General features: G+C 48.6%; 2 protein-coding genes across 4 annotated transcripts; one reads left to right on the forward strand and one right to left on the reverse strand.

The window, feature by feature from the left end:
• The first annotated feature begins 16,339 nt into the window (after positions 1–16,339).
• LOC115123102 (broad substrate specificity ATP-binding cassette transporter ABCG2-like) lies at positions 16,340–89,168 on the forward strand. Its single transcript, XM_065025183.1, has 16 exons — positions 16,340–16,597; positions 17,679–17,899; positions 40,587–40,646; positions 41,374–41,488; positions 41,591–41,743; positions 41,830–41,987; positions 43,231–43,382; positions 43,693–43,794; positions 43,971–44,103; positions 52,081–52,198; positions 74,223–74,305; positions 77,613–77,702; positions 79,330–79,454; positions 86,195–86,349; positions 86,911–87,080; positions 87,170–89,168. Exons 2-16 carry the CDS (start codon positions 17,694–17,696, stop codon positions 87,315–87,317), a joined length of 1,968 nt encoding a protein of 655 aa, XP_064881255.1. The 5' UTR covers positions 16,340–16,597; positions 17,679–17,693; the 3' UTR covers positions 87,318–89,168.
• Positions 89,169–96,319: 7,151 nt separating this feature from the next.
• LOC115126028 (cyclin-dependent kinase-like 2) lies at positions 96,320–131,475 on the reverse strand. Of its 3 annotated transcripts, XM_065025184.1 has the most exons (13): positions 131,192–131,475; positions 130,142–131,029; positions 123,927–124,121; positions 120,590–120,768; positions 119,791–119,903; positions 119,540–119,679; positions 118,783–118,871; positions 115,602–115,725; positions 99,536–99,792; positions 98,830–99,063; positions 97,656–97,749; positions 96,527–96,689; positions 96,320–96,443 (listed from the first exon to the last, which is right to left on the reverse strand). In XM_065025184.1, exons 2-13 carry the CDS (start codon positions 130,307–130,309, stop codon positions 96,388–96,390), a joined length of 1,812 nt encoding a protein of 603 aa, XP_064881256.1. In that variant the 5' UTR covers positions 130,310–131,029; positions 131,192–131,475; the 3' UTR covers positions 96,320–96,387. The 3 variants fall into 3 exon arrangements, with proteins under 3 accessions (XP_064881256.1, XP_064881257.1, XP_064881258.1); XM_065025185.1 differs by having other exon boundaries at positions 130,142–131,475; XM_065025186.1 differs by lacking the exon at positions 96,320–96,443 and having other exon boundaries at positions 96,538–96,753.
• Between the last annotated feature and the right edge of the window lie 12,704 nt (positions 131,476–144,179).

The raw sequence follows: 144,179 nt of genomic DNA on the forward strand, positions 1-144,179 counted from the left end.
GGGGGGTAGAGAGAGGGGGGTAGAGAGAGATGGGGGTAGAGAGAGAGATGGGGGTAGAGAGAGGGGGGGGTAGAGAGATGGGGGGTAGAGAGAGGGGGGAGGGTAGAGAGATGGGGTAGAGAGAGAGGGGGTAAAGAGATGGGGGGAGAGAGAGGGGGTGGAGAGATGGGGGGTAGAGAGAGAGGGGTAGAGAGATGGGGGTAGAGAGAGGGGGATAGAGAGATGGGGGGTAGAGAGAGAGAGGGGGGAGAGATGGGGGGTAGAGAGAGGGGGGGTAGAGAGATGGGGGGTAGAGAGAGAGGGGGGGGGATAGAGAGATGGGGGGTAGAGAGAGAGGGGGGTAGAGAGATGGGGGAGGGAGAGATGGGGGTGGAGAGAGGGGGAGGTAGAGAGATGGGGAGGTAGAGAGATGGGGGTAGAGAGATGGGGGGTAGAGAGATGGGGGTAGAGAGATGGGGGGAAGGTAGAGAGAGGGGGGGTAGAGAGATGGGGGGTAGAGAGAGAGAGGGGGGTAGAGAGATGGGGTCAATGTAGAGTAACATTCAAAGATGTAACATTTAGAAAGACTATGATGTGACTGGAGCTGGACCAAGTATTCTTGCCAGGGCTGTTAACTATGATTAGTCTGGTTTTTGTAACATCAATGTCACTCTGGTCTCTCTCTTCCCCTTCTCTCTCTCTGACCCTCCATCTCTCTACCCCCTCTCTCTACCCCCCCATCTCTTCCCCCTCCTCCCCCCCCTCTCTCTGACCCTCCATCTCTCTACCCCCTCTCTCTCTACCCCCCATGTCTCTATCCCCCTCTCTCTACCCCCTCTCTCTGACCCTCCATCTCTCTACCCCCTCTCTCTACCCCCTCTCTCTACCCCCTCTCTCTACCCCCTCTCTACCCCCTCTCTACCCCCCATCTCTCTACCCCCTCTCTCTATCCCCCATCTCTCTACCCCCTCTCTACCCCCATCTCTCTACCCCCATCTCTCTACCCCCCTCTCTCTACCCCCTCTCTCTACCCCTCCTCTCTACCTACCCCCTCTCTCTACCCCCATCTCTACCCCCATCTCTCTACCCCCCCTCTCTACCCCCCTCTCCCTACCCCCTCTCTCTCTACCCCCTCTCTCTCTACCCCCTCTCTCTACCCCCATCTCTCTACCCCCTCTCTCTCTGACCCTCCATCTCTCTACCCTCCATCTCTCTACCCCTCCATCTCTCTACCCCGTCTCTCTCTACCCCCCTCTCTCTCTACCCACCCCTCTCTACCCCCTCTCTCTCTACCAACCCCTCTCTCTACCACCCTCTCTCTCTACCCCCTCTCTCTATCCCCCATCTCTTGACCCCCCTCTCTCTACCCCCATCTCTCTCTACCCCCCATCTCTCTAGCCCCATTTCTCTACCCCCATCTTTCTACCCCCCCCTCTCTCTACCCCCCATCTCTCTACCCCCATCTCTCTACCCCATCTCTCTACCCCCTCTCTCTACCTTTATCTCTCTACCCCCTCTCTCTCTCTACCCCTATCTCTCTACCCTCCATCTCTTTACCCCTCCATCTCTCTTCCCTTCCTCTCTACCCTCCATCTCTCTACCCCTCCATCTCTCTACCCCCATCTCTCTCTCTCCCACCCCCTCTCTCTACCACCCCTCTCTCTCCCCCTCTCTCTCTACCCCCCTTTTCTCTCTACCCCCTATCTCTCTACCCTCCATCTCTCTACGCCTCCATCTCTCTACCCCCGTCTCTCTCTACCCCCTCTCTCTCTCTCTACCCACCCCTCGCTCTACCCCCTCTCTCTCTACCCCTCTCTCTCTACCCCCTCTCTCATCCTCTCTCGCTCTTAATTCAATGGGCATTATTGCCATGGGAAACAGATGTTTACATTGCCAAAGCCACTGAAATAGATACTCAGCAAAAATGAAAAAAAAAGCAATAACAAATAAACAGCAAACATTAGACTCACAGAAGTTCCAAATGAACATTTCAAATGTCATATTATGTCTATATACAGTGTTGTAACGATGTGCAAATAGTTACAGTACAAAAGGGAAAATAAATCAACTTAAATATGGTGTTGTATTTACAATTTTCTTGAGGCAACAGTTCACAAATCTTGCTGCTGTTGTAACATAATACACAGGGAGTCAAGCAGGTGCAGAAGGTTTAATTAATAATGAAACGGTACGGATGAACAAACATGAGAAACGTACTGAGAGAAAACAATTCTACCCAATGGGGTGGCAGGTAGCCTAGTGGTTAGAGCAGGTAGCCTAGTGGTTAGAGCAGGTAGCCTAGTGGTTAGAGCAGGTAGCCTAGTGGTTAGAGCAGGTAGCCTAGTGGTTAGAGACAGGTAGCCTAGTGGTTAGAGCAGGTAGCCTAGTGGTTAGAGCAGGTAGCCTCAGGTAGCCTAGTGATTAGAGCAGGTAGCCTAGTGGTTAGAGCAGGTAGCCTAGTGGTTAGAGCAGGTAGCCTAGTGGTTAGAGCAGGTAGCCTAGTGGTTAGAGCAGGTAGCCTAGTGATTAGAGCAGGTAGCCTAGTGGTTAGAGCAGGTAGCCTAGTGGTTAGAGCAGGTAGCCTAGTGGCTAGAGCAGGTAGCCTAGTGGTTAGAGCATTGGGCCAGTAACTGAAAGGTTGCTTCCCAGTCCACCAGGTACTGGAGCTGATGTTGGGAGTACAGGAGGGACCAAACAGGACCACACCCCTCCCAGTCCACCAGGTACTGGAGCTGATGTTGGGAGTACAGGAGGGACCTAACAGGACCACACCCCTCCCAGTCCACCAGGTACTGGAGCTGATTTGATTTGATTTGATGTTGGGAGTACAGGAGGGACCTAACAGCAGAGGCGGGGGTCCCCTTGATGTGGAGGGGTGTTTCAGGGGATGGCATCAGCCAGGGGAACAGGAACCAATGGCCTGAGGAGGGAAACATGAGATCCGGTAGTTGGTGGGGAGTTGTAGACGATAGACCTCCTGGAGGACCTTGAATCGCCTCACAAACTGGGGGCTCAGCTTCCAGCAGAGCGGCAGGTTCCTGTTGGAACAGACGCCAGACGCAATCATCAGGATGGAACATGGAAGCCTCACTGTGGTGGTTGTCTGCCTGATCCTTTGGTGGGAGTCAACGTACGTGTGCGGCGTTCCTCGGTCTGGCTTGGACTCCACAGACCCAGGGCCGGCTGATATCCCAGGACTCACTGGAAGGGAGACAGCCTGGTGGAGGACTGGCGAAGTAAGTTATGGGCGTATTCCACCCAGGGAAGGAACCGGGATCCTGGCAGTGACTCCTTAGGATTTTTTTCAGCTCCTGGTTGGTCCTCTCCACCTGCCTGTCAGACTGAGGTCGGTACCCAGATGTGAAGCTGACCATGTCCCTCAGGTTCCATAAAGGCTTTCCAGAACTGTGACGTGAATTGGGGACCACGGTCGGAAACGATGTCCTCCGGAAGGCCATAGTGCTGAAATAGTGCCTCAGCGACCTGGAGAGCGGTAGGTAGACCAGAGAGAGGGATACAATTGCAGGATTAGTTTCCCTGCTGGAGCGTGCTGGGAGGATTTGGTTTGTGCACATACTGAACAGGAGTTGACTTAGCGGGAAATGTCCTGCGCCAAGGTTGGGCACCAATACTTATCGGAGAGGGATTGGATGGTGCGGTTGATACCTGGGTGTCCAGCGGTGAAGGATGTGTGTGCCCAGGTCAACATCCAATCTCTCAGCCCATGGGGACGTAGATGTGCTCTGGAGGGCAGGTAGCAGGAGCCTGGTGGATGTCAAAAAATCTGGGGCCAACGATACGGAAGGACAGATTGATGGACTGGAGGACACTCACAGGGCTCTCCATCGACGTGGAACTACATGGTGAGGGACAGCAGGTCGTCCGGAATCCTGGTCCCCAGGCAGTGATTCTTATCCTCGACCAGGAGATGGTTATGAAGTTGGAGCCTGGGAGGCTGTGGATGACGTTGTGTACGTCTACAGTGATGAGGAAGGGAAGGCCTTCCTGGTGCATGGGTTCCACGGTGAGGGTGAGTGGTGCTGTGATGTGCTGCATCCCAACGGCCTCTTATCCAGGGCTTGGAAAGGAAAATGAGAGGAGAGTGGGCATGAAGTTATAGTCAAGGAGGAGGCGAGAGCCTGGTCGATGAAATTTCCTGCCGCACCGGAGTTAACATCTGAGGCACAGCCAGCCAGTGAAATGGGAACCAGGAAGGGTTTGGTGGAAAACGATGATGATGATGTAATACTCACAACTACCCTGGGAGACGGAAGGTCACAGGGCCACCCCGCTGCTCTAGTTGACCCCGGGGTGGGACACACCGGACACCGCTGAAGCTGGTGCCCGTCCTGGCCGCAATAGGGACAGAGCCCCAGCTGTCTCCGGCAACGCCGTTCTGCCGCGGAGAGGTATGTGCCCCTACCTCTATGGATTCAGGCTCTGCCTCAGCACAACCACAGGAGGGAGGTGAGTGGCGAGGTGGGGACTGGCGCTCCCAAATAATGTTATTCAGACGGATGGCCATCACGATGAGTGCGTCCAAGGAACCCGACATGCCAACTCCGTCTGGACCCCTATGCTCAGTCTTCTCCGAAATAGAGTGCGGAGCGCCTGCTCATTCCATCCGCTGAAGGCTGCCACAGTCTGAAAGGTGAGGGTGTACTCCAGCAGTCTGGGCATCCTGCTGGAGTTGGAAAAGTCACTCATCTCCCTTCATGACCTGAACAGAGTCATGAACCTCTCATAGGAACCCAGTTCCTCCTGTACTCTCTCCCGGACGGCGGTAACCCACTCCAACGCTCGTCCGGTCAGCAGGGAAATTACCGTGGCAACTTTGGACCTCTCAGTGGTGGGGGCTTCCATCTGATAGGCGAAATAGATGCAGCACCAGAATAGGAAGCCATGGCATTTCAATGCAATACCGACATACTTCTCCGGACAGTCGGGCATCGTTGACCTGGGTGGACGGATGGGTATGCTGGGGGACTGGTTCACTGTGACGACCCGTGGTAGGAGGCCCTCTGTTAGGGGTGTATGGAGAACCTCGCTGGTGGTGTCGAGGTCGGTGGAGAACGCGGAGGACCTACTCCATGGCCGTGCCAGCTGGTCGTGGTGTTGTTGGAGCAGATGACCCTATTCCTTGAACGTCTGGAAGATGGTGTTTCCATCTGTAACATAATATGCCGGGAGTCAGGAAGCAAGTGCAAAGTAGAAACGATACAGATGAACAAACATGAGAAGCGTACTGATCGTGAGAGAAAAACCTAACGACTGATGTCTACTGAGGGCTAAATAAAGGGAAAGTAATCATGGAGAAAATTATGACCAGGTGTGCATAATGATGGGGAACAGGTGTGCGTAATGATGGGGAACAGGTGTACGTAATGATGGGGAACAGGTGTGCGTAATGATGGGGAACAGGTGTGCGTAATGATGGGGAACAGGTCTGCGTAATCATAGTTGCCAGGGCCGGTGGTTAGTAAAAAACTCCTGACCGCCTTTACTCCACACAGAGACACATACAAAGCTCTCCCTCGCCCTCCATTTGGCAAATCTGACCCGAACTGTATCCTTCAGATTCCTGCTTGCAAAAACTATAGCAGGAAGAACCAGTGATTCGCTTTATACAAAAGTGGTCAGATGACACAGATGCTACACTACAAGACTGTTTTTTTGCTAGCACAGACTAGAATGTGTTCTGTGATACATCCAATGGCATTGAAGAGTTTACCACCTCAGTCACCGGCTTCATCAATAAGTGCATCGATGACGTTGTCCCCACAGTGACCGTACGTACATTTCCTAAGATTAAATCCTAAAACACCGGCTCTGAAGCTCGTCGGGATGTGGCAGGGCAAACTATTATGGATTTATTTAGCAAATATTTTCTTAACTCTATATATTGAACTGCATTGTTGGTTAAGGGCTTGTAAGTAAGCATTTCACTGTAAGGTCTACACCTGTTGTATTCGGCGCATGTGACAAATACAAATGGATTTCACTAAGCGTGACAGCTGTGATTGCACACTCTGGTATTTCACCCAATAGATATGGGAGTTTATCAAAATGGGATTTGTTTTCAGTCTTTGTGGGTCTATTTAATCTGAGGGAAATACATGTCTCTAATATGGTCATACATTTGTCAGGAGGTTAGGAAGTGCAGCTCAGTTTTCACCTAATTTTGTGGGCAGTGTGCACATAGCCTGTCTTCTCTTGAGAGCCAGGTCTGCCTACAGCGGCCTTTCTCAATAGCAAGGCTATGATCACTGAGTCTGTAAATAGTCAAAGCTTTCCTTAGTTTTGGGTCAGTCACAGTGGTGAAGTATTCTGCCACTGTATACTATCTGTTAAGGGCCAATTACCATTCAAGTTTGCTCTGTTTTAATTATTTCGAATGTGTCAAGTAATTATCTTTTTGTTTTCTCATGATTTGGTTGGGTCTAATTGTGTTTCTGTCCTTGGGCTCTGTAGGGTTTGTTTGCGTTTGTGAACAGAGCCCCAGGACCAGCTTGCTTAGGGGACTCTTCTCCAGGTTCATCTCTCTGTAGGTGATGGCTTTGTTATGAAAGGTTTGGGAATCGCTTCCTTTTATGTAGAATTTAATGGATTTATTCTGGATTTCCCTCCCGGCCTATTTCTGTTCTACAGCGCATTCGGAAAGTATTCAGACCCCTTGACTTTTTCCAAATGTTGTTACATTACAGCCTTATTCTAAAATGGGTTAAATTGTCTCCCCCGCCCCCACCAATCTACACACAATACCCCATAATGACAAAGCAAAAACAGGTTTTTAGAAATTGTTGCAAATTTATATTTAAAAAAATACAAAACTGAAATATCACATTTCAGACCCTTTAATAAATACTTTGTTGAAGCACCTTTGGCAGCGATTGCAGCCTCAAGTCTTCTTGGGTATGATGCTACAAGCTTGGCACACCTGTATTTGGGGAGTTTCTCTCATTCCTCTCTGCAGATCCTCTCAAGCTCTGTCAGGTTGGATGGGGAGCATTGCAGCACAGCTATTTACAGGTCTCTCCAGAGATGTTCAATCGGGTTCATGTCCAGGCTCTGGCTAGGCCACTCAAGGACATTCAGAGACTTGTCCCGAAGCCACTCCTGCTTTGTCCTGGCTGTGTGCTTAGGGTTGTTGTTCTGTTGGAAGGTGAACAGGTTTTTATCAAGGATCTCTCTGTACTTTGCTCCACTCATCTTTGCCTCTATCCTGACTAGTCTCCCAGTCCCTGCCACTGAAAAACATTGCCACAGGATGATGCTGCCACCACAATGCTTCACCGTAGGGATGGTACCAGGTTTCCTGCATATGTGACGCTTGGTGTTCAGGCCAAAGAGTTCAATCTTGGTTTCATCAGACCAGAGAATCTTGTTTCTCATGGTCTGAGTCTTTAGGTGCCTTTTGGAAAACTCTGAGTGTCCTGTCATGTGCCTTTTCCTGAGGAGTGGCTTCCGTCTGGCCACTCTACCATAAAGGCCTGATTGGTGGAGTGCTACAGAGATGGTTGTCCTTCTGGAAGGTTCCGCTATCTCCACAGAGGAACTCTGGAACTCTGTCAGAGTGACCATCGGGTTCTTGGTCACCTCCCCGATCAAGGCTCTTCTCCCCCGATTGCTCAGTTTGGCCGGGCGGTCAGCTGTACGAAAAGTCTGAGTGGTTCCAAACTTGTTTCATTTAAGTATGATGGAGGCCACTGTGTTCTTGGGGACCTTGAGTGCTGCGGAAATGTTTTGAGTACCCTTCCCCAGATCTGTGCCTCGACACAATCCTGTCTCGGAGCTCTACGGACAATTCCTTCATCCAAATGGCTTGTTTTTTGCCTTTCCTAATCATGGCCAATCAATTGAGTTTACCACAGGTGCACTCCAGTCAAGTTGTAGAAAGAGCTCAAGGATGGAAACAGGATGTACCTGAGCTCAATTTCGAGTCTCATAGCGAAGGGTCTGAATACTTACATTACCAGTCAAAAGTTTGAACACACCTACTCATTCAAAGGTTTTACTTTATTTGAACTATTTTGTACATTGTAGAATCATGCTGAAGACATTAAACTATGAAACAACACATATGGAATCACGTAGTAACCAAAAAAGTATTTAACAAATCAAAATATATTTTAGATTCTTCAAAGTAGCCACCCTTTACCTTGATGACAGCTTAGCACACGATTGGCATTCTCTCAACCAGCTTTATGAGGTATTCATCTGGAATGCATTTCAGTTAACAGGTGTGCCTTGTTAAAAGTTAATTTGTGCAATTTATTTCCTTCTTAATGTGTTTGAGCAAATCAGTTGTGTTCTGACAAAGTAGGGTTGGTATACAGAAGCTAGCCCTATCAGATCAAATAATTATATGATGTGGTTCCTCTGTAAAGACTACAGCCTATAGTAAATTGATATGGTAGGGATGGTATACAGAAGATAGTCCTATTTGGTAAAAGACCAAGTCCATATTATGGCCAGAACTGCTCAAATAAGCAAAGAGAAATTACAGTCCATCATTACTTTAAGACATGAAGGTCAGTCAATCCGGAACATTTCAAGAACTTTGAACGTTTCCTCAAGTGCAGTCACAAAAACCATCAAGCGCTGTGATGAAACTGGCTCCCATGAGGATCGCCACAGGAAAGGAAGACCCAGAGTCACCTCTGATGCAGAGGAGAAGATCTTTAGAGTTACCAGCCTCAGAAATTGCAGCCCAAATAAACGCTTCACAGAGTTCAAGTAACAGACACATCTCAACATCAACTGTTTAGAGGAGACTGCGTGAATCAGGCTGTCACGGTCAAATTACTGCAAAGAAACCACGACTAAAGGACACCAATAAATAGAGACTTGCTTGGGCCAAGAAAAACGAGCAATGGACATTAGACCGTGTCTTTGTGAGATGCAGAGTAGGTAAACGGACCACCGTGAAGCATGGAGGAGGAGGTGTGGGGGTGTGTGGTTCCCACCATGAAGCATGGAGGAGGAGGTGTGGGGGTGTGTGGTTCCCACTGTGAAGCATGGAGGAGGAGGTGTGGGGGTGTGTGGTTCCCACCGTGAAGCATGGAGGAGGAGGTGTGATGGTGTGGGGGTGCTTTGCTGGTGACACTGTCAGTGATTTATTTAGAATTCAAGGCACACTTAACCAGCATGGCTACCACAGCATTCTGCAGCAATACGCCATCCCATCTGGTTTGCGCTTAGTGAGACTATCATTTGTTTTTCAACAGGACAATGACCCAACACACCTCCAGGCTGTGTAAGGGCTATTTGACCAATGAGGAGAGTGATTGAGTGCTGCATCAGATGATCTGGCCTCCACAATCACCTGACCTCAATCCATTTGAGATGGTTTGGGATGCGTTGGACTGAAGAGTGAATGAAAAGCAGCCAACAAGTGCTCAGCATATGTGGGAACTCTTTCAAGACTATTGGAAAGACATTCAAGGTGCAGCTGGTTGAGAGAATGCCAAGAGTGTGCAAATATGACATCAAGGCAAAGGGTGGCTACTTTGAAGAATCTCAAATATAAAAAAAATATTACGATTTGTTTAACACCTGTTTGGTTTCTACATGATTCCATATGTGTTATTTCATCATTTTGATGTGTTCTATTATTCTACAATGTAGAACATAGTAATGAAAAAGAAAACCCTTGAATGAGTAGGTGTGCCCTAACTAGTCCTAACTAGCCCTAACTAGCCCTAACGAGCCCTAACGAGTCCCAACTAGCCCAAACTAGTCCTAACTAGCCCTAACTAGTCCAAAACTTTTGACTGTTACTGTATGTACTGTACAGTCGTGGCCAAAAGTTTTGAGACACAAATATTAATTTTCACAAAGTCTGCTGCCTCAGTTTGTATGATAGCAATTTCCATATACTCCAGAATGTTATGAAGAGTGATCAGATGAATTGCAATTAATTGCAAAAATCCTCTTTGACATGGAAATGAACTGAATCTCAAAAAAAAAAAAATTCCACTGCATTTCAGCCCTGCCACAAAAGGACCAGCTAACATCATGTCATGTCAGTGATTCTCTCGTTAACACAGTTGTGAGTGTTGATGAGGACAAGGCTGGAGATCACTCAGTCATGCTGATTGAGTTGGAATAACAGACTGGAAGCATCAAAAGGGAGACTGGAGAGGGGGAGCTGGGAGTAGGCGTGTCTCCCAGCGGGTCACCATGGGAGCTGGGAGTAGGCGTGTCTTCCAGCGGGTCACCATGGGAGACTGGAGAGGGGGAGCTGGGAGTAGGCGTGTCTTCCAGCATTTCACCATGGGAGACTGGAGAGGGGGAGTTGATGAGGACAAGGCTGGAGATCACTCAGTCATGCGTATTCAGTTGGAATAACAGACTGGAAGCATCAAAAGGAGGGTGGTGCATGGGATCATTGTTCTTCCTCTGTCAACCATGGTTACCTGCAAGGAAACATCATTGCTTTGCACAAAAAGGGCTTCACAGGCAAGGATATTGCTGCCAGTAAGTCAGCACCTAAATCAACCATTTATCGGATCATCAAGAATTTCAAGGAGAGCGGTTCAATTGTTGTGATAGTCAATAATATCCTTTGACACTTATGAAATGCTTGTATTTATACTTCAGTATCCATAGAAACATCTGACAAAATATCTAAATCTTATATCTCAATCTTTCTCTGGTGGTGAGCTGGATAGATAGATAGCACCCTCTAGTGGCTCAATGGTAGAGATTATTATTATTATTGAGGTTGTGTAACTGTACTTTACGATGTTGGGCCCTTCCTTTGGCCCTGGAAAGTCCCTATGGGCCCTGGTCAAAAGTAGTGCACTACATAGGGAATATAATGCCAATGGGCCCTGGTCAGTAGTAGTGCACTACATAGGGAATAGAATACAAGAATACACACTCAGATAGATAGTTAACACTCAGATAGATAGTTAACACTCAGATAGTTAACATTCAGATAGATAGTTAACACTCAGATAGATAGTTAACACTCAGATAGTTAACACTCAGATAGTTAACACTCAGATAGTTAACATTCAGATAGTTAACACTCAGATAGATAGTTAACACTCAGATAGATAGTTAACACTCAGATAGATAGTTAACACTCAGATAGATAGTTAACACTCAGATAGATAGTTAACACTCAGATAGTTAACATTCAGATAGTTAACACTCAGATAGATAGTTAACACTCAGATAGTTAACACTCAGATAGTTAACACTCAGATAGATAGTTAACACTCAGATAGATAGTTAACACTCAGATAGTTAACACTCAGATAGTTAACACTCAGATAGATAGTTAACACTCAGATAGTTAACACTCAGATAGTTAACACTCAGATAGTTAACACTCAGATAGATAGTTAACACTCAGATAGTTAACACTCAGATAGTTAACACTCAGATAGATAGTTAACACTCAGATAGATAGTTAACACTCAGATAGATAGTTAACACTCAGATAGTTAACATTCAGATAGTTAACATTCAGATAGATAGTTAACAAAAGGAAGAGCCTGTCCACGCCCTTAGTACATTGAACAAACTCTCTCTCCTGATACAGACTATCTACCAGATAACAGGTGTACAACATTTGACATAAGAGGACCTGGTGCTGCACGGCCACACACACAATGGGATTTTATGTGAGAGGTCATGAACTCCTGCCATAAACAGGTGTGTGTGTGTGTGTGTGTGTGTGTGTGTGTGTGTGTGTGTGTGTGTGTGTGCGTGCGTGCGTGCGTGCGTGCGTGCGTGCGTGCGTGCGTGCGTGCGTGCGTGCGTGCGTGCGTGCGTGTAATAAGGTGTAACCCTTATTTAAGGTAGCTCTGGTCCAGGGCGTTAGGTCGACAACGCGTGTCGTTAAGAAACACAGCCTATATTTCTTGTTACAAAACCCTCGCTATAAAAGGGAATTATTCAATCCCATTTTACGGCCAGCCAGAGGTGGGTACATGTGTTCCGGTCATAAATTCCCAATGGCACCACATTCCCTACATTGGCCCTGGTCAGAAATGTTAACCCTAAGGCATTTTTAACTTAAATACTTTTAGAAAATGTAACTCAAAGTAAATGAAAAGTAATTATTACTTTAAAATGTTTGTGATACTGAAGTCACATAAACTTAAACAATTACATTTCATGATAACAAATAAACTTTTTACCCAGCATGCTCTACTGTAGATAGATTTTGGGGGGAATTGTTTTTTAATATCTGTGTTTTTTGCATGTACATTGAATGATTGATTGATTCATCGAATGATAAACTAATCCAAGAATTTGTTGTTGTTTAAATGGTCGTCTCCTCACACTGTTCCTAACCCTGGCAGTCATTCTGAATGCAGTTTGTGGTTGAATAAAAATGGTCGTCTCCTCACACTGTTCCTAACCCTGGCAGTCATTCTGAATGCAGTTTGTGGTTGAATAAAAATGGTCGTCTCCTCACACTGTTCCTAACCCTGGCAGTCATTCTGAATGCAGTTTGTGGTTGAATAAAAATGGTCGTCTCCTCACACTGTTCCTAACCCTGGCAGTCATTCTGAATGCAGTTTGTGGTTGAATAAAAATGGTCGTCTCCTCACACTGTTCCTAACCCTGGCAGTCATTCTGAATGCAGTTTGTGGTTGAATAAAAATGGTCGTCTCCTCACACTGTTCCTAACCCTGGCAGTCATTCTGAATGCAGTTTGTGGTTGAATAAAAATGTAACCCGTTGGATATCCTAACTCTGGCTGGATTCCAATAGGAATCACATATCACTTTGCAAGCCACTTTGACTTGCAGGAAAGGTTGCAAAATTCTGGTAAATCAAAAATAAATATCCCTTATAATATCCAGTTTGGAAGGTAAAATGGAAATCCTTCAACCAGGATTTTTTTGAAAGATCTGGGAAAGTTACTGGAAATCTTGAAACCCTACTTGCAGGCCTGATGTGGCCTGTAAAACCATGAGTTTCATGCCACCGTATTAGGGTAAAGCGTAAAAATAACAACTCACTTGGTGAAGACCACAGGACTGAACATGAACGAAATCAACAACCTTGTCTCTAACCATGTTTCCATCCACAGTTTATATGGAAGTAAAGGCATACTGTATTATTTATTTTTTAAATCACAACAGCTGTGACGGAAACAGGAAGTTCCGGGTACAACAGGAAGTTCCGGGTACAACAGGAAGTTCCGGGTACAATTTTATAAATGTCAACAGATTGCTTGCTGTTTGGGGTTTTAGGCTGGGTTTCTGTACAGCACTTTGAGATAATCAGCTGATGTACGAAGGGCTATATAAATTTGATTTGATTTGATTTGATTTGATTTGATCGTTTGTTTATTCGCCGTGGTGGGAAATGTGTTAGTAAAACTAATTATGCGAGAAATGGTAGCGGCAAGGCCTTTGTGCGTAAATATTTATATAATAACCATCATATCGAAGTAAACTTCGAGTCACCGGGATGATACTGTGTGAGGCCCTCTCACTATAGTTTTGATAGGCTACAAAATGATCAAATCAATTATGATGGACTTCTACAGAGGGGTGAAAAGGCAAGGGGATCTTCATTCTCCTTTCCAATTAATATAGGAGGTCTTATTCTGGCAACATGATGATGGATATTAGAACTTCAGTGCACACGAAACGTTGAACTTTAAATTGTTTCTATTTTAGTACATGAAAGCTTAAGTTTTAAAAAAACATACATGTTGTGTTTATACGTCATCATCCACTGATTTTCATGGGGGGAGGGAAAGCTATGCAGTAAATGGTGGGGGGTATGCTATGCAGTAAATGGGGGTATGCTATGCAGTAAATGGAGGGGGTGTATAGTACATGGGGGGGTATGCTATGCAGTAAATGGGGGTATGCAGTACATGGGGGAGGGTATGCTATGCAGTAAATGGGGGGTATGCTATGCAGTAAATAGGGGGTATGCTATGCAGTAAATGGGGGTATGCTATGCAGTAAATGGGGGGGCCCTATGCTATGCAGTAAATGGGGGGTATGCTATGCAGTAAATGGGGGGGTGTATGCTATGCAGTAAATGGGGGGGTATGCTATGCAGTAAATGGGGGGGTATGCTATGCAGTAAATGGGGGGGGTATGCTATGCAGTAAATGGGGGTATGCTATGCAGTAAATGGGGGTATGCTATGCAGTAAATGGGGGTATGCTATGCAGTAAATGGGGGTATGCTATGCAGTAAATGGGGGTATGCTATGCAGTAAATGGGGGGGTATGCTATGCAGTAAATGGGGGGGTATGCTATGCAGTAAATGGGGGGGTATGCTATGCAGTAAATGGGGGGGGGTACTTTTCTTTATGCTGACTGTAGAATATTCACATGGAAATCTCAGTCATGTGGAAATCTAGCTTCTGTCACTAACAAATCTAGCTTCTGTCACTAACAAATCTAGCTTCTATCACTAACAAATCTAGCTTCTAGTACTAATGGGGCTTCTGTCACTAACAAATGTCATGTGGAAATCTAGCTTCTGTCACTAACAAATCTAGGGGGTATCACTAACAAATCTAGCTTCTATCACTAACAAATCTAGTATGCTATCACTAAATGGGGGGGGCTTCTGTCACTAACAAATCTCAGTCATGTGGAAATCTAGCTTCTGTCACTGGGGGGGTCTGCTATGCACAAATGGGTCATGTGGAAATCTAGCTTCTGTCACTAACAAATGGGGGGTAGCTTCTATCACTAACAAATCTAGCTAAACTAACAAATCTCAGGGGGGAAATCTAGCTTCTGTCACTAAAAATCTAGCTTCTGTCACTAACAAATCTCAGTCATGTGGAAATGCTAGCTGTCAGTAACAAATGGGCTTCTATCACTAACAAATCTAGCTTCTATCACTAACAAATCTAGCTTCTGTCACTAACAAATCTCAGTCATGTGGAAATCTAGCTTCTATCACTAACAAATCTAGCTTCTATCACTAACAAATCTAGCTTCTATCACTAACAAATCTAGCTTCTGTCACTAACAAATCTCAGTCATGTGGAAATCTAGCTTCTGTCACTAACACATCTCAGTCATGTGGAAATCTAGCTTCTATCACTAACAAATCTAGCTTCTATCACTAACAAATCTAGCTTCTGTCACTAACAAATTCAGTCATGTGGAAATCTAGCTTCTGTCACTAACACATCTCAGTCATGTGGAAATCTAGCTTCTGTCACTAACAAATCCCAGTCATGTGGAAATCTAGCTTCTATCACTAACAAATCTAGCTTCTGTCACTAACAAATCCAGTCATGTGGAAATCTAGCTTCTGTCACTAACAAATCTAGCTTCTGTCACTAACAAATCCAGTCATGTGGAAATCTAGCTTCTGTCACTAACAAATCTAGCTTCTGTCACTAACAAATCTCAGTCATGTGGAAATCTAGCTTCTGTCACTAACAAATTCAGTCATGTGGAAATCTAGCTTCTGTCACTAACAAATTCAGTCATGTGGAAATCTAGCTTCTGTCACTAACAAATTCAGTCATGTGGAAATCTAGCTTCTGTCACTAACAAATCTAGCTTCTGTCACTAACAAATCTAGCTTCTGTCACTAACAAATCTCAGTCATGTGGAAATCTAGCTTCTATCACTAACAAATCTAGCTTCTGTCACTAACAAATCTAGTCATGTGGAAATCTAGCTTCTATCACTAACAAATCTAGCTTCTGTCACTAACAAATCTCAGTCATGTGGAAATCTAGCTTCTATCACTAACAAATCTAGCTTCTATCACTAACAAATCTAGCTTCTGTCACTAACAAATCCAGTCATGTGGAAATCTAGCTTCTATCACTAACAAATCTAGCTTCTGTCACTAACAAATCCAGTCATGTGGAAATCTAGCTTCTATCACTAACAAATCTAGCTTCTGTCACTAACAAATCCAGTCATGTGGAAATCTAGCTTCTATCACTAACAAATCTAGCTTCTGTCACTAACAAATCCAGTCATGTGGAAATCTAGCTTCTGTCACTAACAAATTCAGTCATGTGGAAATCTAGCTTCTGTCACTAACAAATTCAGTCATGTGGAAATCTAGCTTCTGTCACTAACAAATTCAGTCATGTGGAAATCTAGCTTCTGTCACTAACAAATTCAGTCATGTGGAAATCTAGCTTCTGTCACTAACAAATTCAGTCATGTGGAAATCTAGCTTCTGTCACTAACAAATTCAGTCATGTGGAAATTATATTGGAGGCGTGGCTTAGTGGGGGCGTCATTCAAAATGTCCAAACTTATGCAAAAAAGCTTATCAGTTTGAGTATTGACTACAAAATCACTTTTAGTAACCTGTACTCCGATATATTAAGTAAAACAGGTATCCCCCCCAAAAAAATGGAGCATTGGCAGCACATTGGGGTTTACACTGTGTATAGGGAATAGGGCGTCATTTGGGAGGTGATCTATATCCAGCCGCTGATCAAGCCGCTGTCCTCTTGTTATGTAGCGGTTTCCTCTTATCAAACTCTGACCGCACCGCAGGGCTGTAAACACATACATAGTCTCTCTCCAGATAGGTTAGACAACACATAGTACTAAGTCCACCGCAAGGAGGATTACATTCGTTGACACAGAGTAACGTTCGTAGTTTAGCGGCAACTTTCCGTTACAGGCGCAAGGTAAGTGACGCTAAATGTGTAGCCTATTTTTTGTTTGAACAATTGTTAGCGCATGAAAATGTTTGTTTTTTTAACGATAATGAATTCACGTGAATAGATGTTACAGTTGTTTAACTTAAAGACGGGAACGGTAGAGAACAATAGGCGATGTTTACATGATATCACTTTACTGTTGCAGAAAGAAACCAGCCAAATACACCCGTCGTATTTATTTCCACACGCTACCTCTCTGTCTCATTTCTGACAGGACATGTTCCTATAATTATTCCCACAGGCTACCTCTCTGTCTCATTTCTGACAGGACATGTTCCTATAATTATTCCCACAGGCTACCTCTCTGTCTCATTTCTGACAGGACATGTTCCTATAATTATTCCCACAGGCTACCTCACTGTTACATTTCTGACAGGACATGTCCCTATAATTATTCCCACAGGCTACCTCTCTGTCTCATTTCTGACAGGACATGTTCCTATAATTATTCCCACAGGCTACCTCTCTGTCTCATTTCTGACAGGACATGTTCCTATAATTATTCCCACAGGCTACCTCTCTGTCTCATTTCTGACAGGACATGTTCCTATAATTATTCCCACAGGCTACCTCTGTCTCATTTCTGACAGGACATGTTCCTATAATTATTCCCACAGGCTACCTCTCTGTCTCATTTCTGACAGGACATGTCCCTATAATTATTCCCACAGGCTACCTCTCTGTCTCATTTCTGACAGGACATGTTCCTATAATTATTCCCACAGGCTACCTCTCTGTCTCATTTCTGACAGGACATGTTCCTATAATTATTCCCACAGGCTACCTCTGTCTCATTTCTGACAGGACATGTTCCTATAATTATTCCCACAGGCTACCTCTGTCTCATTTCTGACAGGACATGTTCCTATAATTATTCCCACAGGCTACCTCGCTGTCTCATTTCTGACAGGACATGTTCCTATAATTATTCCCACAGGCTACCTCACTGTTACATTTCTGACAGGACATGTCCCTATAATTATTCCCACAGGCTACCTCTCTGTCTCATTTCTGACAGGACATGTTCCTATAATTATTTCCCTAATAGGAGAGCACCGTCAGAATGTCGGAGCCGTTAAACAGCCAGATCCCGGGGATGGAGGACACCAAAACTAACGGGACTCCTAAATATGAGTCTACCGGTACCGCCAAGTCCCTTCAAGGTTCAACCGTTAGTTTCCATAACATCCACTATAAGGTGACGCAGAGCAGCGGCTGTCTGTGTATCAAGAGGAAGACCACCACCAAAGACATTCTCATAGATCTGAAGTAAGTCGACTAGACGCTGTTGTTGATTTAATCAGGCCTATATCGATATAATATACAGTACCTGTCAAAAGTTTGGACACACCTACTCATTCAAGGGATTTAGAACACCTACTCATTCAAGGGATTTAGAACACCTACTCATTCAAGGGATTTAGAACACCTACTCATTCAAGGGATTTAGAACACCTACTCATTCAAGGGATTTAGAACACCTACTCATTCAAGGGATTTAGAACACCTACTCATTCAAGGGTTCGGGATTTAGAACACCTACTCATTCAAGGGATTTAGAACACCTACTCATTCAAGGGATTTTCTATATTTTTTATATTTTCTACATTGTGGAATAATATTGAAGACATCAAACAAGTGTTAAACAAATATTTTTTTAAATGTTTGAGATTCTTCAAAGTAGCCACCCTTTGCCTTGATGACAGCTTTGCACACTTGGCATTCTCTCAACCAGCTTCACCTGGAATGCTTTTCCAATAGTCTTGAAAGAGTTCCCACATATGCTGAGCATTTGTTGGCTGCTTTTCGTTCACTCTGCTGTCCAACTCATCTCAAACAATCTCAATTGTGTTGAGGTCGGGTGATTGTGGAGGCCAGGTCATCTGATGCAGCATTCCATCAATGTTGGGTCATTGTCCTGTTGAAAAACAAATGATAGTCCCAATAAGCCCAATCCTGATGGGATGGCGTGTCCCTGCACAATGCTGTGGTAGCCATGTTGGTTGAGTGTGTCTTGAATTCTACATAAATCATTGACGGTGTCACCAGCAAAGCACCATCACACCATCACACCTGTTCTAGCTATAATATGGACTTGGTCTTTTACCAAATAGGGCTATCTTCTGTTTACCACCCCTACCATATCAATTTACTATAGACTGTAGCCATATCAGTCTGAGAGAATGCTTTCTGATCCTATTATAATGGGGAGACTAGAATTCTATGGTTGAATTCTATACTCACTAAGTGGCTCTAGATAAGAGCGTCTGTTAAATGACCCAAGGTATGTGTTGTGCTACTGTGTGTGTGAAGCGAATTCACCTGGGGAGGAGGGGACGTACATGATAACTCAGATCAAACACAAAATATTACCTTCTGTATCAGAGGAAGGAAGGAGGTTCAGGAGACCAGCAGGAGGAGAGACACACACACACACACACACACACACACACACTAACCTAAATAATATTAAACCCAGACATTTCCTAAATAATACCTATTGAATCAGAGGAAGGAAAGGGACTGGTTCAGAGGCTCAGCAGGAGGACACACACACTTACACACATGCACATACACTTACACACACACACACATGCACATACACTTACACACACACACACGCTGAGGTCATGGGCCGTTACTATCCTGAAACCCCCTGCTTTCATAAATACATTATCTTATATAAGGAAATTACTTTCATCATGTAACAACAAACAATCTCCCATGATCCATTGGGAGTCACGTCGAGAGGGGGAGCTGGGAGTAGGCGTGTCTTCCAGCGGGTCACCATGGGAGCTGGGAGTAGGCGTGTCTCCCAGCGGGTCACCATGGGAGCTGGGAGTAGGCGTGTCTCCCAGCGGGTCACCATGGGAGCTGGGAGTAGGCGTGTCTCCCAGCGGGTCACCATGGGAGCAGGGAGTAGGCGTGTCTTCCAGCGGGTCACCATGGGAGCAGGGAGTAGGCGTGTCTTCCAGCGGGTCACCATGGGAGCAGGGAGTAGGCGTGTCTTCCAGCGGGTCACCATGGGAGCAGGGAGTAGGCGTGTCTTCCAGCGGGTCACCATGGGAGCTGGGAGTAGGCGTGTCTCCCAGCGGGTCACCATGGGAGCTGGGAGTAGGCGTGTCTCCCAGCGGGTGGGAGTAGGCGTGTCTCCCACCATGGGAGCTGGGAGTAGGCGTGTCTCCCAGCGGGTCACCATGGGAGCAGAGAGTAGGCGTGTCTTCCAGCGGGTCACCATGGGAGCAGGGAGTAGGCGTGTCTCCCAGCGGGTCACCATGGGAGCTGGGAGTAGGCGTGTCTTCCAGCGGGTCACCATGGGAGCAGAGAGTAGGCGTGTCTCCCAGCGGGTCACCATGGGAGCAGGGAGTAGGCGTGTCTCCCAGCGGGTCACCATGGGAGCAGTGGGTAGGCGTGTCTCCCAGCGGGTCACCATGGGAGCAGAGAGTAGGCGTGTCTCCCAGCGGGTCACCATGGGAGCAGAGAGTAGGCGTGTCTTCCAGCGGGTCACCATGGGAGCAGAGAGTAGGCGTGTCTCCCAGCGGGTCACCATGGGAGCAGAGAGTAGGCGTGTCTCCCAGCGGGTCACCATGGGAGCTGGGAGTAGGCGTGTCTCCCAGCGGGTCACCATGGGAGCAGAGAGTAGGCGTGTCTTCCAGCGGGTCACCATGGGAGACTGGAGAGGGGGAGCTGGGAGTAGGCGTGTCTTCCAGCGGGTCACCATGGGAGACTGGAGAGGGGGAGCAGGGAGTAGGCGTGTCTTCCAGCGGGTCACCATGGGAGACTGGAGAGGGGGAGCAGAGAGTAGGCGTGTCTTCCAGCGGGTCACCATGGGAGACTGGAGAGGGGGAGCAGAGAGTAGGCGTGTCTTCCAGCGGGTCACCATGGGAGACTGGAGAGGGGGAGCAGAGAGTAGGCGTGACTTCCAGCGGGTCACCATGGGAGACTGGAGAGGGGGAGCTGGGAGTAGGCGTGTCTTCCAGCGGGTCACCATGGGAGACTGGAGAGGGGGAGCTGGGAGTAGGCGTGTCTTCCAGCGGGTCACCATGGGAGACTGGAGAGGGGGAGCAGGGAGTAGGCGTGTCTTCCAGCGGGTCACCATGGGAGACTGGAGAGGGGGAGCTGGGAGTAGGCGTGTCTCCCAGCGGGTCACCATGGGAGCAGGGAGTAGGCGTGTCTTCCAGCGGGTCACCATGGGAGACTGGAGAGGGGGAGCTGGGAGTAGGCGTGTCTCCCAGCTGGTCACCATGGGAGCAGGGAGTAGGCGTGTCTTCCAGCGGGTCACCATGGGAGCAGGGAGTAGGCGTGTCTTCCATCGGGTCACCATGGGAGACTGGAGAGGGGGAGCTGGGAGTAGGCGTGTCTTCCAGCGGGTCACCATGGGAGCTGGGAGTAGGCGTGTCTTCCAGCGGGTCACCATGGGAGACTGGAGAGGGGGAGCTGGGAGTAGGCGTGTCTTCCAGCGGGTCACCATGGGAGACTGGAGAGGGGGAGCTGGGAGTAGGCGTGTCTTCCAGCGGGTCACCATGGGAGACTGGAGAGGGGGAGCAGGGAGTAGGCGTGTCTTCCAGCGGGTCACCATGGGAGACTGGAGAGGGGGAGCTGGGAGTAGGCGTGTCTTCCAGCGGGTCACCATGGGAGAGGGGGAGCAGGGAGTAGGCGTGTCTTCCAGCGGGTCACCATGGGAGTAGGCGTGTCTTCCAGCGGGTCACCATGGGAGACTGGAGAGGGGGAGCTGGGAGTAGGCGTGTCTTCCAGCGGGTCACCATGGGCTGGGAGACTGGAGAGGGGTCACCTGGGAGCATGGAGTAGGCGTGTCTCCCAGCGGGTCACCATGGGAGCAGGGAGTAGGCGTGTCTTCCAGCGGGTCACCATGGGAGACTGGAGAGGGTGTGTCCCAGCTGGGTTACTATTACGTGTCTCCCAGCTGGTCAAAACCATGGGAGCAGGGAGTAGGCGTGTCTTCCAGCGGGTCACCATGGGAGCAGGGAGTAGGCGTGTCTTCCATCTTCCTCTGGGGTCACAAAACCATGGGAGACTGGAGAGGGAGCTGGGAGTAGGCGTGTCTTCCAGCGGGTCACCATGGGAGCTGGGAGTTCTGGAGGCGTGTCTTCCAGCGGGTCACCATGGGAGACTGGAGAGGGAGCTGGGAGTAGGCGTGTCTTCACTGGGTCACCATGGGAGACTGGAGAGGGGAGCTGGGAGTAACAGCGTGTCTTCCATTTTTTCACCATGGGAGACTGGAGAGGGAGCTGGGAGTAGGCGTGTCTTCAAGCGGGTCACCATGGGAGACTGGAGAGGGGGAGCTGGGAGTAGGCGTGTCTTCCAGCGGGTCACCATGGGAGACTGGAGAGGGGGAGCTGGGAGTAGGCGTGTCTTCCAGCGGGTCACCATGGGAGCTGGGAGTAGGCGTGTCTTCCAGCGGGTCACCATGGGAGCATGGAGTAGGCGTGTCTTCCAGCGGGTCACCATGGGAGCAGGGAGTAGGCGTGTCTTCCAGCGGGTCACCATGGGAGTAGGGAGTAGGCGTGTGTCCCAGCGGATGTTACTATTACTGTACTAACACTTTAGATAAAACTATACTAAATATATTCACATCACCAAATACTAAAACACACTGTTTTGCATTGAAGGTCTACAGTAGCCTCAACAGCACTCTGTAGGGTAGCACCATGGTGTAGCCAGAGGACGGCTTGCTTCCATCTTCCTCTGGGTACATTGACTTCAATACAAAACCTATGAGGCTAATGATTCTCACCCCCTTCCATAGACTTACACAGTAATTAGGACAACTTCTGGAGGACGTCCTCCAACCTATCAGAGCATGAACTGACATGTCCACCCAATCAAAGGATCAGAGAACAAATCTAGTACTGAAAGCATAAGCTACAACTAGCTAGCACTGCAGTGTCTAAAATGTGGTGAGTAGTTGACTCAAAGAGAGAGAAAGACAATAGTTTTAACAGTTTTGAATTTATTTATTTTTTCAAAAACTAAGGAAAAGCAAGAGAGAGAAAAAGAGTGGGTGAGCTAGCTATATTTCATAGTAAAAAAATGTTTTCACTTGCTTAGCTAGTGTCAAATGAAGCTAGCTAGTTTAGCCTACTCAAACACCCGGCTCAAACAAAGAAGGATGCTATGTTAGCTAGCTGGCTATGGCTATCCGACACTAGAACTTTTCCAAGTCAAGATAAGCTTTTAGTTTTATAAATGTATTGCCACCGGGACCCGCCAATTGTGCCTTGACACAATTCTGTCTCAGAGCTCTATGGACAATTCCTTCGACCTCATGGCTTTGTTTTAACTCTGACATTCACTGTCAACTGTTGGACGTTTCCAAATTATGTCCAATTAATTAATTGAGGTGGATTCCATTTTAGAAACTGTAGGTGTTGTGCTGTGCTGTAGGTGTTGTGCTGTGCTGTAGTTGTTGTGCTGTGCTGTAGGTGTTGTGCTGTAGGTGTTGTGCTGTAGGTGTTGTGCTGTAGGTGTTGTGCTGTAGGTGTTGTGCTGTAGGTGTTGTGCTGTAGGTGTTGTGTTGTAGGTGTTGTGTTGTTGTGCTGTGCTGTAGGTGTTGTGCTGTAGGTGTTGTGTTGTAGGTGTTGTGTTGTTGTGCTGTGCTGTAGGTGTTGTGCTGTGCTGTAGGTGTTGTGCTGTAGGTGTTGTGCTGTGCTGTGCTGTAGGTGTTGTGCTGTGCTGTAGGTGTTGTGCTGTAGGTGTTGTGCTGTGCTGTAGGTGTTGTGCTGTGCTGTAGGTGTTGTGCTGTGCTGTAGGTGTTGTGCTGTGCTGTAGGTGTTGTGCTGTGCTGTAGGTGTAGGTGTTGTGCTGTGCTGTAGGTGTTGTGCTGTGCTGTAGGTGTTGTGCTGTGCTGTAGGTATTGACCTCTCACCTGAGTGATTGTGTGTGTGTGTTGCGTAAGAGAGGGCAGTCTGTGTGTGTACAGTAGGCATTACATAGTCATATAACCAGCTGTGTTTTCTTTTCTTGTTGAGCTGCTGTGTAATTATTAACTATAGTGTGAGAGGTAAACATCACCTGATATACCTCATTATATACTCCCTACCTACAGCAACATCACCTGATATACTCCATTATATACTCCCTACCTACAACAGCATCACCTGATATACTCCATTATATACTCCCTACCTACAGCAACATCACCTGATATACCCCATTATATACTCCCTACCTACAGCAACATCACCTGATATACCCCATTATATACTCCCTACCTACAACATCACAACATCACCTGATATACCTCATTATATACTCCCTACCTACAGCAACATCACCTGATATACCTCATTATATACTCCCTACCTACAACATCACAACATCACCTGATATACACCATTATATACTCCCTACCTACAACATCACAACATCACCTGATATACCTCATTATATACTCCCTACCTAGAGCAACATCACCTGATATCCCTCATTATATACTCCCTACCTACAACATCACAACATCACCTGATATACACCATTATATACTCCCTACCTACAGCAACATCACCTGATATACACCATTATATACTCCCTACCTACAGCAACATCACCTGATATACCCAATTATATACTCCCTACCTACAGCAACATCACCTGATATACCTCATTATATACTCCCTACCTACAACATCACAACATCACCTGATATACACCATTATATACTCCCTACCTACAGCAACATCACCTGATATACCCAATTATATACTCCCTACCTACAGCAACATCACCTGATATACCTCATTATATACTCCCTACCTACAGCAACATCACCTGATATACCTCATTATATACTCCCTACCTACAGCAACATCACCTGATATACCCATTATATACTCCCTACCTACAGCAACATCACCTGATATACCCAATTATATACTCCCTACCTACAGCAACATCACCTGATATACCTCATTATATACTCCCTACCTACAGCAACATCACCTGATATCCCTCATTATATACTCCCTACCTACAGCAACATCACCTGATATACCTCATTATATACTCCCTACCTACAACATCACCTGATATACCTCATTATATACTCCCTACCTACAGCAACATCACCTGATATCCCTCATTGTATACTCCCTACCTACAGCAACATCACCTGATATACCTCATTATATACTCCCTACCTACAACATCACCTGATATACACCATTATACACTCCCTACCTACAACATCACCTGATATACCTCATTATACACTCCCTACCTACAACATCACCTGATATACCCCATTATATACTCCCTACCTACAACATCACCTGATATACACCATTATACACTCCCTACCTACAACATCACCTGATATACCTCATTATATACTCCCTACCTACAACATCACCTGATATACCCCATTATATACTCCCTACCTACAACATCACAACATCACCTGATATACACCATTATACACTCCCTACCTACAACATCACCTGATATACCTCATTATATACTCCCTACCTACAGCAGCATCACCTGATATACCCCATTATATACTCCCTACCTACAGCAACATCAAAACATCACCTGATATACCCCATTATATACTCCCTACCTACAACATCACCTGATATACCTCGTTATACACTCCCTACCTACAGCAACATCACAACATCACCTGATATACCCCATTATATACTCCCTACCTACAGCAACATCACCTGATATACCTCATTATATACTCATTACCTACAACATCACCTGATATACCTCATTATATACTCCTTACCTACAACATCACCTGATATACCTCATTATATACTCCTTACCTACAACATCACCTGATATACCTCATTATATACTCCTTACCTACAACATCACCTGATATACCTCATTATATACTCCTACCTACAACATCACCTGATATACCTCATTATATACTCCCTACCTACAGCAGCATCACCTGATATACCCCATTATATACTCCCTACCTACAGCAACATCACAACATCACCTGATATACCCCATTATATACTCCCTACCTACAGCAACATCACAACATCACCTGATATACCTCATTATATACTCCCTACCTACAACATCACCTGATATACCTCATTATACACTCCCTACCTACAGCAACATCACAACATCACCTGATATACCCCATTATACACTCCCTACCTACAGCAACATCACCTGATATACCTCATTATATACTCCTTACCTACAACATCACCTGATATACCTCATTATATACTCCTTACCTACAACATCACCTGATATACCTCATTATATACTCCTTACCTACAACATCACCTGATATACCTCATTATATACTCCCTACCTACAGCAGCATCACCTGATATACCCCATTATATACTCCCTACCTACAGCAACATCAAAACATCACCTGATATACCCCATTATATACTCCCTACCTACAACATCACCTGATATACCTCATTATACACTCCCTACCTACAGCAACATCACAACATCACCTGATATACCCCATTATATACTCCCCTACCTACAGCAACATCACCTGATATACCTCATTATATACTCATTACCTACAACATCACCTGATATACCTCATTATATACTCCTTACCTACAACATCACCTGATATACCTCATTATATACTCCTTACCTACAACATCACCTGATATACCTCATTATATACTCCTTACCTACAACATCACCTGATATACCTCATTATATACTCCTTACCTACAACATCACCTGATATACCTCATTATATACTCCCTACCTACAGCAGCATCACCTGATATACCCCATTATATACTCCCTACCTACAGCAACATCACAACATCACCTGATATACCCCATTATATACTCCCTACCTACAGCAACATCACAACATCACCTGATATACCTCATTATATACTCCCTACCTACAACATCACCTGATATACCTCATTATACACTCCCTACCTACAGCAACATCACAACATCACCTGATATACCCCATTATACACTCCCTACCTACAGCAACATCACCTGATATACCTCATTATATACTCCTTACCTACAACATCACCTGATATACCTCATTATATACTCCTTACCTACAACATCACCTGATATACCTCATTATATACTCCTTACCTACAACATCACCTGATATACCCCATTGTATACTCCCTACCTACAGCAACATCACAACATCACCTGATATACCCCATTATATACTCCCTACCTACAGCAACATCACCTGATATACCCCATTATATACTCCCTACATCTACCCCTCCCATCTATCTCTTGAACACCATCCAGTCCCATCCTTCAGCTATATCGGTTGCAAGAGTGTTGCATAATAATTGGAAAATCTAAAAGTTTTGAATCGTTGTTTTGTGTATCAGTTCCATGTTGCCATGGAATCGGTACATCAAAAATCTCCTGTACTGCGTTATTCTTTTTTTATTTATCACAATTTAATTCAGACAATTTTGGTTTTTTAATGCCAACAGACAAGTCCTTTACCTTCTCCTCTTCCACATCTTCAATTTTTGATATAATGCTGCATTCATTTGAATGTCGTTTTGGATAGAGCAGACATATATATATATATTTGAGTTTAACCACAATATTTCATCTCATATTTGTTCATATTTTGGAGATAATTACGTTTTCAAATAACCGGGAAGTGAGAGATTGTAATCTGAATAAAGGGGAAAAGGGCTGTTATTGAACATTGGGTGAGACATTCTTACTAATCTGCTAGAGAACCAGTTCGGATCTATGTATAGCTTTTGTATGACTGAAGCCTTTAGTGAGAGGTCTAATGCTTTCATATTTAATTATTTCTGCCCTCCGTATTCATTATATAAATAGGCCTGTTTAATTTTGTCTGGCAAGCCACTCAAATAAAGTGGGATATTTTTTTGCTCATATAATTTTAAAAAACAAGTGGTAGACAGGGCCATAAGTAAATAGGTAAACTGGGATATGACTAAATAATTCATCAGGGCAATTTTTCCACAAAATAGACAGGTGTTGTCCTTTCCGTGGTAGCAGAAGTGTATCTAATTTGGCTAACTTTCTATTAAAATGTATCGCAGTGACAATTTGTTTATTTCAGGATATGTATACCGAGTATGTCCACATCCCCGATCAGTCCATTTTATTGGTGAACTACACGGTAATGTAAAAAAATAAAAAATAATTTGTGATCCCATACGTAATATCATAATTCGATTTTAATTCAGAGAGCTTAGAAAAAATATCGAGATCCTCTATGAGAATGTGCAGGGAGCCAGACTGCGGATTTGAAAGAAAACGTGAATCGTCAGCGTTTATTGACACCTTTTTTGCTTTAAACCCTGATATTATTGTTCGATCACCTTTAGTGTTAGAGCCCTGCATTTCTAGGCCTTTTATATTAATATTGCATCTAATTTTAACAGCTAACATTTCGATGGCCATAATAAATATATATGGTGATAGTGGACAACCTTGTTTTACTCCTCTTGACAGTTTATACTTTCTGAGAAGTAGCCATTTATTTACTGTTTTACAACCGGTGTTACTATACATCACTTTAACCATCTGGTGTTACTCTACATCACTTTAACCACCTGGTGTTACATCACTTTAACCACCTGGTGTTACTCTACATCACTTTAACCATCTGGTGTTACATCACTTTAACCACCTGGTGTTACATCACTTTAACCACCTGGTGTTACATCACTTTAAACCACCTGGTGTTACATCACTTTAAACCACCTGGTGTTACATCACTTTAAACCACCTGGTGTTACATCACTTTAAACCACCTGGTGTTACATCACTTTAAACCACCTGGTGTTACATCACTTTAAACCACCTGGTGTTACATCACTTTAAACCACCTGGTGTTACATCACTTTAAACCACCTGGTGTTACATCACTTTAAACCACCTGGTGTTACATCACTTTAAACCACCTGGTGTTACTCTACATCACTTTAAACCACCTGGTGTTACTCTACATCACTTTAAACCACCTGGTGTTACTCTACATCACTTTAAACCACCTGGTGTTACTCTACATCACTTTACTTTTTTATTTATACTTTAATTCAGACAATTTTGTTTTTAACAGACAACTGGTGTTACATCACTTTAACCACCTGGTGTTACTATACATCACTTTAACCACCTGGTGTTACATCACTTTAAACCACCTGGTGTTACATCACTTTAAACCACCTGGTGTTACATCACTTTAAACCACCTGGTGTTACATCACTTTAAACCACCTGGTGTTACATCACTTTAAACCACCTGGTGTTACATCACTTTAAACCACCTGGTGTTACATCACTTTAAACCACCTGGTGTTACATCACTTTAAACCACCTGGTGTTACATCACTTTAAACCACCTGGTGTTACATCACTTTAAACCACCTGGTGTTACTCTACATCACTTTAAACCACCTGGTGTTACTCTACATCACTTTAACCCACCTGGTGTTACTATACATCACTTTAACCCACCTGGTGTTACTATACATCACTTTAACCACCTGGTGTTACTCTACATCACTTTAACCCACCTGGTGTTACTATACATCACTTTAACCCACCTGGTGTTACTATACATCACTTTAACCACCTGGTGTTACTATACATCACTTTAACCCACTTGGTGTTACTATACATCACTTTAACCCACCTGGTGTTACTATACATCACTTTAAACCACCTGGTGTTACTATACATCACTTTAAACCACCTGGTGTTACATCACTTTAACCACCTGGTGTTACATCACTTTAACCACCTGGTGTTACATCACTTTAACCACCTGGTGTTACATCACTTTAACCACCTGGTGTTACTATACATCACTTTAACCCACCTGGTGTTACTCTACATCACTTTAACCCACCTGGTGTTACTATACATCACTTTAACCCACCTGGTGTTACTATACATCACTTTAACCACCTGGTGTTACTATACATCACTTTAACCACCTGGTGTTACTATACATCACTTTAACCACCTGGTGTTACTATACATTACTTTAACCACCTGGTGTTACATGACTTTAACCACCTGGTGTTACTATACATCACTTTAACCACCTGGTGTTACATCACTTTAAACCACCTGGTGTTACTATACATCACTTTAAACCACCTGGTGTTACATCACTTTAAACCACCTGGTGTTACATCACTTTAAACCACCTGGTGTTACATCACTTTAAACCACCTGGTGTTACATCACTTTAAACCACCTGGTGTTACATCACTTTAAACCACCTGGTGTTACATCACTTTAAACCACCTGGTGTTACATCACTTTAAACCACCTGGTGTTACATCACTTTAAACCACCTGGTGTTACATCACTTTAAACCACCTGGTGTTACATCACTTTAAACCACCTGGTGTTACATCACTTTAAACCACCTGGTGTTACATCACTTTAAACCACCTGGTGTTACATCACTTTAAACCACCTGGTGTTACATCACTTTAAACCACCTGGTGTTACATCACTTTAAACCACCTGGTGTTACATCACTTTAAACCACCTGGTGTTACATCACTTTAAACCACCTGGTGTTACATCACTTTAAACCACCTGGTGTTACTATACATCACTTTAAACCACCTGGTGTTACTATACATTACTTTAACCACCTGGTGTTACTATACATTACTTTAACCACCTGGTGTTACTATACATTACTTTAACCACCTGGTGTTACATCACTTTAAACCACCTGGTGTTACTATACATCACTTTAAACCACCTGGTGTTACATCACTTTAAACCACCTGGTGTTACATCACTTTAAACCACCTGGTGTTACATCACTTTAAACCACCTGGTGTTACATCACTTTAAACCACCTGGTGTTACATCACTTTAAACCACCTGGTGTTACATCACTTTAAACCACCTGGTGTTACATCACTTTAAACCACCTGGTGTTACATCACTTTAAACCACCTGGTGTTACATCACTTTAAACCACCTGGTGTTACTATACATCACTTTAACCCACCTGGTGTTACTCTACATCACTTTAACCCACCTGGTGTTACTCTACATCACTTTAACCCACCTGGTGTTACTATACATCACTTTAACCCACCTGGTGTTACTATACATCACTTTAACCACCTGGTGTTACTATACATCACTTTAACCCACCTGGTGTTACTATACATCACTTTAACCCATTTATATAAGAGATTCTCCAAAATGTAAATATTCCAGAATTTAAAATAAATAAATTCTAGTCGTACTTTATCAAAAGCCTTTTCAAAGTCTGCTATGAATACCAGGCCCGGGTTCCCAGATTTGGTCTTATATTATCTCCAATGTCCATATAAAGTTTTGCTTAATCCTTAATACATGTTGTAATATTCTAACAACTTTTTATAAACACACCTCTCCATAATCCTGAGGACATTGTCCCGGACAGACGTTAAATGCAAAAATGTAAGTGTGAGTAAAGAAGCAATAAAGAGATAATAAAATATTACTGCTCAAAATGTATGTCTGTCATGTGAAACCTGCAACAAACGTTGTTGTAAAATGGGTGTAATTGTCAAATATCTTCCTCTCCTCTGCAATCGTGCAGGTGTTTGAGTGAGCTTTAACCACCTGGTGTTACTATAGCGACAGGGAGAAAGAGCTAGAGAGAAATGAGAGAAACTTTACATGACTTTACATTCTGTTGAATCAGGACACGACGGTTTTGCACTTGAAAAAAAAAAAAGCTGAGTTAAAATAGGATTTGATTTGCTTTACAATCTTATATTTTTTTTAGAAGCGGTGCTATTTCAGTTGGATATGTTATTAGAAGCGGTGCTATTTCAGTTGGATATGTTATTAGAAGCGGTGCTATTTCAACTGGATATGTTATTAGAAGCGGTGCTATTTCAGTTGGATATGTTATTAGAAGCGGTGCTATTTCAACTGGATATGTTATTAGAAGCGGTGCTATTTCAGTTGGATATGTTATTAGAAGCGGTGCTATTTCAGTTGGATATGTTCTTAGAAGCGGTGCTATTTCAACTGGATATGTTCTTAGAAGCGGTGCTATTTCAACTGGATATGTTCTTAGAAGCGGTGCTATTTCAACTGGATATGTTCTTAGAAGCGGTGCTATTTCAACTGGATATGTTCTTAGAAGCGGTGCTATTTCAGTTGGATATGTTATTAGAAGCGGTGCTATTTCAGTTGGATATGTTATTAGAAGCGGTGCTATTTCAACTGGATATGTTATTAGAAGCGGTGCTATTTCAGTTGGATATGTTATTAGAAGCGGTGCTATTTCAGTTGGATATGTTATTAGAAGCGGTGCTATTTCAGTTGGATATGTTATTAGAAGCGGTGCTATTTCAACTGGATATGTTCTTAGAAGCGGTGCTATTTCAGTTGGATATGTTATTAGAAGCGGTGCTATTTCAACTGGATATGTTCTTAGAAGCGGTGCTATTTCAGTTGGATATGTTATTAGAAGCGGTGCTATTTCAGTTGGATATGTTCTTAGAAGCGGTGCTATTTCAGTTGGATATGTTATTAGAAGCGGTGCTATTTCAACTGGATATGTTCTTAGAAGCGGTGCTATTTCAACTGGATATGTTCCAACTCAATCATCAAGTTTGCGGACGACACAACAGTGGTAGGCTTGATTACCAACAACGACGAGACGGCCTACAGGGAGGAGGTGAGGGCCCTCGGAGTGTGGTGTCAGGAAAATAACCTCACACTCAACGTCAACAAAACTAAGGAGATGATTGTGGACTTCAGGAAACAGCTGAGGGAACACCCCCCTATCCACATCGATGGATCAGTAGTGGAGAGGGTAGCAAGTTTTAAGTTCCTCGGCATACACATCACAGACAAACTGAATTGGTCCACTCACACTGACAGCGTCGTGAAGAAGCCGCAGCAGCGCCTCTTCAACCTCAGGAGGCTGAAGAAATTCGGCTTGTCACCAAAAGCACTCACAAACTTCTACAGATGCACAATCGAGAGCATCCTGGCGGGCTGTATCACCGCCTGGTACGGCAACTGCTCCGCCCTCAACCGTAAGGCTCTCCAGAGGGTAGTGAGGTCTGCACAACGCATCACCGGGGGCAAACTACCTGCCCTCCAGGACACCTACACCACCCGATGTTACAGGAAGGCCATAAAGATCATCAAGGACATCAACCACCCGAACCACTGCCTGTTCACCCCGCTATCATCCAGAAGGCGAGGTCAGTACAGGTGCATCAAAGCTGGGACCGAGAGACTGAAAAACAGCTTCTATCTCAAGGCCATCAGACTGTTAAACAGCCACCACTAACATTGAGTGGCTGCTGCCAACACACTGTCATTGACACTGACCCAACTCCAGCCACTTTAATAATGGGAATTGATGGGAAATGATGTAAATATATCACTAGCCACTTTAAACAATTACATTTACATTTAAGTCATTTAGCAGACGCTCTTATCCAGAGCGACTTACAAATTGGTGCATTCACCTTATGACCTCCAGTGGAACAGTAGTGCATCTAAATCTTTTCAGGGGGAGGGGGGGTGAGAGGGATTACTTTATCCTATCCTAGGTATTCCTTAAAGAGGTGGGGTTTCAGGTGTCTCCGGAAGGTGGTGATTGACTCCGCTGTCCTGGCGTCGTGAGGGAGTTTGTTCCACCATTGGGGGCCAGAGCAGCGAACAGTTTTGACTGGGCTGAGCGGGAACTGTACTTCCTCAGTGGTAGGGAGGCGAGCAGGCCAGAGGTGGATGAACGCAGTGCCCTTGTTTGGGTGTAGGGCCTGATCAGAGCCTGGAGGTACTGAGGTGCCGTTCCCCTCACAGCTCCGTAGGCAAGCACCATGGTCTTGTAGCGGATGCGAGCTTCAACTGGAAGCCAGTGGAGGGAGCGGAGGAGCGGGGTGACGTGAGAGAACTTGGGAAGGTTGAACACCAGACGGGCTGCGGCGTTCTGGATGAGTTGTAGGGGTTTAATGGCACAGGCAGGGAGCCCAGCCAACAGCGAGTTGCAGTAATCCAGACGGGAGATGACAAGTGCCTGGATTAGGACCTGCGCCGCTTCCTGTGTGAGGCAGGGTCGTACTCTGCGGATGTTGTAGAGCATGAACCTACAGGAACGGGCCACCGCCTTGATGTTAGTTGAGAACGACAGGGTGTTGTCCAGGGTCACGCCAAGGTTCTTAGCGCTCTGGGAGGAGGACACAATGGAGTTGTCAACCGTGATGGCGAGATCATGGAGCGGGCAGTCCTTCCCGGGAGGAAGAGCAGCTCCGTCTTGCCGAGGTTCAGCTTGAGGTGGTGATCCGTCATCCACACGGATATGTCTGCCAGACATGCAGAGATGCGATTCGCCACCTGGTCATCAGAAGGGGGAAAGGAGAAGATTAATTGTGTGTCGTCTGCATAGCAATGATAGGAGAGACCATGTGAGGTTATGACAGAGCCAAGTGACTTGGTGTATAGCGAGAATAGGAGAGGGCCTAGAACAGAGCCCTGGGGGACACCAGTGGTGAGAGCACGTGGTGTGGAGACGGACAATGCTACCTTATAAACAATGCTACCTTATATAATGTTACTTACCCTACATTATTCATCTCATATGCATATGTATATACTGTACTCTAGATCATCGACTGCATCCTTATGTCACTAGCCACTTTAACTATGCCACTTTGTTTACTTTGTCTACATACTCATCTCATATGTATATACTGTACTCGATACCATCTACTGTATGCTGCTCTGTACCATCACTCATTCATATATCCTTATGTACATATTCCTTATCCCCTTACACTGTTTATAAGACAGTAGTTTTGGAATTGTTAGTTAGATTACTTGTTGGTTATCACTGCATTGTCGGAACTAGAAGCACAAGCATTTCGCTACACTCGCATTAACATCTGCTAACCATGTGTATGTGACAAATAAAATTTGATTTGATTTGGAAGCGGTGCTATTTCAACTGGATATGTTATTAGAAGCGGTGCTATTTCAACTGGATATGTTATTAGAAGCGGTGCTATTTCAGTTGGATATGTTATTAGAAGCGGTTCTATTTCAGTTGGATATGTTATTAGAAGCGGTGCTATTTCAACTGGATATGTTATTAGAAGCGGTGCTATTTCAGTTGGATATGTTATTAGAAGCGGTGCTATTTCAACTGCATATGTTCTTAGAAGCGGTGCTATTTCAGTTGGATATGTTATTAGAAGCGGTGCTATTTCAGTTGGATATGTTCTTAGAAGCGGTGCTATTTCAGTTGGATCTATTTACGCTACACTCGGAGAAAAAAGGCTTCCAAAGCAGTTTTCCGGGTTTCCCCATAGGACAACCTTTTTTTGGTTCCAGGGAGAACCGTTTTGGGTTCCATGTGGAACCCTCTGTGGAAAGGGTTCTACATGGAACCCAAAATAATTCTACCTGGAACCAAAAAAGGGTTCTTTAGGTTCTAGATACTGTTACCACCTTTTCTTTTCCTAAGAGTGTAAGATCAGACAATCATGGACAGCTGAATAGCATGTATCTTTGGGAATACAGAGAAAAACCATTAATCATCATCAGCATAGCTAGTACAAACCTAGCTCTTACCAAGCTAGTTAGTAGGAATCTATGAACATTGAAGATCAGAGTATCAAACATCCAACATTTTGCACACAACTTACTGTCAATGAGTAGGGATTTAATGTAGCAGAATAGGTCACCACCGGTAACTGAGTGGGTAGCCAAGCGCTGCGGTAGAGGCATCAGGCCATTGACGTGTTTCAGGAACTGTAAAGACAGAGACGAGTCATGATTAACCGGTTTACCTAAGGCTAGAAAGTACGTTGACTGTGTTGCCCCTCAGCAGTCTGGCAGACCGACTGAGAGAGCTAGACAGCAAAGCAGAGTCTATTTATATTTATATGTATATTCTTAGTCAGCAGGCTGGATAAGTTCTCTAATTGTTTCCTTTGTTCCGACCTTGCATCTAAGCTAGAAAATTAAAGAATTGTAATGTCAGAATGAGTGTTGAGGGGGAGCAGGGATAGGCAACGTGTATGGTATTGTCATATGCAAAATACACAAGGATCTCTGAATCAAGAAGATCTTCACATCCATTGGGGTGTACACGTTTCAAGAATTAGCCTAATTTATAGTTTTATTCATGTACCTTCTTACTCTCTCTCACACACAGATACACACACAGTTAGCATGACAATGTTGAAATTACAATGTTTTCTGAAGTTATTGTAGTCATCTCACTTTCTCTCTCTCTCGCACACACACACACACACACACACACACACACACACACACACACACACACACACACACACACACACACACACACACACACTATAATTTACTAAACATAAATCTAAATTGTAGCTAGCTAGCTAACACCAACGCCTATAACTGATACAAATATAAATGTACCAGGATTAGCCAGAGAGATAATGTAAGCTAGCTAGCTAAAATTACCCAGCTAAGCTAGCTAGCTAAAATTACCCAGCTAAGATAGCTAGCTAAAATTACCCAGCTAAGCTAGCTAGCTAAAATTACCCAGCTAAGCTAGCTAGCTAAAATTACCCAGCTAAGCTAGCTAGCTAAAATTACCCAGCTAACATAGCTAGCTAAAATTACCCAGCTAACATAGCTAGCTAAAATTACCCAGCTAACATAACTAGCTAAAATTACCCAGCTAACATAGCTAACTAAAATTACCCAGCTAACATAGCTAGCTAAAATTACCCCGCTAACATAGCTAGCTAAAATGACCCCGCTAACATAGCTAGCTAAAATGACCCCGCTAACATAGCTAGCTAAAATTTCCCAGCTAACATAGCTAGCTAAAATTTCCCAGCTAACATAGCTAGCTAAAATGTCCCAGTTAAGATGGCTAGCAAATCTTTCCTTGTTGGGGAGAAGAACACCAATCTGCCATTACTTACCAAAGTAAAACAAGAATGAAGGAGAACAAGGGACTACCGTTTAGCAGTCAAATCTTTAAAAAATAAATTGTGTTAACTGTGGTCGTTTTTCAGCTATGTGGGTTGTGTAGTTTACCAGGCACTCTGTCCCAACTGCAGTATGGGATATGGCTTCCGCATTGAGGCACAGATTCTAATCCAAGGTTTTAACTAGAACTTCTTCTATAAGGTTTTAACTACACCGATTGATGTACTGCCACCACCTACTACTGTACGGAGTAGTGAAGCACAATATTCCATTGCTTTAGCTGGAACTGATACGTCTACCTCCTTATTTAGCTACTGAAATTAAAGTACTGCACTCATTATGTTAATTGCTTAAAAGCTTTAAGGAAAAATATATTTGTCATTTTTCCAGGGTCAAATTCAGGTGAAATCATTTTGGACAAAATGATTGATTTAAAATGAAAATATAAATAAATAAAAAATATATATATATATATATTTATTTATTTTTTGTTACTCCTGGTGGAATTGCAGTAAATGATGGAAATAAAAGATAAAGACCTTTTTTATTATTGTAACATTCTGAAAACAAATGGAGTCATAATAGAAATGAAAACAGCATTCAGCGAAACAGAAGAAAATGTGCAGCACAATAAACGGTACAATTACACAGACATGGCCACCATTAGAAACCAACACACACACAGCAAGCTACCGGATTCATTTAAACAACCGTATTTTAACAGCAGTGACATTTTTGTATGGTCCTCCTGTATTATTTCTAGATCAAGTGTTACGGAAGTGAATGTGAGCTTTTCAATTGGGTGGACTGCAACTACGGAAAACACCCACTGCCAAAGCCGGCAGTATAAACAAGATCCTTTATAGCATCGGAGGCCATGTTTGATAGGATGGCAGAGACTGTCACTCATTCTATAGGGTGGCAGAGACTGTCGGGCGTTCTATAGGGTGGCAGAGACTGTCACACATTCTATAGGGTGGCAGAGACTGTCACGCATTCTATAGGGTGGCAGAGACTGTCGGGCGTTCTATAGGGTGGCAGAGACTGTCACTCATTCTATAGGGTGGCAGAGACTGTCACTCATTCTATAGGGTGGCAGAGACTGTCACACATTCTATAGGGTGGCAGAGACTGTCACGCATTCTATAGGGTGGCAGAGACTGTCACGCATTCTTTAGGGTGGCAGAGACTGTCACGCATTCTATAGGGTGGCAGAGACTGTCGGGCATTCTATAGGGTGGCAGAGACTGTCGGGCATTCTATAGGGTGGCAGACACTGTCGGGCATTCTATAGGGTGGCAGACACTGTCGGGCATTCTATAGGGTGGCAGAGACTGTCGGGCATTCTATAGGGTGGCAGAGACTGTCGGGCATTCTATAGGGTGGCAGAGACTGTCGGGCATTCTATAGGGTGGCAGAGACTGTCGGGCATTCTATAGGGTGGCAGAGACTGTCGGGCATTCTATAGGGTGGCAGAGACTGTCGGGCATTCTATAGGGTGGCAGAGACTGTCGGGCATTCTATAGGGTGGCAGAGACTGTCGGGCGTTCTATAGGGTGGCAGAGACTGTCGGGCGTTCTATAGGGTGGCAGAGACTGTCGGGCGTTCTATAGGGTGGCAGAGACTGTCACTCATTCTATAGGGTGGCAGAGACTGTCACTCATTCTATAGGGTGGCAGAGACTGTCACACATTTTATAGGGTGGCAGAGACTGTCACGCATTCTATAGGGTGGCAGAGACTGTCGGGCATTCTATAGGGTGGCAGAGACTGTCGGGCGTTCTATAGGGTGGCAGAGACTGTCGGGCGTTCTATAGGGTGGCAGAGACTGTCACTCATTCTATAGGGTGGCAGAGACTGTCACTCATTCTATAGGGTGGCAGAGACTGTCACACATTTTATAGGGTGGCAGAGACTGTCACGCATTCTATAGGGTGGCAGAGACTGTCGGGCATTCTATAGGGTGGCAGAGACTGTCGGGCATTCTATAGGGTGGCAGAGACTGTCGGGCATTCTATAGGGTGGCAGAGACTGTCGGGCGTTCTATAGGGTGGCAGAGACTGTCGGGCGTTCTATAGGGTGGCAGAGACTGTCGGGCGTTCTATAGGGTGGCAGAGACCGTCGGGCGTTCTGTAGGGTGGCAGAGACCGTCGGGCGTTCTGTAGGGTGGCAGAGACCGTCGGGCGTTCTGTAGGGTGGCAGAGACCGTCGGGCGTTCTGTAGGGTGGCAGAGACCGTCGGGCGTTCTGTAGGGTGGCAGAGACCGCCGGGCGTTCTGTAGGGTGGCAGAGACCGCCGGGCGTTCTGTAGGGTGGCAGAGACCGCCGGGCGTTCTGTAGGGTGGCAGAGACCGTCGGGCGTTCTGTAGGGTGGCAGAGACCGTCGGGCGTTCTGTAGGGTGGCAGAGACCGCCGGGCGTTCTGTAGGGTGGCAGAGACCGCCGGGCGTTCTGTAGGGTGGCAGAGACCGCCGGGCGTTCTGTAGGGTGGCAGAGACCGTCGGGCGTTCTGTAGGGTGGCAGAGACCGTCGGGCGTTCTGTAGGGTGGCAGAGACCGTCGGGCGTTCTGTAGGGTGGCAGAGACCGTCGGGCGTTCTGTAGGGTGGCAGAGACCGCCGGGCGTTCTGTAGGGTGGCAGAGACCGCCGGGCGTTCTGTAGGGTGGCAGAGACCGCCGGGCGTTCTGTAGGGTGGCAGAGACCGCCGGGCGTTCTGTAGGGTGGCAGAGACCGCCGGGCGTTCTGTAGGGTGGCAGAGACCGCCGGGCGTTCTGTAGGGTGGCAGAGACCGCCGGGCGTTCTGTAGGGTGGCAGAGACGGAGCAAATTCGATGACTTCGAAGGTGAAATATATCACATTTCTTTGTTAATTTTGTTTGTTTGTTGAATAATGTGTATTTCATCACCTGTCGAATACATTTACATTTAAGTCATTTAGCAGACGCTCTTAAAACCCTCAAATGGTCCTACTCCTGAAAAAGTCCAACGGGATGGAGAAATCTGAAGTGGTCGCCGGAGCCCAGAGTAGTATGACTCTGACTGCATGATTGGGCTACTTCTGTGCTCAGGCGCACGGGCTCCCTCAATGTTACCAGGACAAAGGAAACACGTTCTCATTGCAACACATGGAGCACTGCAAACAAAAGACAATGGGAGGGGAAAAATGACAACACTCGTAATGGTTATGAAAAAAAGTTTAGCAGGTTGTGAACACCGCATACAACGTTGCCAATCCGGGAATGAGAACCCGTAAATGACTGTAATTTAAATGCATGTATTAACAGAAATTAATGAATGAGAACAGTAAATTACTTTAATTTAAATGCGTGCGTTAACAGAAATGAATGCAAATGACGGGGATTAACACATTTACTAGGCGTGACATATGTCATGGAGACTTGATAAAAACAATTTTTTAAAGCAATTAAAGAGCAAACAATTCACACAATGAAACAATGAATTTGCAAGAATTGATGGAAGACCGCTGAGTGCATTTTAGGAGAGCTGAGTGCATTTTAGGAGAGCTGAGTGCATTTTAGGAGAGCTGAGTGCATTTTAGGAGAGCTGGGTGCATTTTAGGAGAGCTGGGTGCATTTTAGGAGAGCTGAGTGCATGCATTCTGGAAAGAGATTACCCAGATCTTCACCATGCACCCCTCCCCTTCTTCTTGTTGCAACATCGTAGACTATACTCGAGATACATTATCTGCACATATTGTAGACGCTTTTCACAGACCGCATCAACTCAATCAGCTTGACCTTTTGCCACGAGCACTACCTAAATCGCAGGCTGCCCAAATAGGCATCGGTCTACACATACTTTTCAACCCACAACTATTTAAAACAATTTAAATAATGATCCTGGGTGGATAAGTCGTGTTTTTTTTTTTAATGGTTTTATTTAGACAGGAGTAATTATTGTAATTTAAATAACCTACTCTCCAAGAGAACGGTTGGCAGTATCTGCTGAGGCATCAGATCTGTTGTCCAGCTCAGCACTAACAGACGTTTGTTTCCTGTCTCTACAGCGGTCTGATGAAACCAGGGCTGAACGCTATCATGGGGGCCACAGGAAGCGGGAAGTCATCGTAAGTGACATTTCCAGCTGACTCTGACAAACCTGTGACTCTCGTTGAACGTTGTGAGCTAACGTTATACTGACAAACCTGTGACTCTCGTTGAACGTTGTGAGCTAACATTATACCGACAAACCTGTGACTCTGAACGTTGTGAGCTAACATTATACTGACAAACCTGTGACTCTCATGGAACGTTGTGAGCTAACATTAGACTGACAAACCTGTGACTCTGAACGTTGTGAGCTAACATTATACTGACAAACCTGTGACTCTGAACGTTGTGAGCTAACATTAGACTGACAAACCTGTGACTCTCGTTGAACGTTGTGAGCTAACATTAGACTGACAAACCTGTGACTCTGAACGTTGTGAGCTAACATTATACTGACAAACCTGTGACTCTGAACGTTGTGAGCTAACATTATACTGACAAACCTGTGACTCTGAACGTTGTGAGCTAACATTATACTGACAAACCTGTGACTCTGAACGTTGTGAGCTAACATTATGACGAATGGTTGTGATCTGGTTGTTTAAAAAAAGTTGCATTGTACTATAGTTGTGTAAAGGTTGTGGTTGTGCTGTATAAAGGTTGGGGTTGTATTATAGTTGGTTAAAGGATGGGGTTGTATTATAGTTGTGTAAAGGTTGGGGATGTGTTGTATTATGGCTGTGTTAAGGTTGGGGTTGTGTAAAGGTTGTGGTTGTGTAAAGGTTGTGGATGTGTTGTGTATAGGTTTCTGGATGTGCTGGCAGCCAGGAAGGACCCAGCAGGTCTGGCTGGAGAGGTGTTGATAGACGGAGCTCCTCAACCTCCCAACTTCAAATGCCTCTCAGGATACGTGGTCCAGGTGGGAGACACACACACACACACACACACCAGTGACCAGACTATAGTTACGAGTGTCTGGTCTCTCTCTCTCTCTGTCTCTCTCCCCCCAACCCCCTATCAGGATGATGTGGTGATGGGAACTCTGACTGTGAGAGAGAACTTCCGTTTCTCTGCAGCTTTGCGTCTTCCGTCCTCCGTCAGCCAGAAGGAGAAAGAGGACAAAGTCAACCGACTCATCACAGAACTGGGCCTCACTAAAGTAGCAGACTCACGGGTCAGTGTGGATGGGTTTATGCGGGGGGATGTGGGGGAGAGGACAGAGAGAGTGTGTGACTATGAATGTGTGTATTCTGTCTCCAGGTTGGTACCCAGTTGATCAGAGGAATATCAGGAGGGGAAAGGAAGAGGACAAACATCGGTATGGAGCTGATCATCGACCCTCCTGTTCTCTTTCTGGATGAACCCACCACCGGCCTGGACGCTAGCACAGCTAACTCTGTACTACTACTGCTCAAGAGGTAGAACCTGGGTATTGTAGTTCTAATATTGTAGGGTTAGTCTGGGTATTGTAGTTCTCTTTCTGGATGAACCCACAACCGGCCTGGACGCTAGCACAGCTAACTCTGTACTACTACTGCTCAAGAGGTAGAACCTGGGTATTGTAGTTCTAATATTGTAGGGTTAGTCTGGGTATTGTAGTTCTCTTTCTGGATGAACCCACCACCGGCCTGGACGCGAGCACAGCTAACTCTGTACTACTACTGCTCAAGAGGTAGAACCTGGTTATTGTAGTTCTAATATTGTAGGGTTAGTCTGGGTATTGTAGTCTGGGTGTTGCAGTCTGGCTGTTGCAGTCTGGGTATTGTAGTGCTAATACTGGGGGTTAGTCTGAGTATTGCAGTCTGGGTATTGCAGTCTGGGTATTGCAGTCTGGGTATTGCAGTCTGGGTATTGCAGTCTGGGTATTGCAGTCTGGGTATTGCAGTCTGGGTGTTGCAGTCTGGGTGTTGCAGTCTGGGTGTTGCAGTCTGGGTGGGTGTTGTAGTCTGGGTATTGCAGTCTGGGTATTGCAGTCTGGGTATTGCAGTCTGGGTATTGCAGTCTGGGTATTGCAGTCTGGGTATTGCAGTCTGGGTGTTGCAGTCTGGGTGTTGCAGTCTGGGTGTTGCAGTCTGGGTGTTGCAGTCTGGGTGGGTGTTGTAGTCTGGGTGTTGCAGTCTGGGTATTGCAGTCTGGGTATTGCAGTCTGGGTGTTGCAGTCTGGGTGTTGCAGTCTGGGTGTTGCAGTCTGGGTGGGTGTTGTAGTCTGGGGTGGGTGGGTATTGTAATCTGGGTGTTGCAGTCTGGGTGTTGCAGTCTGGGTGTTGCAGTCTGGGTGTTGCAGTCTGGGTGTTGCAGTCTGGGTGTTGCAGTCTGGGTGTTGCAGTCTGGGTGTTGCAGTCTGGGTGTTGCAGTCTGGGTGTTGTAGTGTTGCAGTCTGGGTGTTGTAGTGTTGCAGTCTGGGTGTTGTAGTGTTGCAGTCTGGGTGTTGTAGTGTTGCAGTCCGGGTGTTGCAGTCCGGGTGTTGCAGTCCGGGTGTTGCAGTCCGGGTGTTGCAGTCCGGGTGTTGCAGTCCGGGTGTTGCAGTCCGGGTGTTGCAGTCCGGGTGTTGCAGTCCGGGTATTGCAGTCCGGGTATTGCAGTCTGGGTGTTGCAGTGTTGCAATCTGGGTATTGTAGTCTGGGTATTGTAACACTAACCCTCCTCCTCTCTCTCTATCAGGATGTCTAGTCATGGCCGTACCATCATCCTGTCCATCCACCAGCCTCGTTATTCCATCTTCCGTCTGTTTGACAGTCTGACTCTGCTGGTTAGTGGTAAACAGGTTTACCACGGCCCCGCTCAGAGTGCTCTAGACTACTTCTCTAACATCGGTGAGACTAAATCCTTAGAAATGACCTGTTTCTAGTGAGTCTAAATCACACTCCTCCTGCTAACCAGACAGTGTAGTCTCAGCTCTCTACTGGCAAACCAAGTTATGAAATGTCTAGAGTTACGGAACAGTTATTATATCCATCATTATATTGTCTCTCTTTAGAGGTTACTAAGAACAGAGGCATTTGAGATAGGAAAGGTTGAAACATTGATACACTGAATGTATCAATGTTTCAACCTTTCCTGTATCAAAACCTTTTCTGTATCTATAAACAATGTAATTACAACTATGATGTCATCGTTACCCAGGGTACACTTGTGAACCCCACAACAACCCGGCTGACTTCTTCCTGGACGTGATCAATGGAGACTCTACCTCCATCGCCTTTGATAGGGTAAAGGAAGGAGACGGTGAGTTCTGATTGGCTAAGGAGCAGAGTCAGTGGGCGGGATCAGTCAGGTCATCCAATGGAATTCATATTTTGTCTCTTCATATACTCCCTCCCTAATATGTTTACCCTCCATTTACCTCTGTTCTGGCCTCTCTATCCCTTCCCTTCCCGTCCAAACCCCCCTCCCTCCCCCAGACTCTGACCCAGACAAGGTTACCAGTTCCAGGCAGAACATAGAGGACCATCTGGTCCAGGAGTACCGGGGGAGTCAGTACTATGGAGAGACCAAGGCCCAGTTAGAACGCATCACCATGAACAGGGAGTACAGGTACCAACACACACTCTCTCTGTCTGTCTGTCTCTCTGTCTGTCTCTCTGTCTGTCTCTCTGTCTGTCTCTCTGTCTGTCTCTCTGTCTGTCTCTCTGTCTGTCTCTGTCTCTCTCTCTCTCTGTCTCTCTCTGTCTCTCTCTCTCTCTCTCTCTGTCTCTCTCGATCTCTGTCTCGATCTCTCTCTCTGTCTCTCTCTCTGTCTCGATCTCTCTCTCTGTCTCTCTCTCTCTCTCTGTCTCTCTCTCTCTCTCTGTCTCTCAATTTCAATTCAATTTGCTTTATTGGCATGACGTAACAATGTACATATTGCCAAAGCTTATTGTGGATATTTACAATATGAAAATAATAAGAATCAAAATTGTCAACAGGACAACAGTAACAACAATAACCAAGGGTCAAAATAACCATCCATTGAACAATAACAATAAGTATACAGTAGAGGACATGTGCAGGTTGATTGGTCTGTCAGACACTGTCCCTCATCTTATAGCAGGCAGCAATGTAGTGCGCTGCCAACCCACAGCTCTCTGCATCCTCCCCCAACAGGATGGGTAGCCTTTCCTCATCAGAGAGGTCTTTGAAACTTTTTAAGGGTTTCAAATTTGGTGAAATGACACTCTAACTGTTTTCTATTTTTGACATTTTGTCAGGAAATGCAGCTCCGTCTCAGGTTCTGCTGTTGTGCAGTGGTTGCACAGCCTTTCCTCTACAGGGAGCCAGGTTTTCATGTGTCTACCCTTCTCAATGGCAAGGCTGTGCTCACTGAGCCTGTACTTTGTCAAGGTTTTGATGTTGATCAGTAACCATGGTCAAATAGTTAGCCACGGTGTACTATCGATTTAGGGCCAGATAGCAGTGCTTTGTGTTTGTGTTTCCCAATAAGTAATGTAGTTTTGTTTTGACTGTGTCGTAATTTGTTTTATTCTGAATGATTGGATATTCTGGTCCTGAGGCTTTAGTGTGTTAGTAGAACAGGTTAGTGAACTCAGCCCCAGGACCAGCTGGATGAGGGGACTGAGGCTTTAGTGTGTTAGTAGAACAGGTTAGTGAACTCAGCCCCAGGACCAGCTGGATGAGGGGACTGAGGCTTTAGTGTGTTAGTAGAACAGGTTAGTGAACTCAGCCCCAGGACCAGCTGGATGAAGGGACTGAGGCTTTAGTGTGTTAGTAGAACAGGTTAGTGAACTCAGCCCCAGGACCAGCTGGATGAGGGGACTGAGGCTTCAGTGTGTTAGTAGAACAGGTTAGTGAACTCAGGACCAGCTGGATGAGGGGACTGAGGCTTCAGTGTGTTAGTAGAACAGGTTAGTGAACTCAGCCCCAGGACCAGCTGGATGAGGGGACTGAGGCTTCAGTGTGTTAGTAGAACAGGTTAGTGAACTCAGCCCCAGGACCAGCTGGATGAGGGGACTGAGGCTTCAGTGTGTTAGTAGAACAGGTTAGTGAACTCAGGACCAGGACCAGCTGGATGAGGGGACTGAGGCTTCAGTGTGTTAGTAGAACAGGTTCGTGAACTCAGCCCCAGGACCAGCTGGATGAGGGGACTGAGGCTTCAGTGTGTTAGTAGAACAGGTTAGTGAACTCAGGACCAGGACCAGCTGGATGAGGGGACTGAGGCTTCAGTGTGTTAGTAGAACAGGTTTGTGAACTCAGCCCCAGGACCAGCTGGATGAGGGGACTGAGGCTTCAGTGTGTTAGTAGAACAGGTTAGTGAACTCAGCCCCAGGACCAGCTGGATGAGGGGACTGAGGATTCAGTGTGTTAGTGAACTCAGGACCAGGACCAGCTGACCACGACTCCATTTTGCTGATCCCTGCCTACAGGCAGAAACTAAAACAAGAGGCTCCCACGCTGAGGTCTGTCCAACGCTGGTCAGACCAAGCTGACTCCACACTCCAAGACTGCTTCCATCACGTGGACTGGGACATGTTTCGTATTGCGTCAGATGGAAATATTGACGAATACGCTGATTCGGTGTGCGAGTTCATTAGAACGTGCGTCGAAGATGTCGTTCCCATAGCAACGATAAAAACATTCCCAAACCAGAAACCGTGGATTGATGGCAGCATTCGCGTGAAACTGAAAGCGCGAACCACTGCTTTTAATCAGGGCAAGGTGTCTGGTAATATGTCCGAATATAAACAATGCAGCTATTCCCTCCGCAAGGCTATTAAACAAGCTAAGCGTCAGTACAGAGACAAAGTGGAATCTCAATTCAATGGCTCAGACACAAGAGGCATGTGGCAGGGTCTACAGTCAATCACGGACTACAAGAAGAAACCCAGCCCAGTCACGGACCAGGATGTCTTGCTCCCAGGCAGACTAAATCACTTTTTGCCCGCTTTGAGGACAATACAGTGCCACTGACACGGCCTGCAACGAAAACATGCGGTCTCTCCTTCACTGCAGCCGAGGTGAGTAAGACATTTAAACGTGTTAACCCTCGCAAGGCTGCAGGCCCAGACGGCATCCCCAGCCACGCCCTCAGAGCATGCGCAGACCAGCTGGCCGGTGTGTTTACGGACATATTCAATCAATCCCTATACCAGTCTGCTGTTCCCACATGCTTCAAGAGGGCCACCATTGTTCCTGTTCCCAAGAAAGCTAAGGTAACTGAGCTAAACGACTACCGCCCCGTAGCACTCACTTCCGTCATCATGAAGTGCTTTGAGAGACTAGTCAAGGACCATATCACCTCCACCCTACCTGACACCCTAGACCCACTCCAATTTGCTTACCGCCCAAATAGGTCCACAGACGATGCAATCTCAACCACACTGCACACTGCCCTAACCCACCTGGACAAGAGGAATACCTATGTGAGAATGCTGTTCATCGACTACAGCTCGGCATTCAATACCATAGTACCCTCCAAGCTCGTCATCAAGCTCGAGACCCTGGGTCTCGACCCCGCCCTGTGCAACTGGGTACTGGACTTCCTGACGGGCCGCCCACAGGTGGTGAGGGTAGGCAACAACATCTCCTCCCCGCTGATCCTCAACACGGGGCCCCACAAGGGTGCGTTCTGAGCCCTCTCCTGTACTCCCTGTTCACCCACGACTGCGTGGCCACGCACGCCTCCAACTCAATCATCAAGTTTGCGGACGACACAACAGTGGTAGGCTTGATTACCAACAACGACGAGACGGCCTACAGGGAGGAGGTGAGGGCCCTCGGAGTGTGGTGTCAGGAAAATAACCTCACACTCAACGTCAACAAAACTAAGGAGATGATTGTGGACTTCAGGAAACAGCAGAGGGAACACCCCCTATCCACATCGATGGATCAGTAGTGGAGAGGGTAGCAAGTTTTAAGTTCCTCGGCATACACATCACAGACAAACTGAATTGGTCCACTCACACTGACAGCGTCGTGAAGAAGGCGCAGCAGCGCCTCTTCAACCTCAGGAGGCTGAAGAAATTCGGCTTGTCACCAAAAGCACTCACAAACTTCTACAGATGCACAATCGAGAGCATCCTGGCGGGCTGTATCACCGCCTGGTACGGCAACTGCTCCGCCCTCAACCGTAAGGCTCTCCAGAGGGTAGTGAGGTCTGCACAACGCATCACCGGGGCAAACTACCTGCCCTCCAGGACACCTACACCACCCGATGTTACAGGAAGGCCATAAAGATCATCAAGGACATCAACCACCCGAACCACTGCCTGTTCACCCCGCTATCATCCAGAAGGCGAGGTCAGTACAGGTGCATCAAAGCTGGGACCGAGAGACTGAAAAACAGCTTCTATCTCAAGGCCATCAGACTGTTAAACAGCAATCACTAACATTGAGTGGCTGCTGCCAACACACTGTCATTGACACTGACCCAACTCCAGCCACTTTAATAATGGGAATTGATGGGAAATGATGTAAATATATCACTAGCCACTTTAAACAATGCTACCTTATATAATGTTACTTACCCTACATTATTCATCTCATATGCATATGTATATACTGTACTCTAGATCATCGACTGCATTCTTATGTCACTAGCCACTTTAACTATGCCACTTTGTTTACTTTGTCTACATACTCATCTCATATGTATATACTGTACTCGATACCATCTACTGTATGCTGCTCTGTACCATCACTCATTCATATATCCTTATGTACATATTCCTTATCCCCTTACACTGTGTATAAGACAGTAGTTTTGGAATTGTTAGTTAGATTACTTGTTGGTTATCACTGCATTGTCGGAACTAGAAGCACAAGCATTTCGCTACACTCGCATTAACATCTGCTAACCATGTGTATGTGACAAATAAAATTTGATTTGATTTGAGCTGGATGAGGGGACTGAGGCTTCAGTGTGTTAGTAGAACAGGTTAGTGAACTCAGGACCAGGACCAGCTGGATGAGGGGACTGAGGCTTCAGTGTGTTAGTAGAACAGGTTAGTGAACTCAGGACCAGCTGGATGAGGGGGCTGAGGCTTCAGTGTGTTAGTAGAACAGGTTTGTGAACTCAGCCCCAGGACCAGCTGGATGAGGGGACTCTTTTCTTTGCTCAGCCCTTGGCATTGCAGGGCTTGGTAATGATATGAGAGGGTCACTGTATTTTAGATGGTTCCAAAACTTAATTGCTCTTTTATGAGTTGTTATTATTAGTGGATATTGGCCTAATTCTGCCCTGCATCCATTGTTTGTAGTTTTCCTCTGGACATTTAGGAGAATCTTACAGAACTCTGCATGCAGGGTTTCAATGGGGTGTTTGTCTCATTGGGTGAAATCTTGTTTTTCAAGTGGGACCCCTCACCTCGCTGCCATAAAGTGCAATTGGTTCCATGACACATTCAATTAGTTTTAGCCATATTTTAATAGGTATTTCAATTTGAATTGGTTTTTTAATGGTGTAGAATGCCCTGCGTGCCTTTCTCTCTCAGTTCATTCACTGCCTCATTAAGGTGTCCAGTTGAGCTTATTTTTAAACCTCAGTAATTGTAGTGTGTACAGTACTCTATATATTTAAACCTCAGTAATTGTAGTGTGTACAGTACTCTCTATATTTAAACCTCAGTAATTGTAGTGTGTACAGTACTCTATATATTTAAACCTCAGTAATTGTAGTGTGTACAGTACTCTATATATTTAAACCTCAGTAATTGTAGTGTGTACAGTACTCTCTATATTTAAACCTCAGTAATTGTAGTGTGTACAGTACTCTATATATTTAAACCTCAGTAATTGTAGTGCGTGCAGTACTCTATATATTTAAACTTCAGTAATTGTAGTGTGTGCAGTACTCTATATATTTAAACCTCAGTAATTGTAGTGTGTGCAGTACTCTATATATTTAAACCTCAGTAATTGTAGTGTGTACAGTACTCTATATACACTGCTCAAAAAAATAAAGGGAACACTTAAACAACACAATGTAACTCCAAGTCAATCACACTTCTGTGAAATCAAACTGTCTACTTAGGAAGCAACACTGATTGACAATACATTCCACATGCTGTTGTGCAAATGGAATAGACAACAGATGGAAATTATAGGCAATTAGCAAGACCCCCCCCCCCCCCCCCCCAATAAAGGAGTGGTTCTGCAGGTAGTGACCACAGACCACTTCTCAGTTCCTATGCTTCCTGGCTGATGTTTTGTCACTTTTGAATGCTGGCGGTGCTTTCACTCTAGTGGTAGCATGAGACGGAGTCTACAACCCACACAAGTGGCTCAGGTAGTGCAGCTCATCCAGGATGACACATCAATGCGAGCTGTGGCAAGAAGGTTTGCTGTGTCTGTCAGCGTAGTGTCTAGAGCATGGAGGCGCTACCAGGAGACAGGCCAGTACATCAGCAGACGTGGAGGAGGCCGTAGGAGGGCAACAACCCAGCAGCCGGACCGCTACCTCCGCCTTTGTGCAAGGAGGAGGAGGAGCACTACCAGAGCCCTGCAAAATGACCTCCAGCAGGCCACAAATGTGCATGTGTCTGCTCAAACGGTGAGAAACAGACTCCATGAGGGTGGTATGAGGGCCCGACGTCCACAGGTGGGGGTTGTGCTTACAGCCCAACACCGTGCAGAACGTTTGGCATTTGCCAGAGAACACCAAGATTGGCAAATACGCCACTGGCTCCCTGTGCGCTTCACAGATGAAAGCAGGTTTACACTGAGCACATTTGACAGACGTGACAGAGTCTGGAGACGCCGTGGAGAACGTTCTGCTGCCTGCAACATCCTCCAGCATGACCGGTTTGGCGGTGGGTCAGTCATGGTGTGGGGTGGCATTTCTTTGGGGGGCCGCACAGCTCTCCGTGTGCTCGCCAGAGGTAGCCTCACTGCCATTAGGTACCGATATGAGATCCTCAGACCCCTTGTGAGACCATATGCTGGTGCGGTTGGCCCTTGGTTCCTCCTAATGCAAGACAATGCTAGACCTCATGTGGCTGGAGTGTCTCAGCAGTTTCTGCAAGAGGAAGGCATTGATGCTATGGACTGGCCCGCCCGTTCCCCAGACCTGAATCCAATTGAGCACATCTGGGACATCATGTCTCGCTCCATCCACCAACGCCACGTTGCACCACAGACTGTCCAGGAGTTGGCGGATGCTTTAGTCCAGGTCATGGAGGAGATCCCTCAGGAGACCATCCGCCACCTCATCAGGAGCATGCCCAGGCATTGTAGGGAGGTCATACAGGCACGTGGAGGCCACACACACTACTGAGCCTAATTTTGACTTGTTTTTGAGGACATTACATCAAAGTTGGATTAGCCTGTAGTGTGCTTTCCACTTTAATTTAGAGTGTGACTCCAAATCCAGACCACCATGGGTTGATAAATTTGATTTCCATTGATAATTTTTGTGATTTTGTTGTCAGCACATTCAACTATGTAAAGAAAAAAGTATTTAATAAGAATATTTCATTCATTCAGATCTAGGATGTGTTATTTTAGTGTTCCCTTTATTTTTGAGCAGTGTATTTAAACCCAAGTAATTGTGGTGTGTACAGTACTCTATATATTTAAACCTCAGTAATTGTAGTGTGTACAGTACTCTATATATTTAAACCTCAGTAATTGTAGTGTGTACAGTACTCTATATATTTAAACCTCAGTAATTGTGGTGTGTACAGTACTCTATATTTTTAAACCTCAGTAATTGTGGTGTGTACAGTACTCTATATATTTAAACCTCAGTAATTGTAGTGTGTGCAGTACTCTATATATTTAAACTTCAGTAATTGTGGTGTGTACAGTACTCTATATATTTAAACCTCAGTAATTGTAGTGTGTACAGTACTCTATATATTTTATACCAATTGAGATCTTTGGTCTAATTCCCTGAGATCTGGATCTTCTCTGGAAAATCATTGTTTTAGTCTTTTTGGGGTTTACTGCCAGGGCCCAGGTCTGGCAGTACTGCTCTAGCAGTTCCAGGTTCTGCTGTAGGCCAGGTGCTGTTGGGGACAGCAGGCATAGGTCATCTGCGAAGAGTAGGCATTTAACCTCTGAATTGTGGAGACTAACACCAGGGGTTGAGGATTTTTCTAGAATAGTGGCCATCTTGTCTATGTAAATATTGAAGAGTACAGGGCTCAGATCGCAACCCTGGCGAAGGCCCCGCCCCTGGTTAAAGAATTCTGTTATTTTCTTGCCAATTTTAATGCTGCACGTATTGCCAGTATACATTGATTTAATTATGTCATATGTTTTACCCCCTACACCACTTTCAATAACTCTGTAGGACAGTCCTGTTTGCCAAATAGAATCAAATGCTTTTGGAACTCTCTCTCTCCCAGCAGCTGCTACTGAATTTGGAACTCTGGAACTCTCTATATCTATCCATCTCTCCATCTTTCTTGCAATGCATGCTGAGAGTTTTTTGGAGTCTCTCTACGGTCTCTCTCTCTCTCTATTGTCTGTCTGTGTCTGTGTCGGTCTGGTCTGGTCTGGTCTGGTCTGGTCTGGTCTGGTCTGGTCTGGTCTGGTCTCTGCAAGTTAATGGACAATCTTCTTCTTGTTCTCCAGTGTGAAGACTCCCTCTCGGACCATCACGTACAACACCTCCTTCTCTACTCAGTTCAGATGGGTCCTGAAGAGAACCTTCAAAAACCTCATCCTCAACCCTCAGACATCCTTCGCTCAGGTGTGTGTGGAGGGGGGGGGGGGGGGGGTGCGATAGTGTCAACTGTAAAGTTTGGTGGATGAGGATGTTTTTCATGGTTCGGACTTAGCTACCCACCTACCTACCCACTTACCTATCCACTTACCTACAGTGCCTTGCGAAAGTATTCGGCCCCCTTGAACTTTGCGACCTTTTGCCACATTTCAGGCTTCAAACATAAAGATATAAAACTGTATTTTTTTGTGAAGAATCAACAACAAGTGGGACACAATCATGAAGTGGAAAGACATTTATTGGATATTTCAAACTTTTTTAACAAATCAAAAACTGAAAAATTGGGCGTGCAAAATTATTCAGCCCCTTTACTTTTAGTGCAGCAAACTCTCTCCAGAAGTTCAGTGAGGATCTCTGAATGATCCAATGTTGACCTAAATGACTAATCATGATAAATACAATCCACCTACCCACTTACCTACCTACCCACCCACCCACCTACCCACTTACCCACCCACCTACCTACCCACTTGCCTACCCACTTGCCTATCCACTTACCCACCTACCCACCCACCTACCCACTTGCCTATCCACCTGCCCGCTTGCCTGCCTGCCTGTCCATACCTGCCTGCCTGCCTGTCCACTTGCCTGCCTGCTCCTTGCCTGCCTGCCTGCCCTTGCCTGCCTGCCTGTCCACTTGCCCACTTGCCTGCCTGTCCGCTTGCCTGCCTGCCTGCTCACCTGCCTGCTCACCCTGCTTGCCCTTGCCTGCCTGCCCACCTGCCTGCTCACCTGCTTGCCCTTGCCTGCCTGCCTGCCTGCCTGCCTGTCCGCCCGATCACCCTGCCCACCTGCCTGCCTGTCCGCCCAATCACCTGCCCGCCTGCCTGCCTGCCCCGCCTGCCTGCCCTTCCCTGCCTGCCTGCCCGCCTGCCTGCCTGCCCGCCCTGCCTGCCTGTCCATTGCCTGCCTGCCTGTCTGCTTGCCTGCCTGCCTGCCTGCCTGCCTGCCTGTCCGCCTGCCTGCCCGCCTGCCCTTGCCTGCCTGCCCTTGCCTGCCTGCCCTTGCCCGCTTGCCTGCCTGCCCACTTGCCCTTGCCTGCCTGCCTGTCCATGCCCACCTGCCCGCGTGCCTGCCCGCCCTGCCTGTCCGCCCGCCCTGCCTGTCCATGCCCACCTGCCCTTGCCTGCCTGCCTGTCCATGCCCGCTTGCCTGCCTGCCTGCCCGCCTGCCTGCCCATGCCTGCCTGCCCTTGCCTGCCTGCCTGCCCTTGCCTGCCTGCCTGCCCATTGCCTGCCTGCCTGCCCGCCCCTTGCTGCATGCCTGCCCTTGCCCACCTGCCCGCTGCCTGCCTGCCCATTGCCTGCCTGCCTGCTTGCCCACCCTGCCCATATGCCCTTGCCTGCCCGCCTGCCTGCCTCCGCCCCCTGCCTGCCGCCTGCCCGCCCCCTTGCCTGCCTGCCCTTGCCTGCCTGCCCCACATGCCTGCCTGCCCATGCCTGCCTGCCTGCCTGCCCGCCTGCCTGCCTGCCTGCCCTGCCCTTGCCTGCCTGCCCCGCCCTGCCTGCCTGCCCGCCCCTGCCTGCCTGCCCATGCCCGCCTGCCCGCCTGCCTGCCCGCTGCCTGCCTGCCTGCTTGCCCCACCTGCCCACATGCCCTGCCTGCCCTTGCCTGCCTGTCCGCCATGCCTGCCTGCCTGTCCGCCCTTGCCTGCCTGCCTCCATGCCCTTGCCCACATGCCTGCCTGCCCTTGCCTGCCTGCCTGCCCTTGCCTGCCTGCCTGCCCGCCTGCCTGCCTGCCCGCCTGCCTGCCCGCCCACCTGCCCGCCTGCCCACTTGCCCACCCTGCCCTTGCCTGCCTGCCCGCTTGCCTGCCTGCCTGCTTGCCCACCTGCCCACCTGCCCATGCCCGCCTGCTCATGCCTGCCCACCTGCCCACCTGCCCGCCCTTGCCTGCCCACCTGCCCGCCTGCCTGCCTGCCTGCCCGCCTGCGTGCCTATCCATCCGCCCACTTGCCCTGCCTGACCCTTGCCCACCTGCCCACTTGCCTGCCTGCCCGCCTGCCTGCCTGTCCACTTGCCCATTGCCTGCCTGTCCATGCCCCTTGCCTGCCTTCCCTTGCCTGCCTGCCCTCTTGCCCACCTGCTAGCCTGCCCTTGCCCCTGCCTGCCCACTTGCCTGCCTGTCCATGCCTGCCTGTCCATGCCTGCCTGCCCGCTTGCCTGCCTGCCTGCCTGTCCATTGCCTGCCTGTCCGCGCCTGCCTGTCCTTGCCCATTGCCACCTGTCCATGCCTGCCTGCATATCCATGCCCCTTGCCTGCCTGCCTGTCCGCCCCCTGCCTGCCCATGCCCACCTGTCCACTTGCCCACCTGCCCGCCTGCCTGCCTGCCCGCTTGCCTGCCTGCCCGCTTGCCCTTGCCTGCCTGTCCGCACCCACCTGCCCTTGCCTGCCTGCCTGCCCGCTTGCCGCCATGCCTGCCTGCTTGCCCCGCCTGCCCCGCCTGCCTGCCTGCCTGTCCATGCCTGCCTGCCCGCCCTTGCCAGCCTATCCATTGCCCTTGCCTGCCTGCCCGTTTGCCCTTGCCCACCTGCCCGCCTGCTTGCCCGCCTGCCCTTGCCTGCTTGCCCTTGCCTGCCTGCCTGCTTGCCCTTGCCTGCCTGCCCATGCCCACCTGCCCTTGCCCATGCCCACCTGCCCGCTTGCCTGCCTGCCCACCTGCCCATGCCCGCCTGCCCGCTTGCCTGCCTGCCCACCTGCCCGCTTGCCTGCCTGCCTGCCCGCTTGCCCTTGCCCACCTGCCCTTGCCTGCCTGCCTGTCCATTGCCCACCTGCCCATTACCTGCCTGCCCTCTTGCCCGCCTGCTAAGCCTGCCCTTGCCCACCTGCCTGCCCGCTTGCCCACCTGCCTGTCCATTGCCCACCTGCCCTTGCCTGCCTGTCCATACCCACTTACCCACTTGCCCACCTGTCCATACCTGCCTATCCATGCCCACTTGCCCACCTGTCCATGCCACCTGCCTGCCCTTGCCTGCCTGCCCTTGCCCTTGCCTGTCTGCCTTGCCTGCCTGCCTGTCCGCCGCCACCTGCCCTTGCCTGCCTGCCTGTCCGCCCCGCCCGCCTGCCTATCCATACCCATGGCCATTGCCCACCTATCCGCCTGCCTATCCACCTGCCTGCCTGTCCATTGCCCACCTGCCCACTTGCCCACCTGCCCTTGCCTGCCTGCCTGTCCATGCCCACTTGCCTGCCTGTCCGTTTGCCCTTGCCTGCCTGCCCGCCTGCCCCTTGCCTGCCTGCCCACCTGCCCGCTTGCCTGCCTGCCACCTGCCCGCTTGCCTGCCTGCCCACCTGCCCGCACCTGCCTGCCTGTCCATGCCCACCTGCCCGCGCCTGCGTGCCTATCCATGAACCACTTGCCTGCCTGTCCGCCCCTGCCTATCCACTTGCCACCTGCCCATTGCCTGCCTGCCCCCTGCCTGCCTGTCCATGCCCGCCTGCCTGCCTGCCTGCCATCCTCCCACCTGCCTGCCTTCCCTTGCCTGCCTGCCCTCTTGCCCGCCTGCTAGCCTGCCCACTTGCCCACCTGCTTGCCCTGCCTGCCCACTTGCCACCTGCCCGCTTGCCCGCCTGCCCTTGCCTGCCTATCCACCTGCCTGCCTGTCCATGCCTGCCTGCCACTTGCCTGCCTGCCCCTTGCCTGCCTGTCTGCCTGTCCTTGCCTGCCTGCCTGTACCGCCTGCCTATCCACTTGCCCACCTGCCCTTGCCTGCCTGCCTGCCTGTCCACTTGCCCACCTGCCCTTGCCTGCCTGCCTGCCTGTCCACTTGCCTGCCTGCCCTTGCCCACCTGCCCGCACTGCCCACCTGCCCTTGCCCACCTGCCCCTTGCCTGCCTGCCTGTCCTGCCTGCCTGTCCACTTGCCTGCCTGTCCTGTGCCTGCCTGCCCACTTGCCCTTGCCTGCCTGCATGCCTGCCCACCTCCCTGCCTGCCTGCCTGCCCGGGCCCTGCCTGCCTGTCCGCCTGCCTGCCTGCCCTTGCCTGCTTGCCTGTCCGCCCACTTGCCTGCCTGTCCATGCCCCCATACCTGCCTGTCCATTGCCCATGCCCCTGCCCTTGCCTGCCTGCCCGCCTGCCCGCTTGCCCACCTGCCCTTGCCTGCCTGCCCGCTTGCCTGCCTGCCCGCCTGCCCATGCCCGCCCCTTGCCCATTGCCTGCCTTGCCCCTGCCCTTGCCTGCCTGCCCACCTGCCCGCCTGCCTGCCTGCCTGCCCGCCCCCCTTGCCCGCCTGCCCTTGCCTGCCTGCCTGTCCCGCCCGCCTGCCCCGCTTGCCTGCCTGCCCTCTTGCCCGCCTGCTAACCTGCCCCGCCCACCTGCCTGCCCAGCCCGCCTGCCTGTCCATGCCCGCCTGCCCTTGCCTGCCTGTCCATGCCCACTTGCCCTTGCCCACCTATCCATGCCTGCCTGTCCATGCCCTTGCCCACCTGTCCACTTGCCCGCCTGCCTGCCCTTGCCTGCCTGCCCCTTGCCCTTGCCTGCCTGCCCGCTTGCCCGTTGCCTGCCCACCTGTCCATGCCTGCCTGCCCATGCCTGCCTGCCTATCCTGCTTGCCCTTGCCTGCCTGTCCACTGCCCACTGGCCATACCCACCTATCCGCCTGCCTATCCACCTGCCTGCCTATCCATGCCCACCTGCCCACTGCCCACCTGCCCTTGCCTGCCTGCCTGTCCACTTGCCCACTTGCCTGCCTGTCCGTTGCCCCTGCCTGCCTGCCCGCCTGCCCTTGCCTGCCTGCCACCTGCCCGCGCCTGCCTGCCCGCCTGCCCGCCTGCCTGCCTGTCCATAACCCCACCTGCCCGCTTGCCTGCGTGCCTGTCCGCCCAACCACTTTGCCTGCCTGTCCACTACCTGCCTGTCCACTTGCCCCTTGCCTGCCTGCCTGTATCCATGCCCTTGCCTGCCTTCCCCTTGCCTGCCTGCCCTCTTGCCCACCTGCTAGCCTGCCCACGTGCCCACCTGCCTGCCTGCCGCTTGCCCGTATAACCTGCCTGTCCATGCCACCTGCCCCTTGCCTGCCTGTCCATTGCCCTTGCCCACCTGTCCTTGCCTGCATATCCATCCTTGCCCTTGCCTGCCTGCCTGTCCGCGCCCACCTGCCCGCTGCCCACCTGTCCCATGCCCACCTGCCCACTTGCCTGCCTGCCTGCCCTGCCTGCCTGCCCACCTGCCCCTTGCCTGCCTGTCCATGCCCGCCTGCCCGCACCTGCCTGCCTGCCTGCCCACTTGCCCTTGCCTGCCTGCTTGCCCACCTGCCCTTGCCTGCCTGCCTGCCTGTCCTTGCCTGCCTGCCCGCGCCTGCCTGTCCATGCCCTTGCCTGCCTGTCCATGCCCCTTGCCTGCCTGCCCTTGCCCCTGCCCACCTGCCCGCTCTGCCTGCTTGCCCATGCCTGCCTGCCTGCCCTTGCCCTGCCTGCCCGCCATGCCTGCCTGCCCACCTGCCCATGCCCGCCTGCCCCTGCCTGCCCACCTGCCCGCCTGCCCACCTGCCCGCGCCTGCCTGCCCGCCTGCCCCTTGCCTGCCTGCCTGCCCCTTGCCCTTGCCCACCTGCCCTTGCCTGCCTGCCTGTCCGCCCCACCTGCCCATGCCTGCCTGCCTCTTGCCCGCCTGCTAACCTGCCCTTGCCCACCTGCCTGCCCCTTGCCCACCTGCCTGCCCATGCCCCTACCTGCCTGTCCATGCCCACCTGCCCGCCTTGCCTGCCTGTCCATGCCCTTGCCCACTTGCCCACCTATCCATGCCTGCCTATCCATGCCCACTTGCCCACCTGTCCATGCCCACCCTGCCTGCCCTTGCCTGCCTGCCCCTTGCCCTTGCCTGTCTGCCCACTTGCCTGCCTGCCTGTCCATGCCCACCTGCCCGCCTGCCTGCCTGTCCGCCGCCCATGCCTGCCTATCCATACCCATGACCATTGCCCACCTGCCCATGCCTGCCTGCCTGTCCATCCGCCCCCTTGCCTGCCTGTCCATGCCCACCTGCCCTTGCCCACCTGCCCACTTGCCCACCTGCCTGTCCATTGCCCTTGCCTGCCTGTCCGTTTGCCCTTGCCTGCCTGCCCACCTGCCCGCCTGCCTGCCACCTGCCCCTTGCCTGCCTGCCTGCCTGCCCGCCTGCCTGCCCTGCCTGCCCCTTGCCTGCCTGCCTGTCCGCCCCGCCCACCTGCCCTTGCCTGCGTGCCTGTCCATGACCAACTTGCCTGCCTGTCCGCCTGCCTGCCTATCCGCGCCCACCTGTCCATTGCCCGCCTGCCCTTGCCTGCCTGCCTGTCCGCCCGCCCTTGCCTGCCTGCCCTGTCCATGCCCACCTGCCTGCCTTCCTTGCCTGCCTGCCCTCTTGCCACCTGCTAACCTGCCCTTGCCACCTGCTTGCCCACCCCTGCCTGCCCCTGCCCTGCCTTGCCTGCCTGCCCTTGCCTGCCTGTCCATGCCTGCCTGCCCGCCTGCCTGCCCTTGCCTGCCTGTCTGCCTGTCCCTGCCTGCCTGCCTGTCAGCACAATGCCTGTCCATGCCCACCTGCCCTTGCCTGCCTGCCTGCCTGTCCATGCCCACCCTGCCCGCTGCCTGCCTGCCTGCCTGCCCGCCCACCTGCCCCCTTGCCTGCCTGCCTGTCCGCCTGCCTGCCTGTCCATGCCTGCCTGTCCATGCCTGCCTGCCCTTGCCCCATGCCTGCCTGCATGCCTGCCCGCCCTGCCTGCCTGCCTGCCCACCTCCCCTGCCTGCCTGTCCCCTGCCTGCCTGCCTGCCCCTGCCTGCCTTGCCTGTCCGCGCCCTTGCCTGCCTGTCATGCCCTTGCCCACCTGCCCGCCTGCCTGTCCTTGCCCTTGCCCACCTGCCCTTGCCTGCCTGCCCACCTGCCCACTTGCCCACCCTGCCCACTTGCCTGCCTGCCCATTGCCTGCCTGCCCGCTTGCCCCTTGCCTGCCTGCCTGTCCGCGCCTGCCTGCCTGTCCGCCCTGCCTGCCTGTCCACGCCTGCCTGCCTGTCCGCCCACCTGCCTGCCTGTCCTGTCCACCCCTTGCCTGCCTGCCCACCTGCCCTTGCCTGCCTGCCCACCTGCCCACTTGCCTGCCTGCCCTTGCCTGCCTGCCTGTCCATGCCTGCCTGCCCACTTGCCCACCTGCCCGCTTGCCACCTGCCCTTGCCTGCCTGCCTGTCCGCCCACCTGCCTGCCTGTCCGCTTGCCTGCCTGCCTGTCCATGCCCACCTGCCTGTCCGCCCCCACCTGCCTGTCCGCTTGCCCCCCTGCCTGCCTGCCCGCGCCTGCCTGCCCACCTGCCCACCTGCCTGCCTGCCCGCCTGCCTGCCTGTCCGCTTGCCTGCCTGCCCGCCCCACCTGCCCGCCTGCCTGCCTGTCCATGCCCCCGCCTGCTTGCCCGCTTGCCTGCCTGCCTGTCCATTGCCCATACCTGCCTCTTTCCCTTGCCTGCCTGCCATCTTGCCACCTGCTAGCCTGCCCACTTGCCACCCTGCCTGCCCTTGCCCACCTGCCCCCGCCTGCCCACCCCTGCCCTATGCCACTTGCCCACCCTGCCTGCCCACCTGTCCCTATCCGCCTGCCTGTCCTGCCCACCTGCCACTTGCCCGCCTGCCTGTCCCTGCCTGCCTGTCCACCGCCCTTGCCTGCCTGCCTGTCCGCGCCTGCCTGCCTGCCTGCCCATCCCTGCCCGCTTGCCACCCTGCCCGCTTGCCTGCCTGCCCTTGCCACCTGCCCCCTGCCTGCCAGCCTGCCCGCTTGCCCTGCCTGCCCTTGCCTGCCACCTGCCCTTGCCCACCTGCCCATGCCTGCCTGCCTGCCTTGCCCCTGCCTGCCCTTGCCCTGCCCCCTTGCCCTTGCCTGCCTGCCTGCCCACCTGCCTGCCTGCCTGCCCCTGCCCTTGCCTGCCTGCCTGCCCTTGCCTGCCTCCTGCCCTGCCTGCCCACATGCCTGCCTGCCTGCCCTTGCCCGCCTGCCTGCCTGCCTTTGCCTGCCTGCCTGCCCCCTGCCCCTGCCTGCCTGCCTGCCTGCCCACCTTGCCCTGCCCCTGCTCCTTGCCTGCCTGCCCGCCACCTGCCTGCCTGCCTGCCACCTGCCACTGCCTGCCTGCCTGCCTGCCTGCCCACCCTGCCCACCTGCCTGCCTGCCTGCCTGCCACCTGCCCCTGCCTGCCTGCCTGTCCGCCCGCCCTGCCTGCCCGCCTGCCCGCTGCCTGCCTGCCCGCCTGCCTGCCTGCCCCTGCCTGCCTCGTCCCCTGCCTGCCTGCCCTTGCCTGCCTGCCCGCCCGCCTGCCCCGCCCCTGCCTGCCCGCCCTTGCCCACCTGCCTGTCCATGCCACCTGCCCCGCCTGCCTGCCACCTGCCTGCCTGCCGCCTGCCTGCCTGTCCCGCCTGCTGCCGCTTGCCTGCCTGTCCGCTTGCCTGCCTGTCCGCCTGCCTGCCTGCCTGCCCTGCCCACCTGCCCGCCTGCCTGCCCCACCTGCCACCCCTGCCTGCCTGTCCATGCCCGCCTGCCCCTGCCCGCCTGCCCGCCCACCTGCCTGCCTGCCTGCCCTTGCCCGCTTGCCCGCCTGCCCTGCCTGCCTGCCTGTCCTGCCCGCCTGCCCACTGCCTGCCTGCCTGTCCGCCATACACCTGCCTGCCCTGCCCGCCTGCCCGCCTGCCTGCCCGCCTGCCTGCCTGTCCGCCTGCCTGCCTGCCTGTCCGCCCTTGCCTGCCTGCCCCCCTGCCTGCCCCACCTGCCCCCCATGCCTGCCTGCCCTTGCCCACCTGCCTGTCCCACCTGCCTGCCTGCCTGCCCCACCTGCCTGCCTGCCCACCCCTGCCTGCCTGCCTGCCTGTCCATGCCTGCCTGTCCGCCCTGCCCACCCTGCCTGCCTGCCTGCCTGCCTGCCCGCTTGCCCACCTGCCCTTGCCTGCCTGCACCTGCCCACCTGCCTCGTGCCTGCGTGCCTATCCTGCCTGCCTGCCTCCACTTCCCACCTGCCGTTTGCCTGAAGCTGCCCACCTGCCTGCCTGTCCTGCCCTTGCCTGCCTGCCGCGCCCTTGCCTGCCTGCCCTGCCCCACCTGCCCACCTGCCCGCCTGCCTGCCCGCCCTGCCCGCCTGCCACCTGCCCACTTGCCTGCCTGCCCACCTGCCTGCCTGCCTGCCATTGCCCACCTGCCCTTGCCTGCCTGCCACCTGCCCGCCTGCCTGCCTGCCTGCCTGCCCTGCCTGCCTGCCTGCCTGCCTGCCCCGCGCACCCTGCCCGCTGCCTGCCTGCCTGTCCATGCCCACCTGCCCCCCTTGCCTGCCTGCCTGTCCGCACGCCTTGCCTGCCTGCCCACCTGCCCACCTGCCTGCCCCGCCTGCCTGCCTGCCCACCTGCCTGCCTGTCCGCACCCACTTGCCTGCCTGCCCACCCTGCCCGCCTGCCTGCCTGCCTGCCTGTCCATGCCTGCCTGCCTGCTTGCCCGCCCTGCCTGCCCGCTGCCTGCCTGCCCACTGCCCACCTGCCCATGCCTGCCTGCCCACCTGCCCCTGCCCGCCTGCCTGCCTGCCTGCCTGCCCACCTGCCCTTGCCTGCCTGCCTGTCCACGCCCACCTGCCCTTGCCTGCCTGCCCACCTGCCATACACACCTGCCTGCCTGCCACCTGCCCTTGCCTGCCTGCCCTTGCCTGCCTGCCTGTCCACCCTGCCTGCCTGTCCGCCCTTGCCTGCCTGCCCGCTTGCCTGCCTGCCTCTTGCCCACCTGCCCCCTGCCCTTGCCTCGTGCCTGTCCTGCCCCACCCTGCCTGCCTGCCCGCCTGCCTGCCTGCCTGTCCTGCCTGTCCCACCTGCCCGCCTGCCTGCCCACGGTGCCTGCCTTCCTGCCATCTTGCCACCTGCCTAGCCTGCCCACCTGCCACCTGCCTGTCACTTGCCCACCTGCCTGTCCTGCTTGCCCTTGCCTGCCTGCCCGCCTGCCTGCCTGCTTGCCTGCCTGCCCGCCTGCCTGCCTGTCCGCGCCTGCCTGCCCACCTGTCCCCTGCCTGCCTGCCTGCCTGCCTGCCTGCCTATCCGCCTGCCTGCCTTGCCTGCCTGCCTGTCCATGCCTGCCTGTCCCTGCCTGTCCGCCTGCCTGCCTGCCTGCCTGTCCGCCCTGCCTGCCTGCCTGCCTGCCACACGCCTGCCTGCCTGCCTGCCTGCCTGTCCTGCATCCTGCCTGCCTGTCCACTTGCCTGTCCGCACGCCACTGTCCGCGCCTGCCTGCCCCGCATTGCCTGCCTGCCTATCCGCCTGCCTGCCTGCCTGCCTTGCCTGCCTGCCTGCCTGCCTGTGCCTGCCTGCCGCCCCTGCCTGCCCCTGCCTGCCCTGCCTGCCTGCCTGCCGCCGCCCGCCTGCCCACCTGCCTGCCTGTCCGCCTGCCTGCCCGTGCCCGCCTGCCCGCTTGCCTGCCTGCCTGTCCGCCTGCCTGCCTGCCTGCCTGCCTGTCCGCCTGCCTGCCTGCCTTGCCCACCTGCCTGCCTGCCCTGCCACTTCCTGCCTGCCTGTCCGCTGCCTGCCTGCCTGTCCGCCCACCTGCCTGCCCCTTGCCTGCCTGTCCTGCCTGCCTGTCCATGCCCCTGCCTGCCTGTCCTGCCTGCCTGCCTGCCTGTCCGCCGCCTGCCTGCCTGCCTGCCTGTCCATGCCTGCCTGCCTGCCACCTGCCAGCTTGCCTGCCCTGCCCGCCTGCCTGCCCTGCCTGTCCGTTGCCCTGGCCTGCCTGTCCTGCCCACCTGCCTGCCTGCCTGCCCGCCTGCCTGCCTACCTACCCTCCTGCCTGCCTGCCTGCCTGTCCGCTTACCTGCCTGCCCGCCTGCCCCCTTACCTGCCTGCCTCCTGCCCGCCTGCCTGCCTGCCCGCCTGCCTGCCTGCCCGCTAACCTGCCTGCCATGTCCATGCCCACTTGCCTGCCCTGTAACTGCCTGGTCCGGTGCCTGCCTGCCTGGGTGCCACAGCCTGCCTGTAACTGCCCGCCTGCCCGTAACTGCCTGCCCGATCCCTGCCTGCCTGCCCGCCCACCCGCCTGCCTGCCTGCCTGGTGCCGCCTGCCTGCCGCCGCCTGCCTGCAGGCGTAACCTGCCTGCCTGGTCCTGCCCGCCTAGCGCCCTGCCTTCCCCTTGCCTGCCTGCAGGTCTTGCCCACCTGCCTGCCAGGTGTAACCTGCCCATGCCCACCTGCCTGCCGGGCCTGGTCTGCCTGCCTGCCACCTGTAACAGGGGTGCCTATCCTGCCTGCCTGGTCCGCCTGCCTGCCCGTGTGGCCCACAGGTGCCTGCCTGCCCAGGTGCCAGCCTGCCTGCCTGCCCCCAGGTGCCCGCCTGCCAGGTGCCTGCCCACCTGCCCGCCCTGCCTGCCTGCCTGCCCTGCCTGCCTGCCCGGCTGCCCACCCCTGCCCGCCTGCCTGCCCGCCTCCCACCTGCCTGCCCAGGGGTGCCTGCCGGCCCCTGCCCCGCCTGCTTGCCTGCCTGCCTGCCCCCTGCTCGCTCGGCCAGGTGTATGCCTGCCTGGTCAGGTGTGCCCGCCTGCCTGCCTGCCATGCCTGCCTGCAGGTGTAACAGGTGTGGTCCGGCGTAACTGCCTGGTGGTCAGCGTAACTGGGTGCAGCCTGCCTGCCAGTGCCCAGGTGCCCGCTTATCTTGCCCGCTGCCTGCCTGCCTGCCCGCCTGGTCAGGGGGGTGCCAGGTGCCTGCCTGCCCGCAGCCTGCCTGCATGCCGTAATGCCTGCCTGCCTGCCCCGCCCCGCCTGCCTGCCCATGCCTGCTGCTCCGCCGTGCCCGCCTGCCTGCCTGCCTGCCTGTCCCGCCCCTGCTTGCCTGCCCTGCCCGCCTGCCCACTCCTGCCTGCCCTTGCCTGCCTGCTGTCCGCGCCTGCCCACCTGCCCGCTTGCCCGCCTGCCCGTCTGCCTGCCTGCCCGCCTGCCTGCCTGCCCCGCCTGCCTGCCTGCCACCTGCCTGCCTGCCTGCCTGCCTGCCCGCCTGCCTGCCTGCCTGCCCTTGCCTGCCTGCCCTGCCTGCCTGCCTGCCTGCCTGCCTGCCCGTCCTGCCTGCCCTGCTGCCTGCCCACCTGCCTGCCCGCCTGCCTGCCCCGCCCCGCCTGCCTGCCTGCCCACCTGCCCGCCCTGCCTGCCCGCCTGCCCGCCTGCTTGCCCTGCCTGCCTGCCTGCCTGCCCGCCTGCCGCCTGCCCGCCTGCCTGCCGCCCCGCCTGCCCATGCCTGCCTGCCCACCTGCCGCCTGCCTGCCTGCCTGCCTGCGCTGCCCGCCTGCCCGCCTGCCTGCCTGCCCGCCCCGCCTCTGCCCTGCCCGCCTGCCTGCCTGCCTGCCTGCCTGCTTGCCCGCCTGCCTGCCTGCCTGCTCGCTCGCTGCGCCGCCTGCCTGCCACTGCCCGCCTGCCTGCCTGCCTGCCTGCCTAATCCATGCCTGCCTGCCTGTCCGCTTGCGCCTTGCCTGCCTGCCTGCCCGCCTGCCCGCTCATGCCTGCCTGCCTCCCGCGCCTGCCTGCCTGCTTGCCCGCCTGCCTGCCCGCCTGCCTGCCCGCCTGCCCACCTCTGCCTGCCTGCCTGCCCGCCCCATTTGCCTGCCTGCCTGCCTGCCTGCCCTTGCCTGCCTGCCTGCCTGCCTTGCCTGCCTGCCTGCCTGCCATGCCGCCTGCCTGCCTGCCTGCCCGCCTGTCCGCGCACCTGCCTGCCTGCCCACCTGCCCGCCTGCCTGCCTGCCTGCCCGCCTGCTGCTGTCCGCGCCTGCCTGCCTGCCCGCCTGCCTGCCTGCCTGCCCCGCCTGCCTGCTTGCCTGCCTGCCCGCCAAATCCTGCCTGCCTCTTGCCCGCCTGCCACCTGCCCACCGCCCCGCCGCCCCGTCACCCGCCTGCCCGCCGCCTGCCTGCCCGCTGCCTGCCTGCCTGTCCGCGCACTGCCCGCCTGCCCCTGCTGCCTGCCCGCGTGCCTTCCTGCTCTTGCCCCCTGCTAGCCTGCCCTTGCCCGCCGCCTGTCCGCGCCTGCCTGCCTGTCCGCCTGCCTGCCCCTGCCTGCCTGTCGGGCTTGCCTGCCCGCCCCTGCTGCCTGCCTGCCCTCTTGCCCGCCTGCCCTGCCCTGCCCGCCTGCCCGCCTGCCTGCCTGCCCACCTGCTGCCTGTCCCGCCTGCCTGCCCGCCGCCTGCCTGCCTGCCGTTCCTGCCTGCCTGCCCATCTGCCTGTCCGTTATTTTCCTCCTGCCCGTCAGTTGCCTGCCTGGCCTGCCTGCCCGCCTGCCTCCGCGCCTCTGCCTGCCTGCCTGTCCGCCTGCCTGCCTGCCTCCCGCCTGCCTGCCTGCCTGCCGCCTGCCTGCCTGCCCGTCTGCCTGCCTGCCCGCCTGCCCCGCCTGCCTGCCCTGTCTGTGCCTGCCTGCCTGTCTGCCTGCCTGCCTGCCCGCCTGCCTGCCCGCCCGCCTGCCCGCCTGCCTGCCTGCCTCGCCTGCCTGCCTGCCTGCCTGCCCGCCTGCCTGCCTGCCTGCCTGCCTGCCCGCCTGCCTCTGCCCTGCCTGCCTGCCCGTCTGCCCACCTGCCGCCTGCCTGCCTGTCCGCCTGCGCCGCCCTGCCTGCCTGCCATGCGCCTGCCCGCCTGCCTGCCTGCCTGCCTGCCTGCCTGCCTGCCTGTCCGCCTGCCTGCCTGCCCGCCTGCCCTTGCCTGCCTGCCTGCCCGCCTGCCTGCCTGCCTGCCTGCCTGCCCGCCTGCCTGCCTGCCCGCCCCGCCTGCCTGCCTGTCCTGCCTGCCTGCCTGCCTGCCTGCCTGTCCGCCTGCTTGCCCGCCTGCCCCGTCTGCCTGCCCGCGCTGCCGTCCGCGCCTGCTGCCTGCCCGCCTGCCTGTCCTGCCTGCCTCTGCCTGCCTGCCCGCCTGCCCGCCTGCCTGCCTGCCTGCCTGCCGCCTGCCTGCCCCGCCCGCCTGCCTGCCTGCCCGCCTGCCTGCCTGCCTGTCCTGCCTGCCTGCCTGCCTGCCTGCCTGCCTGCCCGCCTGCCCCGCCTGCCTGCCTGCCTGCCCTGCCCGCCTGCCTGCCTGCCTGCCCACCTGCCTGCCTGCCCCTGCCCACCTGCCCACCCTCCTGCCTGTCCACCTACCTGCCCACCCTGCCTGCCTGTCCGCCATTGCCTGCCTGCCCATCTGCCCATATTTCCTGCCTGCCCGTTGCCTGCCTGCCTGTCCACTGCCTGCCTGCCTGCCCTGCCCGTGCCTGCCTGCCCTGCCCGCCTGCCCGCCTGCCTGCCTGCCTGCCTGTCCGCCTGCCTGCCTGCCTGCTTGCCTGCCTGCCTGCCCTCTGCCTGCCTGCCTGCCCGTCTGCCCGCCTGCCTGCCCCTCTGCCTGCCTGCCTGCCCCGCCTGCCTGCCCACCTGCCCATGCCTGCCTGCCTGTCCGCCTGCCTGCCCGGCTGCCTGCCTGCCTGCCCCGCATGCTGCCTGCCCACCTGCCCGCCTGCCTGCCTGCCCCCTGCCTGCCTGTCCGCCTGCCCCCCGTCTGCCTGCCTGCCTGCCTGCCTGCTTGCCCGTCTGCCCGCCTGCCTGCCTGCCTGCCTGTCTGCCCGTCTGCCCATGCCTGCCTGCCCCGTCTGCCTGCCTGCCTGCCCGCCTGCCTGCCCTTGCCTGCCCGCCGTGCCTGTATTCCTGCCCATCTTGCCCGCCTGCTGCCCTGCCCTGCCTGCCCTGCCCGCCCCGTCTGCCTGCCTGTCCGCGCCCCCTGCCTGCCTGCCTGCAAGCCTGCCTGCCTGCCTGCCTGCCCACTCTTGCCCGCCTGCCACTTGCCTGCCTGCCCGCCTGCCTGCCTGTCCATGCCTGCCTGTCCGCGCACCCCTGCCCTTGCCTGCCTGCCTGCCGCAATCCGCCTGCCTGCCTGTGCCTGCCTGCACCATCCATGCCTGCCTGTCTTTGCCTGCCTGCCTGCCTGCCTGTCCGCCTCCACCTGCCTGTCCGCCGCCTGCCTGCCTGTCCGCTTGCCTGCCTGCCTGTCCGCTTGCCTGCCTGTCAAAAGCGCCACCTGTCAAAGCGCACCTGTCCATGCCTGCCTGCCTGTCCGCGCCTGCACTGCGCCGCAATCCGCCTGCCTGCCTGTCCGCGCCTGCCTGTCCGCACCTGCCTGTCCTGTCCGCCCTTGCCTGCCACCGCACTGCCTGCCCTGACTTGCCTGCCTAATCCGCGCGCCTGCCCACTGCCCGCCTGCCCGCGCCTGCCTGCCTGTCCGCCTGCCTGCCTGTCCGCGCCTGCCTAATCCGCTTGCCTGCCTGCCCTGCCCTTGCCTGCCTGCATGCCTGCCCGCATCACCTGCCTGCCTATCCACCTGCCTGCCTGCCCGCCCGCCTGCTTGCCTGTCCATGCCCGCTGCCTGCCTGATCCGCGCCGCTTGCCCACCTGCCCGCCTGCCTGCCTCCCGCCCCCACCTGCCCGCCTGCCTGCCCGCCTGCCCTTGCCACCTGCCCGCCTGCCTGCCCGCCTGCCTGCCCGCCTGCCCGCCGTGCCCATGCCTGCCTGCCTGTCCGCCTGCCTGCCTGTCCGCCTGCCTGCCTGTCAATCCGCCTGCCTGCCTGTCCGCGCCCGCCTGCCTGCCTGCCTGCCTGCCTGCCCTTGCCTGCCTGCTCTGCCCTTGCCTGCCTGCCCTTGCCTGCCTGCCTGCCCGCCTGCCTGCCGCCTCGCCGCCTGCCCTTGCCTGCCTGCCTGTCCACTTGCCCGCCTGCCTGCGCTCGCCTGCCTGCTTGCCCTTGCCTGCCTGCCTGTCCGCCCCGCGCCTGCCTTCCCTTGCCTGCCTGCCCATCTTGCCCGCCTACCCCTGCCTGCCCCCTTGCCCGCCTGCCCCCTTGCCCCTGCCTGTCCGCGCCACCTGCCCTGCCCCGCCCGCTTGCCCCTGATCCATGCCTGCCTGTCCGCCACCTGCCTGCCCATGCCCGCCTGCCCGCCTGCCTGCCGCAATCATGCCTGATCCGCCTGCCTGCCTGCCCATCAAAGCGTGCCACCTGCCCGCCCTGCCCACCTGCCATGCCTGCCTGCCCCGCGCCACCTGCCAGCCTTGCCCACCTGCCCTTGCCTGCCCACCTGCCCTTGCCACTGCCCTTGCCTGCCTGCCCTTGCCTGCCTGCCCATGCCCTTGCCTGCCGCAATCCATTGCCCTTGCCCATGTACCCATGCCTGCCTGCTTGCCTGCCTGCCTGCCCCCCTGCCCACTTGCCCGCCACCTGCTCCTGCCCGCCCACCTGCCCGCGCCCGCTGCCTGCCTGCCCACCTGCCTGCCTGCCCGCGCCCTTGCCTGCTGTCCGCGCCGCCTGCCTGTCCTTGCGCCCACCTGCCCATGCCTGCCCTTGCCCGCCTGCCCATACTTCGCCTCTTGCCCATGCCTGCCTGCCCATGCCACCTGCCCGCCACTGCCTGCCTGCCAGCCTGCCCGCCTGCCTGCCCGCCTGCCTGCCTGCCTGCCTGCCCTTGCCCAGCCTTGCCTGCCCGCCCGCCTGCCTGCCTGTCCGCCGCCCACCTGCCCATGCCTGCCTGCCTGCCTGTCCGCGCATGCCTGCCCTGCCGCTGCCGCCCGCCTGCCCTGCCCTTGCCTCTGCTGTCCATGCCTGCCTGCCCACCTGCCCGCGCCACCTGCCCGCTTGCCTGCCTGCCCACCCTGCCTGCCTGCCTGCCTGTCCGCGCCTGCCTGTCCGCGCCTGCCTGCCTGCCTGCCCGCGCCTGCCCGCTGCCTGCCTGCAGGCACCCACCTGCCCGGCCTCGTTGCCCTGTCCGCGCCCTTGCCTGCAGCACCAGTTGCCCGCGCCTGCCCTTGCCCCGCCTGCCTGCCCACGCTTGCCCGCCTGCCCATGCCCTTGCCTGGCACTGCCCACCTGCCTGCCTGTCCATGCCCGCTGCCTGCCTGTCCATGCCCGCGCCTGCCTGCCCTTGCCCGCCTGCCTTGCCTGCCTGCCCTTGCCCATTGCCCACCTGCCCTTGCCTGCCTGCCCACCTGCCTTGCCTGCCTGCCTGCCACCTGCCCACATGCCTGCCTGCCTGCCTGCCTGCCCGCTGCCCACCTGCCTGCCGCCTGCCCTGCCTGTCCATGCCCGCCTGCCCGCCCCCTGCCTGCCTGTCCATGCCCGCACCTGCCCGCCTGCCTGCCTGTCCATGCACCTTGCCTGCCTGCACCCTGCCCGCCTGCCTGCCCTTGCCTGCCTGCCTGTCCGCCGCCTGCCTGCCTGTCCATGCCCTTGCCTGCCTGCCCGCTGCCCGCCTGCCCGCCTGTGCCTGCCTGCCTGCCTGTCCGCGCCTGCCTGCCACCCGCCCTTGCCTGCCTGCCCCGCGCCTGCCTGCCCACTTGCCCACCTGCCCTTGCCCACCTGCTTACATGCCCACCTGCCCCGCCTGCCTGCCCGCCTGCCCGCTTGCCTGCTTGCCCGCCTGCCCAGCCTGCCTGCCTGTCAAGCGCCCACCTGCCCTTGCCTGCCTGCCTGTCCGCACACGCCCTGCCTGCCCACCTGCCCGCCTGCCTGCCCTTGCCTGCCTGCCTGTAATCCGCCTGCCTGCCCTGTCCGCCCCCCTTGCCTGCCTGCCCGCTTGCCTGCCTGCCTTGCCTGCCTGCCAGCCACTGCCTGCCTCTTGCCCACCTGCCCGCCTGCCTGCGTTGCCTGTCCGCGCGCCGCCTGCCCTTGCCTGCCTGCCCATGCCTGCCTGCCTGTCCGCCCCTTGCCCTTGCCCGCCTGCCCATTGCCTGCCTGCCCTTGCCCTGCCTTCCCTGCCCTCTTGCCCGCCTGCTGGCCTGCCCATGCCACCTGCCTGTCCGCGCCACCTGCCTGTCCGCCCCGCCCCGCATGCCTGCCTGCCTGTCCGCCCGCCCTTGCCCTGCCTGCCCGCCTGCCCTTGCCTGCCTGCCCGCCCCTGCCTGCCTGCCCAGCCATGCCTGCCCGCCTGCTTGCCCACCTGTGCCTGCCTGCCTGCCTGTCCTGCCTGCCTGCCTGCTTGCCCACCTGCCTGCCCACCCTGCCTGCCGCGCCACCTGCCCTTGCACCTGCCTGCCTGCCCACCTGCCCTTGCCTGCCTGCCCGCCTGCCCTTGCCTGCCTGCCTGCCCACTGCCTGCCCACCTGCCCCTGTCCATGCCTGCCTGCCTGCCCGCCACCTGCCTGCCTGCCCACCTGCCCGCTTGCCTGCCTGCCCTTGCCTGCCTGCCTCTTGCCTGCCTGCCACCTCCACTTGCCTTACCTGCCTGCCTGCCTGCCTGCCTGCCTCTTGCCTGCCTGCCCATGCCTGCCTGCCTCTTCCCGCCTGCCCGCCTGCCCACCTCTGCCTATGCCCGCCTGCCTGCCCCTGCCTGCCTGCCTGCCCCTTGCCTGCCTGCCTGTCCTGCCCTTGCCCACCTGCCCGCTACCTACCTGCCCTTACCTACCTTCCTGCCCTCTTGCCCACCTACTAGCCTGCCCACCTGCCCGCCTGCCTGTCCTCTTGCCCACCTGCCTGTCCACTTACCCTGCCTGCCTGCCTGTCCAACCCCGCCTTGCCCTGCCCACTTGCCTGCCTGCCCTCTTGCCCGCCTGCTATCCAGCCTGCCCGCCTGCCCACCTGCCTGCCTGTCCTGCCCACCTGCCTGCCTTGCCTGCCTGCCCGCCTGTCCACGCCTGCCTGCCTGCTCGCCACCTGCACCACCTGCCTGCCTGCCTGCCTGCCTTGCCTGCCTGCCTGTCCGCCTGCCTGCCTGTCCGCGCCTGCCTGCCTGCCCACCCCGTCCTACCCACCTACCCCTGTCCGCTGCCTGCCTGCCTGTCCACTTGCCTGCCTGCCTGTCCGCCCATGCCTGCCTATCCATGCCCCACTGCCTGCCTGCCCGCCACCTGCACTGTGCCTGTCCACTTGCCTGCCTGCCCTTGCCTACCTGCCAACCTGCCCTTGCCTGCCTGTCCATGCCTGCCCTGACCCATGCCTACCTACCCACTGCCTGCCTGCCCATGCCTGCCTGCCCCCTGCCTGCCCGCCTGCCTGCCCTTGCCTGCCTGCCCACTTGCCTGCCTGTCCATACCCGCCTGTCCATGCCTGCCTGCCTGTCCACGCCTGCCTATCCATTGCCTGCCTGCCTGTCCATGCCTGCCTGTCCATAGCGCTGCCTGTCCATTACCTGCCTGCCCACCTGCCACTTGCCTGCCTGCCTGTCCACGCCTGCCTGCCTGTCCATACCCACCTGCCCTTGCCTGCCCGCCTGCCCACTTTGCCTGCCTGCCTGTCCACTTGCCTGCCTGCCTGCCCACTTGCCTGCCTGTCCGCCTGCCTGCCTGCCCGCGCCTGCCTGTCCACTTGCCCACCTGCCTTGCCCGCCTGCCCACTTGCCTGCCTGTCCACTTGCCTGCCTGTCCACGCACCTGCCTGCCTGTCCATGCCTGCCTGTCCAATCCGCCTGCCTATCCACTTACCTACCTACCCACCTACCCACTTACCTACCTACCTATCCACTTACCTACCTACCTATCCACTTACCCACCTACCCACTTACCTACCCACCTACCCACTTACCTACCTACCTATCCACTTACCTACCTACCTACCCACTTACCTACCTATCCACTTACCTACTTACCCACCTACCCACTTACCTACCTATCCACTTACCTACCTATCCACTTACCTACCTACCCACTTACCCACCTACCTACCTACCTATCCACTTTCCCACCTACCCACTTACCTACCTACCTATCCACTTACATTACATTTACATTTAAGTCATTTAGCAGACGCTCTTATCCAGAGCGACTTACAAATTGGTGCATTCACCTTATGACCTCCAGTGGAACAGTAGTGCATCTAAATCTTTTCAGGGGGAGGGGGGGTGAGAGGGATTACTTTATCCTATCCTAGGTATTCCTTAAAGAGGTGGGGTTTCAGGTGTCTCCGGAAGGTGGTGATTGACTCCGCTGTCCTGGCGTCGTGAGGGAGTTTGTTCCACCATTGGGGGGCCAGAGCAGCGAACAGTTTTGACTGGGCTGAGCGGGAACTGTACTTCCTCAGTGGTAGGGAGGCGAGCAGGCCAGAGGTGGATGAACGCAGTGCCCTTGTTTGGGTGTAGGGCCTGATCAGAGCCTGGAGGTACTGAGGTGCCGTTCCCCTCACAGCTCCGTAGGCAAGCACCATGGTCTTGTAGCGGATGCGAGCTTCAACTGGAAGCCAGTGGAGGGAGCGGAGGAGCGGGGTGACGTGAGAGAACTTGGGAAGGTTGAACACCAGACGGGCTGCGGCGTTCTGGATGAGTTGTAGGGGTTTAATGGCACAGGCAGGGAGCCCAGCCAACAGCGAGTTGCAGTAATCCAGACGGGAGATGACAAGTGCCTGGATTAGGACCTGCGCCGCTTCCTGTGTGAGGCAGGGTCGTACTCTGCGGATGTTGTAGAGCATGAACCTACAGGAACGGGCCACCGCCTTGATGTTAGTTGAGAACGACAGGGTGTTGTCCAGGATCACGCCAAGGTTCTTAGCGCTCTGGGAGGAGGACACAATGGAGTTGTCAACCGTGATGGCGAGATCATGGAACGGGCAGTCCTTCCCGGGAGGAAGAGCAGTTCCGTCTTGCCGAGGTTCAGCTTGAGGTGGTGATCCGTCATCCACACGGATATGTCTGCCAGACATGCAGAGATGCGATTCGCCACCTGGTCATCAGAAGGGGAAAGGAGAAGATTAATTGTGTGTCGTCTGCATAGCAATGATAGGAGAGACCATGTGAGGTTATGACAGAGCCAAGTGACTTGGTGTATAGCGAGAATAGGAGAGGGCCTAGAACAGAGCCCTGGGGACACCAGTGGTGAGAGCACGTGGTGTGGAGACGGATTCTCGCCACGCCACCTGGTAGGAGCGACCTGTCAGGTAGGACGCAATCCAAGCGTGGGCCGCGCCGGAGATGCCCAACTCGGAGAGGGTGGAGAGGAGGATCTGATGGTTCACAGTATCGAAGGCAGCCGATAGGTCTAGAAGGATGAGAGCAGAGGAGAGAGAGTTAGCTTTAGCAGTGCGGAGCGCCTCCGTGATACAGAGAAGAGCAGTCTCAGTTGAATGACTAGTCTTGAAACCTGACTGATTTGGATCAAGAAGGTCATTCTGAGAGAGATAGCGGGAGAGCTGGCCAAGGACGGCACGTTCAAGAGTTTTGGAGAGAAAAGAAAGAAGGGATACTGGTCTGTAGTTGTTGACATCGGAGGGATCGAGTGTAGGTTTTTTCAGAAGGGTGCAACTCTCGCTCTCTTGAAGACGGAAGGGACGTAGCCAGCGGTCAGGGATGAGTTGATGAGCGAGGTGAGGTAAGGAGGAGGTCTCCGGAAATGGTCTGGAGAAGAGAGGAGGGATAGGGTCAAGCGGGCAGGTTGTAGGGCGGCCGGCCGTCACAAGACGCGAGATTTCATCTGGAGAGAGAGGGGAGAAAGAGGTCAGAGCACAGGGTAGGGCAGTGTGAGCAGAACCAGCGGTGTCGTTTGACTTAGCAAACGAGGATCGGATGTCGTCGACCTTCTTTTCAAAATGGTTGACGAAGTCATCTGCAGAGAGGGGAGGAGGGGGAGGGGGAGGAGGATTCAGGAGGGAGGAGAAGGTTGCAAAGAGCTTCCTAGGGTTAGAGGCAGATGCTTGGAATTTAGAGTGGTAGAAAGTGGCTTTAGCAGCAGAGAGAGAAGAGGAAAATGTAGAGAGGAGGGAGTGAAAGGATGTCAGGTCCGCAGGGAGGCGAGTTTTCCTCCATTTCCGCTCGGCTGCCCGGAGCCCTGTTACCCACCTACCCACTTACCCACCTACCTACCCACCTACCCACTTACCCACTTACCTACCTACCCACTTACCCACCTACCCACTTACCTACCTACCTATCCACTTACCCACTTACCCACCTACCTATCCACTTACCTACCTACCTATCCACTTACCTACCTACCTATCCACTTACCTATCCACTTACCTACCTACCTATCCACTTACCTACCTACCTATCCACTTACCTACCTACCTATCCACTTACCTACCTACCTATCCACTTACCTACCTAACTACCTATCTAATCTCTCTCATCCAGATTGGGGTGACTGTGTTCCTGGCCCTCATCGTTGGGGCCATATTCTTCGGAGTGAAGAATGACCAGAGTGGCTTACAGAACAGGTCTGTGTGTGTGTTTTTATGTGTGTGTGTTTAACGTGTGTGTGTGTGTGTGTGTGTGTTTAATATAGTAATATATGCCATTTAGCAGACTCTTTCTTCCATAGCGACCTTTTTCTTATACGTGGCCCCAGCAGGAAGTGGCGGTCAGCTGGTTATTGTCTTGCAAAAGTCTGCCCGTCTCATGGTAATTGACCGTTAATGAACATAAACACGTGTAGAATCTCCAGGCCTCCAAGCGTACAAGCTACATTTTTAAATCCATTATTTATTTTAGGCAGGTCTAAAGAAACAAACATTATGATATGAAGAACATGTATTTCAGAAGAACAGAATATGAGTTGGCTTACTGTGTTATCTGGCTATGCTCTATGCTATAGATGACTAGATACTGTATGTTATCTGGCTATGATATAGACTGTAGGCTTGTTCATTTATCAGACTAGATACTGTATGTTATCTAGCTATGCTATAGACTGTAGGCCTGTTCATTTATCAGACTAGATACTGTATGTTATCTGGCTATGATATAGACTGTAGGCTTGTTCATTTATCAGACTAGATACTGTATGTTATCTAGCTATGCTATAGACTGTAGGCTTGTTCATTTATCAGACTAGATACTGTATGTTATCTAGCTATAGACTGTAGGCTTGTTCATTTATCAGACTAGATACTGTATGTTATCTGACTATAGACTGTAGGCTTGTTCATTTATCAGACTAGATACTGTATGTTATCTGGCTATAGACTGTAGGCTTGTTCATTTATCAGACTAGATACTGTATGTTATCTAGCTATAGACTGTAGGCTTGTTCATTTATCAGACTAGATACTGTATGTTATCTGGCTATAGACTGTAGGCTTGTTCATTTATCAGACTAGATACTGTATGTTATCTGGCTATAGACTGTAGGCTTGTTCATTTATCAGACTAGATACTGTATGTTATCTGGCTATAGACTGTAGGCTTGTTCATTTATCAGACTAGATACTGTATGTTATCTAGCTATAGACTGTAGGCTTGTTCATTTATCAGACTAGATACTGTATGTTATCTGGCTATAGACTGTAGGCTTGTTCATTTATCAGACTAGATACTGTATGTTATCTGGCTATAGACTGTAGGCTTGTTCATTTATCAGACTAGATACTGTATGTTATCTGGCTATAGACTGTAGGCTTGTTCATTTATCAGACTAGATACTGTATGTTATCTGGCTATAGACTGTAGGCTTGTTCATTTATCAGACTAGATACTGTATGTTATCTGGCTATAGACTGTAGGCTTGTTCATTTATCAGACTAGATAGTGTGTGTTATCTGGCTATGCTCTAGGTTAATTTAGCAGACAAGATATGCTTAAGTCCCATGTCATTATTTTATATTATAGGATTTTATAGTGTGAAGAATAAAATTTGAAAGGATATTTTTCCCATACCGGAGCGCATATGAAGTGATGATTTGAAACAGATCCTATATGCTAGATTTATAGTTATTTGTCAACTTTAATTTGTGAAGGACACAAACCTTAGAATGCCTTTAGAAATCAAAACGCATGATGTGACTTTAGGATATTGATGAACTCGAGCGTCGCAAAAACGAAGCTTGCTCCCCCTCCGTTACATGTTCGCAGGCTGCGCACGCTAATTCTCTCATCATATTTTCACCCATCAAAACTATTCTCAATTTTAATATTGTATTTACTAATATGTCAAATTAGTTTTAGATTTAGAATGGCCCTTTATCACATGGGCAGGAACAGAGAGGCAAGACAAAGACCTGTCATCAGTATGAACAGGAATGGAGACCACATTATTTTTCCCCCACTGATGTCAGGTAGGCTACTACGGTCATATTCCGTCCAAATTTTAAATTCTGTATGCCATGGGCTCTCCAACCCCTGTTCCTGCAGCTACCCAGAGCCTCATTTGCGAAACCAAGTGAAATCGGTTTGGGAACATCGATAGTAAACATATTTTCAAAACGAAACCTTATTTAATTCAAGTGTTACAGCCCCTCTCTTTGCGCGCGAGAGAGGGGAGGGATACTCACAGTAGCAAAGGGTCATATGTCAACTTATTCATTAGGATAAATTCACTATAATTAAGCTATTCAAAATCAAATACATTCGGTAGGCTATGTATTGTAATAACGGCACAATCATTATTTTATTTTAAATATATATATATATATATATTTTGAAGGACAATAGAGCCCTGCGTACCAGGCCATAAGGACCTGATGATCGTTAACGAGTTGGGCCCTGAGTACCAGGCCATAAGGACCTGATGATCGTTAACGAGTTGGGCCCTGAGTACCAGGCCATAAGGACCCGATGATCGTTAACGAGTTGGGCCCTGAGTACCAGGCCATAAGGACCTGATGATCGTTAACGAGTTGGGCCCTGAGTACGTGTGAACGTGTGTGTGTGTGTGTGTGTGTTGAACGTGTGTGTGTGTGTGTGTGTGTGTGTGTGTGTGTGTGTGTGTGTGTGTGTGTGTGTGTGTTGAACGTGTGTGTGTGTGTGTGTGTGTGTGTGTGTGTGTGTGTTGAACGTGTGTGTGTGTGTGTGTGTGTGTGTGTGTGTTGAACGTGTGTGTGTGTGTGTGTGTGTGTGTGTGTGTTGAACGTGTGTGTGTGTGTGTGTGTGTGTTGAACGTGTGTGTGTGTTGAACGTGTGTGTGTTGAACGTGTGTGTGTGTTGAACGTGTGTGTGTGTGTGTGTTGAACGTGTGTGTGTGTGTGTTGAACGTGTGTGTGTGTGTGTGTGTGTTGAACGTGTGTGTGTGTGTGTGTGTGTTGAACGTGTGTGTGTGTGTGTGTGTTGAACGTGTGTGTGTGTGTTGAACGTGTGTGTGTGTTGAACGTGTGTGTGTGTTGAACGTGTGTGTGTGTGTGTGTGTTGAACGTGTGTGTGTGTTGAACGTGTGTGTGTGTTGAACGTGTGTGTGTGTGTGAACGTGTGTGTGTGTTGAACGTGTGTGTGTGTGTGTGTGTTGAACGTGTGTGTGTGTGTGTGTGTGTGTGTTGAACGTGTGTGTGTGTGTTGAACGTGTGTGTGTGTGTGTGTGTTGAACGTGTGTGTGTGTGTGTGTTGAACGTGTGTGTGTGTGTGTGTTGAACGTGTGTGTGTGTGTGTGTTGAACGTGTGTGTGTGTGTGTGTTGTGTGTGTGTGTGTGTGTGTGTGTGTGTGTGTGTGAACGTGTGTGTGTGTGTGTGTTGAACGTGTGTGTGTGTGTGTGTGTGTGTGTGTGTGTGTGTGTGTGTTGAACGTGTGTGTGTTGAACGTGTGTGTGTCTCTACCAGGATGGGTGCTCTATTCTTCATCACCACCAACCAGTGTTTCAGTTCCCTGTCTTCTGCTGAGCTCTTCATCACCGAGAGAAAACTGTTCATGTGAGTCACACACACACACACAGCCAGGTCACCCATGATACAAGTCAGTATTCGACATCTATCCATGTCTGAGATGACGTGGTTACCAGGGGAACACTGAGATCTGTTACCAGGGGAACACTGAGATCTGTTACCAGGGGAACACTGAGATCTGTTACCAGGGGAACACTGAGATCTGTTACTAGGGGAACACTGAGCCCTGTTACTAGGGGAACACTGAGATCTGTTATTAAACAGGTTTCCACTGGGGAACACTGAGATCTGTTACCTTTAAACAGGTTTCCACTGGGGAACACTGAGATCTGTTACCTTTAAACAGGTTTCCACTGGGGAACACTGAGATCTGTTACCTTTAAACAGGTTTCCACTGGGGAACACTGAGATCTGTTACCTTTAAACAGGTTTCCACTGGGGAACACTGAGATCTGTTACCTTTAAACAGGATTCCACTGGGGAACACTGAGATCTGTTATTAAACAGGTTTCCACTGGGGAACACTGAGATCTGTTATTAAACAGGTGTCCACTGGGGAACACTGAGATCTGTTATTAAACAGGTTTCCACTAGGGGGAACACTGAGATCTGTTACCTTTAAACAGGTTTCCACTGGGGAACACTGAGATCTGTTACCTTTAAACAGGTTTCCACTGGGGAACACTGAGATCTGTTATTAAACAGGTTTCCACTGGGGAACACTGAGATCTGTTATTAAACAGGTTTCCACTGGGGAACACTGAGATCTGTTACCTTTAAACAGGTTTCCACTGGGGAACACTGAGATCTGTTACCTTTAAACAGGTTTCCACTGGGGAACACTGAGATCTGTTATTAAACAGGTTTCCACTGGGGAACACTGAGATCTGTTACCTTTAAACAGGTTTCCACTGGGGAACACTGAGATCTGTTACCTTTAAACAGGATTCCACTGGGGAACACTGAGATGACGTGGTAACCAGGGGAACACTGAGATCTGTTACCTTTAAACAGGTTTCCACTGGGGAACACTGAGATCTGTTACCTTTAAACAGGTTTCCACTGGGGAACACTGAGATCTGTTACCTTTAAACAGGTTTCCACTGGGGAACACTGAGATCTGTTACCTTTAAACAGGTTTCCACTGGGGAACACTGAGATCTGTTACCTTTAAACAGGTTTCCACTGGGGAACACTGAGATCTGTTACCTTTAAACAGGTTTCCACTGGGGAACACTGAGATCTGTTATTAAACAGGTTTCCACTGGGGAACACTGAGATCTGTTACTACACTGAGATCTGTTACTAGGGGAACACTGAGATCTGTTATTAAACAGGTTTCCACTAGGGGACAAAGTGTGCTTTTCTTTCAAGGACATTTATAAGTGACACCAAACTTTTGAATGGTAGTGTGCACACTGTACACACACATACTGTACACACACTATACACATTATACACATATACTACATACACACTATATACACACATACTGGACACACATACTATACACACATACAGACATGCACACATGCATACACACCCTCTCTCTCTCTCCCCCTCCATCTCCAGTCATGAGTACATTAGTGGTTACTATAGAGTATCAGTCTAACCTCTCCTCTCTGTCTCTCTGTCTCTCTCTCTCTCTCTCTAGTCATGAGTACATCAGCGGTTACTACAGAGTATCAGTCTACTTCCTGTGTAAGATACTCAGTGACATCATCACCTTAAGGACACTCCCTGCCATCGTCTTCAGCTGTGTGGCTTACTTCATGATCGGTGGGTAGACCCTTCACCCTCGTAGACACAGTGGAAATTATAGGCAATAAATAGACAATAATAATCTACAACCCACACAAGTGGCTCAGGTAGTGCAGCTCATCCAGGATGGCACATCAATGTGAGCTGTAGCAAGAAGGTTTGCTGTGTCTGTCAGCGTAGTGTCCAGAGCATGGAGGCGCTACCAGGAGACAGGCCAGTACATCAGGAGACGTGGAGGAGGCCGTAGGACGGCAACAACCCAGCAGCAGGACCGCTACCTCCGCCTTTGTGCAAGGAGGAGCACTGCCAGAGCCCTGCAAAATGACCTCCAGCAGGCCACAAATGTGCATGTGTCTGCTCAAACGGTCAGAAACAGACTCCATGAGGGTGGTATGAGGGCCCGACGTCCACAGGTGGGGGTTGTGCTTACAGCCAAAGACTGTGCAGGATGTTTTTCATTTGCCAGAGAACACCAAGATTGGCAAATTCGCCACTGGCGCCCTGTGCTCTTCACAGATGAAAGCAGGTTCACACTGAGCACATGTGACAGTCTGGAGACGCCGTGGAGAACGTTCTGCTGCCTGCAACATCCTCCAGCATGACCGGTTTGGTGGTGGGTCAGTCATAGTGTGGGGTGGCATTTCTTTCTTTGGGGGGCCGCACAGCCCTCCATGTGCTCGCCAGAGGTAGCCTGACTGCCATTAGGTACCGATATGAGATCCTCAGACCCCTTGTGAGACCATATGCTGGTGCGGTTGGCCCTGGCTTCCTCCTAATGCAAGACAATGCTAGACCTCATGTGGCTGGAGTGTCTCAGCAGTTCCTGCAAGAGGAAGGCATTGATGCTATGGACTGGCCCGCCCGTTCCCCAGACCTGAATCCAATTGAGCACATCTGGGACATCATGTCTCGCTCCATCCACCAATGCCACGTTGCACCACAGACTGTCCAGGAGTTGGCGGATGCTTTAGTCCAGGTCTGGGAGGAGATCCCTCAGGAGACTATCCGCCACCTCATCAGGAGCATGCCCAGGCGTTGTAGGGAGGTCATACAGGCACGTGGAGGCCACACACACTACTGAGCCTCATTTTGACTTGTTTTAAGGACATTACATCAAAGTTGGATCAGCCTGTTGTGTGGTTTTCCACTTTAATTTAGAGTGTGACTCCAAATCCAAACCTCCATGGGTTGATACATTTGATTTCCATTGATCATTTTTGTGTGATTTTGTGTGATTTTGTTGTCAGCACATTCAACTATGTAAAGAAAAAAGTATTTAATAAGAATATTTCATTCATTCAGATGTAGGATGTTATTTTAGTGTTCCCTTTATTTTGAGCAGTGTATATTTTTTTAACCCTTATTTTACCAGGGAAGTTGACTGAGAACACATTCTCATTTATTCACATCAAATAAAATACAATTTTATTGGTCACATACACATGTTTATCAGATGTTATTGTGGGTGTAGCGTAATGCTTGTGCTTCTAGCTCCCGACAGTGCAGTAATATCTAACAGTTTCACAACATATACCCAAAATACACGTAAATCTAAGTAAGGAATGGATTAAGAATATATATATATATATTTATATACATATACATGTCAGAGCGGCATTGGACTACAATACGATGGCATAGAATACAGTATATACATATGAGATGGGTGATGCAATATTTACACACAATTAAAGTGACTAAGATATCGTGGAATAGTATAGAGTACATTTTACACGTGAGATGAGTAATGCTAAAGATACGGAGACATTATTAAAGTGGATAGAGTTTAATTTCCTTAAAGTGATTCCTAATCTATGTGTATAGGCAGCCTCCTCTGAAGCGCTCGTTATAGCTGTTCAGCAGTCTGATGGCCTTGAGAGAGAGCTTTGCGGTTGTGGGTGGTGCAGTTGCCGCGGTGATACAGGATGCTTTCAATTGTGCATCTAAAAGTTTGTGAGGGTTTTAGGTGTTAAGCCACATTTCGTTATCCTCCAGAGGTGTTGTTGCGCCTTCTTCACCACACCGTCTGTGTGGGTGGACCATTTCAGATCGTCAGTGATGTGTACGCCAAGGAACTTGAAACTCTCCACCTTCTCTTATACACAGGGGGTACCGGTTAGTTGAGGTAATTTGTACATGTAGGTAGGGGTGAAGTGACTATGCATAGATAAAACAGCAAGTAGCTGCAGTGTACAAAACAAATGGGGGGAGGGTCAATGTAATTTGTCGTGCCCTCTTCACGTTTTGGTGTGTTTGGACCATGATAGATCGTTGGTGATGTGGACACCAAGGAATTTGAAACTCTCGACCCGCTCCACTACAGCCCTGTCGATGTTAATGGGGTTCTGTTCGGCCAGCCTTTTCCTGTAGTCCACGATCAGCTCCTTTGTCTTGCTCACATTAAGGGAGAGGTTGTTGTCCTGGCACCACACTGCCAGTTCTCTGACCTCCTCCCGATAGACTGTCTTATCATTGTCAATGATCAGGCCTACCAGTCTTGTGCCGTCAGCAAACTTAGTGATGGTATTGGAGTCATGTTTGGCCACACAGTCGTAGGTGAACAGGGAGTACAGGAGGGTACTAAGCACACAGCTCTGAGAGGCCCCAGCATTAAGGATCAGCGTGGCAGACATGATGTTGCCTACCCTTACCACCTGGGGGCGGCCTGTCAGGAAGTTCAGGATCCAGTTGCAGAGGGAGGTGTTTAGTCCCAGGATCCTTAGCTTAGGGATGAGCTTCGTGGGCACTAGTCAATGAACAGCATTCTCACACAGGTGTTCATTTTGTCCAGGTGGGAAAAGGCAGTGTGGAGTGCGATTTGAGATTGCGTCATCTGTGTATCTATTGGGACAGTATGCGAATTGGAGTGGATCTAGGTTATCTGTGAGGATGGTGTTGATGTGAGTCATGATCAGCCTTTCAAAGCACTTCATGGCTACCGAAGTGAGTGCTACGGGTCGTTAATCATTTAGGCAGGTTACCTTTGCTTTCCTGGGAACAGGGACTATGGTGGTCTGCTTGAAACATGTAGGTATTGTTAATGTCAGTGAAGACACTTGCCAGTTGGTCAGCGCATGCTTTGAGTACACGTCCTGGTAATCTGTTGGCCCCACGGCTTTGTGAATGTTGACCTGTTTAAAGGTCTTGCTCACATTGGCTACGAGAGCGTTATCACACAGTCATCCAGAACAGCTGGTGCTCTCATGCATGCTTCAGGGTTGCTTGCTTCGAAGCGAGCATAAAAGGCATTTAGCTCATCTGGTAGGCTCCCGTCACTGGGCAGCTCGCGTCTGGGTTTCCCTTTTGTTGTCCGTAATAGTTTTTAAGCCCTGCCACATCAGACGAGCATCAGAGCCGGTGTTAGATTCAATCTTAGTCCTGTATTGACGCTTTGCTTGTTTGATGGTTCGTCTGAGGGTATATGGGGATTTCTTATAGGCGTTTGGATTAGTCTCCCACTCCTTGACACCGGCAGCTCTAGCCTTTAGCTCGATGCGGATGTTGCCTGTAATCCATGGTTTCTGGTTGGGATATGTACATACGGTCACTGTGGGGACGACATCGTTGATGCACTTATTGATAAAGCCGATGACTGAGGTAGTTTACTCCTCGATGCCATTGGATGAATCCTGGAACATATTCCAGTCTGTGCAAAACCTGTAGCGTAGCGTCTGCATCATCTGACCACTTCCGTATTGAGCGAGTCACTGGTACTTCCTGCTTAAGTTTTTGCTTTTAAGCAGGAATCAGGAGGATAGAATTATGGTCAGGTTTGCCAAATGGAGGGCAGGGGGGCTTTGTATGCATCTCTATGTGGAGTAAAGGTGGTCTACAATATATTTTTTTCTCCATCTGGTTGTAAACATTTGGTGGAACTGCTTTCCCTGCATTAAAGACCCCGGCCACTAGGAGGAGCACAGCTTCTGAGTGAGCATTTTCTTGTTTGCTTATGGCCTTATACAGCTCATTGAAAGTGCTCTTAGTGCCAGCATCGGTTTGTGGTGGTACGAATAATATAGATGAAAACATCTTACCAGACGTAGCTTCTCTGTTCACCCGGTGAAAATCCCTCCAGCTCTATACTAACCATGTCGTCGTTCAGCTACGACTCGGTGAAAATTATTGTCCCGTTGGTAGGATAAATCGTAATCGTAGGTCAGTGTTGACGAGGACAAGTTTGAATAACAGACTGGAAGCTTCAAAAGGAAGGGTCAACACTGCTATATTATATTGACTCTTCGCATCAACTTCATGTAATTGTCAATAAAAGCCTTTGACACTTATGAAATGCTTGTAATTATACTTCAGTATTTCATAGTAACATCTGACTAAAATATCTAAAGACACTGAGACAACAGACTTTGAAAATTAATGTTTGTGTCATTCTCCAAACTTTTGGCCACGACCGTTGACTTTACAGAACTACCTGGGGGTTAAGGTTAGGTATAGGTTTAGGGATAGGGGTTTAGGGTTGGGGGTTTAGGGTTAGGGGTTTAGGGTTAGGGGTTTAGGGTTAGGGGTTTAGGGATAGGGGTTTAGGGATAGGGGTTTAGGGATAGGGGTTTAGGGTTAGGGATAGGGTTAGGGGTTTAGGGTTAGGGATAGGGTTAGGGGTTTAGGGTTAGGGATAGGGTTAGGGGTTTAGGGATTAGGGTTAGGGGTTTAGGGTTAGGGATAGGGTTAGGGGTTTAGGGGATAGGGTTAGGGGTTTAGGGTAGGGGTTTAGGGATAGGGTTAGGGGTTTAGGGATAGGGTTAGGGGTTTAGGGATAGGGTTAGGGGTTTAGGGATAGGGTTAGGGAAAGGGGTTTAGGGTTAGGGTTAGGGAAAGGGGTTTAGGGATAGGGTTAGGGGTTTAGGGTTAGGGATAGGGTTGGGGGTTTAGGGATAGGGTTAGGGGTTTAGGGATGGGGATAGGGTTAGGGTTTAGGGGTTTAGGGATAGGGTTAGGGAAAGGGTTAGGGGTTTAGGGGATAGGGATGGGGTTAGGGGTTTAGGGATAGGGTTAGGGTTAGGGGTTTAGGGTTAGGGATAGGGGGATAGGGATAGGGTTAGGGGTTTAGGGATAGGGAAAGGGTTTAGGGTTTAGGGATAGGGGTTTAGGGATAGGGGTTTAGGGATAGGGTTGGGGGTTTAGGGATAGGGGTTTAGGGATAGGGTTAGGGGTTTAGGGATAGGGTTGGGGGTTTAGGGATAGGGTTAGGGATAGGGTTAGGGGTTTAGGGATAGGGTTAGGGGTTTAGGGATAGGGTTAGGGAAAGGGGTTTAGGGTTAGGGATAGGGTTAGGGGTTTAGGGTTAGGGATAGGGTTGGGGGTTTAGGGTTAGGGATAGGGTTAGGGGTTTAGGGATAGGGTTAGGGGTTTAGGGATAGGGATAGGGTTAGGGGTTTAGGGATAGGGTTAGGGGTTTAGGGGATAGGGATGGGGTTAGGGGTTTAGGGATAGGGTTCGGGTTAGGGGTTTAGGGTTAGGGATAGGGTTAGGGGTTTAGGGATAGGGTTAGGGAAAGGGTTAGGGGTTTAGGGATAGGGTTAGGGGTTTAGGGATAGGGTTAGGGGTTTAGGGTTAGGGATAGGGTTAGGGGTTTAGGGTTAGGGATAGGGTTAGGGGTTTAGGGTTAGGGATAGGGATAGGGGTTTAGGGTTAGGGATAGGGGTTTAGGGATAGGGTTAGGGGTTAGGGATAGGGTTAGGGGTTTAGGGATAGGGTTAGGGGTTTAGGGATAGGGTTAGGGGTTTAGGTATAGGGTTAGGGGTTTAGGGATAGGGATAGGGTTAGGGGTTTAGGGATAGGGTTAGGGGTTTAGGGATAGGGTTGGGGGTTTAGGGATAGGGTTGGGGGTTTAGGGATAGGGTTAGGGGTTTAGGGATAGGGTTAGGGGTTTAGGGATAGGGTTAGGGGTTTAGGGATAGGGTTAGGGAAAGGGGTTTAGGGTTAGGGATAGGGAAAGGGGTTTAGGGTTAGGGATAGGGTTAGGGGTTTAGGGTTAGGGATAGGGTTGGGGGTTTAGGGTTAGGGATAGGGTTAGGGGTTTAGGGATAGGGTTAGGGGTTTAGGGATAGGGTTAGGGGTTTAGGGATAGGGTTAGGGAAAGGGTTAGGGGTTTAGGGATAGGGTTAGGGGTTTAGGGATAGGGTTCGGGTTAGGGGTTTAGGGTTAGGGATAGGGTTAGGGGTTTAGGGATAGGGTTAGGGAAAGGGTTAGGGGTTTAGGGTTAGGGGTTTAGGGATAGGGTTAGGGGTTTAGGGATAGGGTTAGGGGTTTAGGGTTAGGGATAGGGTTAGGGGTTTAGGGTTAGGGATAGGGTTAGGGGTTTAGGGATAGGGATAGGGGTTTAGGGTTAGGGATAGGGGTTTAGGGATAGGGTTAGGGGGTTAGGGATAGGGTTAGGGGTTTAGGGATAGGGTTAGGGGTTTAGGGTTAGGGGTTTAGGGATAGGGTTAGGGGTTTAGGGATAGGGTTAGGGGTTTAGGGATAGGGTTAGGGGTTTAGGGTTAGGGATAGGGGTTTAGGGTTAGGGAAAGGGTTAGTTACAGGGGAGAGGAGGGGGGATGAATGAGCCAAGGTATCTGATATCACTCTGTTCTGATCTGGTATGTTTCTGTTCTGATCTGGTATTCTATTACTCTGTTCTGATTTAGTATATTTCTGTTCTGATCTGGTATTATATTAATATGGTCTGATCTAGTATATTTCTGTTCTGATCTGGTATTATAATACTCTGTTCTGATCTAGTATGACATTTCTATATTCTCCAGGGTATAAAGCTACAGTGGAGGCCTTCTTCCTGTTCATGTTGACCGTAGCTCTGGTAGCCTATACAGCTACTGCTATGACCATGGCTATATCAGCTGACCAGAGTGTTGTGGCGATCGCCAACATCTTCATGACCATAGCCTTCGTCTTCATGATGGTGAGAGAGACAGACAGAGAGAGAGAGAGAGAGAGAGACTAAATCATTTGTGATGGTTTGTTTTGGCAATGTTAGCAGGTTTTTCCCATGCCAATGAAGCCCCTTTGAATTGAATTGACACACACACACACACACACACACACACACACACACACTAATATAAGATGATTATAAACATGAAAAATTATGTTGCTCTCCTCTTCCTCCTCCTCTCCCCTCATCACCTTTCTCCTCCCCCTCTTCCTCTCCCCTTCCCTTTCTCTCCCCCTCTTCCTCTCCCCTTCCCTTTCTCTCCCCTTCTCCTCTTCCCCTCGCCTCTTCTCCTCTCCTTACCCCTCATCTTCCCATCCCCTCCTCACTCCTCTCCTCACCCCTCTTCCCCTCCCCTCCTAAAATCTCCTCTTCGCTCCCTTCCCTCCTCTCCTCACCCCTCCTCTCCTAAAATATCCTCTTCGCTCCCTTCCCTCCTCTCCTCACCCCTCCTCTCCTAAAATATCCTCTTCGCTCCCTTCTCCTCCTCGTCTCTCCACTCCCCTCCCCTCCTCTCCCCTCCCTTATCAGATCTTCTCAGGCCTGTTGGTGAACCTGCCCAGTATTGTTGAGTGGCTAGCCTGGTTCCAGTACCTCAGCATCCCTCGGTATGGACTAACAGCTCTCCAAATTAATGAGTTTGTAGGTCTCCAGTTCTGTGGAGACATTCCCCTCAACGGCACCTTGCCCCCTGGTATGACGTAAGTGATGTCTCACTATACCTATTTAAATTCTCCATAATTGAGGTGTTTTGTTTCTGAGGTAGGAACCTTTTCTCTCCTGTGTCCAGATGCACGGGGGAAGACTTTCTGAAGAACCAGGGGATCGACTACACCACGTGGGGGCTGTGGCAGAATCACGTTGCCCTGGCGATCATGACCGTAATCTTCCTGTTGATCGCGTACTTCAAACTACGCTTCATCAAGAAGTTCACATAGAGGTCACGGGTTAAGCCTATTATACACCTTCCCTTGTCCTCCTCTCAAACGAAATGCTGTAACTTCCGCTGACATGTCAGCGTCCGCAGGACACTTTTTAAGGGGGCAAAAATTAGATTGAGGCTGAAGGTGAAATTAGGCATTAGAGGTCCATCATCATCATCATCATCATCATCATCCGACAGCTATTGTGCCAAACCAATAAATGCAATGATTTCTCTACCAATGTGTCTTATCTACAGATGTTTTAAATCATGTCTCAAGATATCTATGTGATTTATTTTTGAACCATTCGTGTTTTTATGACGTGCAATTTGTTAAATGTTTTATTGATGCAACACAACGTGTATTGATGCCTACGGTTGAACAAGGCCCCTAGGACTCTGGATACAAGAACAGGGCCCCTAGGACTCTGGATACAAGAACAGGGCCCCTAGGACTCTGGATACAAGAACAGGGCCCCTAGGACTCTGGATACAAGAACAGGGCCCCTAGGACTCTGGATACAAGTAGTTCCCTATGGTTGAACAGGGCCCCTAGGACTCTGGATACAAGAAGTTCCCTACGGTTGAACAGGGCCCCTAGGACTCTGGCCACAAGTAGTTCCCTACGGTTGAACAGGGCCCCTGGGACTCTGGATACAAGAAGTTCCCTACGGTTGAACAGGGCCCCTGGGACTCTGGATACAAGAAGTTCCCTACGGTTGAACAGGGCCCCTAGGACTCTGGATACAAGTAGTTCCCTACGGTTGAACAAGGCCCCTAGGACTCTGGATACAAGAACAGGGCCCCTAGGACTCTGGATACAAGAACAGGGCCCCTAGGACTCTGGATACAAGAAGTTCCCTACGGTTGAACAGGGCCCCTAGGACTCTGGATACAAGAAGTTCCCTACGGTTGAACAGGGCCCCTGGGACTCTGGATACAAGAAGTTCCCTACGGTTGAACAGGGCCCCTAGGACTCTGGATACAAGAAGTTCCCTACGGTTGAACAGGGCCCCTAGGACTCTGGATACAAGAAGTTCCCTACGGTTGAACAGGGCCCCTAGGACTCTGGATACAAGTAGTTCCCTACGGTTGAACAAGGCCCCTAGGACTCTGGATACAAGAACAGGGCCCCTAGGACTCTGGATACAAGAAGTTCCCTACGGTTGAACAGGGCCCCTAGGACTCTGGATACAAGTAGTTCCCTACGGTTGAACAGGGCCCCTAGGACTCTGGATACAAGAAGTTCCCTACGGTTGAACAGGGCCCCTAGGACTCTGGATACAAGAAGTTCCCTACGGTTGAACAGGGCACCTAGGACTCTGGATACAAGAACAGGGCCCCTAGGACTCTGGATACAAGAAGTTCCCTACGGTTGAACAGGGCCCCTAGGACTCTGGATACAAGTAGTTCCCTACGGTTGAACAGGGCCCCTAGGACTCTGGATACAAGAAGTTCCCTACGGTTGAACAGGGCCCCTAGGACTCTGGATACAAGAAGTTCCCTACGGTTGAACAGGGCACCTAGGACTCTGGATACAAGTAGTTCACTACAAAGGGACTAGGTTGCTGTTTTGGACACAGTCCTATACATTGTTTCTATTTACGTTTTGTACACTGTGTTTAAACACTCCTACACTAACACATGATCGACGGCACAGGAGGCTGGTGAGGGGGAGGACGGTGCATAATAATGGCTGGAATGGATTCAGCCACATGGAAACCACGTGTTTGCTACCAATCCCTTAATTCCGTTCCTGCCATAAATATGAGCCAATCCTCCCCACCAGCCACCTGTGATGAACAGTATAACAATGATAATTATGCAAAAAAAAAAGGAAGAATAAAATAATATAATGTAATATCAACTTTGTACTTTGTTCTATTTTCTCTCCTGTGTATATTTGAGTATCAACACACACACACACACACACGACGTTCCCTCATATGAGAAGACTTAAGGCTTGTGTCCATGGCAACACAACGTAAGCATATCAGGTTGTGTGTGTTTGGAAACCCTGTTCCCCTGGGGAGGAGTCATACCCCCTAACCCCACCCCACCACCCTGGGGAGGAGTCATACCCCCTAACCACACCCCCCTGGGGAGGAGTCATACCCCCTAACCCCACCCCCCTGGGGAGGAGTCACACCCCCTAACCCCACCCCACCACCCTGGGGAGGAGTCATACCCCCTAACCCCACCACCCTGGGGAGGAGTCATACCCCCTAACCCCACCCCCCTGGGGAGGAGTCACACCCCCTAACCCCACCCCACCACCCTGGGGAGGAGTCATACCCCCTAACCCCACCCTGGGGAGGAGTCATACCCCCTAACCCCACCACCCTGGGGAGGAGTCACACCCCCTAACCCCACGCCACCACCCTGGGGAGGAGTCATACGCCCTAACCCCACCCACACCCTGGGGAGGAGTCATACCCCTAACCCCACCCACACCCTGGGGAGGAGTCATACCCCCTAACCCCACCCCACCACCCTGGGGAGGAGTCATACCCCCTAACCCCACCCCACCACCCTGGGGAGGAGTCATACCCCTAACCCCACCCCACCACCCTGGGGAGGAGTCATACCCCCTAACCCCACCCCACCACCCTGGGGAGGAGTCATACCCCCTAACCCCACCCCACCACCCTGGGAGGAGTCATACCCCCTAACCCCACCCCACCACCCTGGGGAGGAGTCATACCCCCTAACCCCACCCCACCACCCTGGGGAGGAGTCATACCCCCTAACCCCACCCCACCACCCTGGGGCGGAGTCATACCCCTAACCCCACCCCACCACCCTGGGGAGGAGTCATACCCCTAACCCCACCCCACCACCCTGGGGAGGAGTCACACCCCCTAACCCCACCCCACCACCCTGGGGAGGAGTCATACCCCTAACCCCACCCCACCACCCTGGGGAGGAGTCATACCCCCTAACCCCACCCCACCACCCTGGGGAGGAGTCATACCCCCTAACCCCACCCCACCACCCTGGGGAGGAGTCATACGCCCTAACCCCACCCCACCACCCTGGGGAGGAGTCATACGCCCTAACCCCACCCACACCCTGGGGAGGAGTCATACCCCTAACCCCACCCCACCACCCTGGGGAGGAGTCATACGCCCTAACCCCACCCCACCACCCTGGGGAGGAGTCATACGCCCTAACCCCACCCACACCCTGGGGAGGAGTCATACCCCCTAACCCCACCCCACCACCCTGGGGAGGAGTCATACCCCCTAACCCCACCCACACCCTGGGGCGGAGTCATACCCCCTAACCCCACCCCACCACCCTGGGGAGGAGTCATACCCCCTAACCCCACCCCACCACCCTGGGGAGGAGTCATACGCCCTAACCCCACCCCACCACCCTGGGGAGGAGTCATACGCCCTAACCCCACCCCACCACCCTGGGAGGAGTCATACCCCCTAACCCCACCACCACCACCCTGGGGAGGAGTCACACCCCCTAACCCCACCACCACCCTGGGGAGGAGTCACACCCCTAACCCCACCACCACCCTGGGGAGGAGTCACACCCCTAACCCCACCATCACCCTGGGGAGGAGTCATACCCCTAACCCCACCACCACCCTGGGGAGGAGTCACACCCCCTAACCCCACCACCACCACCCTGGGAGGAGTCACACCCCTAACCCCACCACCACCCTGGGGAGGAGTCACACCCCCTAACCCCACCACCACCCTGGGGAGGAGTCACACCCCTAACCCCACCACCACCCTGGGAGGAGTCACACCCCCTAACCCCACCACCACCCTGGGGAGGAGTCACACCCCCTAACCCCACCACCACCCTGGGAGGAGTCACACCCCTAACCCCACCATCACCCTGGGGAGGAGTCATACCCCCTAACCCCACCCCCACCACCCTGGGGAGGAGTCATACCCCCTAACCCCACCACCACCCTGGGGAGGAGTCACACCCCTAACCCCACCATCACCCTGGGGAGGAGTCACACCCCTAACCCCACCACCACCCTGGGGAGGAGTCACACCCCTAACCCCACCATCACCCTGGGAGGAGTCACACCCCCTAACCCCACCACCACCCTGGGGAGGAGTCACACCCCCTAACCCCACCACCACCCTGGGGAGGAGTCACACCCCTAACCCCACCACCACCCTGGGGAGGAGTCACACCCCTAACCACACCACCACCCTGGGGAGGAGTCACACCCCCTAACCACACCACCACCTCTAACGGTCAAAGCCTCAACTGGACAGGTCACCTATGACCCCCCCCTCCCAAAAACATCTGACCACAAAACCACCACGATCACAAGCAACTGTCAAAGCTAAGACCACAACCAGAACAACAACCGTGACCAGGAAATCCAATGTTAAACAACCACTATTTACCAAAACCGTTGGTCAACCCCTCAACCATCTCTTCCCAAAGTTTAACCTCCCCCTACTTTTGGCCAATTGCAGTCCAGCTCTATCCAGTTACAATTCGCTCAATGGTTTCAGAATCCTTGATCATTGGCTTTTGCCTGGACACAGACTTCTCTCTCAGCCAATCAGAAGGCTCCCTGGTATTGTGATGCAATCATTTCCATGGTAATGTAGAATGTTTATTCAAATTATGCTAATTGATGTGGCTCATGCTGTGGACTGTATTTTTTTGTAATGTCAGCTGAGTTCATTCAACAAATCACAACAAAGATTGATTGGTACACTTCCTGTTTTTACTTCCTGCTTTGCTTCTATGGTTACACTCGCAATGACCGCCCACTCTACTCATTCCAATTCTACATGGTATGGACGCTGGACATATTCAGAAACACATTCATTGTCTCATTTACAAAACACATTTATTGGACAGATAATGATTGTAATTATATGACCATTATAACATTAGTATATGTATCAACTATCGCCATATCAAATGTCTATCAAAATTAAATAAATTAATCATAAAATAAGCCGCTGTGGTGACCAAAGTTGAGAATAAACAAAAGTGATGTCACTATATTGCATCATCGATGACAAAGTGATGTCACTATATTGCATCATCGATGACAAAGTGATGTCACTATATTGCATCATCGATGACAAAGTGATGTCACTATATTGCATCATCGATGACTAAGTGATGATGTCTGTCTTTCCTGGAGTTGTTCCTGGGGTTAAAGTCTCTGGTTAAAGTCTCTGGTTAAGGGCTCTGGTTAACGGCTCTGGTTAACGGCTCTGGTTAACGTCTCTGGTTAACGTCTCTGGTTAACGTCTCTGGTTAACATCTTTGGTTAAAGTCTCTGGTTAAAAGCTCTGGTTAACGTCTCTGGTTAAAAGCTCTGGTTAATGTCTTTGGTTAAAGTCTCTGGTTAACGTCTCTGGTTAATGTCTCTGGTTAACGTCTCTGGTTAAAAGCTCTGGTTAAAGTCTCTGGTTAAAAGCTCTGGTTAACGTCTCTGGTTAAAAGCTCTGGTTAAAGTCTCTGGTTAAAAGCTCTGGTTAACGTCTCTGGTTAAAAGCTCTGGTTAAAGTCTCTGGTTAAAAGCTCTGGTTAACGTCTCTGGTTAAAAGCTCTGGTTAAAAGCTCTGGTTAACGTCTCTGGTTAAAAGCTCTGGTTAAGGGCTCTGGTTAACGGCTCTGGTTAATGTCTTTGGTTAAAGTCTCTGGTTAATGTCTCTGGTTAATGTCTCTGGTTAATGTCTTTGGTTAAAGTCTCTGGTTAACGTCTCTGGTTAAGGGCTCTGGTTAATGTCTCTGGTTAATGTCTTTGGTTAAAGTCTCTGGTTAATGTCTTTGGTTAAAAGCTCTGGTTAAAAGCTCTGGTTAAAGTCTCTGGTTAATGTCTCTGGTTAAGGGCTCTGGTTAATGTCTCTGGTTAATGTCTCTGGTTAAAAGCTCTGGTTAAGGGCTCTGGTTAATGTCTCTGGTTAATGTCTTTGGTTAAAGTCTCTGGTTAATGTCTTTGGTTAAAAGCTCTGGTTAAGGGCTCTGGTTAAGGGCTCTGGTTAAAAGCTCTGGTTAAAGTCTCTGGTTAAGGGCTCTGGTTAAGGGCTCTGGTTAACGTCTCTGGTTAAGGGCTCTGGTTAATGTCTCTGGTTAATGTCTCTGGTTAAAAGCTCTGGTTAAGGGCTCTGGTTAAAGCTCTGGTTAAGGGCTCTGGTTAACGGCTCTGGTTAACGTCTCTGGTTAACGTCTCTGGTTAAGGGCTCTGGTTAACGTCTCTGGTTAAGGGCTCTGGTTAAGGGCTCTGGTTAACGTCTCTGGTTAACGTCTCTGGTTAAGGGCTCTGGTTAATGTCTCTGGTTAACGTCTCTGGTTAAGGGCTCTGGTTAACGTCTCTGGTTAAGGGCTCTGGTTAATGTCTCTGGTTAATGTCTCTGGTTAAAGCTCTGGTTAAGGGCTCTGGTTAACGTCTCTGGTTAACGGCTCTGGTTAACGTCTCTGGTTAATGTCTCTGGTTAATGTCTTTGGTTAAAAGCTCTGGTTAATGTCTCTGGTTAAGGGCTCTGGTTAAGGGCTCTGGTTAAAGCTCTGGTTAAGGGCTCTGGTTAACGGCTCTGGTTAATGTCTCTGGTTAAAAGCTCTGGTTAAGGGCTCTGGTTAACGTCTCTGGTTAACGTCTCTGGTTAAAGTCTCTGGTTAATGTCTCTGGTTAAAAGCTCTGGTTAACGGCTCTGGTTAAGGGCTCTGGTTAAAGTCTCTGGTTAACGTCTCTGGTTAAAGTCTCTGGTTAATGTCTCTGGTTAAAAGCTCTGGTTAATGTCTCTGGTTAAAGCTCTGGTTAATGTCTCTGGTTAAAAGCTCTGGTTAAGGGCTCTGGTTAATGTCTCTGGTTAAAGCTCTGGTTAAGGGCTCTGGTTAAAGTCTCTGGTTAAGGGCTCTGGTTAAAGTCTCTGGTTAAAGTCTCTGGTTAAAGTCTCTGGTTAACGTCTCTGGTTAACGTCTCTGGTTAAAGTCTCTGGTTAAAGTCTCTGGTTAAGGGCTCTGGTTAAAGTCTCTGGTTAAAGTCTCTGGTTAACGGCTCTGGTTAACGGCTCTGGTTAACGGCTCTGGTTAAAGTCTCTGGTTAAGGGCTCTGGTTAAAGTCTCTGGTTAACGTCTCTGGTTAAGGGCTCTGGTTAACGGCTCTGGTTAAAGTCTCTGGTTAAGGGCTCTGGTTAAGGGCTCTGGTTAACGTCTCTGGTTAAAGTCTCTGGTTAACGTCTCTGGTTAACGTCTCTGGTTAAGGGCTCTGGTTAAAGTCTCTGGTTAAAAGCTCTGGTTAACGGCTCTGGTTAACGTCTCTGGTTAACGGCTCTGGTACCTTTCACAGTGGTCTGTTTGAGTGTTTTTTCAATCTTAAAAAAAAATGTTAACCTTTATTTAACAAGGCAAGTCAGTTAAGAACAAATGATTATTTACAATGACGGTGTGTATCAGTCATGATGTGGGTCCTTTGTAAAGTGTGTGTGTACTGTAGTGGTGTGTGTTGGTGTGGTGTATTGTAGTGGTGTGTGTTGGTGTGGTGTGTACTGTAGTGGTGTGTGTTGTAGTGTGTGTTGTAGTGGTGTGTACTGTAGTGGTGTGTGTTGTAGTGTGTGTGTGTGTGTGTGTTGTAGTGGTGTGTGTTGGTGTGGTGTGTACTGTAGTGGTGTGTGTTGTAGTGTGTGTGTGTGTGTGTTGTAGTGGTGTGTACTGTAGTGGTGTGTGTTGGTGTGGTGTGTACTGTAGTGGTGTGTGTTGTAGTGGTGTGTGTTGTAGTGTGTGTGTGTGTGTTGTAGTGGTGTGTACTGTAGTGGTGTGTGTTGGTGTGGTGTGTACTGTAGTGGTGTGTGTTGGTGTGGTGTGTGTTGGTGTGGTGTGTATTGTAGTGTGTGTGTGTGTGTTGGTGTGGTGTGTACTGTAGTGGTGTGTGTTGGTGTGGTGTGTGTTGGTGTGGTGTGTATTGTAGTGTGTGTGTGTGTGTGTGTTGGTGTGGTGTGTACTGTAGTGGTGTGTGTTGGTGTGGTGTGTATTGTAGTGGTGTGTGTTGGTGTGGTGTGTATTGTAGTGGTGTGTGTTGGTGTGGTGTGTACTGTAGTGGTGTGTGTTGGTGTGGTGTGTACTGTAGTGGTGTGTACTGTAGTGGTGTGTGTTGGTGTGGTGTGTACTGTAGTGGTGTGTGTTGGTGTGGTGTGTATTGTAGTGTGTGTGTGTGTGTTGGTGTGGTGTGTATTGTAGTGTGTGTGTGTTGGTGTGGTGTGTGTGTTGATGTGTGTTGGTGGGGTGTGCATTGTAGTGGTGTGTGTGTTGGTGTGGTGTGTATTGTAATGGTGGTGTATATTGTAGTGTGTGTGTAGTGTGTATTGTAGTGGTGTGTAGTGTGTGTTGTAGTGGTGTGTAGTGTGTGTTGTAGTGGTGTGTAGTGTGTGTTGTAGTGTGTTGTAGTAGTGTGTGTTGTAGTGTGTATTGTGTAGTGTGTATTGTAGTGTGTTGTAGTGGTGTGTGTTGTAGTGTGTGTTGTTGTAGTGTGTTGTAGTGTGTGTGGTGTGTAGTGTGTGTTGTAGTGGTGTGTGGTGTGTAGTGTGTGTTGTAGTGGTGTGTATTGTAGTGGTGTGTATTGTAGTGGTGTGTGTTGTAGTGTGTTGTAGTGGTGTGTATTGTAGTGTGTAGTGGTGTGTGTTGTAGTGGTGTGTATTGTAGTGTGTAGTGGTGTGTGTTGTAGTGGTGTGTGTTGTAGTGGTGTGTGTTGTAGTGGTGTGTATTGTAGTGTGTAGTGGTGTGTATTGTAGTGGGTAGTGGTGTGTATTGTAGTGTGTAGTGGTGTGTGTTGTAGTGGTGTGTATTGTAGTGTGTAGTGGTGTGTATTGTAGTGTGTAGTGGTGTGTGTTGTGGTGTGTTGTAGTGGTGTGTATTGTAGTGTGTAGTGGTGTGTATTGTAGTGTGTATTGGTGTGTATTGTAGTGTGTAGTGGAGTGTATTGTAGTGTGTTGTAGTGGTGTGTGTTGTAGTGGTGTGTATTGTAGTGTGTAGTGGTGTGTATTCTAGTGTGTAGTGGTGTGTATTGTAGTGTGTAGTGGTGTGTATTCTAGTGTGTAGTGGTGTGTATTGTAGTGTGTTGTAGTGGTGTGTATCCATTGTGGCTATAGAGGGGATGTGTCTCTCCTTCTTCTGGTCCTGGTGGGTTTAGTCTGTTTACCTGGAAGACACAAGCGGACCTGGTCAATATAATCCACAAAGCGTGTGTGTGTGTGTGTGTGTGTGTGTGTGTGTAGAGCGTACCTTCAGCCCCTCGTATCTCAGGCAGCAGAGAGGTTCTTAGTTCAGGGAAGAGAATGTCTGGCTTCCTCTTCCCAACCGTAGCCATACGCTCACGGTCTCCTCGGTCACGCTCGCGGTCGGACAGGAAGGAACGTTCGTGGATCACACTCTTCTCTGATATCATCTGCAGAGGACAGAGAGAAGAGAGTAGAGAGAGAAGAAGAGAGAAGAGATAGAGGAGAGAGGAGCTAGAGAAGAGGAGTGAGGAGAGGAGAGGAGAGGAGAGGAGGGAGAGGAGAGAAAGAGAGGAGAAAGAGAGGAGAAAGAGAGGAGGAGAGACGAGACAGAGGAGAGGAAAGATAGGAGAGAGGAGGAAAAAGAGGAGAGGAGAGGAGAGGAGAGGAGGACAGGAGAAGAGAGGAGAGACAAGAATAGAATGATATAGCCCGACAGAGGAGTGGTTAGATGATATAGCCAGACAGAGGAGTGGTTAGATGATATAGCCAGACAGAGGAGTGGTTAGATGATATAGCCAGACAGAGGAGTGGTTAGATGATATAGCCAGACAGAGGAGTGGTTAGATGATATAGCCAGACAGAGGAGTGGTTAGATGATATAGCCAGACAGAGGAGTGGTTAGATGATATAGCCAGACAGAGGAGTGGTTAGATGATATAGCCAGACAGAGGAGTGGTTAGATGATATAGCCAGACAGAGGAGTGGTTAGATGATATAGCCAGACAGAGGAGTGGTTAGATGATATAGCCAGACAGAGGAGTGGTTAGATGATATAGCCAGACAGAGGAGTGGTTAGATGATATAGCCAGACAGAGGAGTGGTTAGATGATATAGCCAGACAGAGGAGTGGTTAGATGATATAGCCAGACAGAGGAGTGGTTAGATGATATAGCCAGACAGGGGAGTGGTTAGATGATATAGCCAGACAGAGGAGTGGTTAGATGATATAGCCAGACAGAGGAGTGGTTAGATGATATAGCCAGACAGGGGAGTGGTTAGATGATATAGCCAGACAGGGGCCTGGGGGGTTAATGTCTACTATCTTGTGGGGGGTTAATGTCTACTATCTTGTGGAAGAACATTTCACTTGAGCAGTCGTACACACACACACACACACACACACACACACTTACCTGAGCCATCAGATTGCCAGTGAAATGACTGGAGAGAGATTGCTGTGAGATTCTGTTGAAAATGTTTACGTGTCTTTTAGACTTGTCTATTGACCTAGAGACGACAGACAGACACATAAACACACAGTCACTATCATCTCTAGGGCTCGATACAATCAGATCCACATAGCGGTTGTGTTGGCGGTGGAACTGCATTGTGAGCAAATCAAATCCACAAGTGGCTAAAGCGGACGTTGCCATTGGCTGGAGTTTCTTGGAACACTGTGATGTAACACCACCTCAACCATACAAATCCTTTTTATTTAGTTTCATGATTGTTCAATTTGAGTGTCATTATTTCTATATAGCGTACACTTTCTCTCTGTATTATAATTTTTTTTACCCCAATTGGTAGTTACAGTCTTGTCTCATCGCTGCAACTCCCGTACCGACTTGGGAGAGACGAAGGTCGAGAGCCATGCGTCCTCCGAAACACGACCCAACCAAGCCGCACTGCTTCTTGACACAATGCCCGCTTAACCCGGAAGCACCAATGTGTCGGAGGAAACACCGTGCAGCTGGCGACCGTGTCAGAGTTTACCGCGCCCGGCCGGCCACAGGAGTCGCTAGTGCGCGATGGGACAAGGACATCCCTGCCCGGGCCAAACCCTCCCCTAACCCGGACGACGCTGTCCCCAGTGTGCGCCGCACCAAGGGTCTCCCAGTCGCGGCCGGCTGCGACTGAGCCTGGACTCGAACCCAGAATCTCTAGTGGTGCCAGCTAGCGATGCAGTGCCTTAAAACCACTGCGCCACTCGGGAGGCCTCATTCTGCACCTCTAACGCGAATGGGGTGGGTGTGGCTTCGTGACAATGATCACAAGAGCAGCTGCCCCACCGATTTGACGGCTCCACCTCCGACACTGCCAAAACAACCACTATGTGTATCTGCTACCTGATTGAATCTAGGCCTAAGCCTTGTCTATAACCCCTAGAGAGGACAAACAAACAGTAACAACAACAACAACCACTATGTGTATCTGCTATCTGATTGAATCTAGGCCTAAGCCTTGTCTATAACCCCTAGAGAGGACAAACAAACAACAACAACAACAACAACAACAACAAGTGTTATGTTCTTCAACCCTGGTCCAACATTCTCCGTGTGATGCATTATGGGAGCTGTAGTTCTGCACCTCAGACCGAGTGTTCCGGGTTGAGGCCCCACCCCAACTCCGCCCAGGTTGCCGTTGCCATGGGCGACGACAGCCAGTAGGTTCTGTGAAGGTGTCTGTGTGAAGGTGAGTGAGAGGGGAGGGATGAGAGGTAGAGGTTGGTCCTGGGTTGGTCCTACGGTTGGATCGTGGTCCTCTACGGTCCTCTCTGATTCTTCCACTCTGGGTTTGATGGCGATAGTGTTGCTCAGACTCCTAAACAAAACAAATTTAAGATTGTATCCAAAATGGCACCCTATTCCCTATATAGTGCACTACTATAGACCAGAGCCCTATTCCCTATATAGTGCACTACTATAGACCAGAGCCCTATTCCCTATATAGTGGTACTACTATAGACCAGAGCCCTATTCCCTATATAGTGCACTACTATAGACCAGAGCCCTATTCCCTATATAGTGGTACTACTATAGACCAGAGCCCTATTCCCTATATAGTACACTACCTTAGACCAGGGCCCTATTCCCTATATAGTACACTACCTTAAACCAGGCTTACAGGACTCTTTTGACCAATAGGGTACCATTTGGGACAACAACAAAAAAGGTCTACAATTCATTCAAGATGTATGTCTTTTTTTAATGTAACAGAAAAGTAATTAAGATTATTATTATTTTTAAATAACTATTTTTTAAATAACCGCTAATAATGCTGAAACTGAACGTACACGGTAGTGGTTCGACCGTGGTGAACCGTGACCGCGTGGCTCTCTGTGGTCCAGTCAGCCTTCTCAGGTTTATTAACAGCTGCAGTAGTGGTCATGGTAGTGGTCATAGTAGTGGTCATAGTAGTGGTCATGGTAGTGGTTGACTCTATTGTCTTGTCCGGGTCTCGGGGTTTAGACTCTGTGGTGGTTGGAGCTTTGGAGAGTTTGGTGACGTCTGGTTTGGTGACGTTCCCTTTGACTGTTGTACTGCTGGAGTCCTGGAGTGGAGGAGAGAGGGGAGGGGGCAGGGTTAGAGGAGAGGAGAGTGTTAGAGGAGAGGAAAGGGTTAGAGGAGAGGAGAGGAGAGGTTGAGTGTGTGTTTCTGTGTTCATTTTGGCAGCTGTTTTAGTCTTTTGACTAAAATAGCTTTTAGTCTTAGTAAAATTTGAGTAATTTCATCCTTTGTTTCATCCTTTTAGTAATTATCAGTCCACTAAATCTCTGGACAACTTTAGGCTCGTTTTAGTTATTACCAGTGGATTAAAACTCTGGTTCTTTTTTTCTAGTTTTAGTCAGTCATCATAATAGTGCTTTTTTTCTCCATTAAATAATTAATATTTACCTTTAACGTTCATCATGTGCCTTGTCCAACTAGGCCTTCTATCCCCTTGTATACCTTAGCTGGAAACAGTGATATTCTGACAGGCTGTAACCAAATGGTAACCAATGGCAACCAGTGGTAACCAATGGCACCCAATGGTAACCAACGGCAACCAATGGTAACCAATGGTAGCCAATGGCAACCAATGGAAACCAACGGTAACCAATGGTAACCAATGGTAACCAATGGTAACCAACGGCAGCCATTATTAACCATTTGGGCTATGAAGCCTCAGCGACATGTTAATAAAGCTCTGGTGTTCTAAACATAAATAACACTGACTTCCTTGAAAAGAGGAGAAATGTAGCTTTATTAAAATGGCAGAAGTATAAATCTAATCGAAATCAAATCACATTCATTGGTCGCTTACACAGATGTTATCACAGGTACAGCTAAATGCTTGTGTTTCTAGCTCCAACAGTAATACCGAGCTAAATGCTTGTGTCTCTAGCTCCAACAGTAATACCTAGCTAAATGCTTGTGTTTCTAGCTCCAACAGTAATACCTAGCTAAATGCTTGTGTTCCTAGCTCCAACAGTGCAGTAATACCTAGCTAAATACTTGTGTTTCTAGCTCCAACAGTAATACCGAGCTAAATGCTTGTGTCTCTAGCTCCAACAGTAATACCTAGCTAAATGCTTGTGTTTCTAGCTCCAACAGTAATACCTAGTTAAATGCTTGTGTTTATAGCTCCAACATTAATACCTAGCTAAATGCTTGTGTTTCTAGCTCCAACAGTAATACCTAGTTAAATACTTGTGTTTATAGCTCCAACATTAATACCTAGCTAAATGCTTGTGTTTCTAGCTCCAACAGTAATACCGAGCTAAATGCTTGTGTCTCTAGCTCCAACAGTAATACCTAGCTAAATGCTTGTGTTTCTAGCTCCAACAGTAATACCTAGCTAAATGCTTGTGTTCCTAGCTCCAACAGTGCAGTAATACCTAGCTAAATACTTGTGTTTCTAGCTCCAACAGTAATACCGAGCTAAATGCTTGTGTCTCTAGCTCCAACAGTAATACCTAGCTAAATGCTTGTGTTTCTAGCTCCAACAGTAATACCTAGTTAAATGCTTGTGTTTATAGCTCCAACATTAATACCTAGCTAAATGCTTGTGTTTCTAGCTCCAACAGTAATACCTAGTTAAATACTTGTGTTTATAGCTCCAACATTAATACCTAGCTAAATGCTTGTGTTTCTAGCTCCAACAGTAATACCTAGTTAAATGCTTGTGTCTCTAATTCCAACAGAGCAGTAATACCTAGCTAAATGCTTGTGTTTCCACTACCAACAGAGCAGTAATACCTAGCTAAATGCTTGTGTTTCTAGCTCCAACAGTAATACCTAGCTAAATGCTTGTTCCTAGCTCCAACAGTAATACAGAGCTAAATGCTTGTGTTTCTAGCGCCAACAGTAATACCTAGCTAAATGCTTGTGTTTCTAGCTCCAACAGTAATACCTAGCTAAATGCTTATGTTTCTAGCTCCAACAGTAATACCTAGCTAAATGCTTGTGTTTCTAGCTCCAACAGTAATACCTAGCTAAGTGCTTGTGTTTCTAGCTCCAACAGTAATACCTAGCTAAATGCTTATGTTTCTAGCTCCAACAGTAATACCTAGCTAAATGCTTGTGTTTCTATCTCCAACAGTAATACCTAGCTAAATGCTTGTGTTTCTAGATCCAACAGTGCAGTAATACCTAGCTAAATGCTTGTGTTTATAGCTCCGACGGTGCAGTAATACCTAGCTAAATGCTTGTGTTTCCAGCTTCAACAGAGCTGTAATACCTAGCTAAATGCTTGTGTTTCCAGCTCCAACAGAGCAGTAATACCTAGCTAAATGCTTGTGTTTCCAGCTCCATCAGTGCAGTAATACCTTGCAAAATGCTTGTGTTTATAGCTCCAACAGTAATACCTAGCTAAATGCTTGTGTTTATAGCTCCAACAGTAATACCTAGCAAAATGCTTGTGTTTCTAGATCCAACAGTAATACCTAACTAAGTGCTTGTGTTTCTAGCTCCAACAGTAATACCTAGCTAAATGCTTATGTTTCTAGCTCCAACAGTAATATCTAGCTAAATGCTTATGTTTCTAGCTCCAACAGTAATACCTAGCTAAATGCTTGTGTTTCTAGCTCCAACAGTAATACCTAGCTAAATGCTTATGTTTCTAGCTCCAACAGTAATATCTAGCTAAATGCTTATGTTTCTAGCTCCAACAGTAATACCTAGCTAAATGCTTGTGTTTCTAGCTCCAACAGTGCAGTAATACCTAGCTAAATGCTTGTGTTTATAGCTCCGACAGTAATACCTTGCAAAATGCTTGTGTTTCTAGCTCCAACAGTAATACCTAGCTAAATGCTTGTGTTTCTAGCTCCAACAGTAATACCTAGCTAAATGCTTGTGTTTCTAGCTCCAACAGTAATACCTAGCTAAATGCTTATGTTTCTAGCTCCAACAGTAATACCTAGCTAAATGCTTGTGTTTATAGCGCCAACAGTAATACCTAGCTAAATGCTTGTGTTTCTAGCGCCAACAGTAATACCTAGCTAAATGCTTGTGTTTATAGCTCCAACAGTAATACCTAGCTAAATGCTTATGTTTCTAGCTCCAACAGTAATACCTAGCTAAATGCTTGTGTTTCTAGCTCCAACAGTAATACCTAGCTAAGTGCTTGTGTTTCTAGCTCCAACAGTAATACCTAGCTAAATGCTTATGTTTCTAGCTCCAACATTGATACCTAGCAAAATGCTTGTGTTTCTAGCTCCAACAGTAATACCTAGCTAAATGCTTATGTTTCTAGCTCCAACAGTAATACCTAGCTAAATGCTTGTGTTTCCAGCTCCATCAGTGCAGTAATACCTTGCAAAATGCTTGTGTTTATAGCTCCAACAGTAATACCTAGCTAAATGCTTGTGTTTATAGCTCCAACAGTAATACCTAGCAAAATGCTTGTGTTTCTAGATCCAACAGTAATACCTAACTAAGTGCTTGCGTTTCTAGCTCCAACAGTAATACCTAGCTAAATGCTTATGTTTCTAGCTCCAACAGTAATATCTAGCTAAATGCTTATGTTTCTAGCTCCAACAGTAATACCTAGCTAAATGCTTGTGTTTCTAGCTCCAACAGTAATACCTAGCTAAATGCTTGTGTTTCTAGCTCCAACAGTAATACCGAGCTAAATGCTTGTGTTTCTAGCTCCCTCCAACAGTGATCCCTAGCTAAATGCTTGTGTTTCTAGATCCAACAGTGCAGTAATACCTAGCTAAATGCTTGTGTTTATAGCTCCGACAGTAATACCTTGCAAAATGCTTGTGTTTCTAGCTCCAACAGTAATACCTAGCTAAATGCTTGTGTTTCTAGCTCCAACAGTAATACCTAGCTAAATGCTTGTGTTTCTAGCTCCAACAGTAATACCTAGCTAAATGCTTATGTTTCTAGCTCCAACAGTAATACCTAGCTAAATGCTTGTGTTTATAGCGCCAACAGTAATACCTAGCTAAATGCTTGTGTTTCTAGCGCCAACAGTAATACCTAGCTAAATGCTTGTGTTTATAGCTCCAACAGTAATACCTAGCTAAATGCTTATGTTTCTAGCTCCAACAGTAATACCTAGCTAAATGCTTGTGTTTCTAGCTCCAACAGTAATACCTAGCTAAGTGCTTGTGTTTCTAGCTCCAACAGTAATACCTAGCTAAATGCTTATGTTTCTAGCTCCAACATTGATACCTAGCAAAATGCTTGTGTTTCTAGCTCCAACAGTAATACCTAGCTAAATGCTTATGTTTCTAGCTCCAACAGTAATACCTAGCTAAATGCTTGTGTTTCTAGCTCCAACAGTAATACCTAGCTAAGTGCTTGTGTTTCTAGCTCCAACAGTAATACCTAGCTAAATGCTTATGTTTCTAGCTCCAACAGTAATACCTAGCTAAATGCTTGTGTTTCTAAATCCAACAGTGCAGTAATACCTAGCTAAATGCTTGTGTTTATAGCTCCGACAGTGCAGTAATACCTTGCAAAATGCTTGTGTTTCTAGCTCCAACAGTAATACCTAGCTAAATGCTTGTGTTTCTAGCTCCAACAGTAATACCTAGCTAAATGCTTGTGTTTCTAGCTCCAACAGTGCAGTAATACCTAGCTAAATACTTGTGTTTCTAGCGCCAACAGTAATACCTTGCAAAATGCTTATGTTTCTAGCTCCAACAGTAATACCTAGCTAAATGCTTATGTTTCTAGCTCCAACAGTGCAGTAATACCTAGCTAAATACTTGTGTTTCTAGCTCCAACAGTAATACCTAGCTAAATGCTTATGTTTCTAGCTCCAACAGTAATACCTAGCTAAGTGCTTGTGTTTCTAGCCCCAACAGTAATACCTAGCTAAATGCTTATGTTTCTAGCTCCAACAGTAATACCTAGCTAAGTGCTTGTGTTTCTAGCTCCAACATTAATACCTAGCTAAATGCTTGTGTTTCTAGCTCCAACAGTGATACCTAGCTAAATGCTTGTTTCTAGCTCCAACAGTAATACCTAGCTAAATGCTTGTGTTTCTAGCTCCAACAGTAATACCTAGCTAAATGCTTGTTTCTAGCTCCAACAGTAATACCTAGCTAAATGCTTGTGTTTCTAGCTCCAACAGTGATACCTAGCTAAGTGCTTGTGTTTCTAGCTCCAACAGTAATACCTAGCTAAATGCTTGTGTTCCTAGCTCCAACAGTAATACCTAGCTAAATGCTTATGTTTCTAGCTCCAACAGTAATACCTAGCTAAATGCTTGTGTTTCTAGCTCCAACAGTAATACCTAGCTAAGTGCTTGTGTTTCTAGCTCCAACAGTAATACCTAGCTAAATGCTTGTTTCTAGCTCCAACAGTAATACCTAGCTAAATGCTTGTGTTTCTAGCTCCTACAGTGATACCTAGCTAAGTGCTTGTGTTTCTAGCTCCAACAGTAATACCTAGCTAAATGCTTATGTTTCTAGCTCCAACAGTAATACCTAGTTAAATGCTTGTGTTTCTAGCTCCAACAGTAATACCTAGCTAAATGCTTGTGTTTCTAGATCCAACAGTAATACCTAGCTAAATGCTTGTGTTTATAGCTCCGACGGTGCAGTAATACCTAGCTAAATGCTTGTGTTTCTAGCTCCCTCCAACAGTGATACCTAGCTAAATGCTTGTGTTTCTAGATCCAACAGTGCAGTAATACCTAGCTAAATGCTTGTGTTTATAGCTCCGACGGTGCAGTAATACCTAGCTAAATGCTTGTGTTTCCAGCTTCAACAGAGCTGTAATACCTAGCTAAATGCTTGTGTTTCCAGCTCCATCAGTGCAGTAATACCTTGCAAAATGCTTGTGTTTATAGCTCCAACAGTAATACCTAGCTAAATGCTTGTGTTTATAGCTCCAACAGTAATACCTAGCAAAATGCTTGTGTTTCTAGCTCCAACAGTAATACCTAACTAAGTGCTTGTGTTTCTAGCTCCAACAGTAATACCTAGCTAAATGCTTGTGTTTCTAGCTCCAACAGTAATACCTAGCTAAGTGCTTGTGTTTCTAGCTCCAACAGTAATATCTAGCTAAATGCTTATGTTTCTAGCTCCAACAGTAATACCTAGCTAAATGCTTGTGTTTCTAGCTCCCTCCAACAGTGATCCCTAGCTAAATGCTTGTGTTTCTAGATCCAACAGTGCAGTAATACCTAGCTAAATGCTTGTGTTTATAGCTCCGACAGTGCAGTAATACCTTGCAAAATGCTTGTGTTTATAGCTCCAACAGTAATACCTAGCAAAATGCTTGTGTTTCTAGATCCAACAGTAATACCAGGCTAAATGCTTGTGTTTCTGGCTCCAACATTGATACCTAGCAAAATGCTTGTGTTTCTAGCTCCAACAGTAATACCTAGCTAAATGCTTATGTTTCTAGCTCCAACAGTAATACCTAGCTAAATGCTTGTGTTCCTAGCTCCAACAGTAATACCTAGCTAAATGCTTGTGTTTCTAGCGCCAACAGTAATACCTAGCTAAATGCTTGTGTTTCTAGCGCCAACAGTAATACCTAGCTAAATGCTTGTGTTTATAGCTCCAACAGTAATACCTAGCTAAATGCTTATGTTTCTAGCTCCAACAGTAATACCTAGCTAAATGCTTGTGTTTCTAGCTCCAACAGTAATACCTAGCTAAGTGCTTGTGTTTCTAGCTCCAACAGTAATACCTAGCTAAATGCTTATGTTTCTAGCTCCAACATTGATACCTAGCAAAATGCTTGTGTTTCTAGCTCCAACAGTAATACCTAGCTAAATGCTTATGTTTCTAGCTCCAACAGTAATACCTAGCTAAATGCTTGTGTTTCTAGCTCCAACAGTAATACCTAGCTAAGTGCTTGTGTTTCTAGCTCCAACAGTAATACCTAGCTAAATGCTTATGTTTCTAGCTCCAACAGTAATACCTAGCTAAATGCTTGTGTTTCTAGATCCAACAGTGTAGTAATACCTAGCTAAATGCTTGTGTTTATAGCTCCGACAGTGCAGTAATACCTTGCAAAATGCTTGTGTTTATAGCTCCAACAGTAATACCTAGCTAAATGCTTGTGTTTCTAGATCCAACAGTAATACCGGGCTAAATGCTTGTGTTTCTGGCTCCAACATTGATACCTAGCTAAATGCTTGTGTTTCTAGCTCCAACAGTAATACCTAGCTAAGTGCTTGTGTTTCTAGCTCCAACAGTAATACCTAGCTAAATGCTTATGTTTCTAGCTCCAACAGTAATACCTAGCTAAATGCTTGTGTTTCTAGCTCCAACAGTGATACCTAGCTAAATGCTTGTGTTTCTAGCTCCAACAGTAATACCTAGCTAAATGCTTGTGTTCCTAGCTCCAACAGTAATACCTAGCTAAATGCTTGTGTTTCTAGATCCAACAGTAATACCTAGCTAAATGCTTGTGTTTATAGCTCCGACGGTGCAGTAATACCTAGCTAAATGCTTGTGTTTCTAGCTCCCTCCAACAGTGATACCTAGCTAAATGCTTGTGTTTCTAGATCCAACAGTGCAGTAATACCTAGCTAAATGCTTGTGTTTATAGCTCCGACGGTGCAGTAATACCTAGCTAAATGCTTGTGTTTCCAGCTTCAACAGAGCTGTAATACCTAGCTAAATGCTTGTGTTTCCAGCTCCATCAGTGCAGTAATACCTTGCAAAATGCTTGTGTTTATAGCTCCAACAGTAATACCTAGCTAAATGCTTGTGTTTATAGCTCCAACAGTAATACCTAGCAAAATGCTTGTGTTTCTAGCTCCAACAGTAATACCTAACTAAGTGCTTGTGTTTCTAGCTCCAACAGTAATACCTAGCTAAATGCTTGTGTTTCTAGCTCCAACAGTAATACCTAGCTAAGTGCTTGTGTTTCTAGCTCCAACAGTAATATCTAGCTAAATGCTTATGTTTCTAGCTCCAACAGTAATACCTAGCTAAATGCTTGTGTTTCTAGCTCCCTCCAACAGTGATCCCTAGCTAAATGCTTGTGTTTCTAGATCCAACAGTGCAGTAATACCTAGCTAAATGCTTGTGTTTATAGCTCCGACAGTGCAGTAATACCTTGCAAAATGCTTGTGTTTATAGCTCCAACAGTAATACCTAGCAAAATGCTTGTGTTTCTAGATCCAACAGTAATACCAGGCTAAATGCTTGTGTTTCTGGCTCCAACATTGATACCTAGCAAAATGCTTGTGTTTCTAGCTCCAACAGTAATACCTAGCTAAATGCTTATGTTTCTAGCTCCAACAGTAATACCTAGCTAAATGCTTGTGTTCCTAGCTCCAACAGTAATACCTAGCTAAATGCTTGTGTTTCTAGCGCCAACAGTAATACCTAGCTAAATGCTTGTGTTTCTAGCGCCAACAGTAATACCTAGCTAAATGCTTGTGTTTATAGCTCCAACAGTAATACCTAGCTAAATGCTTATGTTTCTAGCTCCAACAGTAATACCTAGCTAAATGCTTGTGTTTCTAGCTCCAACAGTAATACCTAGCTAAGTGCTTGTGTTTCTAGCTCCAACAGTAATACCTAGCTAAATGCTTATGTTTCTAGCTCCAACATTGATACCTAGCAAAATGCTTGTGTTTCTAGCTCCAACAGTAATACCTAGCTAAATGCTTATGTTTCTAGCTCCAACAGTAATACCTAGCTAAATGCTTGTGTTTCTAGCTCCAACAGTAATACCTAGCTAAGTGCTTGTGTTTCTAGCTCCAACAGTAATACCTAGCTAAATGCTTATGTTTCTAGCTCCAACAGTAATACCTAGCTAAATGCTTGTGTTTCTAGATCCAACAGTGTAGTAATACCTAGCTAAATGCTTGTGTTTATAGCTCCGACAGTGCAGTAATACCTTGCAAAATGCTTGTGTTTATAGCTCCAACAGTAATACCTAGCTAAATGCTTGTGTTTCTAGATCCAACAGTAATACCGGGCTAAATGCTTGTGTTTCTGGCTCCAACATTGATACCTAGCTAAATGCTTGTGTTTCTAGCTCAACAGTAATACCTAGCTAAGTGCTTGTGTTTCTAGCTCCAACAGTAATACCTAGCTAAATGCTTATGTTTCTAGCTCCAACAGTAATACCTAGCTAAATGCTTGTGTTTCTAGCTCCAACAGTGATACCTAGCTAAATGCTTGTGTTTCTAGCTCCAACAGTAATACCTAGCTAAATGCTTGTGTTCCTAGCTCCAACAGTAATACCTAGCTAAATGCTTGTGTTTCTAGCGCCAACAGTAATACCTAGCTAAATGCTTGTGTTTATAGCTCCAACAGTAATACCTAGCTAAATGCTTATGTTTCTAGCTCCAACAGTAATACCTAGCTAAATGCTTGTGTTTCTAGCTCCAACAGTGATACCTAGCTAAGTGCTTGTGTTTCTAGCTCCAACAGTAATACCTAGCTAAATGCTTATGTTTCTAGCTCCAACATTGATACCTAGCAAAATGCTTGTGTTTCTAGCTCCAACAGTAATACCTAGCTAAATGCTTATGTTTCTAGCTCCAACAGTAATACCTAGCTAAATGCTTGTGTTTCTAGCTCCAACAGTAATACCTAGCTAAGTGCTTGTGTTTCTAGCTCCAACAGTAATACCTAGCTAAATGCTTATGTTTCTAGCTCCAACAGTAATACCTAGCTAAATGCTTGTGTTTCTAGATCCAACAGTGTAGTAATACCTAGCTAAATGCTTGTGTTTATAGCTCCGACAGTGCAGTAATACCTTGCAAAATGCTTGTGTTTATAGCTCCAACAGTAATACCTAGCTAAATGCTTGTGTTTCTAGATCCAACAGTAATACCGGGCTAAATGCTTGTGTTTCTGGCTCCAACATTGATACCTAGCTAAATGCTTGTGTTTCTAGCTCCAACAGTAATACCTAGCTAAATGCTTGTGTTTCTAGCTCCAACAGTAATACCTAGCTAAATGCTTATGTTTCTAGCTCCAACAGTAATACCTAGCTAAATGCTTGTGTTTCTAGCTCCAACAGTGATACCTAGCTAAATGCTTGTGTTTCTAGCTCCAACAGTAATACCTAGCTAAATGCTTGTGTTCCTAGCTCCAACAGTAATACCTAGCTAAATGATTGTGTTTCTAGCGCCAACAGTAATACCTAGCTAAATGCTTGTGTTTATAGCTCCAACAGTAATACCTAGCTAAATGCTTATGTTTCTAGCTCCAACAGTAATACCTAGCTAAATGCTTGTGTTTCTAGCTCCAACAGTGATACCTAGCTAAGTGCTTGTGTTTCTAGCTCCAACAGTAATACCTAGCTAAATGCTTATGTTTCTAGCTCCAACATTGATACCTAGCAAAATGCTTGTGTTTCTAGCTCCAACAGTAATACCTAGCTAAATGCTTATGTTTCTAGCTCCAACAGTAATACCTAGCTAAATGCTTGTGTTTCTAGCTCCAACAGTAATACCTAGCTAAGTGCTTGTGTTTCTAGCTCCAACAGTAATACCTAGCTAAATGCTTATGTTTCTAGCTCAAACAGTAATACCTAGCTAAATGCTTATGTTTCTAGCTCCAACATTGATACCTAGCAAAATGCTTGTGTTTCTAGATCCAACAGTGCAGTAATACCTAGCTAAATGCTTGTGTTTATAGCTCCAACAGTGCAGTAATACCTAGCTAAATGCTTGTGTTTATAGCTCCCTCCAACAGTGATACCTAGCTAAATGCTTGTGTTTCTAGATCCAACAGTGCAGTAATACCTAGCTAAATGCTTATGTTTCTAGCTCCAACAGTAATACCTAGCTAAATGCTTGTGTTTCTAGATCCAACAGTGCAGTAATACCTAGCTAAATGCTTGTGTTTATAGCTCCGACAGTGCAGTAATACCTTGCAAAATGCTTGTGTTTATAGCTCCAACAGTAATACCTAGCAAAATGCTTGTGTTTCTAGATCCAACAGTGCAGTAATACCTAGCTAAATGCTTGTGTTTATAGCTCCGACAGTGCAGTAATACCTTGCAAAATGCTTGTGTTTATAGCTCCAACAGTAATACCTAGCTAAATGCTTGTGTTTCTAGCTCCAACAGTAATACCTAGCTAAATGCTTATGTTTCTAGCTCCAACAGTAATACCTAGTTAAATGCTTGTGTTTCTGGCTCCAACAGTAATACCTAGTTAAATGCTTGTGTGTCTAGCTCCAACAGTAATACCTAGCTAAATGCTTATGTTTCTAGCTCCAACAGTAATACCTAGCTAAATGATTGTGTTTCTAGCTCCAACAGTAATACCTAGCTAAATGCTTATGTTTCTAGCTCCAACAGTAATACCTAGCTAAATGCTTGTGTTTCTAGCTCCAACAGTAATACCTAGTTAAATGCTTGTGTTTCTGGCTCCAACAGTAATACCTAGTTAAATGCTTGTGTGTCTAGCTCCAACAGTAATACCTAGTTAAATGCTTGTGTTTCTAGCTCCAACAGTAATACCTAGTTAAATGCTTGTGTTTCTGGCTCCAACAGTAATACCTAGTTAAATGCTTGTGTGTCTAGCTCCAACAGTAATACCTAGTTAAATGCTTGTGTTTCTAGCTCCAACAGTAATACCTAGCTAAGTGCTTGTGTTTCTAGCTCCAACAGTAATACCTAGCTAAATGCTTATGTTTCTAGCTCCAACATTGATACCTAGCAAAATGCTTGTGTTTCTAGCTCCAACAGTAAAACCTAGCTAAATGCTTGTGTTTCTAGCGCCAACAGTAATACCTAGCTAAATGCTTGTGTTTCTAGCTCCAACAGTAATACCTAGTTAAATGCTTGTGTTTCTAGCTCCAACAGTAATACCTAGCTAAATGCTTATGTTTCTAGCTCCCTCCAACAGTGATACCTAGCTAAATGCTTGTGTTTCTAGCTCCAACAGTAATACCTAGTTAAATGCTTGTGTTTCTAGCTCCAACAGTAATACCTAGTTAAATGCTTGTGTTTCTAGCTCCAACAGTAATACCTAGCTAAATGCTTGTGTTTCTAGCTCCAACAGTAATACCTAGCTAAATGCTTATGTTTCTAGCTCCAACAGTAATACCTAGTTAAATGCTTGTGTTTCTAGCTCCAACAGTAATACCTAGCTAAATGCTTGTGTTTCTAGCTCCCTCCAACAGTAATACCTAGCTAAATGCTTGTGTTTCTAGCTCCAACAGTAATACCTAGCTAAATGCTTGTGTTTCTAGCTCCCTCCAACAGTAATACCTAGCTAAATGCTTGTGTTTATAGCTCCCTCCAACAGTGATACCTAGCTAAATGCTTGTGTTTCTAGATCCAACAGTAATACCTAGCTAAATGCTTGTGTTTATAGCTCCGACAGTGCAGTAATACCTTGCAAAATGCTTGTGTTTATAGCTCCAACAGTAATACCTAGCAAAATGCTTGTGTTTCTAGCTCCAACAGTAATACCTAGCTAAATGCTTGTGTTTCTAGCTCCAACAGTAATACCTAGCTAAATGCTTGTGTTTCTAGCTCCAACAGTAATACCTAGCTAAATGCTTGTGTTTATAGCTCCAACAGTGCAGTAATACGAACGAGCAATAACAGAGTCCGGAATTTTCACTGAGTGCACAAAACATTAAGAACACCTGCTCTTTCCATAACAGACTAACCAGGTGAATCCAGCCGAAAGCTGTGATACCTTATTGACGTATTAAATCCACTTCAGTCAGGGTAGATGATTGAGACATGGATTGTGTACGTTGGCCATTCAGAGGGTGACAAAAGATTTAAGTCCCTTTGAAACGGGGCATGGTAGTAGGTGCCAGGCGCACCGATTTAAGTGTGTCAAGAACTGCAACTCTGCTGGGTTTTTCACAATGAACAGTTTCCTGTGTGTATCAAGAATGGTCCACCATCCAAAGGAAGTCCAGCCTACTTGGCACAACTGTGGGAAGCTTTGGTGCCAACATGGGCCAGCATCACTGTGGAACGCTTTCAATACCTAGTAGAGTCCATTCCCCCAATGAATTGAGGCTGTTCTGAGGGCAAGGGGGGGGGGTGCAACTCAATATCAGGAAGGTGTTCTTAAAGTTTTGTACTCAGTGTATATACTGTATATATATATATATATGTGTGTGTATATATATATATATACACACACACACACACCGTACCAGTCAATAGTTTGGACACACCTACTCATTCAAGTGTTTTTCTTTATTTTGACCACCCTTTGCCTTGATGACAGCTTTGCACACTCTTGATATTCTCTTAACCAGCTTCACCTGGAATGATTTTCCAACAGTCTTGAAGGAGTACCCACATATGCTGAGCTTTTCCTTCACTCTGCAGTCCAACTCATCCCAAACCAACTCAATTGGATTGAGGTTGGGTGATTGTGGATGCCAGATCATCTGATGCAGCACTCCATCACTCTCCTTCTTGGTCAAATAGCCCTTACACAGCCTGGAGGTGTGTTGGGTCATTGTCCTATTGAAAAACAAATGATAGTCCCACTAACTGCAAACCAGATGGGATGGCGTATCGCTGCAGAATGCTGTGGTAGCCATGCTGGTTAAGTGTTCCTTGAATTCTAAATAAATCAGTGACAGTGTCACCAGCAAAGCACCGCCACACCTCCTCCTCCATGCTTCACGGTAGGAACCACACACCCCCACACCTCCTCCTCCATGCTTCACGGTAAGAACCACACATGCAGAGATCCACCGTTTACCTACTCTGCGTCTCACAAAGACTCGGCAGTTGGGACCAAGGACAGCTTTCCTCTGGTCTAATTACCATTGCTGGTGTTTCTTGGCCCAAGCAAGTCTCTTCTTATTATTGGTGTCCTTTAGTAGTGGTTTCTTTGCAGCAATTTGACCATAAAGGCCTGATTCACACAGTCTCCTCTTAACAGTTGATGTGGAGATGTGTCTGTTACTTGAACTCTGTGATGCATTTATTTGGGCTGCAATTTCTGAGGCTGGTAACTCTAATGAACTTATCCTCTGCAGCAGAGGTGACTCTGGGTCTTCCTTTCCTGTGGCGGTCCTCATGAGAGCCAGTTTCATCACAGCGCTTCATGGTCTTTGCGACTGCACTTGAAGAAACGTTCAAAGTTCTTGAAATGTTCCGGATTGACTGACCTTCATAGTATATACTATAGGCTGTAGTCTTTACAGACGAACCACATCATATAATTATTTGATCTGATAGGGCTAGCTTCTGTATACCACCCCTACTTTGTCACAACACAACTGATTGGCTCAAACACATTAAGAAGGAAATAAATTGCACAAATTAACTTTTAACAAGGCACACCTGTTAACTGAAATGCATTCCAGGTGAATACCTCATAAAGCTGGTTGAGAGAATGCCAATAGTGTGCTAAGCTGTCATCAAGGTAAAGGGTGGCTACTTTGAATAATCTAAAATATATTTTGATTTGTTAAATACTTTTTTGGAAACGTTCAAAGTTCTTGACATTTTCCGGATTGACCTTCATGTGTTAAAGTATTGATGGACTGTCTTTTCTCTTTGCATAATTGATCTGTTCTTGCCATAATATGGACTTGGTCTGTTACCAAATAGGGCTGTCTTCTGTATACCACCCTTACCTTGTCACAACACAACTGATTGGCTCAAATACATTAAGAAGGAAAGAAATTCCACAAATGAACCTTTAACCTTTCTAGGACAGGGGTTCCCTCGACAATAATCCACTGAAAAGGCAGTGCGCGAAATTAAAAAAATATTTTGGGGAAATGTAACTTTCACACATTAACAAGTCCAATACAGCAAATGAAAGATAAACATCTTGTTAATCTACCCATCGTGTCTGATTTCAAAAATGCTTTACAGCGAAAGCACAACATATGATTATGTTAGGTCATAAAAAGTCAAAAAAACACACAGACATTTTTCCAGCCAAAGATAGGAGTAACAAAAAGCAGAACTATAGATAAAATTAATCACTAACCTTTGATGATCTTCATCAGATGACACTCATAGGACATCATGTTACACAATATATGCATGTTTTGTTCGATAATGTGCATATTTATATCCAAAAATCTATGTTGGCACGTTATGTGCGGCAATGTTTTGATTACGGAAAAAGCATAATCTGAGAACAGCGCTCAGAACCCAAAACAGCCAGATAAATATCCGCCATGTTTAACACTTTTTTGGTTACTACATCATTCCATATGTGTTATTTAATTGTTTTGATGTCTTCACTATTATTCTACAATGTAGAAAATAGTTTTAAAAAATAAAGAAAAGCCCTGGAATGAGTAAGTGTGTCCAAACCTTTGACTGGTACTGTATACTGAACAAAAATGTTAAAATATAGACGCAACAACAGCTCAGTGATGAGCTTGGCGGGTACTGTGTCGTTGGAATGCTGAGCCGTAGTTGACAAACAGTATTCTTACATAGTAATTACTGTTTACTATTTGAATAACGGTTTATTATTATAAGTATCACTGTACTCCTAATATTTAACAAATAGCATTTGTGTTTCTCAAAGGGGAAGAAAAGCAACCAAACAACTGGCATTTGCACGAGAAGGAGCTTCATGTCTATTGAAATGTCCATTAGTCTCGTGGATTTCTGGGTTGGATTTCTGGGTTGGAATTCTGGGTTGGATTTCTGGGTTGGAATTCTGGGTTGGAATTCTGGGTTGGATTTCTGGGTTGGAATTCTGGGTTGGAATTCTGGGTTGGATTTCTGGGTTGGAATTCTGGAATTGTCATATTTTCGTCAAACTAAAATGAAAAGTAGTTAGTAATAGTTTGCATTTCAGGGCGTCTCGTTTTATTATTGTTATAGTTTTAGTCAGGAAACATACGAAGTTGCAGAGTATTTTTCATCATAGTTATTGTTGACTAAATTAACACTGGTGTTCGTGTGGATGTGTGTGTGTGTGTGAGTTGATGGGCCCACCTGTGTGTGTTACCTCCATGTGTGTGTGTGTCTGACCTTGTACTTCCCAGTCCTCTCCTCTACTTCCTCCTTGTCTTTCTTGATAGTCTTGTTCATCTTGGGAAGGGGAGAGTTCTCTTTCTGATCCTTCTGGATCTTAGCATTCAACTCCTGGACAAACCTGAAAAAGTTTTGTTCAGTTAAACACAGGGTTTGTGTGTTACCAGCTGTGTGTGTGTGTTACCAGGTGGGTGTGTGTGACCAGGTGTGTGTGTGACCAGGTGTGTGTGTGTGTTACCAGGTGTGTGTGTGTGTTACCAGGTGTGTGTGTGTTACCAGGTGTGTGTGTGTGACCAGGTGTGTGTGTTACCAGGTGTGTGTGTGACCGTGTGTGTGTGTGTGTGTTACCAGGTGTGTGTGTTACCAGGTGTGTGTGTGTTACCAGGTGTGTGTGTGACCAGGTGTGTGTGTTACCAGGTGTGTGTGTGTTACCAGGTGTGTGTGTTACCAGGTGTGTGTGTGTTACCAGGTGTGTGTGTGTTACCAGGTGTGTGTGTGTGACCAGGTGTGTGTGTTACCAGGTGTGTGTGTGACCGTGTGTGTGTGTGTGTGTGTGTGTGTTACCAGGTGGGTGTGTTACCAGGTGGGTGTGTGTTACCAGGTGTGTGTGTGTTACCAGGTGTATGTGTTACCAGGTGTGTGTGTGTGTTACCAGGTGTGTGTGTGTTACCAGGTGGGTGTGTGTTACCAGGTGTGTGTGTGACCAGGTGTGTGTGTGTTACCAGGTTAAATAGGTCCTAAACCACTTTAGAACAGGACCAGCATGTCTCTACTACCTCATTAAGGTTAACTATCTCTTTATGTTTCTCCCTCTTTCTCTAGCTCTCTCTCAGACCTGTCTACCTCAGGGCTTGTCTCTAATATTTGGTTTGATTTGATTTACTAGCTCTTTAAGGTTATCTCTCTCAGATCGGTCTACCTCAGGGCTTGTCTCTACTAGCTCTTTAAGGTTACCTGTCACTCCCTTGTCAAACATTTCCTCTATTAAGCAGCATTATACCCCTGTGTAATGTGTCCCATCTGTCATTGTTGTGTGTGTGTGTGTGTGTGTGTGTGTGTGTGTGTGTGTGTGTGTGTGTGTGTGTGTGTGTGTGTGTGTGACTCAGACCTACACTACCTGGGAAACTTCAGCAAAACCTTTTTTGACCGGTCTGTCAGTGTGTACATACCACCCATGGTCTTAACAGAGAGTTGAGAATAGAACACAACATCAGGATGTTTGCCAACTTGTGGTGTTTGGTTGGTTATTATAAAAATAATAAACATCACTAGTGACGCTTGTTAAATCACAGATGGTATACCAGTAGTTAACATAGTATTTTAGTCAGCAAATATCTCAAACCACACACTCAACAGGTGATTTTTTTCATAGTGGTTGGCTACTGAATGCACCAATTTGTAAGTCGCTCTGGATAAGAGCGTCTGCTAAATGACTTAAATGTAAATGTAAATGTGTGTGTGTGTGTGTGTGTGTGTCTGAATGTGTGTGTGTGTGTGTACCTGTTCTGTGCAGCAGTCAGTCTCTCCTCTGTGTGTGTGTGTGTGTGTGTGTGTGTGTGTGTGTGTGTGTGTGTGTGTGTGTGTGTGTGTGTGTGTGTGTGTGTGTGTGTGTGTGTGTGTGTGTGTGTGCTCTGGATAAGAGCGTCTGCTAAATGACTTAAATGTAAATGTAAATGTGTGTGTGTGTTACCAGGTGGGTGTGTTACCAGGTGTGTGTGTGTGTTACCAGGTGTGTGTGTGTTACCAGGTGGGTGTGTGTTACCAGGTGTGTGTGTGTTACCAGGTGTATGTGTTACCAGGTGTGTGTGTGTGTTACCAGGTGTGTGTGTTACCAGGTGGGTGTGTGTTACCAGGTGTGTGTGTGACCAGGTGTGTGTGTTACCAGGTGTGTGTGTGTGTTACCAGGTGGGTGTGTGTGACCAGGTGGGTGTGTGTGTGTGTGTGACCAAGTGTGTGTGTTACCAGGGGTGTGTGTGTGTGTGTGTGTGACCAGGTGTGTGTGTGTTACCAGGTGTGTGTGTGTTACCAGGTGTGTGTGTGTGTTACCAGGTGTGTGTGTGTTACCAGGTGTATGTGTTACCAGGTGTGCGTGTTGCCAGGTGTGCGTGTTACCAGGTGTGCGTGTTGCCAGGTGTGCGTGTTACCAGGTGTGCGTGTTACCAGGTGTGCGTGTTGCCAGGTGTGCGTGTGACCAGGTGTGTGTTACCAGGTGTGTGTGTGTTACCAGGTGTGTGTGTGTTACCAGGTGTATGTGTTACCAGGTGTGTGTGTGTTACCAGGTGTGTGTGTGTGTTACCAGGTGGGTGTGTGTTACCAGGTGTGTGTGTGACCAGGTGTGTGTGTGTTACCAGGTGTGTGTGTGTTACCAGGTGTGTGTGTGTGTTACCAGGTGTGTGTGTGTTACCAGGTGTATGTGTTACCAGGTGTGCGTGTTGCCAGGTGTGCGTGTTACCAGGTGTGCGTGTTGCCAGGTGTGCGTGTTACCAGGTGTGCGTGTTACCAGGTGTGCGTGTTGCCAGGTGTGCGTGTGACCAGGTGTGTGTTACCAGGTGTGTGTGTGTTACCAGGTGTGTGTGTGTTACCAGGTGTATGTGTTACCAGGTGTGTGTGTGTTACCAGGTGTGTGTGTGTGTTACCAGGTGGGTGTGTGTTACCAGGTGTGTGTGTGACCAGGTGTGTGTGTGTTACCAGGTGTGTGTGTGTTACCAGGTGTGTGTGTGTGACCAGGTGGGTGTGTGTGTGTGTGTGTGTGTGTGTGTTACCAGGTGTGTGTGTTACCAGGTGTGTGTGTGTTACCAGGTGTGTGTGTGTGTGTTACCAGGTGTGTGTGTGTGTTACCAGGTGTGTGTATGTTACCAGGTGTATGTGTTACCAGGTGTGCGTGTTGCCAGGTGTGTGTGTTACCAGGTGTGCGTGTTACCAGGTGTGTGTGTGTGTGTGTGTGTGTGACCAGGTGTGTGTGTGTTACCAGGTGTGTGTGTGTGTTACCAGGTGTGTGTGTGTGTTTCCAGGTGTGTGTGTTACCAGGTGTGTGTGTGTTACCAGGTGTGTGTGTTACCAGATGTGTGTGTGTTACCAGGTGTGTGTGTTACCAGGTGTGTAAGTGTGTGTGTGTTACCAGGTGTGTGTGTGTTACCAGGTGTGTGTTACCAGGTGTGTGTGACTAGGTGTGTGTTACCTGAGGTGGAAGCCATCGTTAGTGAAGAGTTGGTGCTGCAGCAGATCAGAACACTGTGACCTCCTGTCTGGATCCATCTGGAGACACCTCTGGTAGGAGAAGGAGGAGGGATAGAGAGAGAGGATGTGGGGGAGAGAGAGAGAGGATGTGGGGGAGAGGGGGGGTTGGGGAGGGAGTGAGAGAGAGAGGATGTGGGGAGAGGGGGGTTTGGGGAGGGAGAGAGAGAGAGAGGATGTGGGGAGAGAGAGAGAGAGATTGAGCGAGGGTGGGGTGGGGGAGAGGGAGTCGTATAAAGATAGTTACTGAAAGGCTACGGTACTTTAGGAGGAGATAGTTACTGAAAGGCTACGGTACTTTAGGAGGAGATAGAGATAGTTACTGAAAGGCTACAGTACTTTAGGAGGAGATAGAGATAGTTACTGAAAGGCTACAGTACTTTAGGAGGAGATAGTTACTGAAAGGCTACGGTACTTTAGGAGGAGATAGTTACTGAAAGGCTACAGTACTTTAGGAGGAGATAGTTACTGAAAGGTTACAGTACTTTAGGAGGAGATAGTTACTGAAAGGCTACGGTACTTTAGGAGGAGATAATATGTCGCTGTAGAAATGCTCTGAGGACCAGTTTGTGTGTGTCTGTGGTTGTGTGTGTGTGTGTGTGTGTGGTTGTGTGTGTGTGTGTGTGTGTGTGTGTGTGTGTGTGTGTGTGTGTGCGTGCGTGCGTGCGTGCGTGCGTGCGTGCGTGCGTGCGTGCGTGCACCTGTGTAAGGTCTGTAGCGGTAGTGGACAGTTTGGGATATCGTTGTTGTAGAGGCTCTGTCTCTGTCACTTCCGGTAGATTGACTCCTGAAAACACTGGGTTCTTATAGAACAACTCCTGGTGGGGAGGGGTCAGGTTGCCTTGGTAACGAAACAAAACAAAAAAAATAGCTAAATTCATTAATAATTCATTAAAATATTAATAAATTAATCATTGCTCCATGTGTGTGTGTGTGTGTGTACTGTCCTCACCAAAGCACCTGATGATGTGGTATAACTGGTCGATGTCAGAGTCTCCAGGAAACAGAGGTTCTCCTGTCAACATCTCTACGAAGAGACAGCCTGCAGCCCACACATCTACCGCCCTACACACACAACCACACACACACACACACACACACACACACACACACACACACACACACACACACACACACACACACACACACACACACACACACACACACACACACACACACACACACACACAACCACAGACACACACACACACAACCACAGACACACACAAACTCACACAACCACAGACACACACACACAACCATAGACAGACACACACCACCACACACACACACACACCACCACACGCACACACATACACCACCACACACACACACACACACTCACACACATACACACACACACACACACACAACACAAGCACCACCACACACACACGGTAGTATTAGACAAATAACAGTGGAGGCTTTCGTTTCTCTCTGTGTCTCTTTCTCTCTCGTCCTCTGCCCTTCTCTGTCTCTCCTTCTCTCTCGGTCTCTCTCTCTCTCTGTCTCTCTCTCTCATTCTGTCTCTCTCTCCCTCTGCCTTTCTATCTCTCTCTCTCTGTCTCTCTCTCTCTGTCTCTCTATCTCTCTCTCTCTCTCATTCTGTCTCTCTCTCTCTCTCTGTCTCTCTCTCTGTCTCTCTCTCTCTATTTCAACTCCTCTCTCTCTCTCTCTCTCTCTCTCTCTCTCATTCTGTCTCTCTCTCTCTCTCTCCCCGTCCCTCCCTCTGTCTCTATCCTTGTTCTTACTTCCCGTACTTGGTGTCCCCCACCAGTAGTTCCGGGGCCCTATACCAGCGTGTTGCTACGTAGTCCGTGTAATTCTCTCCTGGTGCAGCCATTGTCCTGGCGAACCCAAAGTCACACAGCTTCACCACCCCTCCCTGAGACACCAGGATGTTCTCTGGCTTGATGTCCCTGTGGATGATCTGGAGAAACAAAAACGGATACAAAACTTATCTTTATTTAACTAGGTTCTTGTCAGTCTTTATTTTATGTTATTTTTTTTTTAATTTGGACCTTTATTTAACCAGGCAAGTCAGTTAAAGAACAAATTCTTATTTTCAATGACGGCCTAGGAACAGTGGGGTTAACTGCCTTGTTCAGGGGCAGAACGACAGATTTGTACCTTGTCAGCTTGGGGATTTGAACTTGCAACCTTCCGGTTACTAGTCCAACGCCTAGGCTACCCTGCCGCCCTCAAATATATATGAAACATACAGAAAATATATAGGAAATATTGATGAAACATGTATGAAATATATAGGAAACAGGTGGGACATGTCTGGTGAGAATGAAGAACTGGGACATTCTCAGCTTCCAGGAATTGTGTACAGATCCTTGCGGCAATGTGGTTGTGCATTACCATGCTGAAACATGAGGTGATGGCGGCGGATGAATGGCACGATAATGATGGGCTTCAGTATCTCATCACGGTATCTTTGTGCCATCAATAGCTTATGCGTGCCCCTTATGCATACCATAACCCCACCGCCACCATGGGGCACTTTGTTCACAACGTTGACGTCAGAAAATCGCTCCGCCCACACGACACCATACATGCTATCTGCCATCTGTCCGGACCAGTTGAAAACTGGGATTCATCCGTGAAGAGAACACTTCTCCAGCGTTGCCAGTGGCCATCGAAGGTGAACATTTGCCCACTGAAGTCGGTTACGACGCCAAACTGCAGTCAGGTCAAGACCAAGGTGAGGACGACGAGCACGGAGATGAGTTTCCCTGAGATGGTTTCTGACAGTTTGTGCAGAAATGATTCGGTTGTGCAAACCCACAGTTCCATCAGCTGTCCGGGTGGCTGGTCTCAGAAGATCCCGCAGGTGAAGAAGCTGGATGTGAGGTCCTGGGTTGTCGTGGTTACACGTGGTCTGCGGTTGTGAGGCCGGTTGGACGTACTGCCAGATTCTCTAAAACAACATTGGAGGTGGTTTATAGTAGAGAAATGAACATTCAATTATCTGGCAACAACTATGGTGGACATTCCTGCAGTCAGCATGCCAATTGCAAAACTTGAGACATCTGTGGCATTTTGTGTGTGACAACTAAACATTTTAGAGTGGCTTTTTATTGTCCCCAGCACAAGGTGCACCTGTGTAATGATCATGCTGTTTAATCAGCTTCTTGATATGCCACACCTGTATGGAACATTTTCTTGTGATCTTTTATTTCAGCTCATGAAACATGGGGGCAACACTGTACATGTTGCGTTTCTATTTTTGTTCAGTATACATACAATTAAAGTCACACAGATTGACCTCCCGACCCTGAGATACCAGGATGTTCTCTGGCTTGATGTCCCTTTCTGGAACATATAGGAAATACAGTGCCTTCGGGAAAGTATTCAGACCCCTTGACTTTTTTACACATTTTGGTACGTTACAGCCTTATCCTAAATTGGATTAAATAGTTTTTCCCCCTCATCAATCTACACACAATAATGACAAAGCAAAAACAGGTTTTTATAAATGCAAATTTATAAAATAAACTGAAATATCACTTACATAAGTATTCAGACCCTTGAGTCAGTACTTTGTTCAAAAAACCTTTGGCAGTGATTACAGCCTTGAGTCTTTTTGGGTATGACGCTACATGCTTGGTATACCTGTATTTGGGGAGTTTCTCACATTCCTCTCAAGCTCTGTCAGGTTGGACGTGGAGCATCGTTGCACAGCTATTTTCAGGTCTCCAGAGATGTTTGATCGGGTTCAAGTCCGGGCTCTGGCTGGGCCACTCAAGGACATTGCGAGACTTGTACTGAAGCCACTCCTGCATTGTCTTGGCTGTGTGCTTAGGTTCGTTGTCCTTTGGAAGGGGAACCTTCGCCCCAGTCTGAGGTCCTGAGTTTTCACCAAGAACCTCTCTGTACTTTGCTCCGTTCATCTTTCCCTCTATCCTGACTTGTCTCCTAGTCCTTGCTTCTGAAAAAGATCCCCACAGCATGATGCTGCCACCACCATGCTTCACTGTAGGGAAGGTGCCAGGTTTCCTCCCGACGGGACGCTTGGCATTCAGGCCAAAGATTTCTTTAGGTGTCATTTGGCAAACTCCAAGAGGAACGTCATGTGCCTTTTACTGAGGAGTGATTTCCGTCTGGCCACTCTACCATAGAGGCCTGATTGGTGGAGCGCTGCAGAGATGGTTGTCCTTCTGGAAGGTTCTCCCATCTCCACAGAGGAACTCTGGAACTCTGTCAGAGTGACCATCTGGTTATTGGTCACCTCCCTAACCAAGGCCCTTCTGGCCAGGCAGCCAGCTCTCTTACATTTAAGAATGATAGAGACCACTGTGTTCTTGGGGACCTTCAATGCTGCATAAATGTGTTGGTACCCTTCCCCAGATCTGTGCCTCGACACAATCCTCTCTGAGCTCTACGGACAAATCTTTTGACCTCATGGCTTTTGCTGTGACATGCAATTTCAACTGTGGGATCTTATATAGACAGGCGTGTGCCTTTCCAAATCATGTCTAATCAATTGAATTTACTACAAGTGGACTCCAATCAAGTTGTAGAAGCATCTCAAGGATGATCAATGGAAACAGGATGCACCTGAGCTCAATTTTGAGTCTCATAGCAAAGGGCCTGAATACTTATATAAATAAGGTATTTCTGTTTTTTATTTTTAATATATTTGCAAAACATTTAGAATTTTGTTTGTTTTTGTGGAATATGAAGTGTGGAAATGTGGAAAAAGTCAAGGGGTCTGAATAGTATGGAGTATGGAGGAATGGTCTAAGATCCCTTCCAATGTGTTCTCCAATCTCATAAAACATTTTAGAAAAATGCTCAGTGTCGTTATCCACGCCAGGGGGGGGTGCTGGAGTATTGAAAACAGGGGTTCAAATGAATGGAATAAATGGAACTAAGTCAAACACGTGGTTCCATATGTTTCATTTGTGATACCGTTGCATTAATTCCATTACAATGAGCCCGTCCTCCTATAGCTCCTCCTACCAGTCTCCTCTTACACACACACACACACACACACACACACACACACACACACACACACACACACACACACACACACACACACACACACACACACACACACACACACACTCCACTCACATTGTGTTGATGGCAGAAGGAGATAGCCCGTAGGATCTGATAGACGTATCTTCTTAGGCGGCTGTAGTCTAGTCCCGTTGGACTCTGTTCTAGGTCATCTAGCACCGTACGTTCTACGAACTCAAACACCAGGTACCAGCGACGTCTCTTTTTCCACACCTCCAGCAGGTTGACTAGGTTCTCATGGCGCAGTTGCTGGAGAAAGGGGAGGAACAAAATGATGGATTGATTAGTTGTTTTGATTGATTGGTTAGTTAGTTAGTTAGTTAGCATTTTTATATGTCAGGAATGGGCAACTTTGATGGGGGGGTGGGGGGGGTCACACAAAAAACTACTCATGAGGGGCCACAGTGGCTTGCGGTTCCGGGTTTGTGAGAGAATGGCGCCGGAGGGGATGGCCGCCATTTTACCGTCTCCTGAACAATTTTGTTCATTTTTTTTGCGTCGATCTTAACTATTTTATAAATAATGTTTCGGCCATCATTTCATATGTCCGAAATGATCATCTGGACATCAAAACAGTGACCTCGATTTAAATGCGGACTTTAATTTCTACAAATCGGAGGCGAAATCCAAATCCCCGTCACTCAGACGAGGCCCGAGGCGGAGTTATTAGAGGTCGGCGTGCGGGATATCTAACGAGACAGTAACGGCGAGTCGCCATTACCCTCCGTTCTATTGGCGAACGTGAAATCACTGGAGAATAAACTGGATGAGCTCTGTTGGAGACTATCCTATCAATCACTGGAGAATAAACTGGATGAGATCCCTTGGAGACTATCCAATCAATCACTGGAGAATAAACTGGATGAGATCCCTTGGACACTATCCTATCAATAACTGGAGAATAAACTGGCTGAGCTCCGTTGGAGAGACTATCCTATCAATCACTGGAGAATAAACTGGATGAGCTCCGTTGGAGAGACTATCCTATCAATCACTGGAGAATAAACTGGATGAGCTCTGTTAGAGACTATCCTATCAATCACTGGAGAATAAACTGGATGAGCTCCGTTGGAGAGACTATCCTATCAATCACTGGAAAATAAACTGGATGAGCTCTGTTAGAGAGACTATCCTATCAATAACTGGAGAATAAACTGGATGAGCTCTGTTGGAGAGACTATCCTATCAACGTGACCTGCAGAACTGGACTATCCTACGTTTCACAGAGTAGTGACTGAACAAGGACATGGAAAATATAAATCTAGCTGGGTTTTTTTCTATACATCAGCAAGACAGAACAACTGCATCTGTTAAACTGAGGGGAGGTGGAGGGGGGGGGGTCTCTTTGGCAACAACAGCCGGTGTGCAATCTCTAATATTAAGGAAGTCCCGAGTTTCTGCTTGCCTGAGGTAGAGTACCTCATGATAAGCAGTAGACCACACTATCTACCGAGACATTTTTCATCTATATTTTTCCCAGATGTGTAACTCTGACTGAACAACTAAAAAACTCCCCACCTTATGCAAATGAGGGTTAGCTGTGAGTGCCGAGAAACGGTACAGGGGATGTTCAGTGTATCGACAACAAACAGATTCCATGGGATGGAATGGTGGGCTTTTGTACAGATGGGGCTCCAGGATGTTGGGCAGGCCTCTACACTCTAGTTATAAATGTGTCTCTCTCTGCCATATGGACGCATTGTACGATACATACACACACTAAGCTATAGTGGATACACAGAGAGCAACTGGCGGCAAAAGAGCTGAGCGCATTCACTCTGTACCAGGTCTACTACACCTGTTGTATTCAGCATTTCACTGTAAGGTCTACTACACCTGTTGTATTCAGCATTTCACTGTAAGGTCTACTACACCTGTTGTATTCAGCATTTCACTGTAAGGTCTACTACACCTGTTGTATTCAGCATTTCACTGTGAGGTCTACTACACCTGTTGTATTCAGCATTTCACTGTGAGGTCTACTACACCTGTTGTATTCAGCATTTCACTGTGAGGTCTACTACACCTGTTGTATTCAGCATTTCACTGTAAGGTCTACTACACCTGTTGTATTCAGCATTTCACTGTAAGGTCTACTACACCTGTTGTATTCAGCATTTCACTGTAAGGTCTACTTAGTCTCATTAGTACTGGTGTGATAAGATAAATTATGTCAGACTAATTTGAAATGGACTGTCTTAGCCCCACATTAACAGTATATGATGGTGAGTTGAGAATACAATCAGAAATACTGTTATAATGTTTTGCAATTTACTGCCATTCACTGACAGGGGCCTGAGGGCACACAGTGTGTTGTGAAATCTGTGAATGTATCGTAATGTTTTTAAAATCGTATAAACTACCTTAATTTTGCTGGATCCCAGGAAGAGTAGCTGCTGTCTTGGCAGGAACTAATGGAGATCCATAATAAATGCAAATACAAATGTCTCCTGTGCAACTAGAGGCAACAAAACTCTAGATCACCTCTATTCTACACACAGAGATGCATACACAACTCCCCCCATTTATTTGGAAAATATGACCATGACTTCATCCTCTTAATTCTGGCGCACAAACAAAAACTCAAAACAGGAAGTACCAGCGATGCGCTCAATACGGAAGAGTTCCGATGACGCGGACGCTAAGCTACAGGACTGTTTTGCACAGACTGGAATATGTTCTGGGATTCATCCGATCACATTGAGGAGTTTACCACATCAGTCATCGGCTTCATTAATAATAAGAGCATTGATGACGTAGTCCCCTCAATGACCGTACGTACATATCCTAACCAAAAGCAATGGATTACAGAGAACATCCGCACTGAGCTAAAGGCAAGAGCTGCCGCTTTCAAGGAGCGGAACACAAATCCGGACGCTTATAACAATACCCGCTACGCCCTCCAACGAACCATCAAACAGGCAAAGCGTCAACACAGGACTAAGATCGAATCCTACTAGACCGGATCCGACGCTCGTCGGATGTGTCAGGGCTTGCAAAATATCACGGATTACAAAGGGAAACCCAGCCGCAAGCTGCTCAGTGACGCGAGCCTACCAGACAAAATAAATACCTTCTGTGCTCGCTTTGAGGCAAGCAACACTGAACCATGCATGAGAACACCAGCTGTTCTGTACGACTGTGTGATCACATTCTCCGTAGCCGATGTGAGTAAGACCTTTAAACAGGTTAACATTCACAAGGCTACTAAGGCCCGATGGAATACCAGGACATGTACTAAAGTGTATTCACTGACAATTTTAACCTCTCCCTGGCCCAGTCTGTAATACCCACATGTTTCAAGCAGACCACCGTAGCCCCTGTGCCCGTAGAATGCCAATGGCTACATCTGCTTGAAATGCTTTAAAAGGCTGGTCATAGCTCACATCAACAACATTATCCCAGAAACACTAGACCCACTCCAATTTGCAAACCGCCACAGATGAAGCAATCTCTATTGCACTCCACACTGCCCTTTCCCACCTGGACAAAAGGAACACCTACGTGAGAATGCTGTTCATTGACTACAGCTCAACATGCAACACCATAGTCCCCTTCAAGCTCATCACTAAGCACAGGACCCTAGGACTGAACACCTCCCTCTGGAAGTGGATCCTGGACTTCCTGATGGGCCTCCCCCCTGGTGGTAAGCATAAGTAACAACACATCCGCCACGCTGACCCTCAACACGTCGCCCCTTCAGGGGTGCGTGCTTAGCCCCCTCCTGTACTCCCTGTTTACCCACGACACGACTCCAACCCCATCATTAAATTTGCTGAAGACACGATGGTGGTAGGCTTGATCACCGACGATGATGAGAGGAGCTGATCGTGGACTACAGGAAACGGAGTGCTGGGCATGCCCCCATTCACATCAACAGGGCTGTAGTGGAGACTGTGGAGAGCTCCTCGGACACGGACTTCCTCAGTGTCCACACCACTAAGGATCTGTCATGGTCCAAACACACCAACACAGTCGTGAATAGGTGACAACAACGCCTCCCCCAGGAGGCTGAAAAGACTTGGCATGGGCCCTCAGATCATCAAAAAGTTCTACAGCTGCAGCATTGAGAGCATCTTGACTGGCTGCATCACCACTTGGTATGGCAACTGCTTGGCATCCGACCACAAGGCGCTACAGAGGGTAGTGCGTACGGCCCAGGACATCACTGGGGCCGAACTCCCTGCCATCCAGGACCTCTATACCAGGCGGTGTCAGAGGAAGGCCCTAAAAATTGTCAAAGACCCCAATCACCAGTGCTACTGCACTGCAAGTGATACCGGAGTGCCAAGTTTGAGACCAAAAGATTCTACCCCCAAGCCATACGACTCCTGAACAAATTCTACCCACAAGCCATACGACTCCTGAACAGATTCTACCCCCAAGCCATACGACTCCTGAACAGATTCTACCCCCAAGCCATACGACTCCTGAACAGATTCTACCCCCAAGCCATACGACTCCTGAACAGATTCTACCCCCAAGCTATACGACTCCTGAACAGATTCTACCCCCAAGCCATAAGACTCCTGAACAGATTCTACCCCCAAGCCATAAGACTCCTGAACAGATTCTACCCCGAAGCCATACGACTCCTGAACAGATTCTACCCCCAAGCCATAAGACTCCTGAACAGATTCTACCCCCAAGCCATACGACTCCTGAACAGATTCTACCCCCAAGCTATAAGACTCCTAAACAGATTCTATCCCGAAGCCTTAAGACTCCTGAACATATTCTATCCCCAAGCCATACGACTCCTGAACAGATTCTACCCCCAAGCCATATGACTCCTGAACAGATTCTAACCCCAAGCCATAAGACTCCTGAACAGATTCTACCCCCAAGCGATACGACTCCTGAACAGATTCTACCCCCAAGCCATACGACTCCTGAACAGATTCTATCCCGAAGCCTTAAGACTCCTGAACAGATTCTACCCCCAAGCCATACGACTCCTGAACAGATTCTACCCCCAAGCCATACGACTCCTGAACAGATTCTACCCCGAAGCCATACGACTCCTGAACAGATTCTACCCCCAAGCCATACGACTCCTGAACAGATTCTACCCCCAAGCCATACATGTGCTTTTACACCTGCATTGTTTGCTGTTTGGGGTTTTAGGCTGGGTTTCTGTACAGCACTTTGAGAGATCAGCTGATGTACGAAGGGCTATATAAATACATTTGATTTGATTTGAGGTACAGTACATGGTGCCTACAGATACAGTACATAGTACATACAGGTACAGTACATAGTACATACAGGTACAGTACATAGTACCTACAGGTACAGTACATAGTACCTACAGGTACAGTACATAGTACCTACAGGTACAGTACATAGTACCTACAGTACAGTACATAGTACCTACAGGTACAGTACATAGTACCTACAGGTACATACAGGTACAGTACATAGTACCTACAGGTACAGTACATAGTACCTACATGTAAATACAGGTACAGTACATAGTACCTACAGGTACAGTACATAGTACCTACAGGTACAGTACATAGTACCTACATGTAAATACAGGTACAGTACATAGTACCTACAGGTACAGTACATAGTACCTACAGGTACAGTACATAGTACCTACATGTAAATACAGGTACAGTACATAGACCCACATGTAAATACAGGTACAGTACATAGTACCTACAGGTACAGTACATAGTACCTACAGGTACAGTACATAGTACCTACATGTAAATACAGGTACAGTACATAGACCCACATGTACATACAGGTACAGTACATATTTTATTGTTCTATTTTATTTCAATATATTCTATTTTATTCTATTCTATTTTATTTCAATATATTCTATTTTATTTCAATATATTCTATTTTATTCTATTTTATTTCAATATATTCTATTTGATTCTATTTTATTTCAATATATTCTATTTTATTCTATTTGATTTCAATATATTCTATTTGATTCTATTTTATTTCAATATATTCTATTTGATTCTATTTTATTTCAATATATTCTATTTGATTCTATTTTATTTCAATATATTCTATTTGATTCAATTCTATTTTATTTCAATATATTCTATTTCATTCTATTCTAATTCATTTTAATCTACTATATTTTATTATATTCTGTTCTATTTTAATCTGTTCTATTTGATTTTAATCTATTTTATTATATTCTGTGCTATTTTAATCTATTCTATTTAATTATATTATATTTTACTTTATTCTGTTGTATTTGATTCTGTTGTATTGGACTAATCTCTTAAACTCCAACTGACCTTCAACATCTTGATCTCTCTCAAAGCGATCTTCTTGACTGTCTTGTTGTCCTCTGACTCCAGAAACTTCTTAACGGCCACGATCCTCCCGTTCTCCTTGTGACGACACTTCATGACCATGCCGTAGCTTCCCTCGCCGACCATACCCAAGTTCTCATACTTCTCCATAACACGCACTAGGCTACACACACTCTGCAACACACACTAGGCTACACACACTCTGCAACACACACTCTATAATAACACACACTAGGCTACACACACTATAATAACACACACTAGGCTACACACACTCTATAATAACACACACTAGGCTACACACACTCTGCAACACACACTCTATAATAACACACACTAGGCTACACACACTCTGCAACACACACTCTATAACACACACACATACTAAAACATACTATAACACACACTCTGCAACACGCATATCTTACAACACAGACACTCACACACGCACCCACACACTAGGCTACACACACTGATAATACAACACACAAAGTCTATAATACACACTTTACAACACACACTCTATAACAGACTCACACCATAACACACACTCTATAGAAAAAACACTAGGTTACACACAATATGACACACACACACACACACTCACATCAGCTGACAAATAAATAGCAGGTTGACGATTATTGTCATGAGTCTTGTCCTGGAGGCCGTACTGAGCGATTTTCACTTTGAATGACCAGCTGCAAATGTCAAAATGTCTATATTGTCAACATCAAAAAAAAGTCATTAGGTTTAGCAGTGTAGTTAAGGTTATGGTTAGGTTTAAAATCAGATTGTATGATTTGGTGTCAGCTAGTGACCACTCTGCAGAGCTATCTCCAGAACAAGATCCAGGAATGAAAAAACGCTAACCTGCGAACGGATAGACAAAAAAAAGAGGTGACAGGTAGTTAGACTAAACAATATTATTTACCAAATACTTTTTCTGTACATTTTTTGCATGAAATAAAATATTTCATAGTCTACAGCGTAAATGGTTGCATGAAAACAATAGGTGTTTGATTGCGAACATACATAGATCGCGTGTAGTAGAACTAACTTCCTGATGTGAACGTTCTGAACCAGGATCATTTCCGGATACTCAGATGAGCCAGCGGGGCCGACTTCAAAAACTTCCAACGGTTTGTTGACCGATTAGTGGACTAATGTTCGGTACAAAGACTCCCAGATCCGTATCAGATCGATATCACTCTTATCGATCAACGTAAACAGTGGTGTAAAGACGCACCGGACATCCGAGATGAGACGACTAGAGAACAATTACCTGTGTCACCAAAGCCGTTACCCGTAGCAACTGGCCTCCGTGGCTGTACACAAAAACAACATCACTCTACTCTCTACCCCAGCAGCGCGAGCTCTGAGAATGTGAATGATGAGGGTTTTAAGGAAAGGTGAACTATTGTGACATTTTCCTTGGTGTCATTTTCATCTTTAACAAAACCAATCAGATACTGGTGAACTTCTATTCTATTTTACTCTATTCTACTCAGGGCCAGTTCTGTGCTTTCGGGGGACTTTTTACGTTTTTATCTCCTGCATTTCTACACATTTTGTAATGACTTATGCCATCTTTAATGTCATATCTGAGTGAGAATGGCTATCAAAAATCAATGGGGACTATCATGCCAAATTAGTGTCGACTTGAGTCTCACCATGGGATTCGATAAACAGTGAGCAAAGATTTTTATAACTAACCCAAGATAGACCACAGTCTGTCATTTCAATCGGAAGCAAATTAATCATACTGAGCAGAACAATTAATCAAGCTGGGCAGAGCCAAGCACGAGCTAGCGAGAGCCAAACTGATAGAGACATACCCCAAGCGACTTACAGCTGTAATCGCAGAAAAAGGTGGAGCTACAAAGTATTAACTTAAGGGGGCTGAATAATTTTGCACGCCCAATTTTTCAGTTTTTGATTTGTTAAAAAAGTTTGAAATATCCAATAAATGCTGTTCCACTTCATGATTGTCTCCCACTTGTTGTTGATTCTTCACAAAAAAATACAGTTTTATATCTTTATGTTTGAAGCCTGAAATGTGGCAAAAGGTCGCAAAGTTCAAGGGGGCCGAATACTTTCGCAAGGCACTGTGTATATATATATATATATATATATATATATATATAAGCTCCAGGGTTCCTCTGTGGAGACGGGAGAACCTTCCAGAAGGACAACCATCTTGCAGCACTCCACCTATCAGACCATACAGAAACCACTCCTCAGTAAAAGGCACATGACAGCACGCTTGGAGTTTGCCAAAAGGCACCTAAAGAATCTCAGACCACGAGAAACAAGATTCTCTGGTCTGAAGAAACCAAGATTGAACTCTTTGGCCTGAATGCCATGCGTCACATCGGGAGGAAACTTGGCACCATCCCTACGGTGAAGCATGGGGGTGGCAGCATCATGTCTGGAGGAAACCTGGCACCATCCCTACGGTGAAGCATGGGGGTGGCAGCATCATGTCTGGAGGAAACCTGGCACCATCCCTACGGTGAAGCATGGGGGTGGCAGCATCATGTCTGGAGGAAACCTGGCACCATCCCTACGGTGAAGCATGGTGGTGGCAGCATCATGTCTGGAGGAAACCTGGCACCATCCCTACGGTGAAGCATGGGGGTGGCAGCATCATGCTGTGGGGATCTTTTTCAGCAGCAGGGACTGGGAGACTAGTCAGGATAGAGGGAACGATGAACGGAGCAAAGTACAGAGAGATCCTGGATGAAAACCTGCTCCATAGCAAACAGGATCTCAGACTGGGGTGAAGGTTTACCTTCCAACAGGACACCGACCCTAAGCACACAGCCAAGACAATGCAGGAGTGGCTTCGGGACAAGTCTCTGAATGTGTAGCGCAGCCAGAGCCCGGACTTGAACCCGATCGAACATCTCTGGAGAGACCTGAAAATAGCTGTGCAGCAACGCTCCCCATCCAACCTGAGAGAGCTTGGGAGGATCTGCAGAGAAGAATGGAGATAACTCCCAAAATACAGGTGTGCCAAGCTTGTAACGTCATACCCAAGAAGACTCTAGGCTGTAATCGCTTCCAAAGGTGCTTCAATAAAGTGCTGAGTCTGAATACTAATGCAAATGTTATATTTTTAATATTAGCAAACATTTTCGCTTTGTCATTATGGGGTATTGTGTGCAGATTGATGAGGGGAAACAGAATTTAATACATTTTAGAAAAAGGCTGTAACGTAACAAAATGTGGAAAAAGTTTTTTTTTAATTGCAAAAAAAGTAAAAAATGTAATTCTTATTTACATAAGTATTCAGACCCTTTAATATGAGACTTGAAATTGAGCTCAGGTGCATCCTGTTTCCATTGATCATCCTTGAGATGTTTCTACAACTTGATTGGAGTCCACCTGTGGTAAATTCAATTGATTAGACATGATTTGGAAAGGCACACGCCTGTATATATAAAAGATCCCACAGTTGACAGAGCAAAAACCAAGCCATGAGGTCAAAGGAATTGTCTGTAGAGCTCAGAGACAGGATTGTGTCGAGGCACAGATCTGGGGAAGGACACCAAAAGATGTCTGCAGCATTGAATGTCCCCAAGAACACAGCAGCCTGTAGGTCACACTAAATGGAAACTAAACGGAAACTAAACAGTAGATGGAAACTAAACAGTAGATTAAATGGAAACGAAACAGTAGATGAAACTAAACAGGTATGTGGTCAGACTAGAGAGAAGGAGGGTGGGCAGTTGCGGTGACAGAGACAGGAAGTCACAAACCACTCTTAACCTGTTCCTAGGCCACCTTTGTGTGTGTGTGTGTGTGTGTGTGTGTGTGTGTGTGTGTGTGTGTGTGTGTGTGTGTGTGTGTGGCAACAGTGACACACTCTCCCAATTACTCTGGAATGAGAACAGTGCTGTTTGCTGTTACATATTTATTGCAACACAGATACAGGAACCATCACCTCGAGTCAAACGCATCTCTACACTTCTATATGGAAGATTTGCATGTATCCCCCCCCACACACACACACACACACACACACACACACCCGACAGTGTTTCTGTCTTGTGATGTACCCCTGCATCTATACCCCCCCCCTCTCTCTCTCTCACTCTCTCCTTGTTGTATACTGCATTCATACCTCTCTCTCTCTCTCACTCTCTCCCTGTTGTATACTGCATCCATACCTCTCTCTCTCTCTCAATTCATTTCAATTCAATTCAAGGGCTTTATTGGCATGGGAAACATGTGTTAACATTGCCAAAGCAAGTCTCTCTCTCTCTCTCTCTCTCTCTCTCTCTCTCTCTCTCTCTCTGTTGTATACTGCATCCATACCTCTCTCTCTCAATTCAATTCAATTCAAGGGCTTTATTGGCATGGGAAACATGTGTTAACATTGCCAAAGCAAGTCTCTCTCTCTCTCTCTCTCTCTCTCTCTCTCTCTCTCTCTCTGTTGTATACTGCATCCATACCTCTCTCTCTCTCTCAATTCAATTCAATTCAAGGGCTTTATTGGCATGGGAAACATGTGTTAACATTGCCAAAGCAAGTGAGGTAGATAATATATAAAGTGAAATAAACAATACAAATTAACAGTAAACATTACACATACAGAAGGTTCAAAACAATAAAGACATTACACATGTCATATTATATATATATATATATACAGTGTTTTAACAAATTAAACCAATTATATATACAGTGTTTTAACAATGTACAAATGGTTAAAGGACACAAGATAAAATAAATAAGCATAAATATGGTTTGTATTTACAATGGTGTTTGTTCTTCACTGGTTGCCCTTTTCTCGTGGCAACAGGTCAAAAATCTTGCTGCTTTTAACATTTAACACATTTAAGTCATTTAGCAGACGCTCTTATCCAGAGCGACTTACAAATTGGTGCTTTCACCTTATGACATCATGGCAGTTTGATGGCAAACTGTGGAATTTCACCCAGTAGATATGGGAGTTTATCAAAATTGGATTTGTTTTCGAATTCTTTGTGGATCTGTGTAATCTGAGGGAAATATGTCTCTCTAATATGGTCATACATTGGTCAGGAGGTTAGGAAGTGCAGCTCAGTTTCCACCTCATTTTGTGGGCAGTGGGCACATAGCCTGTGTTCTCTTGAGAGCCATGTCTGCCAACGGCGGCCTTTCTCAATAGCAAGGCTATGCTCACTGAGTCTGTACATAGTCAAAGCTTTCCTTCATTTTGGGTCAGTCACAATGGTCAGGTATTCTGCCGCTGTGTACTCTCTGTGTAGGGCCAAATTGCATTATTTGATGTTCTACGTTGTACACGGAGGATATTTTTGCAGAATTCTGCGTGCAGAGTCTCAATTTGGTGTTTGTCCCATTTTGTGAAGTCTTGGTTGGTGAGCGGACCCCAGACCTCACAACCATAAAGGGCAATGGGCTCTATTACTGATTCAAGTATTTTTAGCCAAATCCTAGTTGGTATGTTGAAATGTATGTTCCTTTTGATGGCATAGAAGGCCCTTCTTGCCTTGTCTCTCAGATCGTTCACAGCTTTGTGGAAGTTACCTGTGGCGCTGATGTTTAGGCCAAGGTATGTATAGTTTTTTGTGTGCTCTAGGGCAACAGTGTCTAGATGGAATTTGTATTTGTGGTCCTGGTGACTGGACCTTTTTTGGAACACCATTATTTTGGTCTTACTGAGATTTACTGTCAGGGCCCAGGTCTGACAGAATCTGTGCATAAGATCTAGGTGCTGCTGTAGGCCCTCCTTGGTAGGTGACAGAAGCACCAGATCATCAGCAAACAGCAGACATTTGACTTCGGATTCTAGCAGGGGGATAATACCCCACTACCCTCTCTCTCTTTATCCCTATTCTATACTGCATCAATACCCCATTATCCTCCCTCAACAACTAGTATACATGGCTACTACCACCACTAGTAGACATGGCTACCACCACTAGTATACATGGCTACCACCACCACTAGTAGACATGGCTACCACCACTAGTATACATGGCTACTACCACCACTAGTATACATGGCTACCACCACTAGTATACATGGCTACTACCACTAGTATACATGGCTACTACCACTGGTATACATGGCTACTACCACTGGTATACATGGCTACCACCACTGTACATGGCTACCACTGGTATACATGGCTACCACCGCTGGTATACATGGCTACCACCACTAGTATACATGGCTACTACCACCACTAGTATACATGGCTACCACCACTAGTATACATGGCTACCACCACTAGTATACATGGCTACCACCACTAGTATACATGGCTACCACCACCACTAGTATACATGGCTACCACCACTAGTATACATGGCTACTACCACTAGTATACATGGCTACTACCACTAGTATACATGGCTACTACCACTAGTATACATGGCTACCACCACTAGTATACATGGCTACCACCACTAGTATACATGGCTACCACCACTAGTATACATGGCTACCACCACTAGTATACATGGCTACCACCACCACTAGTATACATGGCTACTACCACTGGTATACATGGCTACCACCACCACTGGTATGCATGGCTACCACCACCACTAGTATACATGGATACCACCACTGGTATGTCAGTATACATGGCTACCACCACTAGGTATGCATGGCTGCCACCACTAGTATACATGGCTACCACCACCACCACTGGTATGCATGGATACTGCCACTAGTATACATGCTACTACCACTGGTATACATGGCTACCACCACTAGTATACATGGCTGCTACCACTAGTATACATGGCTACCACCACTAGTATACATGGCTACTACCACTGGTATACATGGCTACCACCACCACTGGTATGCTAGTATGCATGGCTACCACCACTAGTATACATGGCTACTACCACTAGTATACATGGCTACCACCACTAGTATACATGGCTACCACCACTAGTATACATGGCTATTACCACCACTAGTATACATGGCTACCACCACTAGTATACATGGCTACCACCACTAGTATACATGGCTTACTACCACCACTATATACATGGCTACCACCACTAGTATACATGGCTACCACCACCACTAGTATACATGGCTACCACCACCACTAGTATACATGGCTACCACCACTAGTATACATGGCTACCACCACTAGTATACATGGCTACCACCACTAGTATACATGGCTACCACCACTAGTATACATGGCTACCACCACTAGTATACATGGCTACCACCACTAGTATACATGGCTACCACCACTAGTATACATGGTATACATGATTACCACCACTAGTATACATGATTACCATCACCAGTATAATGTTACCACCACTAGTATACATGATACCACCACTAGTATACATGATTACTACCACTAGTATACATGTTTACCACCACTAGAATACATGTTTATCACCACCAGTATACATGTTTACCACCACTAGTATACATGATTACCATCACTAGTATACATGTTTACCACCACTAGTATACATGATTACCACCACTAGTATACATGATTACCATCACTAGTATACATGTTTACCACCACTAGTATACATGATTACCATCACTAGTATACATGATTACCATCACTAGTATACATGATTACCACCACTAGTATACATGATTACCACCACTAATACCACCACTAGTATACATGATTACCACCACTAATACCATCACTAGTATACATGATTACCACCACTAATACCACCACTAGTATAAATGATTACCACCACTAGTATACATGATTACCACCACTAGTATACATGATTACCACCACTAATACCACCACTAGTATAAATGATTACCACCACTAGTATACATGATTACCACCACTAGTATACACGATTACCACCACTAGCATACATGATTACCACCACTAGTATACACGATTACCACCACTAGTATACACGATTACCACCACTAGTATACATGGCTACCACCACTAGTATACATGGCTACCACCACTAGTATACATGGCTACCACCACTAGTATACATGGCTACCACCACTAGTATACATGGCTACCACCACTAGTATACATGGCTACCACCACTAGTATACATGGCTACCACCACTAGTATATATGGCTACCACCACTAGTATACATGGCTACCACCACTAGTACCACCACTAGTATACATGATTACCACCACTAGTATACATGATTACCATCACCAGTATAATGTTTACCACCACTAGTATACATGATTGCCACCACTAGTATACATGATTACCACCACTAGTATACATGGCTACTACCACTAGTATACATGGCTACTACCACCACTAGTATACATGGCTACTACCACCACTAGTATACATGGCTACTACCACTAGTATACATGGCTACCACCCACTAGTAGACATGGCTACTACCACTAGTATACATGGCTACCACCACCACTAGTATACATGGCTACTACCACTAGTATGCATGGCTGCTGCCACTGGTATGCTGGCTACCACCACTGGTATGCATGGCATGGCTGGTATGCATGGCTGCCACCACTAGTATACATGGCTACTGCCACTGGTATGCATGGCTACTACCACTGGTATGCATGGCTACCACCACTAGTATACATGGCTACCACCACTAGTATACATGGCTACCACCACCACTAGTATACATGGCTACTACCACCACTAGTATACATGGCTACCACCACCACTAGTATACATGGCTACCACCACCACTAGTATACATGGCTACTACCACTAGTATACATGGCTACCACCACCACTAGTATACATGGATACTGCCAGCACTGGTATACATGGCTACTACCACCACTAGTATACATGGCTACCACCACTAGTATACATGGCTGCTACTGCCACTAGTATACATGGCTACCACCACTAGTATACATGGCTACTACCACTAGTATACATGGCTACTACCACCACTAGTATACATGGCTACCACCACCACTAGTATACATGGCTACCACCACTAGTATGCATGGCTACTACCACTGGTATACATGGCTACCACCACTAGTATACATGGCTACTGCCGCTGGTATGCATGGCTACACCACTAGTATACGTGGCTACCACCACTAGTATACATGGCTACTACCACCACTAGTATACATGGCTACTACCACTAGTATAAATGGCTACTACCACTAGTAGACATGGCTACTGCCGCTGGTATACATGGCTACCACCACTAGTATACATGGCTACCACCACTAGTATACATGGCTACTACCGCTAGTATACATGGCTACCACCACTAGTATACATGGCTGCCACCGCTGGTATACATGGCTACCACCACTGGTATGCATGGCTACCACCACTGGTATGCATGGCTACTACCACTGGTATGCATGGCTACCACCACTGGTATACATGGCTACTACCACTGGTATACATGGCTACCACCACTGGTATGCATGGCTACTACCGCTGGTATGCATGGCTACTACCACTAGTATACATGGCTACCACCACTAGTATGCATGGCTACCACCACTAGTATACATGGCTACCACCACTAGTATACATGGCTACCACCACTAGTATACATGATTGCCACCACTGGTATACATGGCTGCCATCCACTAGTATACATGGCTACCACCACTGGTATACATGGCTACCACCACCACTAGTAGACATGGCTACTACCACCACTAGTATACATGGCTACCACCACTGGTATGCATGGCTACCCACCACTAGTATACATGGCTACCACCACTAGTATACATGGCTACCACCACTAGTATACATGGCTACCACCACTAGTATATATGGCTACCACCACTAGTATACATGGCTACCACCACTAGTACCACCACTAGTATACATGATTACCACCACTAGTATACATGATTACCATCACCAGTATAATGTTTACCACCACTAGTATACATGATTGCCACCACTAGTATACATGATTACCACCACTAGTATACATGTTTACCACCACTAGAATACATGTTTATCACCACCAGTATACATGTTTACCACCACTAGTATACATGATTACCATCACTAGTATACATGTTTACCACCACTAGTATACATGATTACCACCACTAGTATACATGATTACCATCACTAGTATACATGTTTACCACCACTAGTATACATGATTACCATCACTAGTATACATGATTACCATCACTAGTATACATGATTACCACCACTAGTATACATGATTACCACCACTAATACCACCACTAGTATACATGATTACCACCACTAATACCATCACTAGTATACATGATTACCACCACTAATACCACCACTAGTATAAATGATTACCACCACTAGTATACATGATTACCACCACTAGTATACATGATTACCACCACTAATACCACCACTAGTATAAATGATTACCACCACTAGTATACATGATTACCACCACTAGTATACACCACTAGTATACATGGCTTACCACCACTAGTATACATGGCTACCACCACTAGTATACATGATTACCACCACTAGTATACATGGCTACCACCACTAGTATACATGGCTACCACCACTAGTATACATGGCTACCACCACTAGTATACATGGCTACCACCACTAGTATACATGGCTACCACCACTAGTATACATGGCTACCACCACTAGTATACATGGCTACCACCACCACTAGTATACATGGCTACCACCACTAGTATACATGGCTACCACCACTAGTGGCCACCACTAGTATACATGATTACCACCACCACTAGTATACATGGCTACCATCCACCACTAGTTTACCACCACCACTGGTATACATGATTGCCACCACTAGTATACATGATTACCACCACTAGTATACATGGCTACTACCACTGGTATGCATGGCTACCACCACCACTGGTATACATGGCTGCTGCCACCACTGGTATACATGGATGCTGCCACTAGTATACATGGCTACTACCACTGGTATGCATGGCTACTGCCACTGGTATACATGGCTACCACCACCGCTGGTATACATGGCTACTGCCACTAGTATACATGGCTGCATGGCTACTGCCACTGGTATGCATGGCTGCCACCACTGGTATACATGGCTACCACCACTGAGTAGACACTGGTATGCATGGCTACTACTAGTACCACTGGTATACATGGCTACTACCACTGGTATACATGGCTCTAGTATACACCACCACTAGTATACATGGCTCCACCACCACTAGTATGTCATGGCCACCACCACTGGTAGTATGTCCCTCCACCACCACCACAAATATGTCCCCTCCACCACCACTAGTATGTCCCCTCCACCACCACTAGTATGTCCCCTCCACCACCACTAGTATGTCCCTCCACCACCACTAGTATGTCCCCTCCACCACCACTAGTATGTCCCTCCACCACCACTAGTATGTCCCCTCCACCACCACTAGTATGTCCTCCACTGCCACTAGTATGTCCCTCCACCACCACTAGTATGTCCCTCCACCACCACTAGTATACATCCCTCCACCACCACTAGTATGTCCCTCCACCACCACTAGTATGTCTCTCCACACCACTAGTATGTCCTCCACCACCACTAGTATGTCTACCACCATCACCACTAGTATGTCCCTCCATCACCACTAGTATGCATGGCTCCACCACCACTAGTATGTCCCTTCCACCACCACTAGTATGTCCCTCTCTGCCACCACTAGTATGTCACACCACCACCACTAGTATGTCCCCTCCACCACCACTAGTATGTCCCTCCACCACCACTAGTATACATCCTACCACCACTAGTATGTCATGGATACCACCACTAGTATGTCCACTCCACCACCACTAGTATGTCATGGCTATCCACCACCACTAGTATGTCCCTCCACCACCACTAGTATGTACCTCCACCACCACTAGTATGTGGCTCCCTCCACCACTAGTATACATGGCTCCTACCACTAGTATGCATGGCTACCACCACCACTAGTATGTCCCTCCACCACCACTAGTATGTCATGGCTACCACCACTACCACTATTGTAGACCACTAGTATGCACCTACCACCACTAGTATACATGGCTACCACCACCACTAGCTACCACCACCACTAGTAGACATGGCTATACCACCACTACCACTAGTATACATTGCTACTACCACTAGTATACATGGCTACCACCACCACTAGTATACATGGCTGCTACCACCACTAGTAGACCACCACTAGTATACATGGCTACTACCACTAGTATACATGGCTACCACCACCACTAGTAGACATGGCTACTACCACCACTAGTATACATGGCTACTACCACTAGTATACATGGCTACCACCACTAGTATACATGGCTACTACCACCACTAGTATACATGGCTACTACCACCACTAGTATACATGGCTACTACCACTAGTATACATGGCTACCACCACTAGTATACATGGCTACTACCACCACTACTGCCACTAGTATACATGGCTACCACCACCACTAGTATACATGGCTACTACCACTAGTATATACATGGCTACCACCACCACTAGTATACATGGCTACTACCACCACTAGTATACATGGCTACTACCACTAGTATACATGGCTACCACCACCACTAGTATACATGGCTACTACCACTAGTATACATGGCTGGCCACCACTAGTATACATGGCTTACTACCACCAGTATACATGGCTACTACCACCACTACTAGTATACATGGCTACTACCACTAGTATACATGGCTACCACCACCACTAGTATGACATGGCTACTACCACTAGTATACATGGCTACTGGTATGCATGGCTACCACTAGTATACATGGCTACTACCACCACTAGTATACATGGCTACCCACCACTAGTATACATGGCTACTACCACCACTAGTATACATGGCTACCACCACCACTAGTATACATGGCTACCACCACCACTAGTATACATGGCTACCACCACCACTAGTATACATGGCTACTACCACTAGAATACATGGCTACCACCACCACTAGTATACATGGCTACCACCACCACTAGTATACATGGATACCACCACTAGTATACATGGCTACTACACCACTAGTATACATGGCTACCACCACTAGTATACATGGCTACCACCACCACTAGTAGACATGGCTACTACCACTAGTATACATGGCTACTACCACTAGTATACATGGCTACCACCACCACTGCCGTATACATGGCTACCACCAGCACTAGTATACATGGCTACTACCACTAGTATACATGGCTGCTACCACCACTAGTATACATGGCTACCACCACCACTGAGTATGTATACATGGCTACCACCACTAGTATACATGGCTACTACCACCACTAGTATACATGGCTACTACCACCACTAGTATACATGGCTACTACCACTAGTATACATGGCTACCACCACCACTAGTATACATGGCTACTACCACCACTAGTATACATGGCTACCACCACTAGTATACATGGCTACTACCACCACTAGTATACATGGCTATACCTGCCACTAGTATACATGGCTACTACCACTAGTATACATGGCTACTACCACTAGTATACATGGCTACCACCACTAGTATACATGGCTACTACCACTAGTATACATGGCTACTACCACCACTAGTATACATGGCTATACATGGCTACCACCACTAGTATACATGGCTAATGCATGGCTACTACACTGGTATGCATGGCTACCACCACTAGTATACATGGCTACTACCACCACTAGTATACATGGCTACTACCACCACTAGTATACATGGCTACTACCACTAGTATACACACTGGCTACTACACCACTAGTATACATGGCTACTACCACTAGTATACATGGCTGCTACCACCACTAGTATACATGGCTACTACCACCACTAGTATACATGGCTACTACCACTAGTATACATGGCTACTACCACTAGTATACATGGCTACCACCACTAGTATACATGGCTACTACCACTAGTATACATGGCTACCACCACCACTAGTATACATTGCTACCACCACTAGTATACATGGCTACCACCACCACTAGTAGACATGGCTACCCACCACTAGTAGACACCACCACTAGTAT

The sequence above is a fragment of the Oncorhynchus nerka genome, linkage group LG12 (genome assembly GCF_034236695.1).
Source record: "Oncorhynchus nerka isolate Pitt River linkage group LG12, Oner_Uvic_2.0, whole genome shotgun sequence".
NCBI lineage: Eukaryota > Metazoa > Chordata > Actinopteri > Salmoniformes > Salmonidae > Oncorhynchus > Oncorhynchus nerka.

What these genes read in the sequence shown, in the direction of transcription:
- LOC115126028 (XM_065025184.1), bottom strand. Translation starts at nt 130,309, where the DNA reads ATGGAGAAGTATGAGAACTTGGGTATGGTCGGCGAGGGAAGCTACGGC. An exon ending in CCACATCATCAGGTGCTTTG is followed by an intron (nt 119,680 to 119,790) that starts GTGAGGACAGTA and finishes TTCGTTACCAAG; the next exon opens with GCAACCTGACCCCTCCCCAC. An exon ending in AGAGGACTGGGAAGTACAAG is followed by an intron (nt 99,793 to 115,601) that starts GTCAGACACACA and finishes CCTCCACTCCAG; the next exon opens with GACTCCAGCAGTACAACAGT.
- LOC115123102 (XM_065025183.1), top strand. Translation starts at nt 17,694, where the DNA reads ATGTCGGAGCCGTTAAACAGCCAGATCCCGGGGATGGAGGACACCAAA. An exon ending in GACATTCTCATAGATCTGAA is followed by an intron (nt 17,900 to 40,586) that starts GTAAGTCGACTA and finishes CTGTCTCTACAG; the next exon opens with CGGTCTGATGAAACCAGGGC. An exon ending in TGTGGCTTACTTCATGATCG is followed by an intron (nt 79,455 to 86,194) that starts GTGGGTAGACCC and finishes TATATTCTCCAG; the next exon opens with GGTATAAAGCTACAGTGGAG.